The following is a 140,302-nucleotide window of genomic DNA, read 5'->3' as shown; positions in this document are numbered from 1 at the left end:
CCCGTCATGTGACCCCCCTTAATCACTCTCCCTTACAACGGTTACGACCAGACAAAGCAGACAGTGACTTTTCTATAAAGATTGGGGTTGGACGGTGGGAATCAATATATATATATATATATATATACATATATATATATATATATATATATATATATATATATATATATATATATATATATATATATATATATATATATTTGGAACGATGTGGTATACCGGGGTCGACGTGCTGTCATTAGACAGAATCAGGGCATGTGAAACGTCTGGGGTAAGCCATGAAAAGGTCTCTGTCGCCTAGATGTGGATAGGGAAATTTGGTTTCTTTGCACTACATATGACAGACTGTGAACAAATGTGGCCTTTTTTATCTGTTTTCCTGGCGCTACCTCGCTGAAGCAGGAAGTAGCGATGCTGTTGCCTGTGGTGCAGGGTAGCACAAGTAAGCATGAATATGTACATGTGTATATATATGGATATGTGTGTGTATTTGTATGTATATGTATGAATATGTGCATATGTTGATTTGTATATGTATATTTATGTATATATGCGTGTACGGGCGTTTATGTATATTTATGTGTATATGAATGGATGCTCCATTCTTCGTCTGTTTCCTGGCGCTACCACCTGACCCCTCCTTGATCACTCTCCCTTACAAGGGTTACGACCTGACAGCAGACAGTGCTTGGCCAAGAAGACTGGTGTTGTACGGCGAGAACCAAGTGTGATGTTGGGATTCAAATAACTTTAAGTACTGGCACCTAATGAGGTGAATTATCTTTGCGAAACATGTCGTGCCAAATGTAAAGAAATATTACATGTTAAATGAAATTGTATGAATTTCTACTGAAGTACGATTTCGCCTTCGTGTATATATATATATATATATATATATATATATATATATATATATATATATATATATATATATATATATATATATATATATATATATATATATATGGAATGCAATGTACATTACAGATATAATGAAAATTGAGAATTCTTTGAATAACATATATCATATTGCTTTGATCTTAAGATTAAACCAAAAAGGCTGTAGAAATACAATACCATACGTGTAGTTGATGGTCCTAGACGTGAGAAATGGATATTATGTTACATATCCTTTCTCCTACACCCACCGCCCTCACTTACACCGTCACAACTGCTAATAAGTTTATGAAGCATTATCGACGTCCGTCATTTCTCGTATGGCATCGTGCTAGAGATGTTTGACATAAAGATCTTGATATAAATGAAAATTTACAGAGCGTGAAGGCTGCAAGACATGCATGACATGCAGGTGCTCCTTTCCTTCCCTCCCTCCCATCCCGTCCTGTCCATCCTCCCTCCTCTTTTCGTAAGGCTACACCCCTTTCACTCACAGTGATCGAAGCACTGGCGGATATATAAGAGCAGCCGCTACTGGCTGGACATTGTCCCCGACGCGTCCTCTCCACACACACCCACACACACACGTCAAGCATGAAGTTCGTAAGTACTGGATCAGCTTCTGTCTCATCCTGGTCTGTTTCCTAGGTCATCCCAGGTTACCGTGCTTTCGTCCACAAGATTCATACATGCTACGTTCTCCACATTTATTCCCAGCATGACAGTCTTATGAAAAGCGACACCAGAGGTCTCCACTAGTCTCACAGTGATGCCAAGTGACATATACACATCCTAGCCAGAGTCACTGTCATCATCAGCACCACAACCCTCAACATGAACACCAAGATCAGCACTACGTGCACCCAACCGTCATCAATATCGACATTGTTAGAGATCAATTTACCTACGTAATTACTTTCATTTTCGACATACATCTTCCCCATCAGTAATGTTAAAATCTTGATAGAATATTACAGGCGACCTAATCCAATTATCTCTGAAAGAGACCTTCTATCTACAGCCATGTTTAAAGAGTCGTGGGGCACGTATAAAAGACTCGGCCTTCATTCAAAGGTTGTATCTAATGTTTGTATATTGTGTTGAATTTCTGGCTAAGTAAACAAGTCTTCACTTTCAAAGTCTGAAAACTAGATATCATCCACGTCACCACTTCTGCAGGTGGTTCTCGCCTGCCTGGCCGCCATGACCGTCGCCGCCCCTCAGATCCTGGATGAGCGCCCTGTAGTACAGATCATCCGTGACGACCGTCAGGACGACGGTAACGGCAACTACAATTACGCTTATGAGGCCGACAACGGCATCGCCGTGGAGGCCTCTGGCGCTCCTGGCTCAGAGGGCCAAGCTATCATGAAGGGCGTCTACAGGTAAAACATTTGCTTTTGTGCAACATGTTTATATTCCCTACATTTGGACCATACTGTGAAATACATTATCTCAGGCGCTGTAGAACGCGTATTGCTTTACGTACATCAACATAACACAGTCTACAGCATTACTGTATCATACGAATAATTAGGTGATCTCACTTCTGTTTTTCTAAAGCAACCTTTCTTACTCTTATCTTCATCATTTACTCTAAAGTAGATTCTTTTATCTCTTGCTGTATGATCTACTTTGCAGTAGACGCCTCTGGTAGATCCTCTTTTACAATTGACTTTAACAGATTCCCTGATTCTACCTGTTCTTACTTCAGCTTTCCTCTTCCCGACGGACGCATCGCCGAAGTCCGCTACAACGCCGACGAGAACGGCTTCCAGCCCCAGACGGACCTGCTGCCCACGCCTCACCCTCTCCCCGCCCACGTCGTCGAGAACATCCGCATATCGCAGGAGCTGGCCGCTGCTGGCGCCACCTTCGATGACCAAGGAAGGCGACTGACCCGCTAATTACCACCCAAAAAATGTCAATCTTCTGCCCTGGAATTTCTCGCGTGTGGCAACACAGCGAACGTGATGAACTGTCACCATAATAAACAGTAATAAAAGAAAATAATTTTCTTTATCCCCAACCACAAGCAAAGAAGCCAACGAAAGAACCGATGGATTCAAGGTTTCCTTAAGCCTTATTCTCCTACACTGTAGCATAGATCTGTGTGGTCAGTGGAGAAAATAGGGTTCCTGTAAGATCAGTATGTGAAGCCAATCATGGGAACCCATGTTCGAGCCCCAGACCTGGCAGCTGGATCACAGTCAACCCAGCCATTCATCCTTTCGTATAAAAATGGTCAAATATACACATGTGGCGTCCTAGTTGCGTCTGTACGTTGTATATCAACTGACTATTATATTTCTTCCTTGCATCTCCTCTGATGATGTGACTAGTACACGAAGATATATATATATATATATATATATATATATATATATATATATATATATATATATATATATATATATATATATATATATATATATATATATATATATATATATATATATATATATATATATATATATACAATCCTATGAGTCCACGGGGAAAATGAAACACGAAAAGTTCCTAAGTGCACTTTCGTGTAATAATCACATCATCAGGGGAGACACAAGAGAGAAATATAAGTCAGTTGATATACATCGAAGAGACGAAGCTAGGACGCCATTTGGTAAACATTGTTGCATGAATCAGAAGGACTGTCAGATCCTCCTGCTGGTGTATACTGGCCACTAATGCTGTAATGATAATCTGGTCACATATAAATCACGAGCCAGAGATGGAGATTTCTCTGTTGTACGGAAGAATGTGTCAAGAAATGATTACTCTGATGGATCTAAAAGTGAATTTGTAATTAGTATAATGAGGAGCTGCTGAGCCGAACATTGAAAGATGAGGCTGATGAAAGCAAGTGGTTGAACGTTGTTATGGTTGTGAAGAGAGAGTGATGGAGTAAGATGTTTGTGTGGGATGATGGTAACAATTATATCGATGGACTTGTAATACAGTGATAGTAATAAGTATATGGATGAACCTGGAATACACTGATAGCAGCAGAATATGAATGATCACGTAATATAATGATTAACAAAATATAACTAATGAGGCACTTGACAACTTTCTCTTGACCATGAAGGTGACAAAAGTTATATGGACTGCTGTTTGTCTGCTCCAGTTAACCTTCATCATCGTTGGTGTTGTAACAGTAGTACTACACACTTCCCATGACAAAATTAAGTCTTATAACTTTCTCGTCCGTCATCTGAGGTAGCGGTATTCTCAAACATTTAGTCAGTTACAATGTCTCAGATGATGAACGGCTGAGAGACATTTCAAGCAGTGTAATGCAGATGTTCCTCTTACATGCGGTTCACAGTCAACAGGAAAAAGTGGCTCTTGCATGAAGGTTCTTCCTCTTACATTACAGAGTGGGTTGCACTCCGCTGGCTGAGTCATGCTGCTTAGCGTAGTTTGCCATCATTCACATAATGACACAATCACAAGCAAAGTCTTTCAGTTTCCACGAAATGAGTTGCAACTATCGTCATATTGTCTCATGTGTCAGATACAAAAATGACACTTGCTTTCTTGCTCAGGTTTTTTTAGAAAAGAATCTTGAAGAATGATTAGCACAAAACCCAATCATCCAAATATTAATCTCAAGTGACGAGCGAAGTTGTTATAGGTTAAGATAACACGAGCATAACACGAGCATAACACGAGCATAACACGAGCATAACACGAGCATAACACGAGCATAACACGAGCATAACACGAGCATAACACGAGCATAACACGAGCATAACACGAGCATAACACGAGCATAACACAGTTGGGCATAACACAGAGAACATAACACGAGCATAACACGAGCATAACACGAGCATAACACGAGCATAACACGAGCATAACACAGTTGGAGCAGAAATGTTCTTTGTTTATTATATACATTATTTTGTTAATGAGTGACGCACGTCCTCTATAATGTCCTGTTGGTTCAGATCAAAGCAAAGTTGAATAAGTAAAGGAGTGGTTTGAGCCTTACAAGAGTCAGAGTTATTGTTTCTTCTACTTTCAGGATATAATGGATAGTCAAAAAGTGAATTTCTCCCAAACTCGGACTATGTTCAGTAAGAAATTAATTACCATTTAAGTAATGTTGCCAATATGTACGTATAAGCATGCTTGATACATGATTCTTGATAACATTAGAAATAGAGTAATAAACTATAAACATTAGACACATCACCAACAGATCTACGGTTATGTATGTCTGAGCGGGTGGTATAACTGTGGTGAACTGTGAGACCACTTCACGAAACTGAAAAGTATTCCAAGTGAATCATGAAAGAAAGAAGGGTAAGGTCTTGTGTGTGCAGGTGGTGTAACCTGAACTGTGCCTAGTATAGGCTTGCTTCTGCAAGTCGCCTGATGGTCCTTGGGAAATCCTAAACACTGGCAGGTTGCCCGACATGTTGACGCTAACACCGAAGCAACACCTAACGCCACCCGCTGCCATGGCTGGGACACACACAACAGACGCCACCCATAGCAGCGCCACCACTGATTTGGGAGGAGCAAGCCCAGGTAGTCAGCCACAACACCCAAGCGCACATATGATCATGTTTCAGAACAGAATGGTTGGTCAACGTACCATAGCACAGGGAACCCAGCGCTACAAGTCCCGGCAACAAGGAACGACGGGGTGCAAGAAACAGGTCCCCTCGTCAACACCTGGGCTGCCAAGCAGTGCTAGAGTTGCTTCTGGAAGACTCATATTACTGGCGTCTGCTGGCGTGGACCCAAGTGTAGCCACTGCATCAGGTGGGTCTCCAAGTGGAGTACTTCCTCTGTAACACTGATCGGGATACCCCGACCACATGTTTACAAACCTAATCTCTGAACACTGTAGGAACCACACAAAGATGGTACTACAGTTGAGGGACCTGAGTCACAGGGAAGGGATAAAGGTTTTGCATTTGTTCACCTGGGAGGAGGAAAGACTGAAGGATGATCTGATCACAGCCTTTATCTTCTTAAGACAGATCGATGGCGAGGACAGTGAACAGTTCTTTGAGTGATGTAGAGACAGAGCAAGTAGAGGATTAAATCAAACAAAAAACCTATTAAAGAAAATATAAATAAGTAATCTTACAGTACAGAAGTGATACATGCGTGGCATAGAGTGACGGAGAACATGGTTGATGCAGACGACATGCATCCATGTAAGAAGTTATGTAATGGAAGAGAATGTTCAAGGGATGTGATCCCACGAGTGTAAAACTCGCTCCCTTCCCCACACTACAAATAGGTGATTACAAGTGATTACATCTTAACACCCCACATAGTTACACATCTGCTCACTCGCAATCTCCCACACTATTGAGGGGATGTACTTCACACGTGAGACCACAGAGCCTCGCTCAAGGACGGCGGAGGCCAGGGGGTTACCCCCAGGCAACCTTGCCCCGTAGCATCCCCGTCAGCAAGGTCACAACTCAGCCATTTACCACAAGGACGCCAACCTGAGAAATTGTTTAGTCACTTTAGTCTCCTCTGTTGTTACATTATTAATGACTACTGTTGACAAGTTAACTATATCGGTGCTAGACGGCGGTGCTCCGTTAGGATGACGCTGGGATTTGAATAACATTGTTAAGTAGTGGCACCTGATGATAAGGTGGAGTGTCTCCACCAAACATGTCATGCCACATGTATAGAAAAAAATATATGTTAGATAAAACTGTATAAACTCAAAAGAAGGAGCAGAGAAAAGGGGCTAAGTGAGGATTTTTTCCTCTAAGACTCAGTCATCTGTTCTTGACGTTACCTCGCTAACGCGAGCAATGACGAATATGTGTGCGTGTGTGTAGAGGTGTGGATAGGGAAGAAAGAATATTTCCCACGTATTCCCTGCGTGTCGTAAAAGACGACTAAAAGGGGAGGGAGCGGGCGGCTGGAAATGCTCCCCTCTTATTTTTTAATTTTCCGAAAGAAGGAACAGAGAAGGAGGATAAGTGAGGATTTCCTTCAAAGGCTCAGTCCTCTGTTCTTAACGCTACCTCACTAACGTGGGAAATGGCGAAGAGTACGAAATATATATATATATATATATATATATATATATATATATATATATATATATATATATATATATATATATATATATATATATATATATATATATATATATATATATATATATAAATATATACTCCCGTGAGTCCACGGGGAAAATGAAACACGAAAAGTTCCCAAGTGCACTTTCGTGTAATAATCACATCATCAGGGGAGACACAAGAGAGAAATATAACAGTCAGTTGATATACATTGAAGAGACGAAGCTAGGACGCCATTTGGTAAACATGTGATTGTCCAAAACATGTTTTGGACAATCACATGTTTACCAAATGGCGTCCCAGCTTCGTCTCTTCGATGTATATCAACTGACTTATATTTCTCTCTTGTGTCTCCCCTGATGATGTGATTATTACACGAAAGTGCACTTGGGAACTTTTCGTGTTTCATTTTCCCCGTGGACTCATAGGAATATCTTGATCACGCGCAAAATTGTGATCCTTTCCAATATATATATATACATATACCAAGGTAGTGAGAAAGACGTAAATATGTGGTAAACCGTGATGTTTACCAAGTATAAGGGAAAAGATGGTTAAATCGAAATCTTTTCCATCCTGAACATTGCTTTTTCATTTCTTCATAATATCGGCTGCTTGAATACCCTGAACTAAAATGCAAAATGCCGACGGAGCCTGGAAACGCTGAAGAATCAACATGAATAAGTTTTAAATGTACTTGATTGTTGTATGACACTGATGTAGCAGGTCAGTGTCTGCTCTGCCTCCAGGGGAAGAGAAAGACAAAAAAGAAATCTTCTGTCCACAAGGTCAAGGGTTCAAAGTACAGCAGCAGCAGCAGGAGCCATGTTGTGCATACTGTTGTAATATACCAAAGTATACAGCAAAGACATACGAGGGCATCTCCTGCTGAACTACAATAGCGTGTATCAATTCTTATGCAAACAGCGTTGTTGTTGTTGTTGTTGTTGTTGTTGTTGTTGTTGTTGTTGTTGTGTTGTGAGAACAATGTTGCCATCACTTTTCGTAGGAATTCATTATGTCTTCCGGTGTCAGTGTCGGCCTGTGTCGTCATAATTAAGATGTATCTTGTGAGACAAACCATCATCAGTCATGTTTCGTGTGACATTCACATCTTCAGGTTAGCTGCTTGTACCCGGGAGTCCAGGATGGTCATCTGTCATCACATGGTTTAGCTTCTTCCATATCTATCGTCCATGATAGACCATCTACTACTGTACCGACCTGTTGGTTGCGGAAATCTTAGAGTGTATGTAACACGTCGTACATGTATACTGTCTAGAAAGTTATCGTATATTCTGATCAAACATTTCAGTTTTACTCGAAATGTTTTACATCAAACAAAAGGAAATGCGACCTTATCGAGTCTACCATACTTACACAGACTTAAGCTGTGTGTGTGTGTGTGTGTGTGTGTGTGTGTGTGTGTGTGTGTGTGTGTGTGTGTGAGGGATCAAAATTTAGGTCATTATATGTATCATTCTATAATGAACCGATGACAATTAGTTTGCTCGTATAATCCGTCCTCTGTCGTTGCAAAGACGTTGTAGTTTAGTGTCAATTATCGATGTATGGTGTCATTGTCCTTCTACACAGCATGCCCTATCCATTCAGCAAATCAATGACTGTTGTTGTAATCACATGAATATGCTGCGAAGACTTGGCTATGGTTAGGGAGATGTGGCCAGGGATAGAGAAAACGTGGCCAGGGATAGGGAGAACGTGGCCAGTAGGTGGGGGGTGGGGGGAGAGGTTCTCCCGTCATGGTCATAAGTTGGGTCGTAAATCCTGCTATTCATACGTCTAACGTAAATCAACTTAGTGGAACAGGAGAAGTCTCTGTGAACTCCTCTTCCTCACAAGTTAGCAAGAGAAACTCCCAATGACTGAGAGAGAAACGAGGGATCAGAACCCACTGGCAGGAGACGGATGAACGGAACACTTCCCATAATATCATTTGGTCACAGCCAGCGAGGTACAAGGTATTTCCTTACCTTCCCACGCGCCCGGAGAGCTTGGCTTGGTACCACACGGATAGTTTGACTGGACAGGTTATGAGCGTGTTGCCCAGGAGGATGCTATACTCTCCCTGCGTCACCCAGGAAGATGGTACTGCCCTTACGTCACATGGGGGACCTTGCAATCCAAATGACCTCGAGTACTGGAGAGGAGGAGAGGACGGCCAACCAGGGACGCGCCTGTTAGATACTACCTGACGTCCCTCGCAGAGACCAGACGGATGGTGTGTTTGGACACGACCTTCACGGGTGGTTCCCTTCGGCTGGGTCACTATGGAAATACCGAAGATGCTTCTCTGATCTGAAGATAATTCATTTATTCGTCATTTACCCAAATAGAATTCAGTTATTCATGGTTTAGCCAAAGGTAATCTAGTTATTCGTGGTTTAGCCAATGGTAATTCGTTTAGTTATGGTTTAGCCAAAGATAATCCATTAATTCATGGTTTAGCCAAAGGTAATTCAGTTATTCATTGTATAATCAAAAGTAATTGTTATTTACGATTTTATTCCTCGTGTTTTATGTTTTCTTTTAGTTTTGTTTTACGTTTTCTACTTTACTGGTTTATGTTCGTGTGAGTGTGATGGTTAAACTGGTTTATGTTCGTGTGAGTTTGATGGTTAAACTGGTTCATATTTGGCCCGGGGATGGCTGCATCGTTCATGATGGGGTGAGAGGTGGGTACACTTGTTCTTGCTGGTAGGAGTCGAAGTCCATGCAACATTCTTTAGTCATGCTGAGAATAAAACTAATAAAACATAAGTTTCTGTCTTAATGATTTTTGCGCTATAGAGAGCAGACAACAGTCTGTCTCTTCTGTAGTAAATTTCCTTCATCGCTTTTTGTTTCCTTGCCATCAGATTCTAACTTGGGTCTGTTGAAGGACCAAGTTTCCAAAGGTGGCAAGCAGTGGTCGGAGAGAGGTATATACCAAGACCCAAGGATCCAAGTGGTTTCCGAGTGGTTTGGATAATTATTCAGGAAGATGTTCACATTCCAGGGTACACACACACACACACACACACACACACACACACACACACACACACACACACACACACACACACAAGAATACATACATACATAAATGTACATGCTTGATGGATGGACAGACAGATATTTGAAAATATGAACATTCATCCGTCAACAACCACTATGTTGTATGAGTCCACACCAGTGTACAGAAGACGCGTCACTGAGCACCGTTAACACGACTATGATAATCGCTAACCTCTGACTTCGTTGTGAGGTTACCTTACATTTCCTTCCGTTCACATTATCCCAGGTAACCTTCCCTTAGTAGAATGTCCTACAGGTCGGGGCACCAACATTCCAAACAGCTTACATCTTCACAGTAAGTTACGGTACATTTTTCAGACTTTTTACGCTTGTCACGGATGTACTTAAATATAAAACAGTGTACCTTACCCACTCTTTTTATTTTTCATTACATAAGATTGCATGAAGCTCCTCCCACTTTTTAAAGTTCCGCCCAATCAAGTCTCCCAGACCAGGGCAGCGTTGGGTATATAACATCCGTGTCCACCAACCGGACAGACATTGTCCTCGACGTGGGTCCTGCTCCTCGCACACCAAACATGAAGCTCGTGAGTACACACTAACACCTGACGTCAGTTTCTCATAGAAACAGCCAGTCTCCAAGTCTAACTCCTGCTGCAGCTACTACAACCATTCCCATCTTAATTCATCTCTTTAGCTAAGTCGAGACCGAGCCACAGACGTTGTCTTTGTGACCATCTCAATTTCCTTTTTCTAGTAGTGGTCATGAATGGTGTAAGTTAGTTAGTTAACGTAGCCCATGATAATCACCACATGGACTAAACCGTCCGTCCTGTGAAAACATGCAACACAGTCGAAAACACTGACGTCACAGTTACTTCCGTTTATTGATAGCCATTACCAAAGTTATAACAGATTTATCGCTATTGATGTTATCATACTCATCACCACTAGCACCTCCAACTACTGGTAGTACAATCATCACCACTAGTACTTAAATCATCACTAGTGATATCACAATCATCAGTAGTGGAACCCCTCCACCACCGACACCACCTTCACAACTGGTACCAGGATCAAGACACAACCTCCTCCATTCCTAGTATCCCAACCATTATCGCTAGTCCCACAACCTTTCATCAAACGTTTTCAGCCGTACGTGTTTAACCAGTGAGAGTTTCACGAGAAAAGATAAGCATAGAGTGATGTAGAAATAAGAGAATGTAAGAGAGACAAAGTGAAAGACAGTGGAATGAGGAGAACGTTAATGTTTGAAGGCCAGTTGGAGACTGACACCACGAGGGATGATGGGGCGATGATAGGGCTGCTGTGGGACGAGGCCAAGCTCGTGAACCACCGGGTGAGACTGGCTTGATTAACTCCGTAACTTCCTCAGCTTCACCAGTAGCTCGGCTGCATGATACGTGACTGAGTTTTCAATATATTCAGAATGTACTTCCCCTTATGATCATATTCCTCTTTTTCCGAAAACTTTGAACATAATTGTTGGTTCTTACATATTTTTTTTTTAATAAACTTTAACTAAAGATTTTTACAATTATGCTAAAGTTTTCTTATGGTTTAAACTTTATACTGGCACTTGATATGAAGGTTTGATATCTCTTTTGCTCACTTTTTGATAAAAAAGATGCAGATCTTCCAGACCAGAAAAGTATATAGCTTCGGCTTCTGTTTCTATCAAATTCCATCAGATCAGCACTTTATTTTTACTTTTGACAGATGCTCTTGTTGTTTTATTTTCATAGCAGTAGACGATATTCAACTTAACCCTCTCACAAGATAACTAGCATCAGTCTATGACCATAATCTATGTGTTCCTCAGATGAAATTCTTTTACTTGCCACCGATAGAATGATTTTATAAACTTGATCACAACCCACACAGGTCATCCTCGCCTGCCTGGCCTCCGTCGCCGTTGCTGCGCCCCAGTTCGACGATCTCGTCGCTCCCGCCCCTCAGGTCGAGGAGCTCATCCTTCCCTCTCCTCGGCTCGAGGAGATCATCCCTGTAGTGAAGATCCTCCGTGACGACCGTCAGGACGACGGTAACGGCAACTTCAACTACGCCTTCGAGGCCGACAACGGCATCGTCGTAGAAGCCGCTGGCACCCCTGGCTCACTAGGACAGGTCAACATGCAGGGTATCTTCAGGTGGGTGTTTGCTACTGTGTGATGCTGTGTGCATGTGCTGTAAGGTATAGAAGCATTCTAAAACGTTTCATGGCTTGTGTTTATCATGAAATTATTGTTTTATGAATATTTCTTTACTAAAGAAGTTCTCAGACTAAGCTGATGGTCATCTCACTTCATTTCTAAACCAGTGTCCACACATCTAAGTGTGCTTTGGGAGATCCCTCAGTTCTCATTGTTTCCCCTTCAGATTCCTCCTTCCCGACGGACGTACGGCCGAAGTCCGCTACATCGCTGACGAGAACGGCTTCCAGCCCCAGTCCGACTTTATCCCCACACCTCATCCTCTCCCCGCCCACGCCATTGAGCAGATCCGCTTCGCTGAGGAGCAACGTGCTGCCGGTGCCACCTGGGACTTGCAAGGGAGGCGACTGACTCGCTGATTTCTCTCAGAAATATTTCATTTATCTGCCTCTCGTCTCTTGTCAGTACCACAGCAAATGTAATGAATCATCATTCCAATAAAGCATCAAGAAAAAGGTTGTTATATCTCTACCAGTGACCAATCTCACACCTCATGAGTCTGGAGCCACAAGTCTTACCGACACCTTCGTCTTTTAAACCCAGTACGTCTGAGGTGCCCCGCCAGTGAAATTAAAAACTTTTAGAATAAGAATGTGATTAACCAGAGGCTAGACTGTACATGCCACAGCAGTATACCCTCCGGCGAAAAACATTCTCTCCCTGTAGTGTCAAGAGAGAGAGAGAAAGAGAGAGAGAGAGAGAGCTGCAACAGAAGTGACAAACGTACCACAGAACGTTGCTCCGTTACTGACGATGTCACAGAGCCCCGCTGGGCCTCAGCCTGGCGAGGGTCCTCGTCTCATCACGGACCTCCTCCTCCTGGCTTCCCTCCATCGCTGAGTCCTTTGACTCTCTCATGACATACACAGTGAGCACTGTTGTGCCACCTACACTATTATCACCAATATTCTCATGTACTCTACAGCAGCAGCCTCAGTGAACCTAAATTTTTTCATTAAGCTTAAAGGTACTCTTTCATTGAGCGTGCATACCACTCTCTTCACTTCGATATTTTTTTCTCTTTTCTATAAATCTCTGCAAATCCTCACCCTAACTTTCACAAGATAGTTATCAGCCATCACACCAGCTGCCCAACTCAGTGCGCACATGCATTTGCACACACACACACACACACACACACACACACACACACACACACACACACTTTTTCCATGTGTACCTATATTTTCTGCCTTTGTTAGGTAGCTTCAAGAACAGCAGATGACTGAGCCATATATATATATATATATATATATATATATATATATATATATATATATATATATATATATATATATATATATATATATATATATATATATATATATATATCCACAGTGTTGTTCGTATAGCAATCCCCAGAAGTTTTACAAGTAAACAAAGTGAAGAAAAGGAAAGAATTGGTAATTTTCAAACGAATCCTTTTTGCAACTTTAATCTTACCAGTTACTGATATATATATATATATATATATATATATATATATATATATATATATATATATATATATATATATATATATATATATATATATATATATATATATATATATATATATATATATATATATATATATATATATATATATATATATATATGTGTGTGTATTATCCCTGGGGATAGGGGAGAAAGAATACTTCCTACGTATTCCCTGCGTGTCGTAGAAGCGACTAAAAGGGGAGGGAACGGGTGGCTGGAAATCCTCCCCTCTCGTTTTTTTTTTTTTGATTTTCCAAAAGAAGGAACAGAGAAGGGGGCCAGGTGAGGATATTCCCTCAAAGGCCCAGTCCTCTGTTCTGAACGCTACCTCGCTAACGCGGGAAATGGCGAATAGTTTGAAAGAAAAGAAATATATATATATATATATATATATATATATATATGGTATATGTATGTCATCTAAACTAAATCATGAGTTCCCTCTTCTCTCAAGACACAATATTACATAATTCGGAAGCTGCGCAGAAGCCCAGGCGGGTGTCCACTCACAGACCGACCATAATGCGCAAGACTGGAGAAGTTGCCATACATTTCCTCCCACATACATTCTCCAGACTGCCTGTCCTCTGCACCAACATGGGTCACCTAGCCATTGACACTTTTACATTTTAGAGAAAAGAAAAGAGAAAGTTATCTACGTTTCGCTGTTCTTGAGATATATACACTTGAGATATTTAGTTCATTATGTATATAATATTTGAACTGCAGATGACGTTTTATATTTTGCTTGTTCTAGGAAGAAGGTATAGCTCCTCCCCTTCCCATGTGACTCCGCCTCTCCCTACCTTTGGGCAGGTAGGGACAGCGTCGGGTATATAAGGGCAACGTGGACCCCAGCGTGGTATCGACTCCGGCGACGCGTCTTCCTCACACACACAACCCAGACATGAAGCTCGTGAGTACACACAACACCTGACGTCTCTCTTCCGCCAGTTGTAGTTGTAACGTTAGATATTGTTATGTAATATTTACATCCAACAGGTGACGCCATAATCGTTTCACTTGGTGTTACTGGTTTATTTGTATGTGTCTTACTCACAGTGGCAACCACTCATTCATCCAACGATCCCCTGATACCGTTAGGTCTGCCAGTGGTACATTACCGTTAATACTGCCACCTTCACTGCTACCACTGTACTTTCACTATCACTACAGCTACTGCTGCCACTATCACCATCACCACTATCCTTGTGCTACTACTACATATCCATGACTACGTGTGCTACTATCATAGTCAAAACTTCAGAAGGATTAGTTTCCATTGTTCTAGCGACAGTTTAAGTCAGGGTTGTGTAACAGATGAGAGGTTCACTTTCCATTTTCTCTTCCATGTGATGAGGATCAGAGCCTCAGTGAAGTCCTCTCCTTCTCTCGCCACAGATCATCCTCGCCTGCCTGGCCGCCGTCGCCGCTGCCGCCCCTCAGTTCGAGGAGGTCATCCCGATAGTACAGATCCTCCGTGACGACCGTCAGGACGATGGTAACGGCAACTTCAACTACGCCTTTGAGGCCGACAACGGCATCGCCGTGGAAGCCTCAGGCACTCCTGGCTCACAAGGACAAAGCAACATCCAGGGCATCTTCAGGTAGGTGTTCATTACCACTGTGACTACAAGCCCGTGTGTTGTGAGGTATAACAATACTGTGAGACGTAACAGCAGCTCACCTGTGCATACCACAGGGAATGTTTGAAGAATATTTCCATACCAAAGCAAGAGATTCTTCTGTTCGCTACTAAATGTCATATGACACCTTCTTTATCTTCCAGCCATCTTTGGATCTTTTATCTGCTTCGCTAAGTTCACCAGTTCTCTGTTTATCCTTCAGATTCCCCCTTCCCGACGGACGTACAGCTGAGGTCCGCTACATCGCTGACGAGAGCGGCTTTCAGCCCCAGTCCGACCTGCTGCCCACAGACCACCCTCTTCCCGCCCACGCCATTGAGCTGATCCGTATGACTGAGGAGCTGCGTGCTGCCGGTGCCACCTGGGACGAGCAAGGAAGACGACTGACTCGCTAATTCCTATCATAAGAAATAAGAAAAAGTTTTTCTTGTTACTAAAATATCGATTACATTAGTTCTTTAATAAAACAACGATTACATTAGCTCTTTAATAAAATACTATGCTGAACAAGCGTGTTTTCCCTAATTCTACTGGCTGACAAGCTCACAGTACCGTTGAACTCCTAGCAAACACATAGGGCTCAGGAGTCTGAAGACTTCCTTAACTTTCTTTGTCTTTAACTTGCATGACAGACGAGTGCAACAAATGAAATTAACCTTTAGCTGTACATGAAGGCAACTAGCAACATTCTGTGGAGCTTGGTGATATGACCACGGGAAATCTTGTTGCTACAATAGTCACGAGAGAGATCAGTAACTGGTAAGATTAAAGTTGCAAAAAGGATTCGTTTGAAAATTACCAATTCTTTCCTTTTCTTCATTTTGTTTACTTGTAAAACTTCTGGGGATTGCTATACGAACAACACTGTGGATAGTTGCACGAACAACACTGAGGATTGTTGCACGAACAACACTGAGGATTGTTGCACGAACAACACTGAGAACTATCACACTAACAACGACTGAGGATTGTCACACGAACAACTGTGAGGATTGTAACACTAACAACACTGGGGATTGTTACACTAACAACACTAAGGATTCCTGCAATAAAAAACAGCAATTATTGTCATTCTCTCATGTGGAGTATACAATTGTTTGTTAATGGTAAGTGGTGGTTATGATGCCTTTAACAGTTTACCTTTCTAATATGGGCATCAGCGTTCTTTTGACTTCTAATGAACACATATCTATATATTTACATACTTGATCTCCGCTTCTCGTGTCAGAGAGGTAGCGCTAGGAAACAAACGAAGAACGGCCCATCCACTCTCATGCACATACATATTCATAAACGCCCATACGCATTCATATACGTATATATATATACATATCAATATATACACTAATACATTAATATATATATATATATATATATATATATATATATATATATATATATATATATATATATATATATATATATATATATATATATATATATATACACACACACACATGTACATAGTCTTACTTGCTTGCCTTCATCCATTTCTGGCGCTAACCCGCCCCACAGAAACAGCATCGCTACCCCCTGCTTCATTGAAGCAGCGCCAGGAAAACAGACAAAAAAGGCCACATTTGTTCATAGTCTTAAGCTGTCATGTGTAATACACCGAAACCACAGCTCCTTATCCACATCCAGGTCCCACAGACCTTTTCATGGCTTACCACAGACGTTTCACAGGCCCTGGTTGAGTCAATTTACAGCACTTTGACCCCGGTATACCACATCGTTCCAATTTACTCTATTCCTTGCACTCCTCTCACCCTCTAATGAACATGTAGATATATATATATATATATATATATATATATATATATATATATATATATATATATATATATATATATATATATATATATATCATTTTTGCTTTGTCGCTGTCTCCCGCGTTTGCGAGGTAGCGCAAGGAAACAAACGAAAGAAAATGGCCCTACCCACCCCCATACACATGTATATACATACACGTCCACACACGCAAATATACATACCCATACATCTCAATGTACACATATATATACACACACAGACACATACATATATACACATGCACACAATTCACACTGTCTGCCTTTATTCATTCCATCGCCGCCTCGCCACACATGGAATAACATCCCCCTCCCCCCTCATGTGTGCGAGGTAGCCCTAGGAAAAGACAACAAAGGCCCCATTCGTTCACACTCAGTCTCTAGCTGTCATGCAATAATGCCCGAAACCACAGCTCCCTTTCCACATCCAGGCTCCACAGAACTTTCCATGGTTTACCCCAGACGCTTCACATGCCCTGATTCAATCCATTGACAGAACGTCGACCCCTGTATACCACATCGATCCAATTCACTCTATTCCTTGCCCGCCTTTCACCCTCCTGCATGTTCAGGCCCCGATCACTCAAAATCTTTTTCACTCCATCTTTCCACGTCCAATTTGGTCTCCCACTTCTCCTCGTTCCCTCCACCTCCGACACATATATCCTCTTGGTCAATCTTTCCTCACTCATTCTCTCCATGTGACCAAACCATTTCAAAACACCTATATATATATATATATATATATATATATATATATCTTGGAAAGGATCACAATTGGCCGAGTGATTATTACACGAAAGTGCACTTGGGAACTTATCGTATTTTATTTCCCCGTGGACTCTGGAATATATATATATATATATATATATATATATATATGTATATATATATATATATATATATATATATATATATAGAGAGAGAGAGAGAGAGAGAGAGAGAGAGAGAGAGAGAGAGAGAGATCAGGGAAAAATGTTTGTAGAAATCTTATCAAGTTTCCGTGTATCATTCTAGACGCCTTCATAAGGTTCTGAAATAGTAGCAAGAGGATTATCCTCCGTATCCCAGGGTGTTGTGGAAGGTGATTAGATGAATCTGAAGGCCTAAGATGGAGGGGGTGGGGTCGGGGATAGGAAGGCTGTGGTAAGTGTAGTTCTTGTTCAAGGTACATTTGGCCTTGGAAGTGGATGGTGTGGGACTCGAAATAACATACAGGTATTGCAGGTCTGGGAAGGTGCGTGAAATGTGAGAAGGTTGAATGGATACAGCGAGCGGAGGCAAGTGAGAGAAAAGAATAAAATGAAGTGTTTTTCTTGGTTGTTTGTGAGAGAAACCTGCATGTTTTATGAAACCTTTCGTCTCAACACAATTAAAAGATGATCCTGTACTCTTGGAAGATGGTAGGGGTTATCTGCAAGACGAAATCATACTATTTTCTTGAAGGGATTGATGTGATAGATGATGAAATCCAAATAGATAAGGTAGTTTGTTAGGGAAAAGAAATATTCACCGTTGAAGAGTTAGATTATCTGTCGCTCTCCGTATGGAACGGGAGTTCAGGGATGACTACGGGAGATCACATACAGTGTGACCCAAGGATGACCACGAGGGATCACATATAGTGGTGACCCAAGGATGACCACGAGGGATCACATACAGTGGTGACCCAAGGATGACCACGAGGGATCACATACAGTGGTGACTCAAGGATGACCACGAGGGATCACATACAGTGGTGACTCAAGGATGACCACGAGGGATCACATACAGTGGTGACTCAAGGATGACCCCTAGGGATCGCATATAATGGTGACTCAAGGATGACCACGAGGGATCACATATAGTGGTGACCCAAGGATGACCACGAGGGATCACATACAGTGTGACCCAAGGATGACCACGAGGGATCACATACAGTGGTGACTCAAGGATGACCACGAGGGATCACATACAGTGGTGACTCAAGGATGACCACGAGGGATCACATACAGTGGTGACTCAAGGATGACCACGAGGGATCACATACAGTGGTGACCCAAGGATGACCACGAGGGATCACATACAGTGGTGACTCAAGGATGACCACGAGGGATCACATACAGTGGTGACTCAAGGATGACCACGAGGGATCACATACAGTGGTGACCCAAGGAGATGATGCAAGGATGATGCTGGTAATGATAGGGCAACCAAACTGAGACTGGTGGCGATGGCGTTTTTCTCTGAGAGATCCAGCCGCGGTGAAAGGTCTGCGTGCAAGAACGTTTCACCAGTGACCAACTTGATTATCAATACATATAAAGCATAGATGAATGGGTATATGTATATAGATATACGTATGTATATATAAATATGTATATGTCATGTAAAACACAGTTTTCTCAGTAACTCTAACCAGATGGATCCAACACTCTATACATACAAAAAACCAGATGGATCCAACACTCTATACATACAAAAAACGGTGAGCGTCCTGTTACTGGATGACCTTAGTCATGAAAGTGAGGTTGCCTTACAACTCCCCCGTCTACATTCTCCCAGGTCCCCTTCCCCATCCTCTACGTCACAGTGGCCACTCAGTACCAGCAATATATGGTTATCTTTATTAAAAGTTGTACCTATGGCTCACTATTGAACAAATATAGATAGATGTACACCGAATACCTTTCATATATGAACCAAACTTCATCTACAGTAAGAAAACATTTGTTTTTTCCTGTTCTAACAAGACACTAGCTCCTCCCCTTTATATGAGACCCCGCCTTCCTACCCCGGGCACATAGAGCAGCGCTGGGTATATAAGGGCTGCCTTCACCAGCCTAGCATCATCCCAGACGTGTCCTCTTACACACTAAACATGAAGCTCGTAAGTACCTACAGCACCTTTAAGTCTCCTCCACCCGTTGAATAGCTTTACCTCCTGGCGTCTAATAGCTCTATCCGTCTCACTTGCCATAAACTTTAGTCTTGCAATAATTTCTTATCATCGGGTACTCGTAAGTGTGCACACTACCGTCTCACTGGAAAAGATCACCTATAACACTGTTGTTATCATAATTTCAACGTTGTTATATGTTATACTTCCATTATTTTCTACAAGATGCACTGTAGACGATAGATACAATTTTCTTCATATGTTTCATTATGATACATACACGTGTTACTGAAGTTCCTCTCCCCTTCTGCAGGTGGTGCTCGCCTGCCTGGCCGCCGTTGCCGTCGCCGCCCCACAGTTCCAGGATTTTATTCCTATAGTAAACATCCTCCGCGACGAACGTCAGGACGACGGTAACGGCAACTTTAGATACGTGTTCGAGGCCGACAACGGCATCGCCGTGGAAGCCTCCGGCACCCCAGGTTCACAGGGCCAAAGCAACATTCAAGGCTCCTTCAGGTACATATATCCTGCTGTGTGAATTTTCTATAACCTGAAATTACTTTTAAGTGTTTTACTTCCATACCAAAGGAAAGAATATTGTTCTTACAAGTCAGTAGATATTCTTACCAAAAGTTCGTCAAACCAGCAGATCTTTATTTTCATTTCTTTTTCTTTGCTCAACGTAAGCTGCGCGTGGTTTGTTAATTCTGGTGTTCCTTCCTCAGATTTGTCTTCCCTGAAGGAAATACTGCTGACGTCCGCTACATCGCTGACGAGAGCGGCTTCCAGCCCCAGTCCGACCTGCTCCCCACAGACCACCCTCTCCCCGCCCACGCCATTGAGCTGATCCGTATGACTGAGGAGCTGCGTGCTGCCGGTGCCACCTGGGACGAGCAAGGAAGACGACTGACTCGCTAGATTTTATTAATGCCAGTTTAATGTCTATGCTCAAATCTGGTCAGTAAATCTGCGATGATAATGAACTAGTAGGTTAATAAAGCGTAATTTTTTGAAATCCCGTCTTTTCCTTACTTTCCAATAAACAAGCTTGTAGCTCATGAGTCTGACGCTTCAAATTTTCCCTAAATCTTGGTCATCAATGGCTACATCACTCCTGAGGGTGACCACTTATACCTAAGACTCTGTCAAATGACAGGTGACAAATTGGTACAATCTGGACAACATTGCTGGTAGAGTTTCCGGTCACACACGTTTGATTCCTTCAGTGTCAGGAGAGAGAATGGTGACAGAAGAGACCGAAGAATAATTAGAATATTCTACCATCACTGATTCCTCTGAATATCATAAAATACGTTTTGAATATGTATGAGGTCATTACACATTGCAATAGTATCGAATGTTTGTGTGTGTTTGAAAATTATGTCTTTTAAGCAAGACTGTTTTTGTTACAATAGCGAGGTGGTGTGAAGATCCAACGAATAACAGACTTCTTAACACACCACTGTCTACCTGTCATGTATAATATATTGTAATCAGACCTGCCATCTACAGCCAAGCCCCACAAACTATTCCATGGTATATATTGACTGATTTCATATGCCCTAGTTCAGCCCATTGACAGCACGTCAGCCCCTATATACCACATCAATCCAAGTAATTCTATCCCATGCACGCTTTTCATCCTCCTGATACCTCGATACACCAAGAGCCCCTTTAATCATCCTTCCATTTAGATGGCACAAGTAATCAGACACAAATTACATTTGCGTAGCTTTCAGTACTACTTTTAATGTTCGTTCACATGATAAGGACGAAAAAACACTAAATCTTAGGCCAGCAGGTTTGAATGATCTTATTATTGGTCTGGAGAGGATAAGCTGAGGTCACGTCGTCAATGAAAACAACATAGACGTAGTTTGGATGAGGTTCAGTAAAACATTCAGAGAAGACGGGCAATGTTTACCAACGTGCAACACGCCAGATATTTCTGCAGCTGAGCCAGAATGGTGGAATGTTAATGGAGTGTTAAAGTAATGAATTGTCTATTGTGTGAGACGTCATCATCTAAGATGTTGACTAAAAACACGTATCAGCATAATGAACTGAAATGCAACTAACATAATGGATATAGCCTGACTTTATGTTTACTCTTCTTCCCTAACTTGGTGACAGTATTGAATTCAATTACGTAGATATCTGCACTGAAACAAGAAAAAGTTTTCTCAAGGTAAACGTTGACATGAAGCGTATGTTGTTGAAAATAAGAAAATAATCCGTAAAGATTTTTATAGAAATGTAACAACCAAAGACCAGGTAACCAGTCAAATGACCCATTAGTAGTGTAACACGGCGTTTTGCTTCATGATGCCGTGGAACTATGGCAACAATATCATTTATCTATTTATCTATCTATCTATCTATATATATCTATATATATATATATATATATATATATATATATATACATATATATATATATATATATATATATATTTTTTTTTTTTTTTTTTTTTTTATACTTTGTCGCTGTCTCCCGCGTCTGCGAGGTAGCGCAAGGAAACAGACGAAAGAAATGGCCCAACCCCCCCCCCCCCATACACATGTACATACACATGTCCACACACGTGTATACATACCTACACAGCTTTCCATGGTCCACCCCAGACGCCTCACATGCCTTGATTCACTCCACTGACAGCACGTCCACCCCTGTATACCACATCGCTCCAATTCACTCTATTCCTCGCCCTCCTTACACCCTCCTGCATGTTCAGGCCCCGATCACACAAAATCTTTTTCACTCCATCTTTCCACCTCCAATTTGGTCTCCCTCTTCTCCTCGTTCCCTCCACCTCCGACACATATATCCTCTTGGTCAATCTTTCCTCACTCATTCTCTCCATGTGCCCAAACCATTTCAAAACACCCTCTTCTGCTCTCTCAACCACGCTCTTTTTATTTCCACACATCTCTCTTACCCTTACGTTACTTACTCGATCAAACCACCTCACACCACACATTGTCCTCAAACATCTCATTTCCAGCACATCCATCCTCCTGCGCACAACTCTATCCATAGCCCACGCCTCGCAACCATACAACATTGTTGGAACCACTATTCCTTCAAACATACCCATTTTTGCTTTCCGAGATAATGTTCTCGACTTCCACACATTTTTCAAGGCTCCCAAAATTTTCGCCCCCTCCCCCACCCTATGATCCACTTCCGCTTCCATGGTTCCATCCGCTGACAGATCCACTCCCAGATATCTAAAACACTTCACTTCCTCCAGTTTTTCTCCATTCAAACTTACCTCCCAATTGACTTGACCCTCAACCCTACTGTACCTAATAACCTTGCTCTTATTCACATTTACTCTTAACTTTCTTCTTCCACACACTTTACCAAACTCAGTCACCAGCTTCTGCAGTTTCTCACATGAATCAGCCACCAGCGCTGTATCATCAGCGAACAACAACTGACTCACTTCCCAGGCTCTCTCATCCCCAACAGACTTCATACTTGCCCCTCTTTCCAGGACTCTTGCATTCACCTCCCTAACAACCCCATCCATAAACAAATTAAACAACCATGGAGACATCACACACCCCTGCCGCAAACCTACATTCACTGAGAACCAATCACTTTCCTCTCTTCCTACACGTACACATGCCTTACATCCTCGATAAAAACTTTTCACTGCTTCTAACAACTTGCCTCCCACACCATATATTCTTAATACCTTCCACAGAGCATCTCTATCAACTCTATCATATGCCTTCTCCAGATCCATAAATGCTACATACAAATCCATTTGCTTTTCTAAGTATTTCTCACATACATTCTTCAAAGCAAACACCTGATCCACACATCCTCTACCACTTCTGAAACCGCACTGCTCTTCCCCAATCTGATGCTCTGTACATGCCTTCACCCTCTCAATCAATACCCTCCCATATAATTTACCAGGAATACTCAACAAACTTATACCTCTGTAATTTGAGCACTCACTCTTATCCCCTTTGCCTTTGTACAATGGCACTATGCACGCATTCCGCCAATCCTCAGGCACCTCACCATGAGTCATACATACATTAAATAACCTTACCAACCAGTCAACAATACAGTCACCCCCTTTTTTAATAAATTCCACTGCAATACCATCCAAACCTGCTGCCTTGCCGGCTTTCATCTTCCGCAAAGCTTTTACTACCTCTGTCATAATTCTGACGCAATCTGTGTTTCAGCTGCATTCCCATTCTTAACATATAACATTTTTCATCTTCACACAGATGATCACACTATACTCTCACTATTACAGGAAACAAAAAGTAAATAAAAACGCAGTTTTACCTGAGAACATGTTAGAGAGGGAGGGTTACCTAGGGTTGGAGGTCTGCTTGATGTCATTAGTTAGCAGTTAGGAAAACCATCAAACAAATTATAATCTAGATCGTTCAGAAATCATCAATCAATATATGACTATAACAAGGTTTTCGGAGAACTCAATTGTTTTGCGAATCAACATTTTTTTTTCAATAAAATCAGCAGAAATGATGAAATCAAACCAATTAGTATCAAGGATTCAGATTTTCATTGAAAATCTTATAAATTTCATCACATATTACTAGCAAGAGTTATCACATACTATAGGTTTACAGTAATCTACGAACTCTCTTGATAATGATATGGCAAACAACAGGATTTCAGATACCATATTTTATTAAGCTACTTCTTCGTTATCATCACAGCTTTACGAACCAGACTTGAGCACAGACATTGACCAGATACTGACAAAACCTAGCGAGTCAGTCGTCTTCCTTGCTCGTCCCAGGTGGCACCGGCAGCACGCAGCTCCTCAGTCATACGGATCAGGTCAATGACGTGGGCGGGGAGAGGGTGGTCTGTGGGCAGCAGGTCGGACTGGGGCTGAAAGCCGTTCTCGTCGGCGATGTAGCGGACGTCAGCAGCATTTCCTTCAGGGAAGACAAATCTGAGGAAGGAACACCAGAATTAACAAACCTGATACAGCAAGTACTGGAAAGGAGAGAGAGAGAGAGAGAGAGAGGAACGAAAAACCTCTTCTGATTCTAAGAAGCTGAAGTGAAACCCACTTTTGACTCACAAGGAACACCATTCCTTCTTCTGGTATGGAAATGAAACATTTCTAGTTATTTCGGACCACAGAATACATGAATATTACCAGCGTCGCACAGTGAGAGATATTCACCTGAAGGAGCCTTGCATGTTGCTCTGTCCCTGTGAACCTGGGGTGCCGGAGGCTTCCATGGCGATGCCGTTCTCGGTCTCGAAGGCGTAATTGAAGATGCCATTACCGTCGTCCTGACGGTCGTCACGGAGGACCTGCACCACAGGGATGACATCCTGGGACTGAGGGGCGGCGATGGCCACGGCGGCCAGACAGGAGAGAACCACCTGCAGGAGGAGAGAGAAGTTATAACGTAACCTTGATTGTCATTGTGATTTACAAGAAAAATCGTAAGATGTATTCATAAACATACTTCGCAGCCATGACTAACACGATAGGTTGTCAAGAGATGTTTTTACTATTAACAACGGTAGGGTCGATGGTGTACATGCACAGCAATGGTGATCAGAAGTAGTTATCCCAGAGGAGGCAACAGAGGCACTGTAACTACTGTTGTCACTGATACATTGTCATCATGTAGTGTGAGTGGTGGTAGTGTGATGGGATAGTTAATGGCAGGAGCAACAATTATAACTGGCAGAGGCAACGTCAGGTGCTGAGGTACTCACGAGCTTCATGTCTGGTGTGTGAGGAGAACACGCACGTTGAGGACAATGCCAGGCTGGTGGAGGACGCCGTTATATACCCAGCGTCGCTCTACCGTACCCTGGGAAACAAGGCGGGGTCTCGGTAAACGGGGACGAGTTACTTTCCTCTCAGCGCAGGGATCTATAGTTTCTTGTAACTATAGATTTTAGTGTTGATGAAAGACGATTAACAAATTTCTGTTCGACGTAGAAGTACGTGGATAACTATGTTAATGAGGGAGGCCTTGTGTCGACATTCGGGAACACAAAATGACGCTGTTGCCTGCGAAGGGAGCTGGATAGAATGGATCTGAGGAGAACTGTAAGACAACCATATTTTCATAGGTAAATCGTCCGGTAAGAGGACGCTCTCCATCACGTTCCTGTATAGTTGTCGTAAATAGGAGGCCAATAATCCAAGATTTCTATCATTATCACATAACCTCAGGAACTCCTGTATGGGACTACTGCTGCTTTCTAAGCAGGAGCAGGGAAATAGCAGACTTCTCAAGTGCGAGAAATTCCTCGACGACAGTACTCCATTTTCTCTACTGACAATAATAAATGATGATCATGACTTGTTTCTTCTGGTCATCTTTTCGTACTGAGGAAGGGTCAGCAGAACACAGGTGTTACAGCACCTGCCTGCGAGCAGTTATGACGCAAGTGAAAAGTTAACTTTGGCGATGCTGCGTCATCGCCAGAGGATAAAAATGAGCAGTGTCATCGAGGAATTTAGAGTGCAGCCTTGAAGAAGATGGAGTTCTATGTAAGGAATCCTATGAATGTACTACATAAAACGTTACGAAGATGTCCTGTAACAAGACGAATTTCAACTTGAAAATAAATTAGTTTTATATTTACATGGGAAGGTCAGATAACAGAACACCTGATGCCCCATAATGAAGGTACCTGTAAAAAGGGGAAAATATCTATATCTAGTTGTCGAAACATGCTATAGAGCAGATGATACCTCCTCACCCACCTCTCACCAGCAGGGGAAAGATGAGAAACTACTATTATGCAGCATAGTGGTAAGATATACCATGGAAATTTCATAGGGAAGTATGGACTGGAAGATTTCCTTATCATTTCAGTTTCCTGTGAGAACGTTTATTCTGCGACTTCATCAAATTACGTTCTCCCAAGTCTCCCTCCCTTTACTCGACATCACCATGGGTTTTCTAACGCCGCAACATGGAACGTCATGAAGAAAGTTATTCACATGTTTCAACATCGAAACCCTATCTGTTAGACGTCTTTCATCGACAAGCTAAATCTGTTACAAGAAAAATTATGCCTGTTGTATGAGGAAATTAACTCGTCCCCGTTTACCGAGACCCCGCCTTGTTTCCCAGGGTAGGTAGAGCGACGCTGGGTATATAACGGCGTCCTCCACCAGCCTGGCATTGTCCTCAACGTGCGTGTTCTCCTCACACACCAGACATGAAGCTCGTGAGTACCTCAGCACCTGACGTTGCCTCTGCCAGTTATAACTGTTGCTCCTGCCATTAACTATCCCATCACACTACCACCACTCACACTACATGATGACAATGTATCAGTGACAACAGTAGTTACAGTGCATCTGTTGCCTCCTCTGGGATAACTACTTCTGATCACCATTGCTGTGCATGTACACCATCGACCCTACCGTTGTTAATAGTAAAAACATCTCTTGACAACCTATCGTGTTAGTCATGGCTGCGAAGTATGTTTATGAATACATCTTACAATTTTTCTTGTAAATCACAATGACAATCAAGGTTACGTTATAACTTCTCTCTCCTCCTGCAGGTGGTTCTCGCCTGTCTGGCCGCCGTGGCCATCGCCGCCCCTCAGTCCCAGGATGTCATCCCTGTAGTGCAGGTCCTCCGTGACGACCGTCAGGACGACGGTAATGGCATCTTCAATTACGCCTTCGAGACCGAGAACGGCATCGCCATGGAAGCCTCCGGCACCCCAGGTTCACAGGGACAGAGCAACATGCAAGGCTCCTTCAGGTGAATATCTCTCACTGTGCGACGCTGGTAATATTCATGTATTCTGTGGTCCGAAATAACTAGAAATGTTTCATTTCCATACCAGAAGAAGGAATGGTGTTCCTTGTGAGTCAAAAGTGGGTTTCACTTCAGCTTCTTAAAATCAGAAGAGGTTTTTCGTTCCTCTCTCTCTCTCTCTCCTTTCCAGTACTTGCTGTATCAGGTTTGTTAATTCTGGTGTTCCTTCCTCAGATTTGTCTTCCCTGAAGGAAATGCTGCTGACGTCCGCTACATCGCCGACGAGAACGGCTTTCAGCCCCAGTCCGACCTGCTGCCCACAGACCACCCTCTCCCCGCCCACGTCATTGACCTGATCCGTATGACTGAGGAGCTGCGTGCTGCCGGTGCCACCTGGGACGAGCAAGGGAGACGATTGACTCGTTAGGTTTTGTCAGTATCTGGTCAATGTCTGTGCTCAAGTCTGATCCGTTCAGTTATGATGATAATGAACTAATAGTTTAGTAAAGCTTGATATCTGAAATCCTGTTGTTTGTTTAATCACCAACAAGCGAGCCCGTACCTCAAAAACTGGGCCTTCTAGTCTTCCATAAATCTCGATCGTCTTTCTCTGCATCAGTCGTGAAGGTGAACACTTATGTTCAGACGGTATAGGAATGTGACACATGAGGACAGTATTCTGTCTGGACTGCATCAGAATCACTCTCAAGACACACATTTTGTTCCTTCAGTGTCAGTGTTCTTAATCTCTCAGAATTATGCTGTAAATATGTTTGAGGTTGTTGTACAAACAAATTCACTCTTCATGTGTACACTTGGAGTGATCATTCTGTGTGCTGGTTGGGATATTAAAGCATTCTACTTTATGATATCGTATTTAACTGTCTGTATAAGGTAAATGCGTTTGTGTTCGTCTGTATAAGGTAAATGCGTTTGTGTTCGTCTGTATAAGGTAAATGCGTTTGTGTTCGTCTGTATAAGGTAAATGCGTTTGTGTTCGTCTGTTTCATAAAAATGAAAAACTTATACGACAAGGTTAACAACATGACGTGTACGTTGATGATAATACCAAAAGAAACGTTTAAGAAATTCACTGATACGAGGGAAGGTAGAGGGTCATCACCCAGACGTCGGGTTCAACACTTGCGGAACAAAGCGTCTCTCACCATCATTCGAAATGGAAGTCAATACAACAGAAGATTCTGATATTTCTAAGTGAAAACAACGATCTGCAATGGTAATGAGGTCGTTAAGCGTTCGACTTCTCATTTCAGTGAGTCATTTCTTATATGGATGGTTCCCTGGACTGGCAGTTTACCCACGTGACATGACCGATATTGAACAAGCATAGGAGCCGTGTTACGCCAATAACACTTGTTACAGCAGATCTATGCTTCCTTCATGAGCTATGATGGTCTGTAGATTCTGTAGTGCACATACAAGATTGTCGATCTGAAGAGAAAACTACTTCCTGACCCCTGCACTCAAACACCCACCCCTGCCCCACCTCACACTGGACCTATCTGGGCAGCAGATGCCGCCAGTATTGTTATGCTACAGTGAGAACAAGACAGTATAACTCAGACAGAAAAAAAAGAAAATTACCAAATTACTCTTGAACCCACCTTTTAATTTCACTGGGATATTTTGGAACTCTAATGCAGGAAAAGTTTTAATTAATTACGTTTGTTGTGTTACTACCTGAACCATATACGTTATTCATGCCTTCGTAATAGATAAAACTACAGGTATTTCTTCTCAAGGTATCTCATTGCTTGCCTGCTATCTCCACAAGAGCCTTTAGAGTGATCATATCTAGTGTTACATGCAGACTCGAAAGTACTCGGTGGCTTGTCTCTGTTTCTCTCTGTATTCCCTTGATCAAGTACGTGAAGTTTAATCAAGGTCCTGACATGTTGAGGTGGTGTGGGCGAAACAAACGTGAATACTGATTAGAAAATCCTGGAATGAAAAGGAGAATGACGATATATATATATATATTGACTCTCATGTCATCTCAGCTGAGCTGGAGAAAACCATATCGCTCATCATCAGTATCTTGTCTTTATCATTGTTTGCTTAACTTGTATTTTCAACAAGAAGTATCCTAACCCTGACCTTTGACCAGTGGTGTCGAGGGTAAAGTGAGGATGCATTTGTCGAGAGCAATTTTAGGTTCATCAAGAGTAGTGAAGTTAAGTTTGTCGAGGGTGAAGTGAATTACTCTATCAAGATTTCGTGAAGATTTTTTTCTTTTTTGTTTAAGGAAACCTGCATCCGCTGGTGATGCTGGCGTTCCTGGTCTTTACTTTCTGGTGCAGAGAAAGGCCCACACCAGAGGTCTCACCTGAAGCGAAACATACCACTATAGATAAGGTCACCCTACTTCACCCATGCTCTCTATCTAACGTCGGATTAACAAAATAATTATAGATAACTTCTTTATCAAGCCCACCTATAGATAACCTCTTTATCAAACCCACCTATAGATAACCTCTTTATCAAACCCACCTACAGATAACCTCTTTATCAAACCCACCTACAGATAACCTCTTTATCAAACCCGCCAAAAAAGTAGTTTTCCTTTGTCTGAGTCATAATAACAACCTGACACTCATGCTTACACTCCTGTAACTTGGAGACGAGTGCCAGAGCCTCACATTTTTACGTAACTAAATTAACTTTGTCCGTTATTATTATCATTATCATGATATTTGTAGTGACAGCAGCAGTAGTAGTAGTAGTAGTAGTAGTAGTAGTAGTAGTAGTAGTAGTAGTAGTAGTAGTAGTAGTAGTGGTGGTGGTGGTGGTGGTAATGGTAGCGGTATTAGTTGTAATAGAATTTGTAGTAGTATCATCTTACAACTATAGGTCCACCTTTTATGAGGCTCATGCAGCATCCTGCAGCGCTACACACAAGAGTAGGGTAATGATAGACTCCTTTGGAGCGAGGAAAACGCTTGACCAAATTCTACTCCTTTCTGTCCATTATTGTTGATGATGTAGCTTGACCAAAGATGACCTCTAGCATGAGAGCGACTTAGACGTAGAAATGAGGTTACCTTACTGCTCCCTCAGTCTACATTCTCCCACGTCCCCTTTCCAAATTCCCAACGTCATGCTGGTTCTCAAACCCAATAAAAAAAAAATCCTTCATCAGTAAACTTATCCAATTGTTGCTCAATCAAACAGGTATGAACTGGATCTTTTTTTTTTTTCTTCTATTCTTTAGATTACTAAACTTCAGCTACAAAATCGGGAAAGTATATTTTCTTTACTATGAGTGGATATTGATTTGTCCCCGTTTACCGAGACCCCGCCTTGTTTCCCAGGGTACGTAGAGCGGACGCTGGGTATATAACGGCGTCCTCCACCAGCCTGGCATTGTCCTCAACGTGCGTGTTCTCCTCACACACCAGACATGAAGCTCGTGAGTACCTCAGCACCTGACGTTGCCTCTGCCAGTTATAACTGTTGCTCCTGCCATTAACTATCCCATCACACTACCACCACTCACACTACATGATGACAATGTATCAATGACAGCAGTAGTTACAGTGCCTCTGTTGCCTCCTCTGGGATAACTACTTCTGATCACCATTGCTGTGCATGTACACCATCGACCCTACCGTTGTTAATAGTAAAAACATCTCTTGACAACCTATCGTGTTAGTCATGGCTGCGAAGTATGTTTATGAATACATCTTACGATTTTTCTTGTAAATCACAATGACAATCAAGGTTACGTTATAACTTCTCTCTCCTCCTGCAGGTGGTTCTCTCCTGTCTGGCCGCCGTGGCCATCGCCGCCCCTCAGTCCCAGGATGTCATCCCTGTAGTGCAGGTCCTCCGTGACGACCGTCAGGACGACGGTAATGGCATCTTCAATTACGCCTTCGAGACCGAGAACGGCATCGCCATGGAAGCCTCCGGCACCCCAGGTTCACAGGGACAGGAAAACATTCAAGGTTCCTTCAGGTGAATATTTCCTGTCGTGTGACGCTGATGATATTCATGTATTTATAGTCTGATATAATGATAAAATGTTTCACTTCCACAACAGATAAACAGAGATCATGGTTACTTGTAGTTCAGAAGCTGATTACACCTCAGCTTCTTTTAACAACAAACACCAAATTTGTCTTTATCGTAGGTTGTGTCAAGCTTGTTAGCTTTTCCTGTTCCTCCCACAGATTTCCTCTTCCCGATGGTCGTACTGCCGACGTCCGCTACATCGCCAACGAGGGCGGCTTCCAGCCCCAGTCCGACCTGCTGCCCAAAGACCACCCTCTCCCCGCCCACGCCGTCGACCTGATCCGTATGACTGAGGAGCTGCGAGCTGCCGGTGCCACCTGGGACGAGGAAGGACGAAGACTGACGCGCTAGCTTGATACATCACATCACTCTGCTCAAGTCTTTCATCAGCAACAGCGAATATGATACATTACTATTTAAATAAAGTGCATCAGAAAACAATGTGTTTTATGTCTTAAACAATGAGTACAACTTAAACTCAATGGTGTGGATGTAAGGGCCTCCTAAAATGATAAAAATCCGTCCAAAATTACAGCGTTACTGATGAAATCAACGGAAGTGCCAGCAAATAAATCGTAGGAGCGGCTTTGTACATTCTGAACTACTTCACATTGTCTTCCACTCCAGAACAGCCCATTGCACTCCCCCAAGTCTTTCATCTCTTTCTATCAACACATCCAGTTTATCCATCATCACTTGCCGAAGATATTTCTTCCTTTTGCTAACTTCTCGTCTTCTGTGGTCCAGCACACACTCTCACTCCTCGTCAATGCCTCACTCCAACACTTGATTCTTGGATCCCACTCTATCTTATTTTTGTTTTCGAAGCGCTCGGTCATACTGTCTCCATATTTGTTTGTTTTCAATATTTCCAGTATACCATCATCTCTACTCTGATACTGAACACCTCTTTTACTTCAGCTCTTGGCCTAATCCCTCATTTACCACTGGAACACTCAACTTTCATGTAATAGATCTACTTCTTGTCATACTTACATCTCCACTACTTCCTGCTCTTCCATGATCCATCACCTTACCCTCAGACTTGCTGTGAACTCCGCCGTCCTCTCGCCTGAATGTCTTCCTCAAGTTCCTCCACAACATTTGGGCCTCATTATACATAACTGAAATCATATCGAACTTTTTGTCGTCCTTTCTAATTCCTCTTACATATCTAAATTTGAATTTCTAATGTTTCATTTTCTCACCTTTTATCTTTCCTGGCCACTTTGCTTTTCAAGCTTCTGTTTAAAGCATAAGATTAACTTACATATTACCAACGTATGATTATAGAACCCACAACTAAGCCTTTCGCTGAACTTGTCACATATTTTCTTGGCTGCAACAGATCAAACATCATTCCGTGTAGAAGTACCTCACTTATGTACTTGTCCAAAGCGTAGAAGCATCCAGCCCTAACTTGACCTTAACTTAAGCTCTCTTACGATTAGTTCTACTGGTTACTGTCATGACTTCTAAGTTATGTGATATCACAACTGTGCATTGGAAGCGGACTGGCTGCCTGAAGTCAATAAAATGAACGAGTAAAATGTAGCCAAAGGTCGAAAATAGCATAATATATACACAATAAAGAGCTTTGCACTTTAACTTTCTCCTGTGACATTTTCAACAACATTTGATTTGGTTTATCAAGCGTATCAGCACACGTCTTCTAGATCCTCACATCTTCCACACGAATGGAGAAGTTTCATTAGGACTTTGAGCCTTACATAATTCAACAGCCTTCAGTATTATGTTAATGAATATTATAGATACTTCGCTGACCTTCTCCCCTACCATCTGACTAGTGTTGGGGCTATAGTGTCTTCCATAATGAAAACACTGTTGAACTTGTCATTTTGTCTCTACCATAACATTTCATCATCCTCTACAATTCCTCCTTTTGAATCCTCGGCCACATTAATTGTTATTCAAGAGACAAATGTCACCTGATGGATTTACGGAAAAGCTTAGGATAATTTCCAACCTTTTTCACAATAGACAATTTAAAGTTTCTTTGTTGCCTTCTTCTTGTCCCGCTATGTTCGCTTCTTGTTCACTGCTCGTTAGCTGGGGTGCCGCCTCTCTCCATCACAGCACATTGCTAAGCTCCTTCGTTTTTTGGCATCTTTTACTGAACTATTTTTTACTTCTCATTGTAAATTTTACAGAACCTTCCACCACAATGACCTGGTTCCTGGCTATTTTGTGACTATCATTTGTATACTACAAATAGAAAGCTTAACACTTGTGTTGCCCCCATCTCTTAACCTTGTGTATATGTTATGTATTTGTGTGTGTGTGTGTGTGTGTGTGTGTGTGTGTGTGTGTGTGTGTGTGTGTGTGAGAGAGAGAGAGAGAGAGAAGAAAGAAAGAGACAGAGAGATATACACCTGATCATCCTCTGCGACATCTTACATCTACAAACTAACAGCAAATGTTTCTTATTCAAAGGAATGAAATTGGAAATCATTGTATCCACTGCATAATCTATGCAAGGCTTAATTGCTATCCATAAGACGTGCAGGCTGGGTGGAAGAGAAATTGTAAGATCCACTGAATTGAGAATGAAAGAGCTAACTGTAATACCATGGTCAGTGTCGAGGGGAGGAAGGCACATGACCTTGAAACTCCTCAGTAACCCTACCGCCGCCGCGCCAGACGAGGCGGCCTACAACAGGTGTGTGTCTGCTTCCAACACCCCCATTCCCTCTTCCCTTAACCCCCCCCCCCCCCCCACTCGTCACCCTTCCCCTCCCCCTCCTCCTGTCCCTCCCCTGCACCCTCACTCCTTATCGTTACACGTCAGGAATTAACTAGCCGTGGGTCTTCCCACGCCAGAGCTGAATGGCCACGTTCATACATTTCGTTATAGGTCGGTATGTATGTACGTGGTCGACCGCTTCATTATCTGCCGTTTGAAAATATGGCTTGAGGAGATCAGAGGGATTACCGGAAAATATCAGACGAGTAAACATGTAGAGGTCATCATCTTGGTGTGCATTAGCTCCTCCCCTGGCTGGGAACCCCGCCCATCTCACGCTATGGACTGTAGGGGAGGCAGCGTCGGGTATATAACATCCGCCTCCACCACCCAGCCAGACATCGTCCTCGACGCGGATCTTCCTCACACATCGGCCATGAACTTCGTGAGTAAACACCATCGCCTGACATATACCGTTCCAGAAGCCAGTTTTGTTGTATTCTACGTTATCTCCAAGTGCTCTAGTCACCACAACCCTTAACATGGTGGTCACCAGGTCAGTATACATCTATCTTGGTGACCGAACGCGTAGCACCCTACCCAGCCAGCAGCCGGCAAGTGAGCCAGGTTGGTAACAATCGGTCACGGGGTTCACGTACCCAACGCCGGCCGCGCGGCGGCGCCCACCATCCCGGAGTCGCTCTGTCTGGCGTCTTGGTCGGTTGCCAGGCTGCCGCTACACACGCACTGACCCAGAGGATGCCACGGGCGAGGGTGGCCGGGTTACGGTCAACCAGACACCAAGCCATATCTTCAGGACCGACGCATAGATCTAAACGTTCAGTCCACATACCTTGACATGGCCTGCATCACACCCACTCACCTGACGTATCTAACCCCCTCGTCGGTTCTTAATCATGATCGCATTATTCATGTCATCATTCATTCCCTTTCATTGCACTTGTCGTCACTCATGCGACACACACCTGGGCGTCATCATCCACCACACATTCACGCGTGGCCACCAACGCTCAACAGTGGATCTACTTTCTGTACAATGGGCCTGACTCCTGTCCTAAACAGATTCATCGCAAGATATATTTCCCATATTAGTGTAAAGCCCCGAGTGGCTCAGTCATCGATGTATAAGAAACTAAGGAAGTATTACCTATTTCAGCGCCACAAACTGGTATCATGAGTCACTCGGGTTGTATCAGCAGATGAACCGGTTGTATTAGATGTCTAATCAATGAAATTGATAAGAAAGTTTTTCATATTATCACTGAAATCAATTTTGTACGTTACAGTCACCTGTGTTATGATCACACCAATTCGTGGCATTGCCACAACCTCTTTTGCTGGCAACACAACCTCAAGTTCAGTTTCTGTAGATTTCCTGATATAACAACCTCTTATGATAGTACCACAAGTGTTTATATTAGTGTCACAATAACGTATACTGATACTAGAATCCCTAATATTAATGTCACAAGTAGTTATACCAGTACCACAGCATCTTTATAACTGGTTACATTTGTATCACAATCTCTAGTGTTCATACTACAACTGCTTACATCAGTGTTGCAACAACTATTAGTAGTACCACAATGATTATGTTGATTACCGCAGTGACCTGTATATTGACTACGACTGGCTACGTTGTGTAGACACGAGAACTTAACATTACTGAGCAACAACCTAACCCAAAGAACCACAGACATGAGAACCTTTTGTTGTATGATGTGATACTCGTCATGTGTCGAGCCTGGAACTACCTCTTGACTCTTTGTTCTTTTTAACTTTTGTCTGCAGTCCTCAAGGATTGTTTTGTGGCATGTGTAACGCCATCACTAATGTACCCACCGGCACTTCCTCCTCCCACCTGACAGAGCTACACTCAGCCGTGTCATCGCTTCAGACATCAGAAAACAACACTATCATCGCTTGCACTTTTTTTTTCTCTCGTGTAAAGTTCTTTTGTCTCTCTCATGCCACTTGATTTGCACTTTACCTGGCTTCAGTTATATTCATTATGGCCACCGACCTTCTCATACGAAGAAGAGGTGTGTTGCCTTAATTATGTTTCTGTCCTAAAAAGAAAATACAATCACTGATCTTCCTTCATGTCTGCGCCGACCTTGATATCCTACGGTAAGTCCTGAGCCGCACCTGTCGAGGCAGAGCTCTGCGCATCCTCCATCAGGCGTGTGTGGCCCAGGACGTAGCCTCGCGCAGCTGACCACTCTCACCAGTGACTCCTGCAACACATGTTATCATTTTGCAGATTAACTTTCATCCTGGATGACTGAGAGGAAGACGCTTGCAAGTGTTCATAAATATCACCATAATTGGCTCTCAAATGTTCTGCTAAATCTTTCTAGCACGAACCCAAGAAAATTATCACAGACACACACACATACACACACACACACACACACACACACACACACACACACACACACACACACTTATCAGACTATCATACCCCCACTGTGTCCTTTCACTACATCTTCGCTATGCTTCAACTCTTCAATCTATTAAACTCCAGTTCTGTGTCACGAGTGTTTACCTCTTCCTAATTTCTCACAAGCTCTGGATCTTCCCTTCAATTCATCTGTTTCTCGGCCACTTTATAATGTTGACAAACAACAGAACGTATGTAAGATTCATATTTATCATGTATTCCTGTTCCAGTTTTGTTACTGTGTAAAAGCAGTTAGCTTTTTCCTGTAGGGTTATGAATACTACAATGCTCTTACTGGTTCTGTGTTTCATGTAAGAATGTTTATGACTGTGTTATATCTTGTTCAACATCACCAGATCTCTCAGGTGTGTAACATACACTAAACTCCACTACAGCCAGACGTGATTAAGATCTGGTTATTATGTAACAATGATCAATATCCCTCAACATACCCGAAATTGATGTTTGTTTATCACTGCCACATATACCACAAACATCGTGTGGTGCTCTGCCATACCCTGTGTGACCGACCCTCAGCATAACATTAATTATGTTTTTGAGAGAGAATTACATTTCAGTTGAAAGAAGTTTTCTGAAAACGAATGTTCATGAAGGAACTGATTTGGTTTTAGTCGCCTATATTATCTCCTCCTGCAGGTGATCCTCGCCTGCCTGGCCGCCGTCGCCGTCGCCTGCCCCTCAGTTCTTAGAACCGAAGTTCGTGGCAATCCTTCGTGACGACCGTCAGGACGACGGCAACGGCAACTTCAACTACGCATTCGAGGCCGAGAACGGCATCGTCGTGGACGCTGTCGGAACGCGAGGTTCACACGGCCAGAGCAACATCCAAGGGACTTTCAGGTAAATGTTGGCGACCAAGATAAGATCATATGGTCGGAAATCCTCCAGAAATCGCAGAATAATCTTTCTTTTTGACGACTAGCCTAATTCTTTTTACCTTCTAGAATGGAGAGTTGTTACCTCTGTCCCTCTCATCATCTTCGGTGATCTTTATGACTGTAATCGTTTTCCTCTCTTAGGTTTCCTCTCCCTGACGGCACCATCGCTGAAGTCCGCTACATAGCCAACGAATTCGGCTTCCAGCCCGAGTCCTCCCTGCTGCCCACGGCCCTCCCTCTGCCTGTCCACGCCCTCGAGCAGATCCGCGTCGCTCAGGAGCAGCGTCAACGTGGCATCACCTTCGACGAGGCCGGCAGGAAACAGAGTCGCTGATCTGTATGTGTGTGTGTGTGTGTGTGTGGGGGGGGGGGGGGGGGGGGTGAATCCCAAGAAGATGAGGATCGCCAATTTTTTTCAGTACACAACCGTTGCCTCTTGACGAACATTTTGCTAATCAAAACTTCAGATTCTTTTCCTTGCAACACATATGTTGTGATGTATGATATGTCATGTTGTGATGTATGATATGTCATGTTGTGATGTATGATATGTCATGTTGTGATGCATGATATGTCATGTTGTGATACATCACATGTGATGTTTTGATGCACTTCCAATAAATTCCACTATAACAATCATGTTTTTCTTGCCCGTCATTCAGTTCGTCAGAGCACAGCTGAGAAACAGATTTGGAATGTGAGTGAACAAACAAGGAATCAGGAACCACCTTGGTTCCTCATGTCTTTCTAAGTGTGATCATCTTTGATGATACACAGTGACACTTGTTCAACCTATCTCTCTGTTGTTTATACAATATAATACATTATACAGTATGATACATTAAACAGTATAATACATTATAGAATATGATACATTATACAATAAAAATCACATCAGAAAATTACTTCTTTCCGGTGGAATTGAGGAGTCCCTGCATCATGGAACAGACGAATGAACAACTAAACCCAATTTTCCTTACCAGATTCCCGTCAATAACGTCATATTATCGATAGTTTGCTCCTCCGGTCAGGAGGACTGAGAGCCAGGCAGTCATAGTAATTTCCTGTGTTGATATAGCGTCATGGAAATTCCTGTTGGAGTGAAGCGTTAGAAGTGTGAAGGTATAAACTCGGCCGCTGTCTGTGGTGGGTGACAGGCCTGTGTGACGACAGCACTCGGGAGGGTAGAGACGAGTACGTGGGAATAGCCAGCTCGCTCCGGGGAGTTGGGCTTCTTGATGATACTATCCAGTGTAGGTGAGGTCGTTATCTCACTCAAATGTGGACCAGTAGCGAAGAAATAACGTATGGCAAAGTTGAAAATAAATAAAAACAATGATGTGTCAAATGTGTCCCAGAAGACTGAATGAGGTTTAAAGGTTACCTGTGTATCATCATTACTGACCTCGGATTCTGCCCCATAGAAATGTGTTACTAAGTTTAAGGTAATGGAAAAGATAGACCTAAATATTTCAGGTCCCTATTGCCTACTCAAAGTTTCTGTTCTTATCTTATTTCCCTTTTCTTATGTTATCAAGATGTTATCACCTCATCGTCATGAAACTATTGAACAACACGGAGATGAGGTTTAATGTAACTCATCACACATACCATCGTGTATATGTTCATCTCTCGAAAAGCAGCCATATTTTTCATCATGTCATAACAGGAACATCCTTCAACTTCCAAATAGTGTAAGAGTTGAACATACATGAAGATTGATGAGAAAGATTTAAACCTTAAATATATCTGGATACATAAATAAAAACAAAATTTCTCAGGGTTACGTAAGTGGACACACAACACATTATAAATTCCGTCAAGTCATTCCATACTGACTTTCTCATATAAAGATATATTATTTCTTCCTCACACATCAATATATCATATATTTCTTTTAGCATTCGTTTCATATTGATTTATGGATGACTATATACGTAGACACAAACACAAATACAAACACCCACGCACGTTTGCATAAACGGACAAAATAACTCATAAACGTTCATATATATATATATATATATATATATATATATATATATATATATATATATATATATATACATTATTACATGACAGCCAGAGACTGAGTGTGAACGAATGTGGCTTTTGTTGTCTTTTCCTAGCGCTACCTCGCACACATGAGGGGGGAGGGGGCTTTTATTCCATGTGTGGCGAGGTGGCGATGGGAATAAATAAAGGCAGACAGTACGAATTATGTACATGTGTATATATGTATATGTCTGTGTGTGTATATATATGTATACGTTGTGATGTATAGGTATGTATATTTGCGCGTGTGGACGTGTGTATGTGGGGGGGTTGGGTCATTCTTTCGTCTGATTCCTTGCGTTACCTCGCTAACGCGGGAGACAGCGGGAGACAGCGACAAAGCAAAATGAAAGATATAAAAAAAAAGATAATATATATATATATATATATATATATATATATATATATATATATATATATATATATATATATATATATATATATATCCTAGATACACTACGGAATGTGTGGAAGAAGAGGTCACTGGGCATGTGAGATGGTGTTGTAAGTCGGGTATCATCGAGTCCTGAACGCGAAAGAATGGAAGAAGGTGGACGTGTTGTAAAATCATTGTTGAAGATCAATATGTCGTGTGAGGAGTGATGATCGTGTAGGGGAAGAAGGTATGTGAGATGTGTGGCAGTAAGGAACGACAGTATATGTGTGGCAGTAAGCGGAGCATGATTAAGAGAGAGAGCTGACCATGATGTACTGAAATGGTGTGGACATCTGGAGAGGACGACTGACTGTGAGGAGGGATGTCGCAAGTGGAGGGATAGCAGTAGCCTTCATGGTCTAAAACGTGGTTATCTGTTGTTAAGGCATGAAAATAGTGGTAGAGACAGTGTTTTAAAGCTGAGCGCACCTTCCCATCTCTCCCTCCAGCTCGATTGCCGGTAGGTATAAGATCAGAATAACATATCGTGCACTATAGAGGGAACATGCTGCTATGAAAATTTTATACGAAAGTATGGACTGAAAAAGTTCCCTGACAGTTTCGCAACTTCTGTTGTGCGGCTGAATTCTGAAATAGAAAGACTTGGGTAAAGGTAAACAGGATCATTTATCAATAACTGATATCAGTGTAGTACTTGTCTCGTCTTGAATGGAAGGTGTGTGCGTTTGGTGCATCGCGGCGGTGGTTTGATCAAGTCTTCATGTGAAAAAAGGTTTGCCCACATTTCTGTCACATCCCTTTCATTTTATCTTCACGTCGTTATTGCTGGTCTTTGAATCTCTGACTACAGTAAAGAAATTCCCGTAGGTTTGGTTAACGAAATTGTTTGGCATTTTGAGAGCTTGTATCAGAGGTCAGCGTCTGCTACACTTACTTAGAGAGAATGATTTTACGTAGTTAAGTTTTTCCTCTTTGCTCTCGTTTAGATCTGATCTTGTCTTTCTTCTTCTCTGATTAGGTTTGGTGACCAGAACTGAACAGTATATTGCAAGTGAGGACCAGTAACGTATCCTTTGTTTTCCAGTTTACATTTCTAGCACTCTGTTTGCTGTATTGTAAGCAGCTAGGTATTTTTCTACCGTATTCTTACCCATCATCGATAATCAGTAAGGTCCATTTCTTCTTTAACTTCAAGTACCGCATTAGCAAGCTTTTGTTCTCATGATTTATATTTTCAACACCAATGTGCATTAAATCACATCTGTCTGTGTTGAAATTCATCTGTCATGTCCCTCTCCTCTGTGTCAGTTTCTCTGAATCCATCTGAATCTTCAGGCAGTCTTCCACGGGGTTGGCTGTCTCGTGTCGTCGGCAGATTCCGAGATTCTTGTAATGAGATTCATCTCTAGGTCGATGGTGTATATGATGGAGAGTCTGGGTCCTGGTAGTGAACATTTTAGGACTCCATTAGACGCGTAAAATCAGTCGGATGCTTCCCATATAATATTGATCTCTCTCTCTCTCTCTCTCTCTCTCTCTCTCTCTCTCTCTCTCTCTCTCTCTCTCTCTCTCTCTCTCTCTCTCTCTCTCTCTCTCTCTCTCTCTCTCTCTCTCTCTCTCTCTCTCTCTCTCTCTCTCTCTCTCTCGAGTCAGTCTCACCCACGCGAAGACTTGATCTCCTTTTTCATGAAAAATAATTCTATTCAGTAATCTGTTTTGTGGTACTTTATTAAGAGCATTACGTGAGTCCAAGCATGTAACATTATATTATATCTAGAAGTCTCCTTCATCCTCTATATGACGAGAAAATTGAATCAGATTCGTTGACTATGATCTTTTGTTCTGGGAACCATGTTGTTGGTAGGTTAATAATCTATGTTCTTCTAGTATTTAACGATTTTTCGTCTTTAACTATTGTTTCTAAGGCTTTGAGTCATAGGACCTGAATATTCACAAGGGTGAGAGGTGTGTTTTGGGATAGAGCGAATAGGATTGATATGGTATACAGGGGGCTGTGCGCCGTCGCTGAGCGGAACTAAGGCACTGAAGTGGTAAGGGAAAACCACGAGAAGGTCTCTGGGGCTTGGTTGTGGATGGGGTGAACTCTGGCGTCGGTGCATTATACATAACAACAAGGGACTGGGCGTGAGAGAATGTCGTTCATATGTTCATTGCACTACCTCGCGAGCGCGGGAAACGGTGAGCAACCATAAAGAAGGAAAACGACCGATCCGACCACCTGTATGCTCAGATTAACTACATAATCCAAGCACTAACAGTCGTTCCTTATTGTGTTCCGTTGATTAACATGTACAATCTGGAGTCCGGCCATCACTTTCGATCCCACAGCAACTCAAGGCTCTGGGCAATGTGACCATTTCATTGTCATCGTCATAAAGTTATGAGAATCTGACATTACTGATGAACTCAGGAAAAAAAAAAATGTTGCGTAGTAGAAATGGGTGGATCATTGTCTGGTTATTTGAGCTGTACGCCAATCAACTGCCAGGATCAGTAAGAACGCGAAGTTCGTTATAACCACCAGTCAATGAACACCATCTTCTGGTGTTTCAGTTACTTGCAGGATGTTCCATGCTCTCACTGAAATTGCAGTCCGCGTACTGTGATGGTAAGGAAGGGATCCATGACAGATCATATGGGGTTAAAACCAAAAATATTTAAGAAAAAAAGGCCTCAGTTGTACATAAAGTTTTCGACTGGTGATGAATACAGAGAAAAGATACATCAAATGAAGGGTAAACAAAGAACACGAAGCTACAAACACTTCTGTATCCACAAGTTTTTGTCACTAAACGTACAGAGGTTTGTTGTCATAGTGAAGGTTAAGAACTCATTCTTGCAAATGAGTTCTCTATGTATTTGCAACTTACCATTTATTCATATCATTTCCAATCTAATGTAATTAGTTCTCGTTCATATAGTTACACAATTACCTTAAACAGCTGGTTCAGATGACAGTGTATCTCGTCGTGAGAGAGGCACCACAGTTACCCCCACCATAAGCCTCTGTACACCACCTGATAACGTGGAGACTCACCTTCACTCTTCACCTTACCTTTTCTTATATGTTTTTACTACTTGCTTCTGTTGATGGACTTATCTATCTTCCAGGCGTCGCAGGGACCATTCATCATAAGGCTTATCAAATCTCATAACCTTTCGCAAATATTTTGATTTTTTTCATACTAATCTTACGTCTCCTGATGACACATGCATTAAGTCTGTCCTTACGCACCCTGAAACTCTTGCCTTTCCCTGAAGCCCCGCCCACCTTCAGTCAAGTGGCAGCGGGCAGCCTCGGGTATATAAAGGCAGCTTCCACAGCCTGACATCGTCCCCGACTCGTCCTCCTCACAAAGCAAGCATGAAGCTCGTGAGTACACACCAAACACATTCAGCGACCATTGTATCCACTTCATCAGTCACATATTCACCTTCATCCCATTTTTCCCCAGTGTCTCTCCTCCCTTGCCACTAACACTACCGGCGCCTTTACCCACACGACCAGTAAGATGAAACTACCCGACGCAGAGGTAGTCAGGTTAGAGCTAGAGTGATGTGGGGCAGGACAGGTGCCGTTACGAGTTACAACTCTGTAACAGCCACATATGATGATAGCGTAGCCTGGCACCATCCAACCATCTCCCACCGTCGTCACCAACACCTTCTTCCATTCTACCACAGTCACTGCACACACCTCGGTAACTGGCATGTATGTTTACCCTATAATTTCTTGAGCCGCTGGATCTTCCTACATGACTACTTCTTTAACTTCAGTTACTTCTGGTATCATCCACATCACATTCTACACCATTTCTGAAACGCTGTTACTCCTATCACCAAAGTGTGACATGCATTTAACCAGTGATTCATCCTCCACTAAGATATCCTCGATCGCAAAAAATGTTTTTCTTCCATGTTACCTATGAATTGTTCACTGACACACTGTTTGCGCACTGTAACACTAATTCTGTTATCACAATGACATGGTTGGCGTTCGTACCTTCACATCTGTGCTTTCGTACCTAACCTTGCCATCAGCATCGTATGTGTTACTTGCATCTCCTGTGTGAGGAGGTGTCAGTGTCCCTAAAGTAATCGGATCGTTTTTAAAGGTACATCCGGCATCTGGAAACTGACCTGTGTTATGATGCTTGTATAGAAATGTACTGTCAAGTACACCATGATAAGACTCATGTTATAGGAGGAAGTTATCACGTTATCAATCCATTTATAGCGATTTAGTGTTTTATATATACATTCCTAAATTCATGCATTTTGTCGTGCAAATAACATATTAATGTACCTCCGTCTCCGATTATCTATGTGTACATTCGCCGTCTACAGGTGATCCTCGCCTGCCTGGCTGCCTTCTCCGTCGCCGCTCCTCAGCCGCAGGAACCGCAGCCCATAGCAATCCTCCGTGACGACCGTCAGGACGACGGCGCCGGCACTTTCCACTACGGCTTCGAGACTGAAAATGGCATCGTTGTAGAGACCTCCGGCAGCCCGGGCTCAGAGGGCCAGGTCAACATTGATGGTTTCTTCAGGTGAGAATTTGAACATCATTTTGAAGGAAGTTCAATCCTCTGGAATTTAAAGTTTCCTTAGATATTTTCTCCTGACATTGTGTTTGCTGTGTCATCATCACATGATGAGCTATCAGTACCCTCGGTCTAACTCCTCAACTCTTCAGATTCCCACTACCCGACGGTGTGATCGCTGAGGTCCGCTTCCTCGCCGACGAAAACGGTTTCCAGCCCGAATCCGAATTGCTGCCCCAGCCTCCACCCCTTCCTGACCACGCCCAAGAACAGATCGCCACCGCCGAGAGGCAGCGTGCTGAGGGCATCACCTTTGATGAACTTGGTAGGAGGGTCAGGCGCTAACGCCCGACAGTGATCCTAGCCTTTTTCCAAGACTGAAGCAGAAGACGTCTCTATTTGATCCTCTTACGATCGGTGAACCTGACGTATATTGTCTTACGACAAAAATGTCCAATTCTCTTGTACTGCATCTGTAATAAAGCCTAATTTGCAAAGGATAGTTTCTCTATATACATGTTAGTACTGGAGGTGGTAATGAACACAGAAGATAGGGACATATGTATAGTACTGGAGGTGGTAATGAATACAGAAGATAGGGACATATGTATAGTACTGGAGGTGGTAATGAATACAGAAGATAGGGACATATGTATAGTACTGGAGGTGGTAATGAATACAGAAGATAGGGACATATGTATAGTACTGGAGGTGGTAATGAATACAGAAGATAGGGACATATGTATAGTACTGGAGGTGGTAATGAATACAGAAGATAGGGACATATGTATAGTACTGGAGGTGGTAATGAGTACAGAAGATAGGGACATATGTATAGTACTGGAGGTGGTAATGAGTACAGAAGATAGGGACATATGTAGGAACCATCACACATTCAGTTTAGCTCGTCGTTGTGAGCCGACTGACACTCATGCCTGGCAAACTGACATCCACATGAAAGTCATGTTGCCGTTTCTGCCTCACACTCGCATGGGAATAACTGGATTAGATGAAGTCCAAAATGTAGTCATGAGAGAGTTAAATCCTGTAATTCAGAGAGATTAAGTCATGCTAAATCTTCTAATCTGACAATGGCATGCCATTCTTTCCACAAAGGTAAGTGAGTATTTAGTAGATATACCCCCAGTAGCAGTACTGTAAGTATAGATAAAGTATACATACCCCCAGGAGCAATGGTGTAAGTGTGAACAGAATATACATACCCCAAGTGCAATACTAAAAACCTGAATGGAATATACATACCTCAAGGAGCAATAAACAAGTATAAAAACAATATACATACCACAAGGAGCAACACAGCAAGTACGAATGCAATATACATACTCCAGGGAGCAATACAGCAAGTATGAATACAAAATACATACCCCAAGGGGCAATACAATATACATACCCCAAGGGGCAATACAATATACATACCCCAAAAGCAGCACTCAAAAATCTACACTATTTGTTACCATCTCGAGCGAAACTAAGAGACTTGCTACTATTACCCACTCAAGCCACACGCACTGGACCCCACCGGTCGACGCCACACAGTCATCAAAAATCATAACAAAAATCCAGTTGGCGATCGTGAATTTCTGAAATACTAAGTACGTTTCCCACAGGAACTCTCCATGCTTTCAATGTCATCCCAGAACTGGGGATAGGGAAGAAAGAATACTTCCCATGTATTCCCTGCGTGTCGTAGAAGGCAACTAAAAGGGGAGGGAGCTGGGGGCTGAAAATCCTCCCCTCTCGTTTTGAATTTTTCAAAAGAAGGAAGAGGGGAGTTGGCCAAGTGAGGATATTCCCTCTCAGTCCTCTGTTTTCAACGATACCTCGATGATGTGGGAAATGGCAAATATGTATGAGAGAGATTTATATATAGATAGATAGATATATAGATAGATAGATAGATGGATAGATAGATAGATAGATGGATAGATAGTTAGATAGACAGATAGACGTAGTTATAAAAGACCATGATACACACATCTGCAAAATAGAATAAAAAATGAAGGAACTGACCCCATTACCTGAACCTCACCAAGCAACAGAGAAACTGCGACATCGTTATTCTCGTTTTTCTCGTTTATTTTTTATTTTCCTGTTGAACCCAATAAGTGTCAGTCATCTCTTATTTCACCGGTTCGTAATGACCTCCATCGTCCAGGCGCCCACACCTAAGTCTCATACTGTTCTCAATACTTTCGCTTGATAGTGGACCGTCGCTTCGCCCTCACTCCCCTAAGTCTTACACACAAGGTTCCTTCCTGCATTGGATCTGAAGTATTCTTATCCCCACGTAATCCTAGAGCAAAATGAGTATCTCTGTAAACCTTCCGTTTTTGGTATATCTCACTGTTCACTGATAAAGGACGAGGCATTATGATCTAAATGTACCGCTGGCGTTCGAGCAACGTGAGGCCATGTTTACCTACCTACAATGCTAAGAAAGACGAACTTGTGGGGACGTCTTCCATGATAACGCCACGAGTCGATCGATGATCAGAAGCATCAACAGTTCGAAGAGAGAAACACAAACTGAACGGTTGCCGACGTTCAACTTTTGAGAAACTTACCGAAAATGACAACGTCAGGCCTCTAATTTGGCAGTGACCAGCACACTCAGCCATGCCTCCTCTCAGGTCATATTACCAGCCATCTGTCAACACTCATCCTCTGGCTTCTAGTTTTCGTTTATGATCAGTTTATTCTTTATTTCCTCTAATTATTGTTATGTTATGACATAAAGGGTTAGTGTTTGATTATGACCGTACGTGTGTATGTGTGTTATTACAGCTTGTGTGTTACGAGTTTTACCCTCATGTTGCCCAGTCTCCTAACCTTGTGTATATGTGCCGTGTCATTACTGCTATGTCTGTATGCACTGAAACACACATACATGCACCTCAACCCATGCTAGGTATGGCTTAGGCTGGGCATCAGGGTAGGGGAGGGAGGAAGGGTGAGAATCAGGAGTAAGGATGAGAGCGGTATAAAGATGTTGTTTACAGTGAGTTTCATGAGACAGAGCAAGTCACACCCTTCATGAGGCAGCCGACACGGTCACTGCTCCACCGTCACCTCCTCACACAACCTCCTTTTTCGCCACTCCTGCTGGTCATCCCATCACACCTACCACACATTTTGTAATGTTTGTTTGGCAAAGTTTATCCTGATTCTTGAAGTGAACAGTCGTTCTGGAACTATTTTTCCTTTTTTACTGAACACCAGTGCGTTCACGCATGTGCGTGTGTGTGTGTGTGTGTGTGTGTGTGTGTGTGTGTGTGTGTGTGTGTGCGGTCAACTCTGAGCCACCACCCACCTTTGTGTTGGGGTTGAGGTGGGGGGAAGCCGACGTTGGGGCATCCTCGGGTATATAAGGGTCGCCTCCAACCAGCCTGACATCGTCTTCGACTCATCCTCACACAGCAGACATGAAGCTCGTGAGTACACCAACACCTGGCCTCTCCTGCTACTCACACTTACCAACAACTTCTACTGTGTCTTACACTAGTGCTACTTTTCCCACCATCAACACTTGTGCCATCACTTATAATTTCTCAGTCGAATGTATGTGACACCTGCATGACGCGTCCTATGTTGGTGCCAGGAATCATCTTTCTCTCGTAGAGTCGTATGTTTTGCATGAGCATCCCAGGATGGCAGCTTTACACACGACCGTCTTCTACCGCCTGTTGATCAGATCTACCAATATCCCGGCCTACTATACATTACCAGACACGACATCCTTCCCATGACGCTCACTAAGCTTTATCTTATCCATCACTCGACTGACCTTAGTTCTTTCCACTTTGAAATGATTTAAGGTTCTTTCCAAAGCTTGACATGATAATCCACATCTGTGCATTTGCGACCTTTTTGTTTTTTTTTTATTACGTTTGGTTAGCGCAACAGTAAATGTTTTCGATTAACGATGGGAGGCAGTAATTCATCTCAAACCCATACAGGTCATCCTCGCCTGCCTGGCTGCCATCGCTGTCGGCGCCCCTCAGTTGCAGGACGTGGTACAGATCCTCCGTGACGACCGTCAGGACGATGGTAACGGCAACTTCAACTACGCCTTCGAGGCCGACAACGGCATCGCCGTGGACGCCTCCGGCACCCCTGGTATAAACGGCCAGAGCAACATACAGGGAGTCTTCAGGTAATTGTAGTACACATATGACCATGAATATCATTATATATCGAGAAGGTTGTTGTATCATATAGTGATCTATAAATCATAAAGTATAACAACATCCAAGTGACAATCTGAGTAAAAAGAATTTCTACCTTGAATCCTCCTACTCGTTTCTATCATTTGTCATCTGTCACCATCCCCTATGTGCAGTGACCTACATGAACACACATCTGCTCTTACATCTACCTCAGGTTCCCCCTTCCCGACGGCAGCGTCGCCGAAGTCCGTTACGTCGCTGACGAGAACGGCTTCCAACCCCAGTCCGACTTGCTGCCCAAGCCCCACCCTCTCCCCGACCACGCCGTTGCGCAGGTCCGCTTCGCTGAGGAGCAACGCGCCCTTGGTGTTGAGTTCGAATAAAACAGCATAAAACAGCATAACATTGCGGGGCAATGTAACTCCTGAAACTGATACAACATAAACGGTCAAATAATGTAATAATTCCCTTAAACTACATGACAAATGTAATGTATCATAGTTTAAATAAACTGCAAATTAGAATCTTCTGTGTTTAGTATCCAAATATTTGTAAATCTATTAAAATATTCGATCAATATTTTACTTAACTGTATCCTCAGCCACCTTCATGCACTACCCCTGTGCCAAATACCTCATACAAAATGTTGATTGAAGATCTTGTCTTTAGTAAGAAATTTATTTCATAAAAACGACGGATAACTAGTGGGATGTTGTTGCCTACACATCAATATCCTCACGACCCACTGTGCACGTCACACCATCCTCACAACCCTGACCACACATCATCTTCGTAAGCCAGCGTACACCTGCCATCACCCTATCACCTTCCTCACCACCCTGTAATCTATCATCTTCCTCACCACCCTGTAATCTATCATCTTCCTCACCACCCTGTAATCTATCATCTTCCTCACCACCCTGTAATCTATCATCTTCCTCACCACCCTGTAATCTATCATCTTCCTCACCACCCTGTAATCTATCATCTTCCTCACCACCCTGTAATCTATCATCTTCCTCACCACCCTGTAATCTATCATCTTCCTCACGACTCTAAGCATCTATCATTTCCCTCACGACCCTGTATATCTAACAGACCGAACATAAAGGTTTCTAAACATGTCAACGATTTCTAGCATACTTCTACAATGATTAATAACAGATTTTTCATCCATTTTGTTGTACAATTTTGTTCTACAATGATTAATAACAGATTTTTCATCAATTTTGTTTTTCTGGTCTGATCAACTGTTGTCTGTTATGCTTGGTCTAATTTTATGTTTCTGAGCAACTTAAAGAGTTAAGTCTAAATGATCATCCATAGTGTGTGTGTGTGTGTGTGTGTGTGTGTGTGTGTGTGTGTGTGTGTGTGTGTGTGTGTGTGTGTGTGTGTGTGTGTGTGTGTGTGTGTGTGTGCGCCAGAGAAAAAAAAATAAGATCTTGATAATACCCAGGCAAAAAATTTAGCTTCAAGCATGACTTTTTCTCCTGAACTAAATGTTAGTTTCAGTACACTACCTCCACTGTGGCCCAGGACACCAGATCATATGTTCCTTGAACAGTAGCGCATCGTGTGAGTACCACAGGAACTCTCCCTCAGCCTCTTGTGTTTCTAAGCTTTAGTAAATGAAACCCTCGGAAGCTTATATTACTCAGGCCTCCACCTCACACACGCATGAGGGACACGTAACCACCAAGGAACTATTCACGTCACTTCAGCTTTCCAATCTTCCCAGCGGTTTGTAGTAGATGCTATCACTGGCCTGCTTCTCTCAGAGTCCTCCCATCATATGACTCTAATTACATTACAAAGAACATTAATATAACTACATTATTTGCACTAAATTCCTCTTCCAGTTCGACTACTTTGCACGTGCATACCTTAACCATTCACACGTGCAGTCATGAGTTCTGTGGTTTATCGTTACAAACACTACTCAAATTCATCATCGAATTTTTTAGCGAAAGCTTCCATCATTGTGTAAGCAAAGATAGCGTAGAACACTGATGATTTTACTGATTGTTGCTCTGGCTCAGTCCTTACCCAGTAACGTCTCATTATACCTTCATTATCATTAGGTTGTAAATGACCGGAAGAAGAGGATTAGCTTTGGTTAGTATCATTGTGTGAGTCGACATCACGTTAATGTACTTGGTCGGCATTACGCTCCTCCTCACAATACTCATTCGTTGTGTACATGTATCATTTTGGAAAGTTCGCGTTCTGTAAAAATAAATTCAAATATCATTTAATCATTTTGATGAGTGTGAGTAAAGATGTGAGAATGAATACACACATACAGAGACTCGGTTACTGTGAGAACAAGTGAGATATGTGCCTGCTGCACCACACTGTTCATACCTGTAAACAAACCTACTTTGTGCAGTAGTGAAGTACACCATTATCTTGATAACAAACTGTCATCACTTGGTCCATGCTGAACACATGACCTGACACACCTCACCGTCAGTCACTATATCACTGTTACAGTTTGGCAAAATTGTTTATATAGTTATCCGATGTAGGATAACTAGTTACATTTCTGCACTGCTCAGTCTATGCAGTTAGCAAATTAGCTTTCTTACCAGTCAAATCATCATTATATAATGGTTTACTGGTCAAAGATATTCATAAAAAAATCATAATTAGCAAATGTTAATCATCACCGAAGCTGTTGTTAATGTCATTTAATTACTTAATTGTGTCGGATTGTAAGCGTTTGCTTGGTCTTCAGTGTGTGAACATGAATCAAGAAAACAGTTACGTTTATCAAGTAACATGCAAAGACGGTCCCATGAAAACCATATCTTGAAGTTCATTTGTAATCTGTTGGTTAAAGTATAATCAACTATTATAGATACTGCCATAATGACTGTATTTAAGTAACGTTAACAGCCTGTGCTGTATCCTCATCTTGTACATCAATGCTCATAACTCGTTATTGCACAAAATGATGAATCAGAGAATGCATCACTGTGACGTCACACACACACACACACACACACACACACACACACACACATACACACACACACGTATCCCTTCACCGCCTGGCCAGCATCGTTACCTGTCTCCTCCAGCATTGTATATAAACTGACATCCTCCTGCAGGCCGGCAGTCTCGAGCCTCCCCACACACAGCAGCAACAAACATGAATCCTGTAAGTTCCTAGTGAGGCTGGAGCACCTCACCTGTAACGTAGTGTTGGTGACCTTAACCACAGACCAGCCAGAAGCTGTGTGTATGGACGCCGCCAGGACCCCTGCTGCTCTCACACCATGCCACATCTCTCACATGCTTCTCAGTTTGTGCATGTTCTTATAATCATTATCGTTATTGTTATTATTATTACTATTATTATTATCATAATCATTATCATTATCATTATTATTATTATCATTATCATTATCATCATTATCATTATCATTATCATTATTATCATTTATAGTATCATTATCATTATCATACAACCCAAGAACCCATTTCATGAGGCTCCTGCATCTCTGAGGCTGCACTCTGAGCAGGGAAATGACGACCTCTCTTGAGCGAAGGGTCCTTGACAAGACTGTACTCCCGTCTGACCATTGACAATGATTAATCCTTGTCGAATGTGACTTCTCCCTGGTAGCGTGACCACCACCTGGAGGTATCCAGTGACGCCTAGACAGATATACGTACACACACACAACTATGTGCACATACTTGTGTAAATGAGCATAAATGTATATCAAAATTCAAGATATTCGTATCATGTTACACTTATCAATATGAATATCAACAGACTATGAACCCTGCCTAATGCATGTCAACAGAAGCGATCCAGAAATATCCTAACCTTGATGACGAATATTTCATTCTTATAGGAGGCACTGATTCCATCACTGCCCTGTGAATCAGAATCATAAATCTAACATGAAATCGACTCAACAGGAGATTTCGTAAAGCAATAAAGAAAAATGTATGATACGTTCTTCATCATGTGCAGTCCTTACCAGGTAAACATTTTTGTTGAGTACAGCCACACACACACACACGCACACAATCCTCCGTCCTTCCCGCTGCAGGTCATTCTCTTCTGCCTGGCCGCCGTCGCCGTTGCCGCCCCTCAGTTCCAAGAAGTCTTTCCCACAGCACAGATCACCGTCGACGAGCGCCAAGAAGATGCCAACGGCAGCTTCAACTACGTGTTCGAGGCCGACAACGGCATCGCCGTGGAAGCCTCCGGCACCCCTGGGTCGCAGGGCCAGACCAACATGCAAGGCTCCTTCAGGTAAATATTTGCCACCGTGTTGCTCTGTCCATCTGACGTAATACGTTACATCATAAGTAAATGTCCCAGTAGTTGTTTCTGACCATTACACTGTTAGTAAAGGAAGGTTATTATCAACAGTTACACTCTAACTGCATTATCTCAAACTAGAGACTAGAAGTTCTTCCACATCCAGACATTGTCAGTGTTCATTTGTCTTTATGATCCTTCGTGCCTCAGGTTTCCCCTCCCTGACGGAACCATCGCCGAGGTCCGCTACGTCGCCGATGAGAACGGCTTCCAACCGACGTCGGAGCTCCTTCCCTCGTCCATCCCCCCCAGCCATCACGTCGACCACAGCTTCTTTATCCAGCAGGACACTAATGCCGGCTTTGTGTTCCAGTGAAGTGTTAGCAGATCTCTTCCCTCCAAACAACAGTCATGTTAATCTGGGACTTATTGTTTAAGCAACACAAATAAATATACGTGTATTTGAGATAAAGTCGAAGTTTATTCTTCACCTCCTTTCAATAAAATGTACAGATCTATTTTGTTGTACTTTATTTATCATTACTATTAATTCCTTATTTAGATAACAGCAATTCCTGTTTACGTTTAAGTTTTGTCCTCACAACTCTACAATATGTCTTTGATATTTTTTCTCGAAGGTTTTGTAAGCTTACCTTTCAATTTCACAGTCTCCGTCAGCCTATATAATCACAACCGCGTCTCCTCAACGTATGCAAACCTTAAGATGGTAATACATATAAAACTATCTATAACGTGAACGTAGATACTTACATGTCATCTTCCCGGGTATTTAGATCTGTAAGTAAACCTTCCCTTCCCTCATGTGTGGGAATATAATGATTTACCCGTCAATGATCCCTGACGCCAAGATATACGTTGGGTGGAATGTCATCAGTCTGTCTTAAGAACATCACGTGATAAGGAACCATTATTCTTGAAGTCTCTGTGTGCTACTGTTCACTTTCCGACACTGACCAAGTCCCAGGGAAGTTGTGATTCGCGTCCCTTATCTAAAACTCTTTCTGTCCCGACACATAGCGGCTTCGACGAAGAATCCTGTCCAAAAATACTCAGATTTAAAAGCTTCATGAATGTACATGACGTACCTGAGGTGTGATCTTCACCATCACTGTTGATACATAGACGAACCACGTGGATCTATATGAACCACATGGGTCTATATGAACCACATGGATCTATATGAACCACATGGATCTAGCTCTAAACTTTTACTCAGCAGACAACCTACAAACTGTTTGTGAACTAGACAGAGATCAGTAACATGAATTACCTTGAAATGTTACGATAGTTACTCTCTGAGGAAATTGATCATATGCTGTCGATTTCAGTTGCTCAACCAAAGCACTTCCACCTCTTCGTCATGTCAGCCATCGGTTGCAACGGATAACGATAACATTCGTTGTGGCTGGACTGGATCAGGCTCCCGCCATCCTGGAGGCAACAAACATTTGAGGAGCATATGCTATATCGCTGCATCAGGGAGCAAAGTATAAAGCTCCTGGGAACTTAATCAATGCTTCAAGTCTTACCTGCCTCTTGGCCCTCCTCTATATCAAACAATATTCCCTTTACGTCCAGTAGAAAATACCAAAACTAAGTAAGAGCCTCCCTGAACTGACCAGTTCCCGATTGTCCAAAAGAATTACTTTGTACATTACTTGTTGGTTTGTTTACATCTGACTTCGTGCGTCACCATGTGAGGTGAGGCTCAGGACACCTGATGACATCCTCCTGCTGCTCCCATCAAGCGACCGACATATACGACTCATACATAACAGGTGTTAACTTTCTCACTCACACTCATGCTGTACAAATAGTATAAGTTTAAGGAAAGAGATAACCTGCTCAGACTACCCTGATCTAACAATACGAATAGTAGGATTGCAGCATTGCTTCGTGTACCAAACCAGGAGTCCTGTTAGTTGTCACACACATCCATCACACAGGAATCTCTCTCCTTCCCATTGCTTTATCAAAGCTCAAGAACACGAGGTTGATCATCAACGTCAGTTGTGGCTGTAGGAGACATAATCCTTCACCACCAGACCTTAACTTTACCATCAACATCTTGCATTATTGTAAATATTACTTTGTAATTGTCTTTATATATCCACTTACTACAACAACACCAGCTGTCGTCTGTCTCAGCTAGTTCTAACTAACAGGTTACCATCATCCAGGCTACTGTGCAAACATTCTCCCGCATCATAGAAGCGAATGTTGCTGTGTATGAAATTAGACTAACCAAGAGTTGCTTAACCCATTAAAATGATTGTAAGACTGTGATTATAATGCTACTTATTTTGACTAGATCCTATACACGTAATCTTTATTTACATTGAACATTTCCTAAACATCAGAATAAGTGGATAGTATTGCAAAGGTACTTTTACGAACTCAAAGGACCACACCATGTGAGACATATCAATACCTCTTTAAATAGACCTCCTCTCTTCTCAGTCTTGACCATTGTTCGATTTCCACGTATTCTCTCTCTCTCTCTCTCTCTCTCTCTCTCTCTCTCTCTCTCTCTCTCTCTCTCTCTCTCTCTCTCTCTCTCTCTCTCTCTCTCTCTCTCTCTCTCTCTCTCTCTCTCTCTCTCTCTCTCTCTCATTTTACGTTCATTTCGTTCGTTTCATTGGAATGAAAAAGTATGTTTCCACTAATCCTACTTTTATATCATGATATGTATGACAAGTATGAGTGTTCTCAAGACCACTGCATGATTCACTAGACCATTCCATGATTCACCTGCTCACTCCAAGATTCACCAGACCACCTCTATCATTCACGAGACTATTCCATAATTCGAGACTTGTCATTTAGCTCAACTTGTCACAATAATCAGTGTTCAGAAAGTTTATGACCTTCTTGAGTCTATTCTTACAGTTCTATTTGCTTTCCTGTACGATATGATTAACAAGAAGCAAACGAGAAATTAAACTGATTCAAATCTAACACATCGAACCGGTACCACCCACAGTATCACTAGTTGTGAATGAAGCTTTTATGTGTTGTCCACCCAAAGCTGAAGTGGTTCGAACCAGCTATTCGTATCATATCTCAAGCTTACTGACTGGGTACGAACCATGTTTGGATTTAAGCTTAATGTGCATAAATCTTCAAGATTAACACTGGGGAAACCTTATCAGATCGACTTCGTACACCACCCAAATTAGGTGCTTAGAATCCCAGTGAAAATGTAATCAGCTTTCGTTTTCTGACCTACATTCCGTAACTTGTTTAGGAGCTGACCGTGTTGTTCACTTTCTGATCCCTTTCATGAATAATGTTCCCGTTATTCGCCTGCTTTACCAAAGTACATACTATAAGTATGGTAAATTATAACTTTCATAGTATGATAAGAGCGCCCTATTAAGTATCATGTACAAACATTTCCTAATGCCAAGGTTTTATTCATCTCTGGTAACTCAGGGCAGAAACAACTCTGTTCGTAATTGCTTAGAATTACCCCAGTAACCCCTGCTTATGTGTTCGCGATCGTCAGGCATTGTGCTGGATGTGATTGTATGAGGAAACAGTCAGGTCCAGTTAATGTCGTGTGACGAGGGATACCAGAGTAGTGTATAGTGATCTATTCTACAACTTCTTAAGTTGGAATTGTTTTCATTAGGTAAGTAACGTGAGCTGAGGAAAGAAATATTAATCTTTTAAAAGTAACGAAATCTAAGAGGTTGTTAAGATCCCATTTTCTTTACTTCAAAGAGGAAATTCAGTTAGGTTTATGGCCATGAAAGTTACCAGAAGTCAGATTAGGTACGTGCAATATTAGAAAAGGATAATTATAGATATTTTGAATATTCATGATGAAGCAGAGGTGTGATCTGATGTTTCACAGTATGTACAATGGAAGACAAAACTAAATATCAATAAAGCAACGATGAGTAAGTCTGATTACAATATGTTGCAAGACATAACATGTATCCGTACGTCATTATTCATATGTGTAGATCGATACATATCATGGGTAAGTACAAGGTTAAACATTATACATTTAGTGGCTACATAATTTCTTGCTGATGAATAGCTTCCATTAAGCATTTGAGGACGTTTGCTGTTACGTAGCCATCCGTCTCTCAGTTTCTCTGTGTAAATAGGATGATTTTGAAACGTTTTTGAGTCCGTCGAACTTCCGATTTTGAAGCCAGTTCGTCAAAACATATTCACACAAAACATCTCTAATGCGGTATGGATGAAGGGCACATGGCTGGAGGCAGGCAAACATACGACGGACAGTGGGCACAAGACGCTTGACAGTGGAGGGTGACAGGTTGCCTGGAATCTGGTGAACTTCGTATATCATGAAGGCTGGTAACGTCCAGTGAACCCTTCTGAAATGAACGAACCACTGCTGTATTTCGTGAATGCACAAACTTTTTTCGTTCCTTCCTTTTCACATCAAGGCAGAATTGCTTCTAGAATCAGCTGATGAACGGCTGTAGAAGGGAAATAACGTAACACACACACACACACACACACACACACACACACACACGATCCCTTCACTTAATCCACTTCATCGCCTCTGCGCCTCTACTACAGTGATCCACGCACCCCTCCCCCCTTCCCCCCTCCTCTTGCCTGCAGAGGCAGTGTATATAAGAGGCCGCCCTCCTCCAGGCTGTCAGTGTCCCATTGAGTCCTTCCGGGAGTGAAGCAGCAACAACAACAGCAGCAGGCATGAAGTTTGTAAGTACCTGGCGGCCCCTGGTAACACAGAGTAGCCCCAGTCGAGTCAAGGGAAGTTCTGTTTTCAGTATGTGTGTCGCGGTGATCATGTCTCGTCACTGGTCAGTCATCACCATTGTGGCTCATCACTAGCAACTCATCATCAACATGGCTCATCATTAATCACTCGTCACATCTGCCATACAAGAAACATGATCATGAATGTCGCCAACAATCATGTCACCAGGTGTCTCTGTCATGCAGTTACACTTGCCACAACCACCGTCTCCATCCATCGCATACTACGGTAGACACCAGCTCCGTCATAGCTCATCACACATCAGTACTACCAGTACAACCTGTCATGCAGCACTAAGACAACTTCTGTAATTATCTATTTACAATTATCTATTTGTACTGCACGGGGAGGGAGTTCTACACCTGGGGCCTCATCTCTTGAACTTCATCATGCAACTTTTGAAGTTTTAGTATGCTGTCTACATTAATTTCTCTCATTAACTCTCAAACTATTCTCTCTTCCATGATAAGCAAGCTAATGACTTCCAACCTCTCAGTGGATCTCATTTCTTTAAATTCATCTTTGGAGTCCGTCTGTTGGCCGTTTGTAGGCTGATGCAATCCTCCTCACTTGTCACTTCCTTCGTGACCTGGGAATCATCTACAAACGTATTCAGTTACGTGTTCAATCCTTCTGTCGAGTCATTCACATAGATGAAGAAGAGCAATGGTCCCAGAGAGAGCTCTGCGGCACGCCAGTGATAACCTCAACCCAGTTCGAGGAGCCTCATTTAACACACATCCTTAGTTCTCTTTCAGAAAGAATATGTAAGCATAGAAGGAAGCTTCCCTTATTCCTTACTGGACATCTAGCATCTCTACGAGCCACCTGTTTGTCTCAGTCCTGGTCATCTGTTTTTCTTGAAACGGGGTTCACTCTCTCGTAGAAATCTTAGGGTTGTTACATGTGATCTTCCTCTAGACCTGTGTTGTCTCTCTCACTTATGTAGTTTTTCTTCTGCAAGATTTCCTTCTTTTGTTCTGTCATGTGTTCCAGTCGCCTGCTGATCAGACCATCCTCTGGTCTCCTTCCCTGGAGACAGTTATAACGTCTACCTTCTCCCACTTCATTGGCGCTTTACCACCTTCCCCGGCGGCATCTTGAGCAATATTTCATGTGGTGTGTCAAGTGCATCCGCACAAATCTACAGCACATATTGGGAAGTTTCATCAGGACCATGAGCTTTGTATAGATCAAGACCCTTTAACCTTCTCATATTTCCTAGATACTTCAATACTTTCCAAGACCTCTTCCCCACACCATCTCACTGGTGTTTAAGCTACAGTGTAATCCATACTGAAAACACTTTAGTACATGTCATTCATATCTTCGCGTACCCTCCGTAACTCTCATCCTATATAATTCTTCTCTCTGAATCCACTAGTCTGATTTGTTGCTGTTTAAATGACTTCTTAATATTGATGAATTGGCAGAAAATTGTCTGATTATTCCCTGTCCTGACCACAATAATCAGTTCAGTTTTGCTGCTTTTCCTTTCTTAACTTGACGTAACTCCGTAGGTTAAACCTGTATATGCTTATTGGCTTTAGTTAACTTCGTATATCTGCCATTGCACACCGCTAAGCCCTTTCGCTTTTAGACATCTTTTGTTGAATTACTCTTCTCTCTCTCTCTCTCTCTCTCTCTCTCTCTCTCTCTCTCTCTCTCTCTCTCTCTCTCTCTCTCTCTCTCTCTCTCTCAACTTTTCTTCCGTATTTGAGGTTAAAGGCATCCATGTTTCTAGTCCTTAAATGCAGATATTACAGTCTTCCACCACAATGCCTTGTTTCCTGGCTATTGAACTCCATTTCCCAATATATGTAGCAGCAAAATATTTTTATATTCTGTATAGTGTACACGATTATATCTCCTCTATGACTCTGGTCTCATCCCTGCGCTCGTTTCTCTTCTAGCCACATAATGAAACTCAAGCATCACATGATCACTGTTTCCAGTAGGTGTGTTTTATAATGACAACCTCGATTTCCATTCTACGATGTGTAAAGATAAGATCTAGAAATGATAGTTCATAAATCTTTAAGACGAGCGTGATCATCAATATGCTGGTATACAACATTGTCTCGCAAACATTTCAGGAACTTATGTCTCCATAACTTTCGGCCTCCATGAGAATCCTGTCGCTCCGAGTCTTTCTCTGTATAATTCAAATTCTCAGTTTAACTGCTTCTCCTGCCATCCTGATTGTTCCTGCATTGCTTTAAAGTTACTATATTTTAGGAGGATTATATATCATCAACATCATCATCAGACTCTTCTTCCCAGTACGTGTTATCTGAGTGGATCATCTTCCAGTATATCTTGATACTTGATACTGGCTCTTGGTCAACAAGACCAGCCTCCTTCCTCTGTCTTCTCTTTCTCTCCCTGCTGCCATGTCTCCTCCCTTCTGGACAGACCAGGTGAGATCTTTTGTCTTTGGTAAGTTTTGTCTCCACAACTCCAGCAATAGCAGGAGAATTATCCCGAAAGTGATTTATGGATTCCAGACCTTTAGCATTTACTTTCACTTCAACAGCTTTTGTATATTTTACTCTCAGTTGACAATTCTATCATCTAACATTCCTTACCTCCCTGTGATACTGGCGGGGCTCTGAGGATGTGGGTGTGCAGGCTTGCCAATAAGGGTAGAGATTAGATATATATGTTCGTACGCAAAACAAAAGCTTGTTCCGAGCTCCAAAATCCGATCTTTCCTCACAAGATAAGTGTAATACAAGACTGTTCTCCTCAATCCTCCTTCACTCCTTGCAGGTCGTCCTCGCCCTCCTGGCCACCACCGTCACTGCCGCCCCTCAGATCCAGGATGGCCTTCCCATAGTCAAGATCCTTAGCGAGAGTCGTCAGGACGACGGCGCCGGCAACTTCAACTACGCTTTCCAGGCCGACAACGGCATCGCTGTGGAAGCCTCCGGCTCCCCAGGTTCACAGGGACAGAGCGTCATGCAAGGCTCCTTCAGGTGAGAACCGTTGGTTAGTGTACATGCACGTTCATGCTGGTGCTGACGATACTTTACTACTCACGATGTTCCAGTCGTGTCTAGCCTCACGTTTAAGGGTGAAAATGCATTACATATTGATGCTATGCAGACCGTATCAACAATACAATAGGATTTCAGGCAAAAAATTACCAGACTAATTCTATCGAATTCGTTCCTCAGTTTCCCTGTTCCTGACGGTTCCGTCGCGGAGTTCCACTACTTCGCCGATGAGTTCGGGTACCAACCTCAGTCCTCATTGTTACCAACTCCACATCCCCTCCCCGCCCACGTCCCTGAGCTGCTCCGCATCGCCGAAGAACAGCGAGCCGCCGGCATCGTCTTCAAATAACTTGTTGCCTGATTGATCTCTAACTTCCACATGACAAACATTTCTTTTAGTAATGCCAAAATCATAAACACATTTTGAAATACAGAATTATCTGATACATGTTTTGTGGAACTCTGTTTATGGACTGAATGTATTTTCTGATCTAAAGAATCTTTGTTTCTTTCTTCCTTCACTTTACCTCCTGTAAGATCTCACTGCTCATGTAACGGGCAAGCCTTATCAAGTAAAATGTTTGCCGATGGTACTCGCTGACTTTCCCTACTTAAAGTCCTTGTTATCCTGCGGTGTGCAAGCCACATATTACCTGTGGAAACTCATCTTTACGTGATCATACTGAAAACTTGAAAAAACAAAGTTCCAAACAATGAGTACCAAGATTCAACATTTACTTCCTCTTGTGTTCTCATAATTTTCTAGCAAAATGTTTTCAGCCTTTAGAAAGAGCCAATTTTCTTTTTTTTTTTTCCTCATACAACAAAACAATGAAACCTCTGATCAACAGACATCGCCTCAACATACTTTGGAAACAATGGACGCTGTCCGCCAATAACTAAAAAGCAGTCTGCATATGAAACAGATTCGGTCCGATGCTTCGAACACGAACTGACTAGCGGCGTCCTTCTCAAACCCAGACGACAACACCATCGGTGCTGTGCAGGTTTTGCTCTCTTGTCAGTGTTTATTTTTGCGTTATTAGCATACAAAGGCAACACACTTGAGCAAACGTGGCTCCTGAAGTCAGAGGTGTGAAAAGACCGGTAAGTAAAATTACTTTAAATCACATTATTTACAATACTTTACAATGTTTATGTTAGGTGTGTTTTCTGACCATAAGACATGGTCATAACCGTACAGTATGCTATAAATGATAATAAATCATTCTGATTTAATTGAAAATTGGCATTAACGGACGTTCCTTCTCCTATCTGTCCGCAGGAGGACCACATGTGATCCATGATGGTTGACGTGTGTCATCTGTCATCCATGAGATGATCACATACAGTGTTGCCACTCCCCCAGTCTCCTGAGCATTAGTGACAGCGTTAATCAGATGGCAGGAGAGCTGCAGTATCCTCTGATCCTCACTAAACACCTGTGATTCATTTGAAGATACATTAAAAAGCGGGTGGAACACATATGATTATGATGGTGTAAATGCACCGCAAAAAGATGAAAATTGTAGACTGTCCCTCAGAGATGCATGTATTCTACTAGTTGACAAGATACTATATGGGTTACAAGGTCTTCAGCTGAGTTATAATGGAACGACCACTGGATGAATCACTGGAGGTGTGGTATATTGTCAGAAGGAGGAACAAGAAAAGGGATCGCCGTAAACCGTGCCCAGCAATGGTCTTCAACCAAGGTGAGGCTTATATTTTTCCTCCTATTTTCTCTGACTGCTTCAGGGTAGACTCACTTGTAACAACTCCCGTGATATTTCAGTCATCGAAAGCGTTAGCTCGTGAGATTTTGTGTCCTAGGGGCGATGTGTTTGCTAAGCCAGTAAGTACGATGGTGTGTGTGTAAAGATTTGCCAAAACTAAAGCTTGAGGTAAACTCATGACAATGGCAGTGCGTTATGGGGGCAGGGTCGGGTGCTGTGTGCTGCGGGCGTCATGACTGCCACAGGCCAGACCGCTGGTGAGTAGCGCACGATTTCTGGTGATTATGTGTATTGTGTGATGAATTGCTTCATTCAAAAAATATTGTTGTTATTGTTAGTTAGAGGGAAGGACTAGGAAGTGAGTGGAAATGATGAACGGAAGAATTTTATGAATCAGAAGAAATATAATGACAGTTATCAGGCTCTACAACGAATAGAGACGATGCTAACCATACTGAGCTATACTGATGATAACCCAGACTTAGCTATACTGATGTTAACCCGCAGTAAACTATATTGATGTTAACCCATAATGAGCTATATTAATGTTAACCCACATTGACCTATATTGATGTTAACCCAAATTAAGCTACATTGATGTTAACTTATACTGAACTATATTGATGTTGGTATGTTCAACTCTGTGTTGATTCTCGTGGTTGGTTGTTTGTGCTTTAGACCTATCAACTGGCAGGGTCATTAAGGTCGTCAACGTAAGCTACATCCACCAACCAGACAATCGTTAAAACGTTCATCAGGTGTTATAAGACCACATGCACTCACCAGGCATGTGACCCATGTTATCATGGTCCCGTTAGCCGGTGGCTGTAGCGGACCTACAGATGACATCGTGGTAAAATCAGTCATGATTTATGTAATCATGTTTGACCACAATTTTACAAGGCTGATGAATAATGAGTTGATGTGTTATTTTAGAGTTTATTAGACACATGATCAGAGTCAATATGTTCATAATGATATTCATGCTGGCTTCCGACTTGTTCAGTTTCCTGGACATCACTCTAGTTCTGCTAGGATGTTTTCGTCCTCGTCCGGCATCACTTTACTCGAAGACGATGCCCTGGGCTCGCTGCTCCTCGGCGATACGGAGCAGGTCCTGGACGTGGGCAGGGAGAGGAGGAGGTGTGGGCAGCAAGGAAGACTGTGGTCGGAACCCGAACTCGTCGGCGACGTAGCGAACCTCCTGGAAGGTGCCGTCGGGAAGGGGCGACCTAACACAGGAATGTGACGGTGAAAGTTGTGATTACGGGCCGGAAGCCTCCTTATCACAGAGCGCGGGTGAGGCATGTTAATACAGTTTCACTTTTATTCGTATTCATCTTATGTGCCTTAAGTACAGAGAGGAAAGTCTGACATTTCGTTAATCTTTAAGCTATTACAGATGTACGAAAGTGAGACATCATTACTGGAAACTTTGTGAGAGAGAGAGAGAGAGAGAGAGAGAGAGAGAGAGAGAGAGAGAGAGAGAGACAGAGAGACAGAGAGAGAGAGAGAGAGAGAGAGAGAGAGAGAGAGAAGAGAGAGAGAGGAGAGAGTCTCACCAGTAGCTGCCCTGGATGTTGCTCTGGCCCTGGGAGCCTGGGGTGCCGGAGGCTTCCATAAGGATACCGTTGTCGGCCTGTAGTGAGTATCTGAAATTTCCGGCAGCGTCATCCTGACGTTCATCGACCAGGACCTGGACCACAGGCGAGGAATCCTGGAACTGAGGCGCAGCGATGGCGACGACGACCAGGCAAACAAGAACCATCTTCAGGAGACGAGAAACAGTGAAACAGGACACCAACGCTCGATCTCTTTATCAAAACTCAACCAGAATAATGAAGAGAGAACGTTAACAATCATGACGCACTGGTCCATATGGAGCAACAATTATATCTCTGTCTACCAATCCTCAGGTTTCCAAGTCGCAATCAAGTTCTCTATGAAATGAACCTGATCATGTCGTACACATTGTAACATATTGTTTGTCTTCCAGCGTCATCCCATTCTCCGTTTTTGTCTGTCTCTCGTAAGGGAGGTTTGTATGTTCCTAAGAGCATAAATACAACAAATGTCAATAACAATAGTTGCTTCATATATTGTGTTACTAGGAGTAGTTTGGACACAAATGAAGTACGAGTTGATAAAGACGTTGGGTCAACGTAACTGATAGTGGTGCTGGTGGAGAGGATGGTTGGTAATGATCGTGGTGATGGCCAGAAGCCAGGTCAAAGGTAATTACTGTAGTGACTATGGACGGGCAGGAGAGACAGGGGAAGTGTTAGTGGACGTAGTTGTGGACGGGGAGGACGTGACAGGAGGGCGTGTTGGTAGTAGTGGTTTTTGACAGGTAGGAGGTGACAGGAGTAGTGGTAAAGGTAGTGGTTGTGGACGGGATAGAGACAGGTGAGATGCTATTCGTAACGAGTGACAGATGAAACACTGTGTTGATGTGCTAGCCATGGGTGTGGAGATGAGTGAGTTGTTTTGGTAACACTTCTTTACAAGATAAAGTGATACCAGAGGGTGACGCTTGGTTGGTATAGTTATGATGATCGTGCCTGTAGTGAACTGAAGGAAATACAACAAGATATTTTACTTATACTAACGGCAGAGACTTGAAAGAATGTCGTAGAGGGGATGTAAGAGTGTTATGATCTGGAGCACTGAAAGTAGTGCCAGAAAGAAGACAAGAGAAGTCGATAACACCTGCAACTTCAAAGACGTCTGGTGGTGTACTCACGAACTTCATGCTTGGTATGTGGAGGATGCGTTCAGGATGGACGATGCCAGGCTGCTTGATGCAACTCTTATATACCCAACGATGACGACGCCCTGACCCACCTTCAGGAAAAGGGCGTCGTAAGCAGAAGAGGGAGGAGCTAACAGCGACAATTACGGGGGAGGGGAAGGGGGGAAAGTCAGTGTTCAGTTATTCATTACGTGACACAAGTTATTTCAAAACAGCGTAGGAGTGAACGTCCTTTGAAAGCTGAAGCTTTATGATAACCTTGAGGGTAGAAGAAATACCGTAATAGGAGGTGACCGTAATAGGAGGTGACCGTAATAGGAGGTGACCGTAATAGGAGGTGATACAGGAAAACCAGGGGTGCATAACAGGCAAGGAGCCATCCCTCACCTTCCCCTTCTCTCCCCGGGATACAAAAAAAGGAAAAGAACCTGAAGGACAGCAACTACTTCACCCTGGAGTGAAAGGTCACGTATGGGTGTGTTGCAACGGGTCTTTTTTCCCGTCTTCCGGTGGTGTTAACCCCCCCCCCCCCCCCCTCCCCCAGCCCCCACCCACACACACACACACACACACACACACACACACACACACACACACACACACACGCTAACAGAAGACATAAATTGTCATCGTTGTCAGGAAAGGAAGAGTGTATGAAGTTCCCACAGATCCTGAGATTCCTTTGCAAAATTTGGTTCGTAAGTTGATGAATATTACCAAACGAACGATTACATTTTTTTGAATCGTGTCGTGATTTTCTACTTCAAAGGTAATCTGTTTTAGTCACGATTCATAGAAAACAAAGAATCCCAAATTTCATGATGGATGCGGCAGTATTCACCACCTTTGATCTGTGTTGTTATTGACACATTAACACTTCTGTATGTTGACTTATGTCATTACAAATTCATATTCTTGTAATCATCTTTAATATTTTCCATATCCTTACTACAATACCTTCTCAACAACCTATCATGACGTCTCCCTTCCTCCTTCTTTTTGTCGCAGACTAACACGTCTCAGGCTGCTAACTCTTCCCTTTATATAGAATCCGTTGTAGTTTCTATCACGTTGACGGATCTCCTCATGTGGTGTTCCACCTCACCACCCAAGGCATTGCGGCAGTAATAACGAGCAGGTTGACCTGCTGGTTGTGTTATGTAAGACAAAGGTGAAAATTGCAGTGACTCTAACTCCTGTGGTGTTGAGGAGTTCTCGTCATGGCTGCCTCATCAGATCCTGGCTATTGTTATTGTTGAAAATGTGACATGATTTGTACAGCACGTCTCCTCCTCCTCCTTCTCTTATTCTTTTCTGATATCTTCTTTTCTTATTTCTTTCGGGTTTTTGTCTTTGGAGACGTCTCCAATAATGCAAGTCTTGAGGATATTTTCCACAGATATTGGTCTACTTACGCATACCACCCACTTCCCTGACTCCACACCAGTATTTCTTATAATTCCATCAACATTTGGAGCAATTCCTGGTACGTTAGTGTACTGGTGTGTCAGTATACTGGTAATTAGGATACACTGTTATCAACTTCAGATATTTTCATGAAGAACGTGTCCCATATCGTGCCAGTATGACTTCTATGAAAGCTAAACCTGCTGATCACTTATGCTGAGCAGATCATTGTTAAGGTAACTTCTGCTGGCTTATTGATTTCTGCTCCGATAGGATCGTCTGCTGCATGATGGTCATCTCCTGCTCAGGTAACACTGACTGCTAAGACAACATCCTCGTATTGTGTAACATCAACCCTAAGATAACATCGTCTTCTATTGTAACGTTGACTACTAACATTGGTTGTTCAAAAAGCATACTGTGATCTGTTATGGTAATATTATGAGACCGGGCAACAGACGTTTGTCAGAAAATTATATATATATATATATATATATATATATATATATATATATATATATATATATATATATATATATATATATATATATGATAGAGTTGATAGAGATGCTCTGTGGAAGGTATTAAGAATATATGGTGTGGGAGGCAAGTTGTTAGAAGCAGTTAAAAGTTTTTATCGAGGATGTAAGGCATGTGTACGTGTAGGAAGAGAGGAAAGTGATTGGTTCTCAGTGAATGTAGGTTTGCGGCAGGGGTGTGTGATGTCTCCATGGTTGTTTAATTTGTTTATGGATGGGGTTGTTAGGGAGGTGAATGCAAGAGTTTTGGAAAGAGGGGCAAGTATGAAGTCTGTTGGGGATGAGAGAGCTTGGGAAGTGAGTCAGTTGTTGTTCGCTGATGAAACAGCGCTGGTGGCTGATTCATGTGAGAAACTGCAGAAGCTGGTGACTGAGTTTGGTAAAGTGTGTGAAAGAAGAAAGTTAAGAGTAAATGTGAATAAGAGCAAGGTTATTAGGTACAGTAGGGTTGAGGGTCAAGTCAATTGGGAGGTGAGTTTGAATGGAGAAAAACTGGAGGAAGTGAAGTGTTTTAGATATCTGGGAGTGGATCTGGCAGTGGATGGAACCATGGAAGCGGAAGTGGATCATAGGGTGGGGGAGGGGGCGAAAATTCTGGGAGCCTTGAAGAATGTGTGGAAGTCGAGAACATTATCTCGGAAAGCAAAAATGGGTATGTTTGAAGGAATAGTGGTTCCAACAATGTTGTATGGTTGCGGGACGTGGGCTATGGATAGAGTTGTGCGCAGGAGGATGAATGTGCTGGAAATGAGATGTTTGAGGACAATATGTGGTGTGAGGTGGTTTGATCGAGTAAGTAACGTAAGGGTAAGAGAGATGTGTGGAAATAAAATGAGCGTGGTTGAGAGAGCAGAAGAGGGTGTTTTGAAATGGTTCGGGCACATGGAGAGAATGAGTGAGGAAAGATTGACCAAGAGAATATATGTGTCGGAGGTGGAGGGAACGAGGAGAAGAGGGAGACCAAATTGGAGGTGGAAAGATGGAGTGAAAAAGATTTTGTGTGATCGGGGCCTGAACATGCAGGAGGGTGAAAGGAGGGCAAGGAATAGAGTGAATTGGAGCGATGTGGTATACCGGGGTTGACGTGTTGTCAGTGGATTGAATCAAGGCATGTGAAGCGTCTGGGGTAAACCATGGAAGGCTGTGTAGGTATGTATATTTGCGTGTGTGGACGTATGTATATACATGTGTATGGGGGTGGGTTGGGCCATTTCTTTCGTCTGTTTCCTTGCGCTACCTCGCAAACGCGGGAGACAGCGACAAAGAAAAAAAAAAAAAAAAAAAATATATATATATATATATATATATATATATATATATATATATATATATATATATATATATATATATATATATATATATATTATCCCTGGGGATAGGGGAGAAAGAATACTTCCCACGTATTCCCTGCGTGTCGTAGAAGGCGACTAAAAGGGAAGGGAGCGGGGGGCTGGAAATCCTCCCCTCTCAGTTTTTTTTTAATTTTCTAGGAGAGGGAACAGAGAAGGGGGCCAAGTGAGGATGTTCCCTCAAAGGTCCAGTCCTCTGTTCGTGGCGCTACCTTGCTAACGCGGGAAATGGCGAATTGTGTGGAAAAAAAAAAAAATATATATATATATATATATATATATATATATATATATATATATATATATATATATGTATATACAGTTTAGTAAGTATGCAACCCTCGGGCGCCTTTTATGAGCCTGCTCCAGCTTGGAGGCTGCCACTCGTGCAGGGATGGTAAGGTGGACTGCTACGTAGGGTGGGGTCACGTATGAATGTGAGAACATTTATTATAACGTTATACACTCAGCCGTAGTTGCTGGTCACCCAGTACTTGTCACACATGTACAATACAATACGATACAATACAACACAATACAATACAATACAACAATTCATTGATAACCCACTATCTTGCTTGGTGTTGGCTGCAGGGACTCGTGCTCAGTGAACAGGCAGAAGGAAAAAGTCTCGCCTCGTCTCCCCAGTACATGTAGACCCAGCGTTATGGAACAGTTACAGAATCCTCTGAATGATGATGGAAGGAGAGAGTAAGAGTAATCCGTGCAAATAATGCTCTCATGTTGAACTTAAGAATTTGTTCATTTCTAATCTTACCAAGTAGAGGATCAGTTCCAGAATAATTATAAAGTGGAGAACGTTCCTTCCTCCTCCAGTGAGAGCTAGATCTATGATCATCACTGTGTGCATCCTGTCCTTAATGCCAGAGGGAGACGGAAGTCACGACGCCAGGATACTGGTGGTGATCAAGGCACGGCAGAGAATCATGAGCTGCTGGTCGCCGTGTCTGGTGCTTATGATGATAGAGTTGCGGGTCTGAAATAACAGCAAGATCCAGCGGGAGACTGTGATCACCACCTGCCAGCTGGTGAGAATAACCAATGGGTTTCTTTATCCTTTCTTTTTTTTTCTTTTTTCTTTTTTAGAACTTCGACGCCGCCATGCTGACCTTAACACTTTCCAATCTCAGCGGGACGTGGTATGTTCTCCCTGCTCGGGAGTTACACGCGGCTCAGCTACTCACTCACAGGTCATTTCCGAATCAGCTCAGGCTTTGGCCACGGTGGTCAAGCCAGAGGACATCTACAAGTCAGCCTCGTGGGCCACTTAGAAAGCAACTATAGAGTCAGGTCAGGCGTCAGCCACGTGGGCCACTCAGAGAGCAGTCCCCAGTCAGGTGTCATGCAAGTGTGCCACTCAGAGAGCCTGAAGGATCTACAGTCACATGTCACAGTGCATCAGGTCATACTGGATCCTGGTAACAACACTTGGATGTCTGTGAACCAGGTCAGTATCGACTCACCGTCCGCCTGTGTGTGTCGTCTACTGTCGTAATAACCAATACCAACCCAAACTGGTTCTCGGTTGGTGGACATTATCCTCACTACTGTAGTGTAGGTAGATTCGATCCAGGGACGACTCAGCTGCCAGTTCAGGGAGTGTAACCCGTGATCATGAAGGAGTAAACACACGCCAAGTGATGGTGAATATTCATGATCATCATGCATTGTGTGTGAAGACTAGAAGCTTTAAGTTACCTGTAGCAGACATAATCCATTCATGTCTGACGGAGTAGACTGAGGAGCAGATGTGGGAACCCCACAGCTCAAAGTTAAAAGAAAAGTTACGTGTCATCCATACATACGTACATACATAAGGGTCAGACTATGAGTCTGTGTGACAGGAGCCGCCCAATGCCGTCTTGTGTGACGGGCCTCACCGAGAGACGTCAACAGATACACATTTCTTCTTTCTGTAACGAATTTGGATTAATGTCTGTGTTTACTCAATAGTTTGGTAGCGCACCCGTTTCTGTATCATGAGTACTGATGCTTGCGTGATTGCTGTGTCGTGGGAGAGAGTTTACACTCGTGTTGCTCCGTCTCTTAACCTTGTATACATGCCTTCCTTGACCTTATGTAAACACATACATAAACACAATTGATCTTACCTGAGGTAAGGTGTGTTTACGTGTATAGTTCTGTACTTACGTGAGCGTCTCCCTCAGTGATTGATGTCTATTAACATCTCGATTATAAAAGTACGCATAAAATGCCAATATAAACATATAAACAAAGAGTATTTTCTTTCTTCTGTGCCAGATATTGTTTGTTGTAACATCACTCCAAGAATTTTGTCTCACACAATCACAAGGGCCACCCTCCGGTAAAGTGAGTCAGTCAGCAAAATTCTGCATAACTTCCAGGAGAAACAGTTGCCAGTGAGGTGCGTGTGTTGTGTAATATGAGTCCACCAGTCTTAGTTGCAGAGTGTCTGGTTATGCTGTGTGTAAAGATGTCTTACAAGGAAAAGGTTGTCAACTCCTGATCCCACACGATGTCTTAATGTCATCACAAAGATGGTTGGGTCACGGGTGGGTGAAGCGATGGTTGATCTTTGTTTAGTGAGACGGAGGGAAGAGTAGCAGGCCGGCCAAGGTAGTTGTCATCTTAATGGTTGTTCATACATTCCACTCGCTCTGCCTCTCCTTGATCCGATGCTTCTGGATGGCTGTAAAGACTAAGAGTAATAGATACTCTATGAATCTACGTATTTAAGTGCTCGTGTGATCATTTCGGAAAAGTTGGTGTAGTACATCTTTACGACTTCGGTAATTCCACAGTTCTTTTTCATCATTGGAATTCAGATGCTTTTCCATGAACATTTTGCTTTCCGTTGAAGAAGTGTGATGAAAGTATTTTATCATTTCTAAATTCACTGAAGCTTGATATCCTGACCAAGAGTTACGAAAAAGAGAAGAAAATGACCAACCTTCCTAAATGACCTACCTTCATAAATGACCTGCCTTCCTAAATGACCTGCCTTCCTAAATGACCTGCCTTCCTAAGTGACCTACCTTCCTAAATGACCTGCCTTCCTAAGCACATCTTTTAATGATAATTTCTGACTCATGAGGAGAGTGAGGCAAAATGAGAATTGAAATGATTGCGTCGGTGGAAATGTAGTTTTCATGTTTATTCCAGTGAAGGTTAGACTGGAACGCTTCGTCGCCTTTAGATCTAAGAACCAGCAGTATTTTTGCATCAGCAAGTACGGGAGGGAAGACCAGAGTTTCTTGGTAGCAGTGTGACTGGTTGTAGTCATATGTTTTACACCTACAATATAAGGTTTGTGAGGGAGGTTAAGAGAGTGCAGCCAATATCATTGCATTGCAACTTTTACAGAACCACTATAGATCAGTTGTAAGAGACATTGAGCTATATATCAACACCTTTTCTTCGTCCTATAAATCTAGGAAAGGTAAACATAGATATTGTAGTATATTTAGATTTATTGGCAATAATCATTGATCAATTCAGACTCAAGTTCACTTGGTCTTGGGTCAACGGTGTCGTCGATCTCGTGGAGCAGGTCAGTCGGTCAGGAGTTTACTCGAACACAACGCCCTGGCTGCGCTGTGCCTCGGCCACACGGATCTGTTCCTGGGCGTGGGCAGGGAGTGGATGGGGTGTGGGGATCAGCGGGGACTCAGGCTGGAAACCGAACTCGTTGGCGACGAAGCGAACCTCTTGGAAGGTACCGTCAGGGGAGGGTAACCTGCCAGATGGATAAAAGGTAAACGAAATACTGCCTCAAGAGGCCAACTCACAGGGCAGCATAATATAGAGCAGTGAGAAAAATTGTGACACACGTATTTTGTGGATGCAATATACGCAAATGATACAGACATATTCCTCAGTATTAATACGGAAATTGTAAATCATTCAACAGGATATTCTGTGACAAACATTACCAGTAGGTTCCTTCAATGTTGCTCTGGCCCTCTGAGCCTGGGGTGCCAGACACCACCATGTAGATGCCGTTGTCGGCCTCAAGGGCGTAGTTGAAGTAGCCGTTGCCATCATCCTGACGCTCATCCCTGAGGACCTGTACTATAGGACGGACATCCTGGAGCTGGGGGGCGGCGACGGCGACGGCGGCCAGGCAGGCGAGGACCAACTGCAGAAGGAGTGATCAAATGGGATTGAAGGTGGAGTATCGATCTGTCCTGATGTACAACAGAGTATAAAACCTTGACCTACTCTCATACGATACAAATCATGTCTTTAACGATAGATAGAAAATGATTCGCAAACATTTTTTGAAGACGTGGACTAGATTAATGGTAATTTGATGGTTGTGATGATAGTTATGAACCATAACTAGAGGCCAGGGCACTGATGCCATTAGATATGGTAAGAGCGTGTTGGGGTTCTGGTACTTCGATAATGAAAGAAACACTAGCGATGATAACAACGTGATGGTGCACTGTCATCCATCTGTACTACTGCCGTCTCCAATGGTATAAGTGGTTGTTGTAGGGACAATGTTGGTAGCAAGATGATAATGATTAAAAAAAAAAACACTATTGACGACAACATTCGTCGGTCGAAGGAACCAGTAAGTGTGAGTAGCAGGAGAGGCCAGGTGTTGGTGTACTCACGAGCTTCATGTCTGCTGTGTGAGGATGAGTCGAAGACGATGTCAGGCTGGTTGGAGGCGACCCTTATATACCCGAGGCTACCCTAGCCTGGCCCACGGCACGGGGGCGGGGCCTCACGAAGGTTGAGGGTGAAGGTGAATGTTGTAACGTTATACAGTTATACAAGACATGTATAACACAATCTTGGAGTTGTGGACAGAAAAAAAAAAGAAAAATTATGTAAAACTGATATTCAGTAGTAATCATAATAATGAATTCATTACTAGATATCACCCAAAAACGTTCACAGTTTCTAAATACAAGAAAAGTCATGCGGCTTTGGGACAGTAAAGTGTACAGAAGGACGCAAATAAGTTGGTCTGTGTGTTTTCAGAATAAGGTCTTCGGTCGGAAGATATTGGTTACTATTGTCTAAGAAATGAATGAGTGAAGGTGTAAGTTTTGGTGTCCATAGTTTCATGCGTCTGAATGCTGAAGCAGAAAGATAGGATCGCTAAATGAGCCAAAGAAGTTAGTTAGATAGATAGGCAGACAGATAGACAATGAGATACGTATCACTTCAGTCACTGTTCTCGTCACTTGACTACATTCTGAAGTACTTGGGTTCCAAACGTAAAGTCTGATACTATATATATATATATATATATATATATATATATATATATATATATATATATATATATGCATTTGCATCTTATACGTAGCTTCAGGTTTGTTAATTCTTACGTCTTTCTGTTGAATGCATACTTCTGCTTTTCAGATTATACAATCCTGCGCTTTTCAAGCCAAACGTTCTCTTCACTTCAGTCCATAGATCTTTCTTCTGTACGTATAATTCCTACTGATTTAGTTCTGTGCTTCTGGCTGCCCTTTTTTGTGTTTTCGTGAGTGTAATGCTCAAAGGACATAGAGCTGTGCTTCATTGTGGATAAGTCTTTCTTACTGTATGGATATCCCATTACCTATGAGCTCTCAGTACAAATATTTGCGTTTCCACGTACCTGGGCCTTTGTTTTCATAACTATGATTCTATGCATTTAGATACACATGTATATGTTTCTGAGTACATAAGTCTTTGTCTTCAAGCTCTTAGAACGTTTCGTCATTTAGTTTATACAAAAATCTTGGTCAGTTTCGTGTTATAAGTTGTGTCAGGAAATCCTTAGTAACCAACGTGTCGTGCTCATCCCAGAAGGGGTATATTAGTTATTAGGATCCGTTGCGACTGGTGTGAGCGGCTCTGGTAGAACTACAGTTTTGGACTGTATAAGTCTGCGGGGCTTAAATGCTGGGTAACGTAAGCCTTGATTTCGGGATAGACTGACGTGTAGGATCTTGACTTTGGGTTAAACTGAACTTTAAAACCTTGAAACTTTGAGTTCTGGATGAATCAAACCTCAGTCCTTCATACCGGATTGAAATTGACATCTAGACCTTGAGTTCAGCGTAGACTGACCTGGAGGGAGTAGAACATTTTTCAGATACTTCAGATACTTTAACTCTTGGTGTTCAGATTGACTAGTAGGAAGATGCTTTAGCGTTATTCTTTGGGTTCCTTAACACAAATTTGTCACCTAATTATGGGATTCTGTCAGCAAAATTTTCACAGTTACCACATACAGCAATCCGAAGTCTATAATCTGTTGTTCCCTAAGCATATAAGACGAGTGGGACTCGTTAAAGGGCAGCGGTGGTCCCACAGAGGCTTGGGTTATAGAAAGCAGACTTTAGCCCGGTCTGCCGTGCCTCCCCTACGTTGCCGTCGAGGGTTAGAAGGAAAAGGGGACGGCGGCAGCGAAGGGGCCGAAAACCTGTTCCACCTTGGTCCTCTGGTTACCTTCTCGCGCCATTAATAAGACATTTTTCGTATACTTTTATCTCCTTTTTCTCACACTATGCCAGCTTGTACACCTATCATACACGAAAGAGCCAGTTGTTCCCACTTGTGTCTTGGTAGTGGAGAAGGTGAGGACATCACCAGATCGATTATCTAGTATGTGGTCACCTTGTAACTAGCTAGTCATAGTATCAATACTCACGTCCACCTCCTCCTTCCAGGGTTGTGTTGATGACAGACATCAAACATGAAGATTGTGATGATCAACACAAGATATATATCCAGTAAAGGTATTTAGTGCTTACAGAAGTGCCTTAAAAAATGTTCTTAGAGATTTCTATAGTTTCATTTTGTTTCAGCGATACACACATAGTTTTCAAAACCTGTACGAGCATCATGTAGGAACATAAGTGGAAGGCGTTTGTCGGATGTTGGTGTCTAACCACAAAGAAAATCAGCAGCATACCTGATCCTTTAGAATTTGTTCTGCACGATATTTTTTGTTTTGTTTCAAATCATATGTTGCATGATGAAGAAACTCGATGGAAAACTAGACTCCAGAAGCATCAAGGTTTCGACTGTATCTCAAGCCAAAATTAAGGATACATAGGTGCCAAGGGAAATGATGCGCCGAATACTATAAGGAATGGATAAAAACATATTTGCCTTGGTAGACCTCGCGTTCATATGCTAGGATCTTTGAAAATTAATATCATAAACTTTAACTCTGATAGCTGACAAATATTAGAATTTTTGGTGTTTGCTTTCATGGTTAGCATTGCGCTTGATAATACTTTAATCGACTTTTTTTTATATCTATATATCTATTTATCCATCTTCAGCACTCCATTCCCAGTTCCACTTGGTGGCACGAGACAATTCAGTCCCTTAGTATCATTTTCATATCCCTGTAACCCACTACAACCCACACTATCAGTACTAAAGTGAATTATGTCCTACACTCTTGTACAGGGAAAAAATAATCTTTGTACGAAGGTGATTCACCAGGTAAGACCAGCGTCTCCAATCCTACAATCCTCACACAGGAATTGTTTCCATCACACACCACCTTCACTTACCATGAGTCAAGCATCCTCTCCTCAGATATCCCAGGCCATTCACAGTTGGTTGTTCATGTGCGTCTCTTCCATCACTTCCGCGGTCGACCTTCCAGTCCGCCACCTTCGTGTTGCCATCATCTTCACCCACCGCTCCTCCACCATGATAAGCTCTACGTGACTAAGTCTTTATAATAAAAGAAAACCAACCTCATCTGTGAGCCTTTCCAATGATTTCTTCAAGTCACATATCGTTCTCACGTTTTTTGTTCGGTTTTTTATTCCAACTCAGAATAATATTCTAACTCAAACTATAATTTTTCATCGTGTAGATCACTGTGGAATTTACATTTCGTTTGATATACTTTTTTCTCTCGTGATGCAATGAATGATTAATATATATTATCTCTGACATAAAAATTTTGTGAAGATTGAGAATTATACGTTAAAATTTGACGAGAAAAATGAGCATTCTAAATACAAGTCTCTGTGTGGACCAGATCGGCTCACGCATTGCCTGGAGATTTCAATGAATTCGTAAATAGTAATCCAACCGCAGCAAGCGGGTGTGTCACAACTGGTGTGCCTGCACCTCTTTCTTGTCTCTTGGTAAACACAAGAAATGAATTAGCTTGCACGTCACATGGGCTAACCCCCGACACGAGGAGCTACAGTAACGTCTCGATAACTGGACTTGTAGTAGACACAGGCCGAGGTAACTGTTATAACTGGAAGCCAGCAAGACGATACGTAGAGACACTGTTATAACTAGACTTCAACAGGACAAGGTATAAACTGGCTTCTGTAATGGTACTCCAAGAGGACGAAAAATGATCTGATTGCTATAAATGAAGTCCAACGGAACGAGAATAAAGTGACTTATAACTGGAATAATATAACTGGATATGGTATACACGATCAGTCAACCAGTTTATTCTCTCAGGTAAACCACAGGTTGCAGCGGGGTATATATGTTAGGGTAAAAGTACATTCCGTGTTGCAAGTTAAGACCAGTCAGGCAGGTACACCTTACACAGATTCATGTCCACAGTGTTACCGTCGTCTGTGTGAGCGACGGACCATACCAGAATACACTACAGATCATCGCATCGCACGGGTGTGAACAACCTCCCTCAGTAAATGTATATGAAAAAATATTCTTTAGCAGATATTCAGCCTCATATTGGTCACAGACTCATCGTAAAGATTCACACCTGAGTCGCTTTCTTATCACTTGATTTTCTTGTTCCCTTTAGAGAGTGAAACACAAGCCGGCTGATGATGGCAAAGTTTTGGCGTGAAAACAGGTTACCTGGACAGCCACGCTCGCCACCTGGTCACCTTGGAAGAGTAGCCAGACCTTCACCTGCCAGCGAAAGGCCAGAGGAAGGAGGGAAGCTGGTCAGAGGGAGGATTTGGAGGAAGGGGAGGGGGGGAGGGAAGCCTTATATAGGGAGTAGAGGTGGGAAGGGGGAAGGGTTATGATAGGAATATTATATGGGAAGGAGCAAGAGTTATATACGAAGAGATGAGAAGGAAGGAGAAAAGTGGGACTAGAACATAAATGATGACAAAAATTTGGGATAACAGAGAGAGAGAGAGAGAGAGAGAGAGAGAGAGAGAGAGAGAGAGAGAGAGAGAGAGTAAGAAGAAAAAGAGAGATGGTTGAAGAGAAGGTTAGGGAAGCAGACGAAACAAAAGATATAGAGAGACAAAGTTAGTGAGAAAAACAGAGACTGCGGAGGAGGAAGGACAAAGGAACAGAGAAAGAAAGAGAGGCAGTACATGAAGGACGCGGGTAACGGAGAAGATCGTATAGAAAGTAAAAGTGAGCCTGATACTTTCCAATGAGCGACACTGGCTGTGCAACACGCTGAGCCATTGTCCCACAGGATCCCGCACCAAAACATTGGTCAGCTTCTAAATCTTGTTTTTCTTTAGTGTACAGTTCTTATCACAGGCTCGAGATCGAGTGAATCACGTGGATGAAAGGAGACACACAAGATGTTGTGGATAACAGTGATATTATGCCACAGGAACATCTCTCTTGGTGCGCATGATAGATGCCCTCGGATAAGTCAGTTCACAGTCGTTTTTTCGACATTCAGTTTGGAGGACAGGCTTAGCACATCTCCATGCTCTCTAGTATCCTTCAACGAGTGTTCCAGGATATGTCTGGTTTAGCTGAACTAACGTACAGAGAAAATTAAAGACCATTGGCCAACATTTGAAGTCGTGCAGTTCCTGAAGACACGATGGATCATTTGCTTCATTTTCCACACAGTTTTACCGTTGGGACACTACATCATATGTTCCTAGGATCAGGGGAGACAAAAAATACTTCCCAAGGATCGCCCTCGTGTCATGAAAGGCTACTAAGAGGGGCGACAGGGGAGGAGGGACTAGAAATCCTCCCCTCCTGAATCACTTCTTTCCAAAATGATATGGGAAAGGAGCCAAGCGAGGATTTTTCCTCAAGAGTTCAGTCGTCTGTTCCTGAAGCTGTTTCGCCGAGGCAGGGAATAGCGAACAGGTATAACAAAAAATAATGCAGACTATATAGAGCACGTAAGGACGCAGCAGCAGCAGCAAAGAGTGAGTGTGTAGGGTAGGGAGAGTGGCGGGTTCAACACCCTAGGCCTGGATATCAACAAGTAACAGGTACCATCACTTCCCTCTTCAGACGCGGGTCACCGTCGCGACGTTCTGCCGCGTCAGCCGACTGTCCAAACATCCGAACCTGACCTTAGACAGCCTGACGGTGAGCCATATGCTCTCCCCCTTCCCTCCACACCTGCTACGTTTCAGTCATCATATGATTCTGTGATGACAGTGATGACTTCTGTAGAGAGGTTATTGAAGCATATCATCATATATCAATGTGTTCTTTCACTGTTACACGATTTCCTCAAGCTTCTTTAACAGGTATGATGACTTGTGTCAACTCAGTTTCGTTCTACGGTTTAATAGCAAGAAATACCAATATTCCCGCGTAACCAACTTTAATTTTCAGATGAAATGTGTTAATGTACTTTGTAGATTACACTAACTCAGTGACATTCAGCCTCATCTCCTCATGTGCCACCTCTTCCCTCCACATGATGTCCGTTCCCTCCACATTCGTCTTCTTTCTTCCCTCCACATTCGTTCTAATCCCTCCACATGCTGTCCTCTCACTCCACAAGCATATTCCTCCTTCCGCATGCACGAGTAAGCGGCATTTCCGTCTTTGTCATTTGGGCGAGGTTGGCTCGTGTAAGTGAATAATCATTTGAAGGTTTGCTAATGGGTGAAGAAGTTGCTTGTGCAATATGCAAATTGATAAGCAGGTAAGAACTTCCATATATTGCATCAGAAATTTCATCTGTCCACCGCGAGCAACGGAGGAAGAACAGAAGGATAAGAGATATCAATATTTACCCGAACTTTACTGTATGTTTCGAGGAGTTTCACCAAAAAGCTTCTTTTTGGTATTGATCATATTACTGCTGTGGGGTGACTCCAGGTAACAGCGTGGCTGGAGGAGGCACGGGGAGGTTCCAAAGTTAGGAAAGGTCATGACTCCTGCTCTCCCTGAGCTCATAGAAATTGGAGGAAAACCATCACAACTGTGGTTTGCTCTTCTGCTGAGATTCATGATGGTTCTCTGCCAGAGGGACCATGATCTGCTGCCGTGACCAATTCTCTGGTGGAGATGGAATAGTTCCAACGCCCAAGTCAGTCAGTCAACAGTGCTGCTGGTAGGGTTGGTAGTAGTTGTCGCCGGCCACCAGAAGACGGCTGAGGAAGACGAAGAGAATCCAGCCGCCTCTCCATGCCAAGGTGACGGTAGAAGAGGAGGAGGAAACTTCCGCCTTGTCCCACAACCAGGAGACGGTGGAGGACATAGAAGGGAGTCCATCGTCCACTGGCAGGAGGGTGAGGAGGAGGGGACAAACTTACCTTGAAACACCGACAACGGGAGCCTTTACGGAGAACCTTGAACACGATGGACTGCTGACGAGTTGCTTGATGTGTGTCCATATTGAGTGAAGATGATGCACGCAAGTGGCACCGATATCGTATATACAGATGGCGGTGTAAGAAGCAAAGCGACTGGATGACTGGTGGACGGGTTCTCGACAGATCTCCCAACCTACACAGTGATGGGAGTAACAGGTTGGGCCAGGGTCTACTTTCTTTAGTCCCTTCCCGTTTATGGGCCTGCTGCTTCCTCATCGGATATCACTTATCCTTTCTACCGAGTAGAAGAGAGCTATCCACTTTTGAAATTCTGGCCTAACTAATACAAAAGAAATCATAGTTCTCCAACGAGACCTATGAATCAACTTATGTTGGACATTATGATGTATTAAATGTATTTTCAACATTTTGACAACATGACACTATGTGGCCAGTTAAGTCAAGCCTCCAGACTCATACCATATTACACGAACGAATCATGTGGGATCCATGGGTCAGTCTACTCAAAATCTTGGAAACCGATAGCCCAGAGCCAGGAAAATCTACTGATAGAATTAATTCCTATCCCAGGATATTCACGTGACGACCCTATAGCCATTTCGATTGTAAATATGTAAAGCATTTCATTGGAAACCTTAAGAATCAGATTCCTCCACACAAGTTCCAGTTACCATACACAGAACACCAAAGATGCTCCAAAATCTCTTCTTCTCTGACTCTATCTGCTCTGGCTGTTCCCCTGATCGAGTAGGTCATTTCAGGAACCTGGTGGTAGTCAAAGCTCATGTTTCACGTCCTTGCACAAACATAAATCAATATAGTTTGATACATAAAACGGCTGATAGCTAAAATCAAAGAATTTTGTTCGGTGGAACAATTTTTTTTTTTTCATGCAGAGAAAGAAACTATGATAAACATAAGTCAATGTTTCAGGAAGGTGTTGAAACGGGCAGGATCGCAAAACTGATCATTAAGCAGACGTACGTACGTTTATATCTCCTCTGGAGAAACTGAAGAACATCAAATGATCGTAAACTTATCATAGATTATCGTATAGTTTATTGTATACTGTATAGGTCAAGGGGACGGGCCATTTATCCAGCTGCATAATGATTGACTGTGCCTATTAATCCCATCTGGGGCCTTTGCAATTGACAAGACTCATCAACAGATCACCTACATCATCTTCAAGTCACTTTCCTAAACGCTCGTTACTAGCTTGTGGAGATGGATTTGGTGGCACTGGAAGTCATTTGGTGACGTAATCAGCTTACAGTTCAAGTAAATGTAAACAAAGTTCCTTTCTTCGTGTCTCCTAAATCAGATTTTAAAGAAATGTTCTTCAAGTAATACTATAAATCTTAGCAGTTGTATATTTTCCAGGTTATAATAGTTTCACAGAAGTAATGAATGGTTCCCCAACTTCAGTTTTCCTTTATTTCCGGTGAAGAGGTAATACAATTCTTAACAACATTATATAACATACTAAATGCTTAAGTTAGCTACGGCAGATGAACTTGTTGTGTGGAACAACATGGGGAAAGTTTGACTCTGAACATTTAGTACAGGAAGATGTACGATGACGACGACTCTCGAACTTTGCTCGTCCGAAACGCTACATTCATTATCCAGTTTGAATTATTACATTATACGTCTTTATAACTGTATTCAAAGGAATGAGACATTGCAGTTGTGGTTATGTTGTATCTCATTGGATATTATCATTCTTTCCTAATTTTGACAACTAATAAGGGTAACAAAAATTACGTTGTTACGGATTCATTGTTATGGGACGAGGATGACGTCACGGGACTTCGAACAGTATTACCGGAATAAAACTGAGATTCGAAGTCTTTCTGGACGTGCTTCGTTCAATGTATATTTACCATTATGCTACAAGTGATTGCATTAAACTTACATTAGACTTTAAAATGGCTTCAAGTTATGATAAGTGAGTAAGGTTTTAGAAACACCATAGAAATTGTCACTACAGTAGAATCATGTAAAAAGAAAAGAGAAGTAAATATGCTTGAACGGCCGACTCCCAGGGTGAGCACTGAGCTTCATCTGGATCTTTGAAGCGTTAGATGAACGGCTTCATTCAGAACCAGAGCTAAAGCGAAGTTGATGAAGTAGCCTTCTTTACCCCACGGTCACAGACCGGAGTCAGGTAGCTCAGTTGGTGGACATTTATTTCGATGGCTGTCCAGCGTGTTTGTCGCACAATTTGAAACTGAAGAATTATTCTACGTAGAGACATGGGATATTTTACTTCGGTTTCGTCCCTGACAGTGTTGTGGTAAGTAGTTATTTGGACGCCATTTGTAGAGGTGGATATTTCATATTTTTCGTGTGACAATCTTGTTTATTTTCGGTCTTTCTGCCATGTTGTACAGTGATTATCGATATGGATCGTTTTTGTTTTTTTTTTTTAAACCACCATAACCACCTTTGGAGGATAATTTTGTTTGTTTCATGACTGTTTTGAAATAGAATGATCTGTTACGGGAAAACTGTTCACATTGTAACGTTGATTTCAATTTACCGGTAGCATTAAAGTTGTTGGAAAGGTCTAAAAGCTGAAAAATTTCTTGGGTGTAAGTTGAAAGTTGCTGAAGTGTTAGAGAACCGACGTCCGCACTTAACTTCAATATTCTCTGATTTTCTTTCAAATTTGAGTACGTGGATGAGGTAAAATAAGCTCTGTGCGGGATCCTCCGGATTTAGGGTTTACTTAAGCTGGTTTGGTCCAATGCTTTTTCTACATTCCAATGTGGACCCTTCCTCCAACGCCCGGGCGACACGTACGTCCGTTTCTAATCAAAAATTCAATAAAGCAAACTGGAAACTTTTTTCAAATTTGATCGTGAACACCACATTACAAGTAAAGCAAATAAAAACGTTATAAAAGTTTACGAATTCTGACTCGTTATAGAATGCGTCATTTTCTTTAATATGGTGGATCTTTAGTCTTGATAATTTTGCCATCTTTTTAGGTAGTAAGAATAAAACTTGTTTATGATGGTAAGACACCATACTCTTGCCTGAACTCGAGTGAATCGTGAACACATTCTTGAATGGTTGGACAGTTAGCATGTATCGATGCTCGTTACGTTTTCAAACGTCAAACTCCAATGCTTGCGGTCGATGTAATTTTTTTAGGGTTTATCGGCTGTAATGCCTGTTTATTCTTCGAGCGTTAAATGGGAATGCAGTAGTGTGCGACAGAGGAGCCAGTCGTTAAACTGTTCAATATTTTCCTGATATTTCTCGTTATAGAAGTTGTTACGGTAGACTGGCATACCTAGTTCCTTTGCCCTCGCCTACGTAGGGAACAGCGTCTAATTCATAAATCGATTAGAAGATGGATCATATTTGGTTAGTATGCGCATGGATTTAAAAATCCACATGGAAGAATCGGCTGGCCAGTCATTGCTACCTTTTGAGTACACTAGATCTGGACAACCTCTCGTAAATATTTGCTCTAATATACGCTTCACTTGGCGGGAATACGAATAAATGTTCAACTGTTGAAGCAAGACAGCTTTCAGATTTCTCTCTTTGCGAGCAGATTCAATAATGGTGTTGCTGGTGATTACTTAGAATTGTCCGAATTTGAGAATTTATTTTCCATTGAATTTCATCTGATTTTTGCAAATTTGTTCTTCCAAAGCTAACGCCTTGTCTAAATTAAAAGGTTTGCAAGCATAAAAGGCGGTGCATCGGCAAAACCTTATTTTTACATGTTGCAGAACCCTGTTAGTGTCTACCAACACTCTTCTTTACGGGATAATAAATAATGGTGGCAGCGGAGAGGATCTATAACCTATGTAGTTTTCAAACTTGGAAATTTATTTTGTCCATTGGTGAAGTTGGTCCTGTGCTTACTGATGCTCATATATCTGTTGCAGATGATTAATGTAAACTAAAGTTTATTACGTTGTGCACAGTATACCTGTCTGCATTCTGCTCGGGAACAAAAAAAATCTTGGTTTAGTAATACTATCACGACCTTACATAAATACTAAATGTTAGATTGCAAAATGTGATCAAGGATCGAGACTGTATGACACTGACTGTATGGTACGTTTCCGTGATTGAAACCTTGAGAAATCCTTTCACACGTTGACCGGCGACACATTTCCGGTATAGTTTTTCAGTCTTGCTACTTGAACCCTAGATTGTACGTTTTCGGCTACCATGAACTTTTCTTTGAATGTACTTATGAATATGTGGATATCAAGCTTTATTCAAAATTCTCTTAACATGGTTTTGTATGCAATCTAATAGTTTATCAGCAAGATTATAAAGTTATAAACTTTACAGCATAATTGTATGGCCCACGTGTATAGCGAGTGTTTAGTCTTGGAGTTATCTTGAACACCTGAAGATGTTAGTATTTTCGGTTCTTGGATGTAGCTTACGTTGACGACCTCAATGACCCTGGCAGTTGATAAGCATAAAGCCCAAACGATAAACCAACCGTATTGTTGCAAGAGATCACATTGGTGCGCGTGATATAGTATTTGCTGATAACCTCGAGGAAAATGGAGACATGTTCCCAATTGCATTTTCGTGTAATGATCACATCGTCAGGGGAGATACAAGAATGAGATAGAAGGCTTTGAAGTCTGTCCAATGAAGAAACGTAACTAAGGAGCCATTAGTAAACAAGCGTTAGTCTTTGATAGTGATATAGTATTCCATTTGTTAGTGCAATATACCTTTATTTGGATGCTAAATCTTTTCATTCTTACGCTTTGAAGACTTTATTGTCGTACTTTAAGATGTTATGCTTGTTTATATACTGCTATAAAAGTCATAAGTAATCTACAACATCTGTAGATAACTGACAAATTGGCAACTATATATTTGGCTCCTCCATACTGTCACGGTAGCATGAGTAACGTGTCAATGTATTGCCAGCGTTTACTTTGTAATTGCTTGGACGTCACTCTTATAACTATCTTTTACGGTTACTATAACAGGTTGATGCTAGCAGCAGGTGTAGGCGTAGTGAGCCTGCCTGCCGTGAAGCCGTACAGTGGGCCTGGCGACGACTGCCGGTGTGTTCCCTACAACCACTTCTGCAGCCTGGAGGTCCTACCCCTCACAGTCGTCGGCGCCTATTCCTTCGCCGTCAGTATGAGAGATTGTCCTCAGGGGAGTTGTAGTTTCGTAAGAGCCAAGGAACAGAGTACGGATAAAGTTGTTTTGATAAGGTGGGATGTGTTGTTCCTCGTAAAAAGTTATTGGGTTTAAAATGAAGTAGAGAAATGTAAATTCCTGAAAGGCTCAGAAGGGAGTGGATATACACGACGTGGGTATTGTTCCAAGTCTTATTTCTAGCCTTCTTGCTATAATCTTGTTTCTAGATAAACGAGTGCCGCTCTTCGGGAGTGGTGGTACTTTTTGTCCTCTAGAATTAACTAATGCTGCCTTTAAATACTGGCAAGAACGCTGTTGCTTCCCTAAGCATAGTAATACTTCAGAAAGAAGGTAGGGGTGGGGTATGAACACTGCTGCTAGGGGAATATTTTCTGGTTCTCATAGAATGACTGAGGCTCTGCGGGAAGTGAGGAAGCATTATTGGTGCTAATGTGATGAAGCTGATTATGGTGCGTGGAATGATTGAGGATCCTGGTGGTTTAGTGATGAGAAATAAATATTTGGGGAGGATAGAGAATGGTATGAACTAGTATGGGAGTAAATAGGGAAGGTTGGAGTTTGAAGGCGAGTATGGGGGAACGTTCAGATCAGTTTGAGCACGAGAGAAGTGTCTGTACACTCGGGAGTTGAGAGGGAATTCTTGCAGGACTGAGGAGGGTAAACGGGGAGGGTTTGAGCTGGCGTTGGGTAGGCATGGGTTTGTTTGAGGATGTGGGGAGGTTCTCGATTCACTTTAGAAAGTGAAATATGGATCATAATCATTAAAGGTAGAAAACTAGGTGAATGGGAGTGTTAGTTGGTCCCACATGTTGGACAGTGGGTAGTGTTCTGGGTAAGAGGGAAGAGCAGCATTTTCTAAATCTCCCGACGTAGGAAATGTACTTAAACAAATGAAATATTCTGCATTTTGTTCTGTATTCAAATTTCTTGTTGGTACTTGCTCATTTTTACATCTTATTACTGTATATGTTGGATACACTGAAATTGTTTCATCACACAAAGTTAGTTATGTAAAGAAAACTTTTTACTGAAAATCTACTATTTCAGCCGTACATATGTCCTTTGAGAAGCCGTCTTTGCTGCCTAGAGGAGACTCCTCCTGAGATAAACCAGATACAATACGAGGAACCACTGATCTTGGCGAATACAGACAGCCTTTTCTTTAAGGATCCTGCGTCACAATTCCACCGTGCTCGACAACTGCTTTATAATTCAGGTATGTAATTACTCGTTTGTAATATGCGAGGAGGGAGCTTTACTTTCCGTGAGACCTCAACTCTTTAACATTCACTATAGTAATGCTTCTTGGATTGGCTTATGTATGGTGTCTGCATTAATCATGTCCTATGCTGTCATTCTATCCGCTTGACACTTGTCTCCATTTCTCTCTCCTGCGGCTTCACTTTGGTCCAAAGTGGCTTCTTCCCTTCTCTACCATTTTCAGTTGCCTTTCAAGGTCTTCCATCTGTCTGTGACTCTACTTTGTTTTGCTTCTCTCTGATATTAAGCATGACAGCGTCGGCAAAATCCCAGGATGCTTCGTTCTCAACCCCACCGAGGTCTTGGCAGGTTTTTTGTGGTGATCTCGTCAGAAATCTTGTATTTCAGCAGTACTGCTGTTTTCTCGGTAACGAGACGTGATTTCAAAAGTTCATTTTACTATACTCTTAACCGACGTAAGATAATGTGATAAAACTAGTATCTGCTCCCCAGTCGTTCATCCACACTTGATGTGCAGTCAGTCGCGATGGATTGTTGAGTCATAACTGTTGTCTTCATTCTGTACATTAAGTGGGTCAAATCTGTAACTTCACAGCCTCGTTATCTTGGTGTTAGAATGTATTTGTTGTACAGCCTCTTCAATGTTGTGCCCGTCAGTAGGTATTTTCATGGCTTAAACTACTGTCTAACTTCGTGTCTTACTGTAAACCGGATCTTGACATGAAACTGTTCATATTTACTTCGTGTAATATTTTGCATCAATTTTTCCTCCATTGACAAACAAGATCTGCATGAAATGTCATTTGTTGTTCTTGTAGTATTTTTGCTTATTGAATCCTTCCTAAATCATTATTCTCAAAGTACAAATTTCAAAGGTTTCTTGTATACTATTTCTGCGATACACTGCTACATTCCTTGTAATATTTTTTCTTCATATGGATTTATTTATCTGTGAGCAGCAGTCTCTTGGATGTTCAGGGTGCGTTGATATGAATCCGGCATCCTTTGCAGATTCTTTGATCAGAGAATTACTTGAGTTTATGGATAATACTTTTAAGAAAGAAGGGCAAGTAGAATGAATGTCAGACCCCAAGACCAGCTGGAAAGATCCAAATATTAAGTGTACTGTATACACACGATGCTACAACTACAGATCTGCTCCGGCTAGTCTTGCTGGGCTCGTATGATTTAACCAATATAACCGATTGATAACAAATCCCATTTGTATTTGATGTAGTGTCTGTGGCTTCCTGGGTGGAGGAAGGATGTGTGCAAATGTAACCATTTTGTTTCGTATTGAAGCACCTCTGATTTACTTTGTGATCAAAGGAAGAACAAAATCGTACTTCCTTGGTATAGTTTCGTAGCTGAATGCATGGGAGACATGACAACTGGTGAAAAGTACAAATTGCTATTCACACGTTGTTGAGGTAGAAACTGTGAAACTTAAAACTAGTAGACAAAATGCTTGACAAGAACGTGAAGAAACAACTTGGTTAGAAAATATCGATAAACCAACACAAACTTGTGGCAATGGGATCTAATACTTTATAATAATGACTGCAGTAAAGCAAATAGAATCATTGTTTCTAGTGTATATCGTAAATTGCAATGTCTTGCTGGAGAGACCAGTGTTGTGGGGTCGGGATATAGACAGTTTAAAGCCAATGCCAGTTGGAAGTTTGATTTACTGTAGCATATGAGACGTGGATGCCTGAAAAATTCCTGTCAAGGAAGTTTACCAGTGACTGGAGATGAAAATGTCGGAAAACGTAAATGCACGGATCTGTGTACACATTTAAGCCAACAGTTTGTGGTAAAAGGAATGAACAAGTGAGCAACTAGGCTGAAATATATCTACTAGATTGTGATGTACAGGATCAATAGTACTGAACTTTGTAAATAACAAAGGTGGGAAATTGATGTCAAAGATTAATGAAAACTTTATATAGGAAAGATTAATGAATTCACGGTGAACCAAAAGTGTCTATGAAAGAAAACGTTGCTTATGAATTTGAGTCTATGGCAATTTCGTCTAGAACTTTTTTTTCACATGGCTGTAAAAAATCGAATCTTAACATATCATTCAGAGTAGATGTGATCACTGGCTACCAAACTGTTTTTCATTGGGTAAATGTATCGTAACCATTGCTCATTGATATCATGTCTCCATTGTCGTGCTTTTAAAAGTTCTTGATATTAAAACTGATGAAGCCGCGTCCGGCATGGAACTTTCAAACCAATGAAAATTACGGTCTGCACGGGAGGGGGTAGATAACATGGAGATAGCGAACGTCTATCCCCAAAAATTCTTCCAGAAAAAAATCAAATGTCCAAAATTTTATGTAACGAGTTTGTAAATAATTAACAGATTAATGTATGATGTAATGCTGCATATCCTTCCTTACAGACGTTCAGGTGACGCATGATAAACCAGAAACGACAGCAAACGAGGAAATCCAGCTTGAAGACACGTACAGACATAAAGCAGGAAACATGGCGGAAGACGTAAAGCTTTCGGATGTTCAAGAAGTCGAGGGACAGTTCCTGGACACCATAGTGAACCAAGAGAATGTTCATGAGGAAAAACAAATTTCTGAAAAGTATATTAACTATGGATTGGGTGATTCGGTGATCTTGGAAGACGGTGCTTCCCATACTGCTACAGAGACTCTGGAAACATCCTTAGGTTTCTCTGAGGGGGATAAAGTGTATCGTACAACTTTAATGCAAGAGTCGTCCCACATGACAGAGAGAGACATGGCTCTTATACAAGATGATACCCAGGCAGTCATGGTAGTACATGGTACATCCCATATTACTGACGCTTTGCGAACCTCTACTGAAGATGACTCTGCAGTTCATGATTCGTTAATGAAGGAAAAGGACAAAGAGACGACAGAGGGAACTGACGTAGATGATTCTGGCATCACCCACGCATTTAGTGAGGGAGGTACTAGTTCCCAGGTGGCCACGATACATGATGCATCTACCTTAATGACGACAGTTGATCCAGTTGACGCAATGCAATCATTTCATAACGAAACGCCGGAACGCACCAATGGATCAGAACCATCGCCCACGGTTACGCGCGATGATAGCCTCCTGTACGTGTTCGCCACACCGGAAACTTCTCTGCAAAATGACAGTTTCAGCAGACCAGTGGTGTCATCCCCGGGAGGTTCAGACGTCACTATGAATACAGATAATGATACGAAAAATGTTGGTTCTCTGACGATTGATAGTGATATAAAAGAGTTACACAGCGGGCAAAGTTTTCCTGAGTTTCATAACTTTACTTCTTCAAGCTCTCGCACAACGCAAATGCCACCAAAGGTAAATGGAAGTAAAACTACAACCCAGGTCGTATATGATTATACAGTAACACCAAACCCATCTGTAACTAACAAAGTTGACTATGCAAAAATTGTAGAACTTGCAGAAGCCATAATAAGCCAGAACCATAAGACATTGTCGGATCTTCAGTATTCTGGATCAACAACACAACCTGGGCAGTCTACAACGGTCATTCATTATGTGGCTAATGTGAATGAAAAAGCTGTAGAAGAATATTCAGACTTGCATAAGCAGCTAAGTATACAAGGTTTGGACGGTGTTTACAGTGAAGCTATCTCCACGGTATCGCAGGAAGTGAAAAACTTTCATCACGAAAACTCGCGTGACCCCACACATGAACACGAACAAGAAGTTTTGTTCACCCAGCTCGATCATGGTAATAACTGTTCACGCAATCAGTGCGGCAACAACACACTTGTAGCTCAGGAACCGGATCTCGTAAATCAGTCTTCTGTGTCAGTTAACCCTTCATCTGCTTCACATACGGATCGTCCAGAAACCCTTTCATATCTTGAGAATTATAGTAATGAATTTTTTGAGACCTCGCTGGTATTCGAGCCTCCAACGACTGCAAATCTGATTATTGGGTCAGATACTACTATACCTTCCTCTACTGATGAACCTGCTTTATGGTACTGGTTCTTTGCATAACTTGGTACACCATACTACATGTAACAAAAGAAATGTTAGGGATCATCCTTTCCGTGTAATGAGTGGAAAGTGGAGGCTTAAACGACCCTTTAAATCCATGTTTAAACTGAAGCATTTATACATTTGTCATTCATTAATGTTACTTGACCAGTTGAAGTAACTTCATGCTAGTTCTTCAGAACATTGTCTCTGTATTGAACATATTCTGTATTATAGTTAACATTTTGTGTGATCTTTTTACGCCACAGAATTTTGATTCTGAATCATTTTAATTTGGAGTATATTGACATTGTGACCACCTTAGGTTGCTAGGAAATGGATAATGCAAAATTGCTTAACTTGTCCAAGATGGTACAACTGTCCATATTTATATAGTGTATTTGTAATTTTTTATCGGTGACTTTCAGATAAGTATCAGTGAGTACCTGATTTGATCTCGAACTTGCCAAGATGTAAGCATTGCTCGAGGAAGTTTTCGAAATAAATTTTGAGAATCTTGAGCTACTTTTATAACATTATCTTAAAGCAAGATTGAAAATGAAATCTCACAAGAACGACAAAATTAGTCTTGGTAAGCATACCACAGTATGACCTAGATAAAATTCTACCATTTGGATGGTATATTTATGATCCTGTTCCTCTCCACAAGGTTTACCTAGTTATGGTGTATGTGAACCATTCAAAGTTTATATTCAAGACTTTTAACATGTAAGTAGTTTTAATCGACGGTGTTTTATGAGACTGATTCCATGCCAAATATATCCTCTATCTGGTCTTGACCATATCTTGCCTGAAGTTCTCTAATAAAACTTGCTTGCACTCTTCCCTTGACTGCTCCATATCTCTAATCGTGTATGTGTGTGTATATATCATCATCCCTGGAGTAGGAACACAGAATTCTACCTCCATATTCCCGACGTGTAGAAGGCTGCTACTGGGTTCTGGAGGGAATCTCGTCACCCATCGCCTTCAAATCGGGGAATAAAAAGAGCGTGTCAGGAGTCCTCATTCCCCTCGAAAGCTCAGGCTGGAGTGTCTGTGTGTGGATGTAACAAAGATAAGTGATAGGTTGTATGTTTGAGGAAAAAAAATTACTAAGAAAAAGGAAGTTCTGTTAAAGGGGAATAATGGTTTGGAAATGTCTTGGGAGTAAAATCAAGGGTTTATAAAAAGACAGGAGCCAAGAAAGGAGTAGCACTAATACTGAGGCAGGAGTTCTGGAAGTATGTTCATAAAATTGAAAGCAGATGTCGAGAGATGGGTGATCATTATTGGTTATGCACCTGGCCTTGAGAAGTAAGATCGATCCAAATTTTTATGTAAGAGACCGGGTATTAGTGATGGGTGATTTAAATGCGAAGGTAAGTATTGCGACAGTTGAGGGTGAAACGGGCGCATGGTCTATTCGGTGATATGAATAGAAAAGAACGGCTTACGGAATTGTGCTAAAAAAGGATTGGTGATCGAGGTTACATGGTGTTAAAAAAATATGTATACAAAAGTATACATATGCAGGTAGGAGATGGTTTGCAGGCATGACTGGACTGCATATCGACTATCAAATGTGTAAAAGACATTTTGGCATATAAATGTGCTAAGAGGGGCGGCTGGTGGGATAGTGTCACTAAAATATCACTGTGGAGGTGAGGGAGAAAATTAGTAGAGGTTTTTGAAAAGACACTTTGTCGGGAAGAATAGTGAAAGTAAGCAAGGCTGGTAAGGAGACTGAAAAAATACCAGGATAGATTGACTGGAGAATGGCAAAAAGTGATGGTAAATGAAGTGAGGGGTGGGGGAGAGTGAAAAATAAAAGGTATTTAGGGAAGCACTGATGGCAGAAGCGAGATTCATGTGGCATGCGACAGGATGGAGGTAAGCAGATTGGGAAGGGTAGTGCGTGATGGGATGGAGTAAAGTTGCAAATGAAAAAAAGCAGCATTTGGGCGGTACATACATGGAAAAAGTGCAAATGTCTGGGAGATGTATGAGAGTGGCAAGAGGTTAAAAGGAAGATGCTGGTGTACAAAAGAAAACAAATGCAGAAATTCAAGGGGGGGGGGAAAAAGTTAGTGATAGGTGGTGATAAAGTGAGGAGAGGGAGTAAGCCCTATGAACAGTTAAATGTGTTTGATCAGGTGGTAGATGCAGTGTGTTTTGGTCATGCTGGTGTACAAAGGCGAGTGGTTTAAAAAAGAAGAGGTGGTGAGAACCTTGCATCAATTGGAAAGTGGCAAGGTGGTTTGAGCGGATGGTATTGCAGTTGAATTTGTAAAGAAACGGGGTGACTCTTACCATTATTGATTCGTTGGTATTGATTGGTAAAAATTGTTAAATATGTATGGATTATAGTAAGGTGCGTATAGATCGGCAGAAGGCATGTACAGTGTCACTATAAAGGCAAAGGAGGATATATGTCTATGTTTGTCGAGTATACCTGGTAAGTTGTACGGGAGCGTATTGATGAGGTGATTGCATGAACAGAGCATCAGATTTGAGAGGATCGGTAAATTCAGATATCGTAGAGGATGTGTGAAATGGGTGTTTGCTTTAAAGAATGAAATACTTTATGGATTTGTATGCAGCAGTTATGGATCTGAAGGAATATGGTAGGATTGATAGAGGCTTCGTGAAAGTTAAGAATAAGGGTATGGGAGGAAAGCCGCTAGAAACAGAAGTATTTATCTAGGGTGTAAGGTTTATGTACAAGTAAGAAAAGTGAATGGTTTCAAAGTGAAGGTTGGTATGTGGCAGGAGTGCGTGATTTCATCATGGTCTTTGTTTACGGATAAGATGGCGTGTCTTGGAGAGAGGGGCCACAATGCAGTCTGTGGTGGAAGTGAATTAGCTGTGTTTGATAATACAGCACTGGAAGCAGATTTGGGCGAGAAACTTAGAACTAGTTTGGAAGTGTGCAAAAGGGTACTGGGTTAGTGATAGCTGTGTAGTTAGCCAGCACTTCAGTGGTTGTCTGTTTGCACTCCTTTGACCCTGGTAGCTGTCTTTTCTTTCAGCTTCACCCACACATGGAATGTTTATATTCTGTCTAGACATATAATCTCTCCTTGCCACAAATAACACCTGACAACACTTGTACAGCAAATTCTTTGCAACTTTAGATTTTCCTGCAGTGAGCACTTTGCGATAGCACCAGCCTTCTGGCAAAATGGCAGGGAAAAAAGATGAATGTGGTAGGTAGGAGCATTAGACGAAGTAGTAGAAGTAGGTAGGAACTTTTGCTGGGAGCATTGGCTAGTAGTACGTTGTACCATAAGACAGGAATATTGTGAAGACACATTAGATAGTAGTTCGTAGAAATAAAAGGAAGGAACCTCTGAAAACACTGCGCTAGAGTTGCCTTTTGCCTGCGCCCTATTAAGGGTGAGGCACTAAAGGCTATGAAGAAGCACTAAAGATCAACAGTTATGGAGACTTTTGCCATGGCTACCCCCTTAAGGGAATTCCTAAAGGGAACAGGCATCAAATATATAGGTTGAAAAACAAAGAATTCCATAACACCAATTCTCATGACATTGGCTTCTTGCATGGAAACTATGGGAAGCAACAACTAGTTACAATAGGTTTAGGTCATACAAGTTGGGACACAAGATCACAGTTCAAAAAAGAGGCAACCATCATAATGCTTGAAGAACAGAGAAGTAAATTCGCTGAATGGCCTATAAAAGCACTATGTTCAGTTGGTGGTAATGAGTAGAGCAGAAGAGATTCCGCATGAATCGACCTATTAACAGCAACAAGAAAGTTGTATGATATGATAGAGTTGATAGAGATGCTCTGTGGAAGGTATTAAGAATATATGGTGTGGGTGGCAAGTCGTTAGAAGCAGTGAAAAGTTTTTATCGAGGATGTAAGGTATGTGTACGTGTAGGAAGAGAGGAAAGTGATTGGTTCTCAGTGAATGTAGGTTTGCGGCAGGGGTGTGTGGTGTCTCCATGGTTGTTTAATTTGCTTATGGATGGGGTTGTTAGGGAGGTGAATGCAAGAGTTTTGGAAAGAGGGGCAAGAATGAAGTCTGTTGTGGATGAGAAAGCTTGGGAAGTGAGTCAGTTGTTGTTCGCTGATGATACAGCGCTGGTGGCTGATTCGTGTGAGAAACTGCAGAAGCTGGTGACTGAGTTTGGTAAAGTGTGTGAAAGAAGAAAGTTGAGTAAATGTGAATAAGAGCAAGGTTATTAGGTACAGTAGGGTTGAGGGTCAAGTCAATTGGGAGGTAAGTTTGAATGGAGAAAAACTGGAGGAAGTAAAGTGTTTTAGATATCTGGGAGTGGATCTGGCAGCGGATGGAACCATGGAAGCGGAAGTGAATCATAGGGTGGGGGAGGGGGCGAAAATCCTGGGAGCCTTGAAGAATGTGTGGAAGTCGAGAACATTATCTCGGAAAGCAAAATTGGGTATGTTTGAAGGAATATTGGTTCCAACAATGTTGTATGGTTGCGAGGCGTGGGCTATGGATAGAGTTGTGCGCAGGAGGGTGGATGCGCTGGAAATGAGATGTTTGAGGACAATGTGTGGTGTGAGGTGGTTTGATCGAGTAAGTAATGTAAGGGTAAGAGAGATGTGTGGAAATAAAAAGAGCGTGGTTGAGAGAGCAGAAGAGGGTGTTTTGAAATGGTTTGGGCACATGGAGAGAATGAGTGAGGAAGGATTGACCAAGAGGATATATGTGTCGGAGGTGGAGGGAACGAGGAGAAGTGGGAGACCAAATTGGAGGTGGAAAGATGGAGTGAAAAAGATTTTGAGTGATCGGGGCCTGAACATGCAGGAGGGTGAAAGGCGGGCAAGGAATAGAGTGAATTGGATCGATGTGGTATACCGGGGTTGACGTGCTGTCGGTGGATTGAATCTGGGCATGTGAAGCGTCTGGGGTAAACCATGGAAAGCTGTGTGGGGCCTGGATGTGGAAAGGGAGCTGTGGTTTCGGGCATTATTGCATGACAGCTAGAGACTGAGTGTGAACGAATGAGGCCTTTGTTGTCTTTTCCTAGCGCTACCCCGCACACATGAGGGGGAGGGGGATGGTATTCCATGTGTGGCGAGGTGGTGACGGGAATGAATAAGGGCAGACAGTGTGAATTGTGTGCATGGGTATATATGTATGTGTCTGTGTGTGTATATATATATGTGTACATTGAGATGTATAGGTATGTATATTTGCGTGTGTGGACGTGTGTGTATATACATGTGTATGGGGGTGGGTTGGGCCATTTCTTTCGTCTGTTTCCTTGCGCTACCTCGCAAACGCGGGAGACAGCGACAAAGCAAAATAATAATAATAAAAAGAAAGTTGTAGTGCTGGTTTGATTTCCCAAGTAAAACATTTCAATGATTAAAAATAATTTATTAGGACTACATGTGAAGTATCTAATAACCAATAATCAGGGTAAGACTTCCTATACAGAGACATGCATACTGTACCATAATTTTGCTTTTAACCAAGATATTCAATTAGCCCATTCAGACATATGCAAGATCTAAACCAGGCAATTTACTTCCACAGTACAGTCACTTTCAATACTCCCTAAACACTTGAGACATCTGGCCTTCCTCTTTTATCTTCACTCTTTGAAGTTGCAAAAACTTGAAAATGAGAGTAAGGTTTTGCATTTGGTTTGCTAATCGGTAGACAGTAAAGATTTTCTCCACTGCATTCACTTGTCCTATGAAATTATATCTGGGAACACGCTTACAGGTGCTGATGTGTGAAGGGTAAGATCACAACTCGACTGAAACCACATCAGTTGAAAAGGTGAAATAAATTCATATACTCTAGATGTTTCATGGAACATGTCGCCTGCACTGCAGCATATTCATCAAGAGTGAAATAAGAATATGGAAACCAGGAAAAATATCTTCAGTTCCACGGCCCAAGGTGGAATGTTCAAATTACGAGCCAAGATAAGTTCCAAGTTAAACCTTTCTAAAGGGAGCATAACTCGTGCAAAATCCAAAGTGGAGTTTTGAAACCTAAGTCTATCCCTTGTGTAATGAGAGGTGGCTATTAGATAAACATAAATGCATTTTTCCTGACCAATGAGATTCAGGTAAAAATTAATTTGCAAGCAAGGTTAAGTTTCAGATTAAAGCTTTCAGAGGTGCATAATTCATGCAAAAACCAATCAAGAGGTATGGGTTTTATACCATCTTTACATGCTGGGAAATGCCTGCTGTATATACAGTTTGATACATTTGACATGACCCTAACAGGCCAGGCCAAACATATGTCCACTGTACTGAGGTGCAACAACCAACAGGAAAAACATACGATTGACAGTGAACCATAGGTGTCTGCATGCTACCAGGCATTATAAAACTGGTTTGAGCTTAAGTGTGTAGACCCATTTCTTGAGAGACTGGAAAGATTACAGGGAGAGGGAAAGGTAAAAAGAAAATTCTACAGCTTTGTCATGCAAAAATAAAAGAAGCATCAAAACAGCTAATCCTTGTGCGGCTGATATCCACACAGAGACTGAGAAACAACCATTCGCATCCTATAGCTCCAGATCTTATGAGCTAGGACATTCACAGACAGCTCATGAAACCAGTCACTAAAATAACACAAAAAAAAGGAGCACCAACAATGCACAGAAGAATGATAGGAAAATGTTCACTTTGTGACACCAGGGAGTATGGAAGAGAGTGCATGACCCAACCTATTAACAGAGAGAAGGTATGTGTTGCTTGTTTTTCTATGTTCTGTAGTGCATTTCTACATTTTTGTTTAAAAATAATTCATTTGAACTACATGACCTGCACAAATGTCTAAAGTACCTGACAATCAAGGCAAAACCTCCTATGCATAGACACAGTAACACAATTTTGAATTTAACCCTAAGAAATTCAATTGCCTACCTTTCACACACAAGATCAAATCTTTACATTTCATAATGGATGTACATTCAATTTCAATATTCTCTGAACACCAATCGAAACGTCTGACACAGTAGTGTAAAAATATATGAATGATTGTAGTTTTTCATAATGGGATTGCTGATTGGTACACTAAGCAGAGATTCCTTTAAGTAAACTCAATTACTGTATATAATTTGTATTTGTAAATTAAATACAAAAATATACATTGTACAAAAATATACAATGTACAGACATCCCCCAGTTTACACTGGAGATGCATTACTGGAAGATGCAACATAAACAAAAAATCACACAGATAAAGGTCATTACATTCCTGGGCAAGAATTCTTGGCAAAATTTTCACAAACATACAGTAGAGAGATATATCATTAATACAAGTGTTTAAATAAAACAATATTGTAACTAACATAAGTAGCACCAACCAAAATTGGTTTTAGATCTTGTATGTTGAGGCTGGGAGGCTCTGATGGAGCACAGCAGACAAAGGGCCACAATGGCCTGGCTCTTCATCTGCTTCAAATAAGGATTGACTATTGCAGGACTTTTCCAGAGATGGCTGGACACTCGGCTTTCTACTGAATATCTATCACTGGGACATTATATTTTTAACTTAATTTACAATATTCCACATTTACCCCATGTTCTCCATAATTTAACCTCATACAAGTCATCTCTATGCATATTGTCTCTTCGCCTGCATTCCCACATATTGTTCTCAGTGATGTATTGGGTAAGCTAATGCCTATCTATCTATCTATCTTTCTCTGATGCCCACTCCATTCAGCAATAATATCTTGGTTCATTTAAATTCCAAGTTCACTAACATCGAAATACCAGCAAAAAAATGCTTTTCCTGCTTCTCTTCTAGCAAGAAACTGTGCTGTCTACTCACAGAAGAAAACTGTCAATTTACAATCCATAGTAGAATAGCAACTGAAGCCCATTATATAAAGAGAGGGGGGGGGGGACATTCCTGAACTAATTCATTCTGTATCGAACTCTTAGGTATACTGCATCATGGAACAGCTTATGAACAATACACCACATGCTTTCATCATGAAATTTAGATATTCAATTTACCTGCCAGAAAATGTGATAATGGCTTGACATGGTGGAGAGTGAGCTAGGTGTGCCAAGTCAAACCACTTTTGTTGCTAGAGCTGTGTATAATGCATATGATAACATTAAATCAGTCATCAAATATGGCAATGCTGATCGTACAATATGAGCATTAAGTTTTTATGACTCTTGAGTAGTGCTCAATATAAATTTCAACTTCGTTAAAACTTTGTAACCTTGACGATGCACTTCATCTAAGCTAAAGGAACAGGAAGTAGAGAAAACATATGTGAGCAGCAATTTTCTTTATATCAAAACACAAAAGACAAATGCATTTTCAAACCTGAAGCTACTTTATCACATTCACAGAGCTGCCAACCTTGTCGGACAAAAAAAAGGAACATAGATGGCAAGAATAAGGAGTTTTGATAAAAAAAAAAAAGGAATTTTGCAAGACGAAACCTACCACCACACACAATACAGGTTGCACTTTCAATACAGGAAATTGTGATGTCCAGTGCTCATGCTTTTATCTCTATTCATTTATCTACATGTAGATGGTGCACAATTGTTCACTTTGAAAACAAAGTATCTAGTCAGAAGCGTTTCATTTTCGGTCCTCGAACTAAGTCAACAGAAGTTCTAATGTACGTTTGTCTACACATATTCAGTCCTTGCTAGAGAGCTAATTTGTTATAAGCAGTGGTTGCCTGTTTGCACTCTTCCAGAAGCCTTTCACTGAACTCCACATGATAAATGATTTTTTAGCACAGCTATGCACTTTCTGTGTGAGGAAACCTGGTAATGGATGAAATTCAGTAGAGTGTTTCCTTACCGTACTGAAAATTCTCTCATCTTCAGCACTGCTGTGAGCAACTAACAGGATAGCAAACATGATTCTGGGAAGATATACATATTATCCTTATAAGGAAACTTGTTTCTTAATTGTGAAATGGCCAACCACAACTCATCAGGCCTTTGGTTAAGATATACACCAAGCTGATCTACCTGGTAGTGAGCAAATTCAAGTTCAAGCTCATCTATCTGCTCTTCCATGAAGTGGAATTTCTTCAAAAAGTAGAGCACTGATGCAAACTCTGCATCCATTTTCTTCCTTAGGTCAGAAACACTTTCACTCTTTCAATCTGAATCGGCTCGTTCTTCAGGGGAACTTCTTGAGCACATAATCACATACAAATAAAGTATTTCCTGACTGATGTGAAGAATTCTTCATTCTGTTTAGAGGGGAATGCTTTTGTTGAGAAAGTTTGTAACATCATTCCCAAGATGAGATCTTTATTTGGTCGTTGATTGCACTTTTCCCTATAACTGCACTGTTCAAGTGATAGAGAATTTGCAATCACAGATGGCTTAACAAAGCAGAGCAGTTTCTCTTGTAGGAAGACCTGTAACTTATGTAAAACATGGATCTTTGGTGCTTCTTCTTGCAGCTCAAGATTGAGCTTGTTGAATAATGGCATGGTTTTAAGGAGGAACATGCAATACAGCTTGTTGTAATCATTAAGTCTTGTAAGGATCTTATCAGCTTTGTCCACAGAAACACTTGCTACACAGTCTGCACTGGAAGACAAAATCAGCCTTCTTCCTGTTTCCAATCAATGTAGCTTCAGATGAAGCTTTGTTTCTGTTGTCTACACAGCTTGAAGCTGCTTTATTACAAGTACCTGATGTACCCCTTTCAGTGAGTGCACTGACACTTGCCTTGTTCAAAAAGGAATAAATACAGCAAAAAAGTAATGGTTGGCAGCTCTACATTCACGTAAACCAAAGGAAAGGATTAATACTAAGGGAGAGGCTTTTCAATTCTCCAATCCTATCTCCATTAGCAGTAGCACTCTTCTCCCTGTTCCCTTGGGATACCTGTCAATTCATAAAGATTAAATAGTATTTACAGATAAACTAACATTTCAAGGTCTAGTGCAAACACAAACATTATAAAAACACAACAGGTTACAAAACAAGTCCATTGTATTTATAGCAAAGAAAGATGATCAGATAATCATGAATAATGAAGTTACCCTATTCCTGTTATTTTGACATTGTTTTCATTGGGAATGACAAAGTCTTTGCTAAAGACAAGCCACGTTATATATTTATGCATATACAATGAATGAAAAACTGGTGAAGTGACATTATAAAACACTGCTCCATTTACCAATCAGTGATCCCAGTACAAAAATTTCATTTCATTAACAGTCTTTACTACTACATATCTATATTTCTGACACCTATTCATAACTGGAACTCCCTCAAGGGGGTGGTCATGGCAATCTTTACTACCTTCCAAAATAACAAATATGAAAGAATTCTTTGATCTCTTCACAAGTGCTCAGGGATTAATAAATGCAACTGTAACTTACACAACTTGTTTTTCAAGTGGTATCAGCTTACTTTTCTACATCTGTAAGTCTATGGGTGCGTCCACATGGTCAAACAGTGTCCGTCAGACACTGTTACCATATCATAAGGCGAAGCAGGATGACATCATAAGCATCGAAATGAGGAAAGTTGATATGGCAACAAACAGTGGTACCATATGAAGTTGTATATCACAGTTTCTACTCTGTTCACCAGGCAAAGACCAGCAGACAATTTTCGGAGCTGATGTCCGCTGGCAACACACAGGTATTCAAGTCAGTGTTAGTGTGGACTTGGGCGACAGGTGGTTGTTGCCAGCATCTAGTGCGGTACATCATTACCATGGTGCACAAGAAGATAAAAAACGAAACCAAGAAAATTGCACTATGCACCATGATGATTGCTTCACTATGTGAGGTCAAGGAGGTGACAAGAAGGGAATGGTGCAAGGACTGGTTACAAAAACGAAGCAAAAGGGGAAGCCATGCAACCATTTACATGAACTGCAAATTGGTTATGAATCAGACTTCACAAACTATATTTCTGTCTTTGTAAACTTCTGCCTTGACATTCCATAAGCATGGGTTCTGCCGGTATAATTCAATTAACAACAGGGTCTCTCTTCTATCCCAATGGCAGCTTTTCTCCATGACAGACGTACGGCTAGCCATGTTGACAGGGCGGGTGAGAAATAATCAACTAACAGACTCAGAAAATCCGGTAACCAAGCAACTTTGTTCATCGTGTGCCTGGCAGTATTGTATACTTCCACGCCTCTTCTGTTCCACCAAACAGTGTCCGAAGTTCCGATACTACGAACACGGATAGTGTCAGGTACACCTCTAGGTGCTCACTTCTGACATCATCAGCGAGCCTTTCCGCTTTCCATTGTTAACTGGTAACAGTGTTTGTCCAAGAGACATTGTTCAACCATGTAGACACATCCCAAGAGTTTTGTAGTTAGTTTCATAGGTCAGTTTTCATATACAGTATTCTCAGTACACATTAAACCGATTTCTTCTACTTCTCCACTAAAATACCATGGCAGCTAAAACTCCGAAGGCAAAATTATCTCTTGATGCTCACTGATTTTCACATTAGTAGGATGCTTCAAATTCAGCAGTCTATGAGGCTCTTGATCAGCCCAATTATCCTAAAAAATAAGAAACAATGAATAATAAATTCTTCAAAAACATAAAAATTAAACTTTTCCCTAAGACATTTAATTTGATAACAGGCAAACCTAAAAGAGCTTCCTTTAGGTCAGTTTTGTTTGAGTCTGGCAACAAGCTTATCGTACACTTGTAGCAAGACTCGAACGCACCTGACCTACATTAGGGGTGGTCACTTGTTGACCAAGTGGCATCTTAGCTACATCTCTTTGTTTTATATCAACAGACTGTCATATATCTTTCTTGTATCTCCCCTGATTATGTGATTATTACACGAAAGTGCACTTGGGAAATTATCATGTTTCATTTTCCCCATGGGCTCATAGGAATATATATATATATTTATTATTTTATTTATATTATACTTTGTCGCTGTCTCCCGCGTTTGCGAGGTAGCGCAAGGAAACAGACGAAAGAAATGGCCCAACCCCCCCCCCCATACACATGTATATACATACGTCCACACACGCAAATATACATACCTACACAGCTTTCCATGGTTTACCCCAGACACTTCACATGCCCTGCTTCAATCCACTGACAGCACGTCAACCCCGGTATACCACATCGCTCCAATTCACTCTATTCCTTGCCCTCCTTTCACCCTCCTGCATGTTCAGGCCCCGATCACACAAAATCTTTTTCACTCCATCTTTCCACCTCCAATTTGGTCTCCCTCTTCTCCTTGTTCCCTCCACCTCCGACACATATATCCTCTTGGTCAATCTTTCCTCACTCATCCTCTCCATGTGCCCAAACCACTTCAAAACACCCTCTTCTGCTCTCTCAACCACGCTCTTTTTATTTCCACACATCTCTCTTACCCTTACGTTACTCACTCGATCAAACCACCTCACACCACACATTGTCCTCAAACATCTCATTTCCAGCACATCCATCCTCCTGCGCACAACTCTATCCATAGCCCACACCTCGCAACCATACAACATTGTTGGAACCACTATTCCTTCAAACATACCCATTTTTGCTTTCCGAGATAATGTTCTCGACTTCCACACATTCTTCAAGGCCCCCAGAATTTTCGCCCCCTCCCCCACCCTATGATCCACTTCCGCTTCCATGGTTCCATCCGCTGCCAGATCCACTCCCAGATATCTAAAACACTTCACTTCCTCCAGTTTTTCTCCATTCAAACTCACCTCCCAATTGACTTGACCCTCAACCCTACTGTACCTAATAACCTTGCTCTTATTCACATTTACTCTTAACTTTCTTCTTCCACACACTTTTCCAAACTCAGTCACCAGCTTCTGCAGTTTCTCACATGAATCAGCCACCAGCGCTGTATCATCAGCGAACAACAACTGACTCACTTCCCAAGCTCTCTCATCCACAACAGACTTCATACTTGCCCCTCTTTCCAAAACTCTTGCATTTACCTCCCTAACAACCCCATCAATAAACAAATTAAACAACCATGGAGACATCACACACCCCTGCCGCAAACCTACATTCACTGAGAACCAATCACTTTCCTCTCTTCCTACACGTACACATGCCTTACATCCTCGATAAAAACTTTTCACTGCTTCTAACAACTTTCCTCCCACACCATATATTCTTAATACCTTCCACAGAGCATCTCTATCAACTCTATCATATGCCTTCTCCAGATCCATAAATGCTACATACAAATCCATTTGCTTTTCTAAGTATTTCTCACATACATTCTTCAAAGCAAACACCTGATCCACACATCCTCTACCACTTCTGAAACCACACTGCTCTTCCCCAATCTGATGCTCTGTACATGCCTTCACCCTCTCAATCAATACCCTCCCATATAATTTACCAGGAATACTCAACAAACTTATACCTCTGTAATTTGAGCACTCACTCTTATCCCCTTTGCCTTTGTACAATGGCACTATGCACACATTCCGCCAATCCTCAGGCACCTCACCATGAGTCATACATACATTAAATAACCTTACCAACCAGTCAACAATACAGTCACCCCCTTTTTTAATAAATTCCACTGCAATACTATCTAAACCTGCTGCCTTGCCGGCTTTCATCTTCCGCAAAGCTTTCACTACCCTTCTCTGTTTACCAAATCATTTTCCCTAACCCTCTCACTTTGCACACCACCTCGACCAAAACACCCTATATCTGCCACTCTATCATCAAACACATTCAACAAACACATTCAACAAACACATTCAACAAATGATATATATATATATATATATATATATATATATATATATATATATATATCATTTCATTTTTTTCATTATACTTAGTCACTGTCTCCTGCGTTAGCGAGGTAACGCTAGGAAACAGACAAAAGAATGGCCCAACCCACCCACATACTCATGTATATACATAAATGCCCACACACACACACAAATATACATACCTATACATGTCAACGTATACATAATATACAATACACAGGCATAGACATATCTACATGTACATATTCATACTTGCTGCCCACATCCATTCCTGTCACCACCCTGCCACACAAGAAAAACAGCACCCCCTCCCCCCCTGCGTGCATGAGGTAGCGCTAGGAAAAGACAACAAAGGCTACATTTGTTCACACTTAGTCTCTAGCTGTCATGTATAATGCACTGAAGCCACAGCTCCCTTTCCACATCCAGACCCCACAAAACTTTCCATGGTTTACCCCAGACACTTCATATGCCCTGGTACAATCCACTGACAACACCTCGATCCCGGTATACCACATCATTCCAATTCACTCTATTCCTTGCATGCCTTTCACCCTCCTGTATGTTCAGGCCCCAATTATTCAAAATCTTTTTCACTCCATCCACCCACTTCCAATTTGGTCTCCCACTTCTCCTCGTTCCCTCCACCTCTGACACATATATTTTCTTTGTCAATCTTTCCTCACTCATTCTCACCATATGACCAAACCATTTCAATACACCCTCTTCTGCTCTCTCAACTACACTCTTTTTATTATCACACGTCTCTCTTACCCTTTCATTACTTACTCGATATATATATATGTGTCTTTTCCCAGCACTACCTCACATGCAGGGGAGGATGCTATTTCATGTGTGGCAGACTGATATATTCTTTTCTTTCAAACTATTCGCCATTTCCCGCGTTAGCGAGGGTAGCGTTAAGAATAGTGGACTGGGCCTTGGAGGGAATATCCTCACCTGGCCCCCTTCTCTGTTCCTTGTTTTGGAAAATTAAAAAAAAAACGAGAGGGGAAGATTTCCAGCCCCCCGCTCCCTCCCCTTTTAGTCGCCTTCTACGACACACAGGGAATACGTGGGAAGTATTCTTTCTCCCCTATCCCCAGGGATATATATATATATATATATATATATATATATTGTCCAATCACATGTTTACCAAATGGCGTCCTAGCTTCATCTCTTCGATGTATGTCAACTGACTGTTATATTCCTCTCTTGTGTCTCCCCTGATGATGTGATTATTACACGAAAGTGCACTTGGGAACTTTTCGTGTTTCATTTTCCCCGTGGACTCATAGGTATATATATATATATATATATATATATATATATATATACATATATATATATTTTTTTTTTTTTTTGCTTTGTCGCTGTCTCCCGCGTTTGCGAGGTAGCGCAAGGAAACAGACGAAAGAAATGGCCCAACCCACCCCCATACACATGCCTTGATTCAATCCACTGACAGCACGTCAACCCCGGTATACCACATCGCTCCAATTCACTCTATTCTTTGCCCTCCTTTCACCCTCCTGCATGTTCAGGCCCCGATCACACAAAATCTTTTTCACTCCATCTTTCCACCTCCAATTTGGTCTCCCTCTTCTCCTCGTTCCCTCCACCTCCGACACATATATCCTCTTGGTCAATCTTTCCTCACTCATTCTCTCCATGTGACCAAACCATTTCAAAACACTCTTCTGCTCTCTCAACCACGCTCTTTTTATTTCCACACATCTCTCTTACCCTTACGTTACTTACTCGATCAAACCACCTCACACCACACATTGTCCTCAAACATCTCATTTCCAGCACATCCATCCTCCTGCGCACAACTCTATCCATAGTCCACGCCTCGCAACCATACAACATTGTTGGAACCACTATTCCTTCAAACATACCCATTTTTGCTTTCCGAGATAATGTTCTCGACTTCCACACATTCTTCAAGGCTCCCAGAATTTTCGCCCCCTCCCCCACCCTATGATCCACTTCCGCTTCCATGATTCCATCCGCTGCCAGATCCACTCCCAGATATCTAAAACACTTCACTTCCTCCAGTTTTTCTCCATTCAAACTCACCTCCCAATTGAATTGACCCTCAACCCTATATGATGATAGAGTGGCAGATATAGGGTGTTTTGGTCGAGGTGATGTGCAAAGTGAGAGGGTTAGGGAAAATGATTTGGTAAACAGAGAAGAGGTAGTAAAAGCTTTGCGGAAGATGAAAGCCAGCAATGCAGCGGGTTTCGATGGTACTGCAGTGGAATTTATTAAAAAAAAAAAAGGGGGTGACTGTATTGTTGACTGGTTGGTAAGGTTAATCAATGTATGTATGATTCATGGCGAGGTGCCTGAGGATTGGCGGAATGTTTGCATAGTGCCATTGTACAAAAGCAAAGGGGATAAGAGTGAGTGCTCAAATTACAGAGGTATAAGTTTGTTGAGTATTCCTGGTAAATTATATGGATGGGTACTGATTGAGAGGGTGAAGGCATGTACAGAGCATCAGACTGGGGAAGAGCAGTGTGGTTTCAGAAGTGGTAGAGGATGTGTGGATCAGGTGTTTGCTTTAAATAATGTATGTGAGAAATACTTAGAAAAGCAAATGGATTTGATGTAGCATTTATGGATCTGGAGAAGGCATATGATAGAGTTGATAGAGATGCTCTGTGGAAGGTATTAAGAATATATGGTGTGGGAGGCAAGTTGTTAGAAGCAGTGAAAAGTTTTTATCGAGGATGTAAGGCATGTGTACGTGTAGGAAGAGAGGAAAGTGATTTATTCTCAGTGAATGTAGGTTTGCGGCAGGGGTGTGTGATGTCTCCATGGTTGTTTAATTTGTTTATGAATGGGGTTGTTAAGGAGGTGAATGCAAGAGTTTTGGAAAGAAGGGCAAGTATGCAGTCTGTTGTGGATGAGAGAGCTTGGGAAGTGAGTCAATTGTTATTCGCTGATGATATAGTGCTGGTGGCTGATTCATGTGAGAAACTGCAGAAGCTGGTGACTGAGTTTGGTAAAGTGTGTGAAAGAAGAAAGTTGAGTAAATGTGAAAAAGAGCAACGTTATTAGGTACAGTAGGGTTGAGGGTCAAGTCAATTGGGAGGTAAGTTTGAATGGAGAAAAACTGGAGGAAGTGAAGTGTTTTAGATATCTGGGAGTGGATTTGGCAGCAGATGGAACCATGGAAGCGGAAGTGAATCATAGGGTGGGGGAGGGGGCGAAAATTCTGGGAGCCTTGAAGAATGTGTGGAAGTCGAGAGCATTATCTCGGAAAGCAAAAATGGGTATGTTTGAAGGAATAGTGGTTCCAACAATGTTGTATGGTTGCGAGGTGTGGGCTATGGATAGAGTTGTGCGCAGGAGGGTGGATGTGCGGGAAATGAGATGTTTGAGGACAATATGTGGTGTGAGGTGGTTTGATCAAGTAAGTAATAATAGGGTAAGAGACATGTGTGGTAATAAAAAGAGTGCGGTGAGAGAAGAAGAAGAGGGTGTTTTGAAATGGTTTGGTCAAATGGAGAGAATGAGTGAGGAAAGATTGACTAAGAGGATATATGTGTCAGAGGTGGAGGGAACGAGAAGTGGGAGACCAAATTGGAGGTGGAAAGATGGAGTGAAAAAGATTTTGAGTGATTGGGGCCTGAACATGCAGGAGGGTGAAAGGCATGCAAGGAATAGAGTGAAGTGGAGCGATGTGGTATACCGGGGTCGACGTACTGTCAATGGATTGAACCAGGGCATGTGAAGCATCTGGGGTAAACCATGGAAAGTTCTGTGGGGCCTGGATGTGGCAAGGGAGCTGTGGTTTCGGTGCATTATTACATGACAGCTAGAGACTGAGTGTGAACGAATGGGGCCTTTGTTGTCTTTTCCTAGAGCAACCTCGCTCACATGAGGGGGGAGGGGGTTGTTATTCCATGTGTGGCGAGGTGAAGATGGGAATGAATAAAGGCAGACAGTATGAATTATGTACATGTGTACATATGTATATGTCTGTGTGTGTATATAGATGTATACATTGAGTTGTATAGGTGTGTATATTTCCGCGTGTGGGCGTGTATGTACATACATGTGTATGTGGGTAGGTTTGGTCATTATTTCGTCTGTTTCCTTGCGCTACCTTGCTAACGCGGGAGACAGCGACAAAGCAAATATATATATATGACATAACTGTGAGCTATAGCTGACAAAAACTGATTCCATAACTATCTTGAAAATCAAAATATTACTCACTTGACAAACATAATTCTGTTTTCCATTCCTCGGTGTGAGTGGGCCAGCCTTGCTATTTACTGGGATGGACGAAAAGCTTGGCGATGATGGAGGGGAATCCACTTCTTCTTCTTGTAAATTTTCCTCATCCTCCCCAATTTCTTGTGTCAGTTCAATGCTCTCATATCGAACTGTTTGAAGTCTATAAAATCCATCTTCATCTTGTTTGTACCTACCCACAGAAAAATGAAGTCAAGTACTAAGGTTCTTAAACACAAAAAAAAAAGGATCTCCTTGTATAAAGATCTGCTTTGATGCAAGAGAGAATATTTTCTTCAATTAAAAGGGGAATGTTATAAAATATCCTATCCTAAGGTGTGCAAATGACACTAGACAATTTTCTTATCATGCTAAATGTAAACATAGTCCCATTATGCCAAATGGTAGGTGGGTCACAAGTTCTTTGAACCAGCTGCAATGAGCCATCACCTAAAAAAGGTAAAAACAACCACTGCAGCTAAATAATTCACTCACAGCATCAACACAGCTTATCTAAATTCCACAGAATTCCATTTGTTACTGGATGCTCTCATTTGTCAAATGCATGAATACATTCTGAGACTGTTCCACACACCTCCATTCTCCTAACAACATCTGCTTTAATATGATTACATCATTCCTCTCATCATGTGAATATTATTACAGGTTGTATCTCATTAATCTGGCAACTTTGGGACCTGGACATTGCCAGACCACAGAAAATGCCTGAAAACATAAATTGACCCCAAAAGGGACCCCATATGAAAACATATGGCCAACCCCTAGTCTTGCCACCTCATTCCACATACATTGTGTTATCAAAGGTAGAACAAAGCTTAAAACAGGAAACAATATAACCATTAATACTTGCAAACACGGTTTTTATTGTTACATCAGGTTACATCAGAAGTACATCAGGGTCAACAGGGTCAGCAGAGTGTTCATAGTCAACAGTGTCTCCAGGATCATAGTATCTTCAGGATATGCAGGGACAGCAGTGTCTTCACGGTCAGCAGTGTCTCAAAAATCAGCAGGGTCTTCAGAGTATGCAGGGTCATCAGAGTCTCCATGGTCAGTAAATATCTGCACATCAGGGGCAGGGGAGGTGCACGGAAGTGGATTTTATAAGCTGAACTGAGCCTTGGCAGTCATTAACGACCTTCTTCACCCAAAGCTGCAACATAGCTTGCTTCTGGTATTTTGGCTTTTCCTGGATTAATTTTCTTTGAATCAAATAAATGGACATAATTTCTTGCTCTGTTACAAAATCCCTTTGCTCCAGTTCTGCAATTAAATCTCTCATCATCTGGGTACATTTATCAATAGAAATTCTTTCTTCCACCATCTCATTTTCCTCTGCACTTTCTTCATGATGATCTTGTTTCTTCTCACCTTGCTAAGCCATCTCCACAACTTCTTGATCAGTTGGTTGATAAATAACAGGTTTATCATTATCAATGTTCATCCATACTTCTAGGCTTTCCTCTGTAATCTATTTGGTTATTGCAAGACACTTTGGGTTATTCATACTCCTAACATACTCAAACAATTCTTGGATCAATATCTTTTCACTAAAAACTCTAAATCCAGAGAAGTCAGGTTCATTACTTTCCTCATCCTGAAACATTAAGTTTGTGCCAGCCACATTGCAATGTACTTTTCTCAAATGTATTCCAAGCAGAGGATAGTGCCCATAACATATCCTTTAAGTAAAATTCCTTCATGAAATCTGCAGGATGCTTCCCATTACTCATTGTGACAAGGAAATGATGTAAATAGATTTCAATGAACATATATGCAGTTAGGAGGGAGGTATAGACCAAAAGATTTTCTCTTAATGAAAGTTCAGCTTTGGGGTGTACCAAACAATTATCTAAAATCAGAAATATTCTACACTTTGGATTGAGGCAAACAGAGTTACAGCGTGCTCTAGCTTCGAGCACAAAGTAATTTTCAAACCATTTTTCATTACCATGGTAGATAAGTGGAAGAATTTTCACGACTTTAAAGGCCCTTACCAATTACCGTTAACTTCGTTTTATGTGTTCCTGCAGCATTGCTGCAGCCAAATTACCCTACCATTGGAATCCTTACCCCGGGCTGGAGACTCCTTAATATCTTGAGAAGGGTTTTTCATGGCATACAACAACAATACAGGGTAGATGCATCTGCATTATACCCTTATTCTGGGATTAAGTTTTCTGCTGCCACTAATTGTACAGATTCATCCACAAACTTTGTCACAGCTTCCGTGTCAGCACTAAGCTTTTCACCTCACACACTATGTACTGAAATTACATGTCTCCACTTAAATATGTTTAACCATCCTTGTGAATATTCAGTCATAGTCTAGCTTTAGTTTTCGATGGAAAACTTTGGCCTGCTCAAAAAGCATCTCCCAGAAATGCTTACACCATCACAGAGAATAAACTACATTCATAAAAGCACTGTCTAATTCTGTACTCCTGGCACCATTCAAAGTTTTCTAAAACTTCAAACTTTTCTGGCTTTCATTTTCAGCAAAAAAAATTCAAATATGCTCCTTTTGTTTCTTTAAGTCATACACAGTTGATGATCTGATCTCAAAGTACTCACACACACAAAGTTTTTACAAATGTTTCTAAATCAACTCTTTTTTAGTAACCCTACCTTTTCAAGCATAGATAATGATTTCTGCTTACACTTATTAGCACTAGCATCATCTTCTGCATCTCGGTCTCCTGAATGATATCCTGAAGGGCAAAAATACAGCTGAATATAAAAAATTAACAGAACTGTTAATTAGCTCACCTGCAGTGGAACCACTATTCCTTCAGACATACCCATTTTGCTCTCCATGATAACGTTCTCGCCTTCAACACATTCTTCAACACACCCAGAACCTTCGCCCCTCCCCCACCCTGTGACTCACTTCTGCTTCCATGGTTCCATCTGCTGCCAAGAAGAATGTGTGGAAGTCGAGAACATTATCTCGGGAAGCAAAAATGGGTATGTTTGAAGGAATAGTGGTTCCAACTATGTTATATGGTTGCGAGGCATGGGCTATGATAGAGTTGTGTGGAGAAGGGTGGATTTGCTGGAAATGAGATGTTTCAGGACAATGTGTGGTGTGAGATGGTTTGATCGAGTAAGTAATAGTAGGGTAAGAGAGATGTGTGGTAATAAAAAGAGTGTGGTTGAGAGAGCAGAAGAGGGTGTTTTGAAATGGTTTGGTCACATGGATAGAATGAGTGAGGTAGCGCAAGGAAACAGACGAAAGAATGGCCTAACCCACCCACATACACATGTATATACATACACATCCACACATGCAAATATACATACCTATACATCTCAATGTATATTTTTTTTTTTTTTTTTCAAACTTCGCTATTTCCCGCATTAGCGAGGTAGCGTTAAGAACAGAGGACTGGGCCTTTGAGGGAATACCCTCACCTGGCCCAATTCTCTGTTCCTTCTTTTGGAAAATTGAAAAAAAAAAAAAAAAATGTATATATATGTATATGTATATGTATATGTATATGTATATGTTTTTATCGAGGATGTAAGGCATGTGTACGTGTAGGAAGAGAGGAAAGTGATTGGTTCTCAGTGAATGTAGGTTTGCGGCAGGGGTGTGTGATGTCTCCATGGTTGTTTAATTTGTTTATGGATGGGGTTGTTAGGGAGGTAAATGCAAGAGTTTTGGAAAGAGGGGCAAGTATGAAGTCTGTTGGGGATGAGAGAGCTTGGGAAGTGAGTCAGTTGTTGTTCGCTGATGATACAGCGCTGGTGGCTGATTCATGTGAGAAACTGCAGAAGCTGGTGACTGAGTTTGGTAAAGTGTGTGGAAGAAGGAAGTTAAGAGTAAATGTGAATAAGAGCAAGGTTATTAGGTACAGTAGGGTTGAGGGTCAAGTCAATTGGGAGGTGAGTTTGAATGGAGAAAAACTGGAGGAAGTGAAGTGTTTTAGATATCTGGGAGTGGATCTGGCAGCGGATGGAACCATGGAAGCGGAAGTGGATCATAGGGTGGGGGAGGGGGCGAAAATTCTGGGAGCCTTGAAGAATGTGTGGAAGTCGAGAACATTATCTCGGAAAGCAAAAATGGGTATGTTTGAAGGAATAGTGGTTCCAACAATGTTGTATGGTTGCGAGGCGTGGGCTATGGATAGAGTTGTGCGCAGGAGGATGGATGTGCTGGAAATGAGATGTTTGAGGACAATGTGTGGTGTGAGGTGGTTTAATCGAGTGAGTAACGTAAGGGTAAGAGAGATGTGTGGAAATAAAAAGAGCGTGGTTGAGAGAGCAGAAGAGGGTGTTTTGAAGTGGTTTGGGCACATGGAGAGGATGAGTGAGGAAAGATTGACCAAGAGGATATATGTGTCGGAGGTGGAGGGAACAAGGAGAAGAGGGAGACCAAATTGGAGGTGGAAAGATGGAGTGAAAAAGATTTTGTGTGATCGGGGCCTGAACATGCAGGAGGGTGAAAGGAGGGCAAGGAATAGAGTGAATTGGAGCGATGTGGTATACCGGGGTTGACGTGCTGTCAGTGGATTGAATCAAGGCATGTGAAGCGTCTGGGGTAAGCCATGGAAAGCTGTGTAGGTATGTATATTTGCGTGTGTGGACGTATGTATATACATGTGTATGGGGGGGGGGGGGTTGGGCCATTTCTTTCGTCTGTTTCCTTGCGCTACCTCGCAAACACGGGAGACAGCGACAAAGTATAATAAAAAAAAATATAAGAATATGTATATGTATATATACACACACACAGACATACATATATACACAAGTACATAATTCATACTGTTTGCCCTTATTCATTCCCGTTGCCACCCCACCACAAATGAAATAACAACCCTGTCCCCCTTCATGTGCGCGAGGTAGCACTAGGAAAAGACAACAAAGGCCACATTCATTCACACTCAGTCTCTAGCTGTCATGTATACTGCACCAAAACCACAGCTCCCTTTCCACATCCAGGCCCCACAGAACTTTCCATGGTTTACCCCAGACGCTTCACATGCCCTGGTTCAATCCACTGACAGCACGTCGACCCCAGTATACCACATCATTCCAATTCACTCTATTCCTTGTACGCCTTTCAACCTCCTGCATGTTCAGGCCCCGATCACTCAAAATCTGCAATGTCAATAGGCCTTGCCCATAATACTGATGAAGTAAAACAAATATTCTTGCCTCTCTCCAGAATTCAGTAAAGCAAAAACAAAAACTTTATAAAGTGGTCATAAAACAGTATTGGAATTGGAGGATACAGCAATGGTTATAAATCATATAACATATGACTAAGTAATAAACATCTAAGTATGCTTTCTCACCTGAAACGTGTGTGTCCTACAGGCCAAACAAAACTATGTACTTTAATCAGGTGTTTCGTCAGCCCATCTCCAATGCTGAATTTTGCATTGCACATATGACATGCATAGTGATACTTTCTTAAACCATTATGAATCTGAAATAAGTCAGAGTAAATGCTTGTAAGTAATCTGTAGCACCAAATGTTGAAGAAAAAATTCTCACTGGTCAGCCTGTAACAAACAGAAATGAGAAGCACACTGTTTTAAGTACTGTAATACCTTTACTACAATTTAACTCCATTTATACTAAGGTATCTCATCCTTTATCTCATCCAAAAAATTTTTACATCAAATTTCACGCTTATCCATAGGTAAAGACTTAGTGATTCCTTAACGAATTCCATTTATGATGTGCAAAATATAAAAACTGCAATATTGGAGCACAGCCAAGACTGAATTTATGTGAGGTCAGGTTGGGCACCATATTCCTCAGGAGAGGAGTGAGTCGGATGCAACCTTGTTACTTGTTATGTAATACATTAATCAAAAACATTAAACTGTTCCAGGGTTAAAATACACATCAGTCAATTCTTATATTATCTTCCCACAACTGCTAATTTCCCATTTTCTTATCTACTGCTTCCAATTACTTCCACTTCTCACCTTATATTCTCATCACCTTAAAACAATATATGTATATTTTCTGAAGAAACTTCATCATCTAAATAATATTCTTACTTCTAAATCATGCCAAGAGAAACTGCTTTCCTTATGTAACAGCAAAATGAAAGTGTGGAATATTATATAACAGATATTCCTTATGTAATCAACAGTTCAAGGTATGGAGACAGTCACTGACAAAAATTATTCAGGAAAATTCAGTTTACATTAAAAGCCCTAAGGATTTGGCATTTATGCTTTAGTACCACAGAAAAGTAAAGGTACTGAAAGGCTTGTAAAATTGCAAACTGTAGCCTTAAGAATTTCTCTTTGCTGCTTTATAACAAATCAAGTAGTCAATACATGAAGAGAAACAGGTATGCCTAGTATGGAAGCAGGAATACTACAAATTCTCAACACAGGGCTGAAGCTTCTACATAGTGATCCAGATATTGTAGTCTCTGCTGAATTTTCCAAGCATCTAAATCATGAAACACATGAATCGATATGAATCTAGGCAACAGCCACCAACATGAAAAGGTTTAGATCCCACCAAGAGCGCAAAATTTGAAAACAACAGCACTTTTCTGTCTAATTGGCAGATAACTCTTTCATATCACTGTAACTACCTATCCACTTTGAGTAATCACACATGACCTTTACTTTTAACGTTTCCAAAATCAGCATTTTTGAACACAAGCAATATCTCCAAACTAAAAATAACATAAAAGAATATATTAATGTCTCTTCTTTCTGCCAATGGGATGACTGAAAGAGCCACAACAGTAACTCAGACCAATGATACGAAAGTACAAAAGAACTCAAACTTATTTGCTTGCCATACCCATTGCTTATAAGCTCACAAAAACTAAAACTACAGTAATTGTCTCTGGCACTCGATCTTCACTACTTTTCTAAATATCCTTAGACTAGAATGTAACTACATGCTTATCTCTGAAGCCAGTTAAACATATGCATGCATTACTGATTAATGAATACAAGTCAAATTGAAGTGGATTCCCTTTCAAACAGATCCCCATGAACATATTAATGCAGATGCTTTAACCACATTTTCACCATATTTAGAGGCTGTCTGAATGCAATACTGAGTTGTTAAAAAGAAGTTAAAAAAGTCAAAAAAATCTAGCTGATATACTTGAAGCAGATGCATGTGAATGGCCACTAACGTTCATTTTCCAAAATAATGAAATGCATCTAATGGATCATGTTTGGAGAAAGTATCAAGCTCAGAAGACTACAAGATGCAGCTGATAATTCAAGGCTAGGCTAAAGCTACTATTGGCACTTCAGCTTCTGTGGAAATGTCATTCATATGAACCAGAAAAGTGTGTTGGCAGAGTTGTGGACAAACAGCACAGCAATATACCTTCAATTATAGAAAAAAAAAATCATGTTAGGTTTAAACAATACTTAAAAAATGGCATAGCTCCTTTCTTTAAATGTCATTATGAAAATATTGTTTGCTAATGCAGTGAACCAACTTTGTAACATTTAATGTCATACTCATCTACTCACTGGGGTCTGACAAATCCTTTTGCACTTTTTCTATATGGGATGAACATGGGGTGGACAATAAATAACCTCCTTCCTTAGGGCAAAACTAAACTACACTGATTTACTACACTATCAATGATTTGAATCTACTAGAATCAAAGCCTATGCTGGTTTATACAATTTTATGAATATCACAGAATTTCCCATGCCACACAATGTATCCCATATCTATGGCAAGATAATCATAAAAATGAAAACAGTCATCATATTAAGAGGAATTACGTACCAGTAACAGATATGAATGTGTCAAATGATCTCACATCTACATTTGTGTAAGTATATATCCAAACCATTTTTTCTAACAGAGTTTGTATATAATTCTAAATCATGACTTTTTACACATGAGAAATCTCTGGGAAATATCTCTCCCTTCAAAAAGCAGAGTAATGAAATAAGGAATAAAGGTAGTTGGGTATATTCAATATAATTACACAACTATTAATCTCACCCTTTTTATATGCCTGTTCAATGTAGATACTGCACGGCATTTAAATTCACAGTCATGGAAAGGGCAAACATATGCAGGTTCTTCTGAGTGGACAGACAGGTGTCGAGTTAAATCTGTAATAGCTGCAAAACTGAAAAATAAACAAATGTCATAATGAAGAATGTACCATAAAATGAGATAAAAAGACAAATGCAAAACAGATTTACAGACAAACACATAATCATACAAAACAGTCTTAAAAAGACAGAAAAAGTAACACAATCTCTCTCTCTCTCTCTCTTTCTCCTATTGTCCCTTCCCCTTCCTCCCTCTCACACATTCACATGCCTAACCCCCTCTACCTCAACTAGTTTATCTGATTAAAGAAATGCAATAAGCGTTCTCAAATACAAAATACGTATAGCTCTTTAAAAGAAACCAAGACATTTTCATCTTTTCATCAAACATACACTAAGTGTTCTCAAATACAAAATAAAGCATGTCTCGCTCTTTAAATGAAATTGAGACATTTTCATCTTTTCATCAAAAATAGCAATAATTTGGAAAACAAAAGACATTAGTTTGTGATGCTCTTATTACTGTATAGTCTTAATCTATCTTATTTATATTTATTTACTTGTCTATAATCATAAAATATGCTCTCAATTCAATGAAGTGGCTCATGTAAATGTTGCTTTTTAAATCTCCCATACAATATCTCAAACCATGCCTAGTGTAATAAATAAAAACATGAACTTCCATCCTTACCCTGGTGCTTCTTGCCTTTTCACTTTGCTCTTTACACTAATTTGTCAAATGAAACTAACGTCTCCATTCACATCTCTCCTATGAATATAACATATCCATTGCACCCAATCCCAAATCATTCCTCTGGCTTCCTCAAATGAAATGTTCCTAGCCCTAATCCATTCTCTCACTGTATCTACCTACCTTTTCCATAGCCTACCTCTTCTTCTTGAATCTTTAATTGTACTGTAATTTATCTTTCCAACCAACCTATCATATGCCATACATTCTACAAGAATTAACCATCTTCAGGTTTTCACCCACACTTGTTTCTGAGGATTTTTTTAACACCAGTCCTCTGTTCTTAATGCTACCTTGCTAATGCGGGAAATGGCGAATAGTTTGAAAAAAAAAAAAAAACCTTTTATACATCTTTACTTTTCATTTGGGAGCGGGGGGCTGGAAATCCTCCCCTCTCAGTTTTTTTTAATTTTCCAAAAGAAGGAACAGAGAGGGGGGCCAGGTGGGGATGTTCCCTCAAAGGTCCAGTCCTCTGTTCTTGACGCTACCTTGCTAATGCGGGAAATGGCGAATAGTATAAAAAAAAAAAAAAAAAAAAACTTTTCATTCAATCTGTCCCTGTTTCTGAGTATTCTACACAAGTTATCCATCTCTACTGCTCTGCTTATTCCTATAAAAAACTTGGGTTTCACATCCATACATTTGAGTTGGACAAGAGTGCCTTCAAACAAACTTCCTGCACACACACCATACTGAATTTTTTTCTGTTCATCAAAGCTTTCAGTGCACCTTCAATTTTTCTACCTTGTAAGACTACTCTCAACCTCAGCTTTCCTACTACCATCCTTACAGAACTTTACTCTTAAACTTTTTAATTAACCCACAGCTTCCAGTCTTTTTACCATTCAGGCTGATGAAGGTTCTTACCTCACTAACACAAGAAACAGCAATCAAGCATAATAAAATAATGAATAATATATGTCGAGTAAGTAATGAAAGGGTAAGAGAGATGTGTGGAAATGAAAAGAGTGTGGTTGAGAAAGCAGAAGTAGGTGCGTTGAAATTGCTTGGACATATGGAGAGAATGAGTGAAGAAAGATTAACAAAGAAGATGTATGTGTTCAAGGTGGAGGGAACAAGAAGGAGACCAAATTGGAGGGGGAAGGATGGAGTGAAAAAGATTCTGAGTGATCAGGGCCTTGAACATACAGGAGAGTGAGAGGCATGCAAGGAATAGAGTGAATTGGAACGATGCGGTATACCGGGTCAACGTGAATATGCACGTGTATGTATGTATATGTCTGCATATGTGTATGCATATGTATGTATATGTTGATAAGTATATGTATGTATATATGCATATGTGGATATTTATGTATATATATATGTATATGAATGGCTGGGCCATTCTGTTTCCTTACGTTATCTCGCAAGTGATTAGAGGATTGTTTTGGTGAAGATTCACCACACCAACATTCAAGATACATAAAAATTATGTTTTTTAATTGCATGAAATGTTAATATGGTATAATTACAGTGATCTTGTTTGTCTCTCTCATCTAGGTTAGGTCACGCCAACAAGTTTTAAGAAACTACAAGGTGAAAAGATGAGAAAGTCTGTTTAAAGAATGAAAAATATATGAAAATGTAGCTTCAAAAGTGATAGCAAGTAGTGCAGTTTTGGCAAATGTGTAATTGATATGATGTTAAAGGTAACACGAAAATAGGACACTATGAATCTTATAATTGGAAGTGATCAGTTTCCGGCACGCTATCCATTCATTGCAGACACTTAAAGTGAGTCTATTTGTACAGTCCGTAGTGGAATAATGAAGTTGAGCTATTGGAATGTGAATAAGAGCATTATTAGTGACATTGTGTGTGAGGCACAGTAATGGAGCGTATGGAGAAAATCTGAGTGATATGAAGTGTTTGATATCTGGGAATGACTGTCACGATGTGAAACCAGAAGCAAGTGAATAAGGTGGAGGGCGAAAATTTAGGAGTTGAAAAATGTTGTGGAAGTCGTAGAATACAATGTATCTCGGATATATTGATATGAAATAAGAATAGATAGAGATTATGATTTTGAGGAAAAAAGGTTATAGTAAGTGATAGGGTCAAGTCAATTGGGAGGTAAGTTTGAATGGAGAAAAACTGGAGAAGTAAAGTTTTTAGATACTGGAGGATCTGGCAGCGGATGGAACCATGGAAGCGGAAGTGGATCATAGGGTGGGGAGGGGCGAAAATCCTGGGAGCCTGGAAGAATGTTGGGAAGTCGAGAACATTATCTCGAAAGCAAAACAAAGGGTATGTTTGAAGGAATAGTGGTTCCAACAATGTTGTATGGTTGCGAGGCGTGGGCTATGGATAGAGTTGTGCGCAGGAGGATGGATGTGCTGGAAATGAGATGTTTGAGGACAATGTGTGGTGTGAGGTGGTTTGATCGAGTAAGTAACGTAAGGGTAAGAGAGATGTATGGAAATAAAAAGAGCGTGGTTGAGAGAGCAGAAGAGGGTGTTTTGAAATGGTTTGGGCACAAGGAGAGAATGAGTGAGGAAAGATTGACCAAGAGGATATATGTGTCGGAGGTGGAGGGAATGAGGAGAAGAGGGAGACCAAATTGGAGGTGGAAAGATGGAGTGAAAAAGATTTTATGTGATCGGGGCCTGAACATGCAGGAGGGTGAAAGGAGGGCAAGGAATATCTTAAACTAAAGTACACCTATCAAATAACACTAAGCTGATATGCTTTCTAAACAACATCCTTTCATCCACAAGAGTGTAGTTTACATTATTTCTACATGAAATTTTTACAAAATACCTCCAAACTTCTATCTTTTCCTAATACAGCAGAGTCAGGATATTGCATGGTTTGATGTAAAACGATATAGCACATGCACCTAAATTACTCCCAATACTGTAACACAAGACATCACAATAAAGTGAAAGCCCAAATGCCACATGCCAATGTATGCTGATGCTGTGCATGCCATTCAATCCACCACATCAGTTCTCTATTAGCATTCAAGAGTGAGGACACATCGTATGCTACTCATAGATTTTTACACTTCCGCCAACTTGAACCAGTCACCACCATGCTCATGCATCCAGCAAGTATTCCTGCTACAAGCAAACCTACCATGAGGGAAAAATGATCTGCACTAAGAACAGTAGAAGGTAAATTCTGTGACATAAATATGTGCAGTACAGCAGTCTACAGTTTAGAACAAATACAGTTTAGAAAGATGAGTAGCATATGTCTGGCAGTTCAAAATGTATATCTTCCTTGGTGAACAATGCAGTAAATTGTTCTCTTTACACATTTCTTATACAGTTCTCTTCAGTGTAGTATGGTCTTATCTAATACATAAACTAATTATCTACATATTCAGACACACTATAGGAAAACACTTACCTAGCCTATCCCAGATCCCCCAAAAAATGTGGATGACAAATTTTGTTTGTATTGTAAATTACTTGAATAACATTTTGAGCACTCTTTTGTTACATTGTACCTATTAGTTAATGAAAATTTCTAACAAATTTCCTTGCTTTTCTAGACACACAGTCCCTGACCCATTTTTTTACATGGAAACAGATGTCATGACATAGAGCAGTTTGATATTGCACAAACTTTACCTATTTTGTGTTATATCCTGACCATACTGCACTGACTTTTCAAATTCAATAAAAAAGCTTTCTCTTAACTCTAACAATGTTTGGCAATGTTCTATCTTTACTGCTTAAAATTATTAATTTCTTCATATTCCACACTCTCACTATCTCGATTTAAGCATCCCTCAATCTTAATTGCAAAACCGTTTTGCCTCTTTGCCTAATTTCTCAAATCTAATTGGTACCAGTTACTTCAGCTCATATAATATACAGGCCAACTTACAGTCAAGGGGTATTTGGCGAGTACAGTGATCATAAAACTTAGTATTGGAAGAGTATATTCCACCACAGTTCGGACAGCCAACAATCTTTTCTTGTGTGTGACTGCGAACATGATCTCTCAAGCGAACATTACGTTTGAAAGCTGCTGTACAACCTGTAAAAGAAATATAGTGTACTAAATCTCCTAATAGTAAATCACAAATGAAAATGTATAGAAATTATGAATTCCTTAAAAAAGATGCACTAGATCTATCTATCTATAGATAGATGGCCCAGATTACAGCTAATCATACTAACATTAAATTTTCTCCATACATCATTGTTTCATTGTGTTCAGGTAAAGGCTTATCTTTTGAAAATAATGCCATGCCACCCTGGCAGAGTTCTAAAAAGCTTACAATCTAGAGGAAGCATGCTAGCCTTGAACTTTATCACAGTAAAATTAAGATTTTTTTCTATACATATTTGCCACTTCCCACAACAGCAAGGTAGTGTCATAAATGAAAGACTGAGCCTTAGAGGGAAAAATCCTTACTTGGCTCTTTTCTCTGTTCCTTCTTTTGGGAAAGTAAAACAGGAGATGATTTCCAGCCCCCTGCTCCCATCTCTTTTAGGTGCCTTTAACAACATGCAGGGAATACATGGGAAGAATTCTTCCTTACCATAATGAATTTTTTTCCCTTGTCTGCAACTTTCAGATTTTCCATACACCTTACACAATATGCTTCATTTTACTGCATGATTCATTAACACCCCAGAAATCTTGAAACAACTTCCACTCTTTTTAATATCATGCTATCTATGAGCAAACTCAACACTACGAAAAAAACACAGTTGAATTGCCATGTCATGCCAGTGTGTTCCTTTAACTTTCCACTTATCCCTTAAACTGTGCAATTCATCTTATGCGACTCCCCAGTGCTTAAAAATTCTTTAAACTCAGGGTATTTCTTCCTTACAGAAAAGTATGTAAAATATACAAAAGTGAAGAAAAACCCTTGTGATGTAGTATACTTCTTTAAACTGGTGTGGTAGGGTTTTAAAAGGTGGATGGCCAGTTTACAATAATTGTTTTTCCTAGCATGATTCATTCATATAACTATCTATCCATCTATCTATCTATCTATTCAACTATTTATCTACATATCTATCTCTCTGATCCCAGCTCCCTCAAGGAATGCCATTAAGGGGGTGGACACAGCAAGTCTCCATAATTAGTGAATGCCAGTGCCACTTCTTAGCTTTTAATGCCTCATCCTTAACAGGCCGATGACAGAGGGCAACTCTAGTCCAGTGTTTCCAGTGGCTCCTACCTAATGTTCCCACCAACTATTTCCACCTAATGATCATGCCTACTGTTTCAAACTACTACTTTTATCTAATGCTCCTGCCTAATGTTCCTACCTAGTACTTTTACTTAACATTTCTACCTAATGTTCCAGCCTAATGTTCCCATCCACTACTTATTCTTTTGCTCCTACCATTTTGCCAAAAGGCAGGGCTAGCACATAGTGCTTACCGCAGGAAAAACGAGCTATAAAAAATGAGCTGTGTGAGTTGTGGTGTCAGGTGTTACGTATGACAAGGAGAGACTGTTTGTGGACAGAATGCCAGTAGACCACATGTTAATGAGGCAGAAAGAAAAGAAAGCTACCTGAGTCAGAGTGCAACTTGACATCCACTGAAGTTCTGGCTCATTAAACAGATGTCACTAACCTTCCCTGGAAATCCTCCCCTCCAGATTTTAATTTTCCAAAAGAAGAAACACAGAAGGGAGCCCAGGGAGAAATTTTCCCTCCAAGGCTCAGTCCTTTGTTCTTAATGCTACCTTGCTAATGTGGGAAATATGGAATATGTATGACAAAAAATCATATATGTAAAATATCTTAATTCATGTCTAAATACATTTCCAAATACATGTAAATCTGCGTGAATATATGTAAACATGAGTAAACTTAGTAAGGATATTCCAAAATAGGCCCAGTCCTCTGTTCCTAACGCTACCTCGCTAACGAGGGAAATGGCGAATAGTTTAAAAGAAAAAGAAAAAAGAGTAAACTTATATGCCAGTCCGAAAGGAATCACAAGGGATTGAATGAACATCGTTGGTTTTATCAGCTTATGTTTATGTATGACATAATCAGGGTCAAAGAAAGGAAAATACATAAACATAAATTGGGTTCATACAGTGAGGGAGAAATCATCCCTACATGACATTTGACTGTCATGGAAAAGTGGCTGTATGCTATGTTTTGTTAACTGAACATCACTTTAGCGACAGTGCCATGTAGAGATGATCCTTCTACAGCTGTATCATCACACTTCTTGTTTGCATGCTCTCAGAAATTTCCATCCCCATATCATCTCACATTAACAGAAAGCATTTTTTTAATAATTACCTGTATCATACACCAATAATCATTGATTTATTAGACCTACCTTCCCAAGCACAATCATAAGTCCCTTTGCTTTCAGGAGCGTCAGTACACTTAGCATGGCCTTGAACATGCCAGTAGAAATCTTGAGCAGAAGCAAATCTAAGAACACAGCTATCCCACATGCACTGGAAGGCTTCTGGGATCTCTGGGATCATGTTACGACCACTGGAATCCAGTATACACTAAAAAGACAAAATCAGATTAATACCAATATCAATATCAATAAATGATGCTGTCATAATTTTCAATCTAATTCTAAACAGCCAGGATAAGCCTAAAATCTGAATATCACAAAGGGTAACAACTTCCCAACTCATGTTTTTATCCTCTTCTATAGAGATTGTTGATATAAGGCTACTTAACTTAAGATTAGGTATCAACAGCTTCAGAAATGTTATTCAGACTGTGACATACAACAAAATGCAAATTCTACCAATATCTCTTTCAAACTGTCCCTCATTTCCCTTGGTTAAATTTTAAAACATGATTCATCCTTTCAATAACATACACATGTTGGGCATAATATATCCTCCACTACAAAGTCTGCTTCCCAAAAGCCAAGGGCATTGCACAGGTGCTGTACTTATCTTTCTTGTGAATAGCTATTTCACAGCTACAGTAACTCTATTTGCCCCATTATAGAGTACTGCCTACAGATATCTGGGGTGGTTCTATGTCCATCTCCTTATTGGCCAGAGCAGAATCAAATGCCTTCAATCTTAATAATTCTTCAAGTATCACCTCTCTCCAACCATCCCTTTCAGTGTACCTTTATATTGCTCCCCTCTCCCCATGATACATGTGTCAATTTGACCACTGCTCTTATAAGCTGTCTGCATGTGTTCCTGGCACCAATATTTGGACCCACATTGCACCTGGCTTATGTTTCTCATAGTCTGTTTAAGGAAACCTAACACAAATGCACTGATCATCGTGATAACTCCTTCTTCCTTTGAACAGTGAAGCCATGGATCTCTTTTCTTTGCATCATTTTCCCCTCAACCTCTAACCTTTCTATCTTTAAGAGCCAGGAGCAGAAAAACATGAGGAGCTCTGACTTAAATCTTCATTCTTTCTCTTATCCTAAATACCTTTCATATGTGATGGTAATGACTGAGAATGTTTTGCCCCTGCCATTTCATTTATAGATCTCCCTCCCCCCCCAAAAAAAAAAATGACTAACAGAAAATAATGTCCGAATGTCCTAAAACACACTAAATAACTTCACTCCCATTTAAGTCTCAAACATCTCTTCACCAGATATGCACCCATATGAAACTGCACTCCACAGGTATGTAAAACTTATACTTTCTCATCTGCATTCTGGACACTACCCAATTCAAACACCTACTCAGTATACCCCAAGACCCCTCATGCCCATGATGCAACTTCCCCATTAAGGACACTGATTACTTACTCTCTTGTGCTCATACCACAAGAACATGCACACATAACTATACTACCTGACCTGTGATCCTGCCCACTTTCCTGAGAACTGTGAGAGCTACAAAGAAAGGGATCCTAAGGTGGGAAGGTAAAATAAAGTATATATACTGTACATCAAAAAGTATCTTTCCTTACCTGCTCCTGTCTCTCTTCCATTAGAATTGCACCAATACTCTTTGTCTTTGCATGGAAAGCATGGAAGTAAACATGACGGTCTAACTCCTCCTTCGTGCCACATGCAAACCAACATTCTCTCCAGTAACAGAGATAGCCATCACCTGATGGAGGTCCTGAAAGTGCATCACCAGTTTACTACTTTTTATCAATTAATCCTGTAATGTTTAACACTTCATTGATAAATTCATCATTGCCCTGTACAAGGAAATTAAATTCTCCAGAGTACAAACCAGGTATATGTTAACGAACACTAAGTATCATAATCATCAAACATTTCTTTTTTTCTGTCCCTAATTGCCTTTCCCATCAGGATTATATATTTTGTGAATAACAGCCTCATTTGCACACATCCATCTTACAGCTATAATATATAATATACCAAAACCAAGTCCTAATATCCACAGTCAACCCCCACTAACTACTCCATGATTTACCTTGACTCCTTCATATTCCCTGGTTCAGCCCACTGATAGAACACCAACCACCATACTATATTAATCTAACTTATTCTATCTCATGCACATCTCTTACTCTCCTGCTGAATATTCACACCCCAATACACCACGGCCTCTTTCAAACCAACCTTACAATCTCTCCTTGTTCTCCCACTCCTCCTTGCTCCCTCCATTTGTGACATACAGATTCCATTAGTAGGTCTTTTTTCGTTCATCCTCTGAAAATGATCAACCCAATTTCAGCATACTCTGTTTGGCTTTTCCTATCATACTGTGCATTTAATTTACAACAGATCTATCTTCTTCCTTTCTTCAGCATTCAAGTCCCAATACTCAGATACATACAACACTACTGCATTTCACATTAAAATATCTGATTTTTTAATGAATAATGTGGAATTTGTAAAGTGCTAGAATCCAATACATTAAGGAACCAATTCATTAACCATTATGTATCAAGTATATTTCTTGATATCATTCACACATTCTCAACCCATGCCTAGTACACTGATTCATCAAGCATGACCAATATGTTTAATCACAGTACATCGCCAATCATTCCTTAATGTATTGCTGTCATTATGGAGGTTATGGAGGACCTGGACCAGATCCAAAACAAAAAAGTGTCTTGTTGCTATTCAGCATATTAGTGTCCCCAGACTGAAATGAGTGACATCACAAGGGTCACATTAACAGACAAGCATAGAACTTAGGCTACAGAATGTCTGTTCTATCTATCTATCTATATCTCTGATACCCATTCCCCTAGGGAACTCCCTCAAGGGGGCGGCCACAGAAAAGTCTCCATAACTGTTGAACTTCAGTACCGCTTCTTAGCCTTTAGGGCCTCATCCTCAACAGGCCACTGACAGATTACAACTCTTATGCAGTGTTTTCAGAAGCTTCTACCTAATGTTCCTACCAATTACTTCTACCTAATATGTCTACCTAATATTCCTGCCTAATGTTACAAGCTACTACTTCTACCTAATGTTCCCAGCTAATGTTCTTACCAACAAATTCTACCTAGTGTTTGTACCTAAAGCTCCTGTTTAACATTCCTACCTACTACTTCAATCTATTGCTCCTACTATTTTGCCAAATGGCAGGGCTAGCAGAAAGTACTCACCACATTAAAATCTACAGTTGAAAGGAATGAGCTGTGTGAATTAAGTGTTGTCATGTGTTATTTGATACAAAGAGAGACTTTAATCTGTGGACAAAATGCCAACAGTCAACGTATGGGTGAGGGAGTAAGAAAAGAAAGAAATGTTTATCATACCTCAATAAACATACTAACATGCTAATATTCATGTTTATGTATAAACATGTATGTACTGTATATATATGTATATGTATAAGTGTGTGCATATAGGTATTTATTTTATCATATCTATTTCGCCTTGTCGCTGTCTCCCACGTTAGAAAGGTAGCGCAAGGAAACATACGAAAGAATGGCCAAACCCATCCACATACACATGCATATACATACACATCCACACATGCAAATATACATACCTATACATCTCAACGTATACATATATATACACACACAGACATATACATATATACACATGTACATAATTCATACCGTCTGCCTTTATTCATTCCCATTGCCACCCCACCACACATGAAATAACAATCCCTTCCCCCCTCATGTGCGCGAGGTAGCGCTAGGAAAAGACAACAAGGGCCACTTTCGTTCACACTCAGTCTCTAGCTGTCATGTAATAATGCATCGAAACCACAGCTCCCTTTCCACATCCAGGCCCCACAGAACTTTCCATGGTTTACCCCAGACGCTTCACATGCCCTGGTTCAATCCACTGACAGCAAGTCGACCCCAGTATACCACATCATTCCAATTTACTCTATTCCTTGCACGCCTTTCACCCTCCTGCATGTTCAGGCCCCGATCACTCAAAATCTTTTTCACTCCATCTTTCCACCTCCAATTTGGTTTCCCATTTCTCCTCGTTCCCTCCACCTCTGACACATATATCCTCTTTGTCAATCTTTCCTCACTCATTCTCTCCATGTGACCAAGCCATTTCAAAACACCCTCTTCTGCTCTCTCAACCACACTCTTTTTATTACCACACATCTCTCTTACCCTATTATTACTTACAAGATCAAACCACCTCACACCACATTTTGTCCTCAAACATCTCATTTCCAGCACATCCACCCTCCTGCGCACAACTCTATCCATAGCCCCCGCCTCGCAACCATACAACATTGTTGGAACCACTATTCCTTCAAACATACCCATTTTTGCTTTCTATGATATGCAAGTAATTTGTGGACAGTATTCTTCCTCCCCTTTCCAGGGTAAGCCATAGAAAGTTCTACGGGGCCAGGTTGTGGATAAGGGCACTATGGTTTTGATGCATTACACTTGACAGCTAGAAAAAGGACGTATGCAGATGTGACGTCTCTTTGTCTGTTCCTGGCACTACCTCACTAACAAGGGATATGGTGATCAATTATGAAAAACTGTATATATAGCATGAACTTTCAAGAAATAGACTAGATATGTGGAGTAAGAATAATGAAAGAAATGCAAAAGCATAATATACAAGTTTTGTAGGTCACTTTGCTATCAACATACCTGTTTCAGCAGCAAGGTGATCAGCTACATGGGAAATAAATTTTTCTATCTTCTTATAAACAGCTTCACACCTATTCCACTCACACTTTAGAGATATCAGTTTCATCCGAGCTGCAGCTGAAACTTTTTTCCTGTTAACTGGTTTCTTTGCCTCGGAAAATTCACCACTCTGTGTGCACATACAAAAGCAACATATGATGCAGCACACAGTTAATTGCATGAGCTCACTACAATGCAACTTTTAAAGATATGTGTAACTAACAAACAAAATGGTATGTTCTCATTTCCATTCTGTGTGATATCCAGAAGATTTCACTAGTTTCTATTTTTATGGCTTAAAATTACATCAATTTCACAGATCATTTAGCTGACAATTCATGCTCAAGAAAAGTAATAACTTGTCACACTACTTAACCTGCTTACCATAACTAGCTTGCATAAGATACTTTCTGTAGGATTCACCCAACCAAGTGGGGCCTGGTTTAAAGTGTATGATCTCTACATCATTTCTTTTTTCCTTCCTCTCATTAGTGAAAGTCCCTTCTTCTCATGAAGGATCTAAAGCCGTAACCGCTTATTGATTCAAGCATTACATAGCAATCTTGGATGGATTACGAAATATTACTGGGAGAAAGGTCGAACAGGCATGGCTAAATGACAGTGTCATACATGCAACACGAGTAGCAATAGAAAAGGATTTTGAAAATGCAATGCAGCAAATAATTTCCATTTTATGACAACGAATAATAAAAAAATGACTTGTCAGCAAAATATTACATTCAGTGAATATAGCCAAGGTGTGGGTTCTTAGAAATGATGAATCAAGGTTCAGACACATAATGTAACAGGGCAGTATCAAAGGTGTATAACAATACATATTTTTCAAAGCCAAATTTTCTTTAAGAGTACGAAATCCTTTTGTACACATTCTATCTAGTTAGACTTCGCAAAATACCTTCACATAAGAAGTTAAGCAGTTTTTTGCAGTCATTTGAAACAGTGATGTTACTTATTTGCACTGGAGAAAACAAGGGCGAATATTCTAATATAAATATGAGAAACCTCAAACAAGTTTGTGATATCAAAAAATGTATCCAGGTAGAGCTATATCTCACAAACAAAAATGACATATATTTTTGGATATATAATTTCTAGTGACTAAAAAAATTCAAAATTAGGTAAAAAGTTTATAATACAGATTTTATCATCACCACACTGCCCTGCACAGCATGAAAAGTTTAAGAGAATTAAGTGGCTTAAAGCTAACCCCTAAAACAGGAGACCACAATATGAAAAGACTTGGTGGACCATTCAAACAAAAAACAGCAGATCCCAAAAATACTACTAAAGTACTTGAACATTCAGAGCAGGAAACATGAACCATTAGTCTGAGACGCAGCTATACAATCTCTATCTTCTCTGGAACTTACTATCAAAATACAAAGAAAGGTGGGGGGAGAACTGCAAATCACAACAGCATCCTTTACTATTACTACCTTCATATGCAAGTTGTGATACATTTATCCTATCTGTGCTGCAGAAAAAAGTATCTAATTCTTTCAGTCATTATCAGTATCACTTATTTTTGGCATGGTTACCACAAGCTATGAATGATCTATGCCACTTTCTAAAAATAACTCTATCTGCCTAACTGGATGATGTTAGCACACAACAATAATCTAGTCGGGAGGTATTATGTGTTTTGTCTCGTTTCGAAGGTTCCCAATATATAATATGAATCTCAATACCTTATGTACCTACAACCCTACAGCATAAATAAGATCTTATCAATTAATCTAACTGGTTATGTAAAAATTCTAGGGAACATCTACTCACCTTTTGGTGACACAGTGGATCATTACTGGGATCATCACAAACTTCTTCTTGATTCTTTTCCTGAACACAGACATGAGAAATGCCAAAAGCATTTACAGCTGACTGAAGAGGATCCTTACAGCCTGTGCCCTGTGTACAACTCCACTCTATATCATCCATTTCATATCTCCTTTTCTTGCAAGTCATCTTCTCTACAAGATAAAGAAAAATCACTTGTTGCACCTGCAATGCAGAATATTTCTAATATTCTAAAGAATGAAATCAGTCTGATCAAAGAAATCCTTTTTTGAGAATATTTCTGATGAGTCAAGGCTACTAAGACCACAATGTTTTGTCAAAACTTTCTTTAACACTATAAATAGATATTTCCTTACACTCGTGGTTCATATACCACTGTCTCACAGAATGGCACATCCTGTGTTCCAGACACATCTAACTTCTCACAGTGCTAAACACCCCTTCATGTTTATTAGTACAACCCTTTGAATCAATAAATACTTCATTGTCCTTCATCCTTACTTGGGATTACATTTAGTCATTTCAGTATGTTACCTAATTACCCATTACATAATCTTACTCTGATACTTCTTCTCCTTATGCTCCATTCTTTGAGATTCCATCACCTTGTCCTAACTTTTGTAGGAATCTCAATGACTGCAGAAACCTTTCTAGTACTAAGTAAGCCTATAGATTCACAAATATTTGTAAAGTTTATCTACTGCTATATCTCGATGCCACAGCAAGTCTCCAATTACTAAAATTTTTTATTTATTTATTTATTTATTTTGCTTTGTCGCTGTCTCCCGCGTTAGCGAGGTAGCACAAGGAAACAGACGAAAGAATGGCCCAACCCACCCACATACACATGTATATACATACACGTCCACACACGCAAATATACATACCTATACATCTCAATGTACACATATATATACACACACAGACATATACATATATACACATGTACATAATTCATACTGTCTGCCTTTATTTTTTCCCATCGCCATCCCGCCACACATGGAATAACAACCCCCTTCCCCCTCATGTGAGCGAGGTAGCACTAGGAAAAGACACCAAAGGCCCCATTCGTTCACACTCAGTCTCTAGCTGTCCTGTAATAATGCACCGAAACCACTAAAATTTTATTTCTGCTTATTTTCCCTTGCACCTCCCATCAGTTATGTGAGGTAGGGTAAGGTTGGGGGTTGGGTATTATGTTAATTTAAGTGACAAATATAATCTAACATTTTGCTTAATATTAAGTTAAGAAGGCAATGGTTATGAGAACTCCCATGACCCAAGTGGACTCAATGCAATAAAAACATCTTTTCTCTCATTAGAATACTGTATTTGCATGAATTTTTCATACATGCATAGTAGTGTTTCAAAAACAGAATAAGAATTCCAGAGAGTAAACATGAAAGTTAGTAAGGTTATGGATACCTAGGAAAACATGGGGGTTAACAAAAACACAGGTGAAACAATTATCAAAAATCAAGAGAACCTATGAAAATTGCACCTAAACTGTCCTTAAAGGCAAAATTTATCTTAATTTTGATATAATATGAGGATATATTAATATCATGGTCACAATTTGCAAGCTACTGTGGTACACTGTGTCCATAGGAAAATTACAATGCTTGAAAACAGCTTGCAAATATCAACTGTAAGCATCACTTATTTTTCATTCTACGGGTAAATAAGGGAACCGTCAACTGATAGGTGTGGATATCGCATGAGGCGTTCATGGGTTCTGTTGATTTTTTACATGTATTGCACCCACCTACACACTTAGCTTGCCTCATATTTTCCATGATACTCTCACCTATACTACATATCTAATATCATACAAAAATATAAGTAGATCCAAATCACACAATGCCACACTCAGGCCATTCTTCAAATGCTGCACCATCATTTCAGAACAGATTCACTCAGTATCTAAAGAGATCTGTGCCATATGACTAAAGTACTACTTGACCACAAAAACTAATCGTCTTTGAGAAAAGGCAATAAATCCAGGGTAATTCATCAGATTACTCTTACATCTAAACTAGCTCTGAATGCCAGTACTAATCTATTTCTGCAATACCAAGGTATTGTTTGGAAAATACAATAAGAGTTGCTAAACATAATTTGGAATCATAGTATTTTTTATACCATCACATAAGGCATTAGAGGAAAGGGTTATGAATATCATTGAAAATGTGTAGTTAAACAGATGAACAGTCCAGATGCCAGTAATGCCACTGCCCCACCATACAAACAGCCATTCCATATCATCTCAAGCAAATCATTTTCATGGTGATACATTTGTATTATACATTTCAGCTACTAAGAAATATTAGATGAGGTTTTTGTAGGATGTCTCCATTTACTAAAAATGTTTTATCTACCTTTATATCATGATAATTAACCCTAAATTTCCCAGTATACATAACCCACAAAACTATCTTATACTGTACAATAAAATATAATGCTCTAAATCATGTTCCACAAAAATTACTATATTCTCTAAACACTGCATCAGCGGTGCAGAAAAAATTCACTCAATACTCAAAGTTAGTTTCAGAAGACGTATCAACTGATAAAGTTCTAAATCTAGCAACAATGTGGACATTACGGAAAAGTAATTTCAAAGTTTACTGAAGCATATGCTTTAGCTTTCGTATCCTTGTTCTGCTCTTCTCATACTACCATTATGGAAACATAGTTCTGTACATAAATGAGCTGAGCAAGGAGGGTTATGTAGGGGAGGGGAAAATGTGGAATTAAATGTCAGTACAGTGTATGATAAGAAAAATAACCATTCTAGGGAGCTAAAGGTGAAGTGTGTGGTCTAGTATTCATGACCTTCTCTTGTTTCCGAGACAACACCTTTGTTATAGTGTCCAATGGACGGTGTCAAGCAAGAGTAAACAAAGGTAAAGATGACTTAATTGGAGTTTTCCAAAAAAAAATATGTGCAGCTGAGAAAACAAAATATATTTTGGCAACTTTCAAGTAGAATACAACATCTTTAGTTCATGCTAATTTCTGTAACATAAATGGAATAATAAGTTGTTTTTAAAGGATGGAACATCCAGTAGGATTAAGAGTGTTTCTAAGGGAGAAAACAGGAGGCTACATTATATTAACGATTACTGACTGTACATTCATTCACATAAAATCTTCGTGAAATCTCCAAGACTGATCATGTATCCTGCAGCATTTCACCAAGAAACAAGTATGCAAAGGTTGTGATTACACTGTTTTTGAACTATTGCATTTATCTGAGGACCAGAAGGTTTTATATTATATATTTCATCCTTTTGGTGTGTGAGTATGCTGCTTTGTGCCAGACACAGAAAAGACACCTTATGGATTTCAAAATCAATTTACAAATGAGCATTGCCCTTCACAAATCATGGGTCCAGCAGATGTGTCAACATACATTTAACTGGTACTTTTTTACCTACATTTGGTTTGTAAATTAATTTTCAAAATCTTTAAAACATTTGAACAAAGAACCAAGTAGATGTATGCTGTCAGCCATCCACAATTCTTGTAGTATATGAAGGGCATCATACATAAGCACAGTGCCCAAAAAATTACTTTCAAAACACAATTAGGCAGCACTCTCATAAGAGTTACAGTTGAAGGATTTTGACAAAAGTGGTACCAATGGATTCCATACACTCCATACAAATGATAGAAGGTGATTCTACCACACAGCTTCTCTCTACTTCAAAGCCCTGGTCACTTTGTGGGGACAACCTTGGAGGAAGAGCTGCAGGTAAAATATATACATATATATAGGAGAAGAGGGAGACCAAATTGGAGGTGGAAAGATGGAGTGAAAAAGATTTTGTGTGATCAGGGCCTGAACATGCAGGAGGGTGAAAGGTGGGCAAGGAATAGAGTGAATTGGAGCGATGTGGTATACCGGGGTTGACGTGCTGTCAGTGGATTGAATCAAGGCATGTGAAGCGTCTGGGGTAAACCATGGAAAGCTGTGTAGGTATGTATATTTGCGTGTGTGGACGTATGTATATACATGTGTATGGGGGTGGGTTGGGCCATTTCTTTCGTCTGTTTCCTTGCGCTACCTCGCAAACGCGGGAGACAGCGGCAAAAAAAAAAAAAAAAAAATATAGGTATATATGTGAATATATGTGAATAAGAGCAAGGTTATTAGTTACAGTAAGGTTGAGGGACAAGTCAATTGGGAGGTAAGTTTGAATGGAGAAAAACTGGAGGAAGTGAAGTGTTTTAGATATCTGGGAGTGGATTTGGTAGCAGATGGAATCATGGAAGCGGAAGTGAGTCACAGAGTGGGAGAAGGGGCGAAAGTTCTGGGAGCGTTGAAGAATGTGTGGAAGGCAAGAACATTATCTCAGAAAGCAAAAATGGATATGTTTGAAGGAATAGTGGTTCCAACAATGGTTTATGGTTGCGAGGCATGGGCTATAGATAGGGTTGTGCAGAGGAGGGTGGATGTGTTGGAAATGAGATGTTTGAGGACAATATGTGGTGTGAGGTGGTATGATCGAGTAAGTAATGAAAGGGTAAGAGAGACGTGTGGTGATAAAAAGAGTGTGATTGAGAGAACAGAAGAGGGTGTATTGAAATTGTTTGCTCACATGGAGAGAATGCATGAGGAAAGATTGACAAAGAGGATATGTGTGTCGGAGGTGGAGAGAACGAGGAAAAGTGAGAGACCAAATTGGAGGTGGAAGGATGGAATGAAAATGATTTTGTGTGATCACGGCCTGAACATGCAGGAGGGTGAAAGGCATGCAAGGAATACAGTGAATTGGAACGATGTGGTATACCGGGGTCGACATGTTGTCAATGGATTGAACCAGGTCATGTGAAGTGTTTGGGGTAAACTATGAAAAGTTGTGTGGGGCCTGGATGTGGTAAGGGAGCTATGGTTTTGGTGCATTATACATGACAGCTAGAGACTGAGTGTGAACGAATGTGGCCTTTGTTGTCTTTTCCTAGTGCTACCTCGTGCACGCAGGGGTAGGGGGGTGTCATTTCATATGTGGTGGGGTGGTGACAGGAATGTTTATTAATAAAGGCAGCAAGTATGAATTATGTACATGTGTGTATGTCTGTGTATGTATATATATATATGTATACGTTGAAATTTATAGACATGTATATGTGCGTGTGTGGACATGTATGTATATTCATGTGTATGTGGGTGGGTTGGGTCATTCTTTCATCTGTTTCCTTACACTACCTCACTAACCTGGGACACAGTGACAAAGTTTAATAAATACAAAAATAATATATATATATATACATATATATATCAAAGTGTAAGGAATTCAATGGTGCCAATTTCTTTAAAATCTACCGCCTAGAACATGTGTGTCCTTTATGTGTGAAAATTACCCAAGAAAAATGAATAAACTAACTGGCAAAATAGCACAGTATTTGACACACCTCTGGCGACTACTCCACAAAAATAGTGTGTGCTTATTATCATACATACATTACCATCATAAAGTAAAATCCCCCATATGACAAGCTAACAGTCACATACCTGCAGACTTCCAGCTAATAACAGAATCTCTACCCGTTGTCTCAGAAGGTGCACCATAATTTGGAATTATATCTTTCCTCCCTACAATCGTCGTTACAACACTCCTACATCACATTCACCATCTAACAACATAAATGTACATAATAAGATAAAGAAAATTCTATCCTAAAAACAGGAACACTATATTTTTACATACCAAGTGACCAGGTTTTCTATGCAGTTAAAAACTTTTATTGAATACTTACCATACAGTACTTAGGAACTGAGAAGATACAACACAGCAGCAGCAACGGTAGACTTGCAAGATAATCTACATTCAAGTACCTGCAGATGGCACTCTTTAAATTCGTTGTATTGCTTGAAGCTCCCAGCTGATCGCCATTCCTTGTTCGAGTTCTCGACTTCCTTGCTTCTTGCTTCAACTTCAAATATCATGTGATGGAATGTACGAAAAACTTCACTTTTGTCAGGCTGACTTCCAACTATCATTCTATGACTCTTTTTTGGAAATTGATAGTGATTTTCTTTACTTTTCGTAAAGTACATGTGCTAAAAAGTTTTAACGCATTCGAATAAGACCCCATTCTTAAGGAAACTTGTAAATGATAAATATACGCATTTATATAAGCATAATTTTCAAAATAAAACAGTACTCATAACATTGAGATATAGAACGGCACATTTTTCATAATTCCTTCTAATGATACATATAGTTTGCTTGATACATTGTCATATTTGGAGGTGCAATCAATTGACTTTTTCACATACATATAATCGAAATAATTTCTAATGAGAGTACAGCTTGAAGATGAATTTTCACCAATTTTTAGGACATAGGGAAAAAAATATTGATTCTTGTGAACTTCAGAATAACGTATGGACTTGTGACGAGTTGGTTCAGAAATTTTTGATATGCAAATAAAGAAGTTTATTCTGTTACAAGCATGGAACAAACCACACACTGACTTATACAGAACTCACTCATATTTATCGATGAACGAAATTAATTATGTCGACCATGAAACAAGGAGAGCACAAAAGAGCCATCAGGAGAGTAGCGATGCAATCCCTGCATCGCTACAATGCCTTTCCGTCAACAGTTAAAGTAAAATTCCCAAGATGACGGTAGTACCGGTATTAACCAATATTTTTCACTGACATAGGTACAGGTGGCACATACTACCATGATTCATGTAAATCTACATAGATACCGAGAGTAACGTTGGTGTTGTGTAGAATCAGCATGCCTTTTAGCCACGAACCGCCTCCACATCAAGCAAAGCAATAAGATATTCATTATTATGTACGTCTAACAAATCTTATACGATTTCTGGCTTGATAGTAGGCTATAGCCCAGCCCGGTGAGCGCAAAAATGTTTTCATTTCATTTAATTTTCATTATTATAGAAATTTCATTCAAACCTGAGAAAAATAAAAACTAAACCGAAAATTTCCTATCTTCGGAGCGACCTATTCATCCCCGGGTAGCAGAGGTTTTGCTCTACATACAAAGTAAGTTGTGGCTGCCTTTCATCTTCAGGAGCTTCTTTAAGTATGTGTTGCAAATTATGGGTTTTCTTCTGTGTATCCACCACCAGCTGGGCATTTGTTTCATGTATCTTATGTTAATTCATGCAAAAAGTTTTCAATATTACCTATGTTCGTAAATGCTCTTAAACATGAAACAATGCCTTAGAATAGCTTAAGAATAGCTGGATCAGAAAAGCTTGACCTTGTACTGGTCATCAAGGATTCTGAACACAGACCTTTGTTTAAATAATCAGGAAGCATAAACAAAAAAGTTAACAAGCGATTTCCCGATTGGAAACAATAGGAAGAGAGGAAAGTGATTGGTTCTCAGTGAATGTAGGTTTGCGGCAGGGGTGTGTGATGTCTCCATGGTTGTTTAATTTGTTTATGGATGGGGTTGTTAGGGAGGTGAATGCAAGAGTTTTGGAAGGAGGGGCAAGTATGAAGTCTGTTGAGGATGAGAGAGCTTGGGAAGTGAGTCAGTTGTTGTTCGCTGATGATACAGCGCTGGTGGCTGATTCATGTGAGAAACTGCAGAAGCTGGTGACTGAGTTTGGTAAAGTGTGTGAAAGAAGAAAGTTAAGAGTAAATGTGAATAAGAGCAAGGTTATTAGGTACAGTAGGGTTGAGGGTCAAGTCAATTGGGAGGTGAGTTTGAATGGAGAAAAACTGGAGGAAGTGAAGTGTTTTAGATATCTGGGAGTGGATCTGGCAGCGGATGGAACCATGGAAGCGGAAGTGGATCATAGGGTGGGGGAGGGGGCGAAAATTCTGGGAGCCTTGAAGAATGTGTGGAAGTCGAGAACATTATCTCGGAAAGCGAAAATGGGTATGTTTGAAGGAATAGTGGTTCCAACAATGTTGTATGGTTGCGAGGCGTGGGCTATGGATAGAGTTGTGCGCAGGAGGATGGATGTGCTGGAAATGAGATGTTTGAGGACAATGTGTGGTGTGAGGTGGTTTAATCGAGTAAGTAACGTAAGGGTAAGAGAGATGTGTGGAAATAAAAAGAGCGTGGTTGAGAGAGCAGAAGAGGGTGTTTTGAAATGGTTTGGTCACATGGAGAGAATGAGTGAGGAAAGATTGACCAAGAGGATATATGTGTCGGAGGTGGAGGGAACAAGGAGAAGAGGGAGACCAAATTGGAGGTGGAAAGATGGAGTGAAAAAGATTTTGTGTGATCGGGGCCTGAACATGCAGGAGGGTGAAAGGAGGGCAAGGAACAGAGTGAATTGGAGCGATGTGGTATACCGGGGTTGACGTGCTGTCAGTGGATTGAATCGGGGCATGTGAAGCGTCTGGGGTAAACCATGGAAAGCTGTGTAGGTATGTATATTTGCGTGTGTGGACGTATGTATATACATGTGTATGGGGGTGGGTTGGGCCATTTCTTTCGTCTGTTTCCTTGCGCTACCTCGCAAACGCGGGAGACAGCGGCAAAAAAAAAAAAAAATATATATATATATATATATATATATATATATATATATATATATATATATATATATATATATATGTATATATATATATATATATATATATATATATATATATATATATATATATATATATATATATATATATATATATATATTGGGTCAGCCAGTAAGCTACCGAGATTGGTCGCATTCTAGCCAGTGAATTCCTGGGATAGAAACAAGTACCTATTGTTAATACATGAAGTAAATACGTCATTATTATTAAAATTAATTAGTTACGTCATTATTATCATAAAAAATCAATCACATTAATATCACCAGGAGTCAAACACCATTTTCACGATGATATATTTGTGTGAAAATACAGCTAAACGCAAAGCAGGAAATTAATTATCAGAGGGACGACAAGGGAACACGCATTAGACAAGAGCCATCAAGGCGTCTAGCCTTGTAAAGAAGAGTAAACAATCAGAATATAAATGATCGAAATACAGTCTAGTCACCTCCAGTTTTTAACGAAATATAAAATCATATAATCAACTGTTAATTATATGTTTGTATATTTATCAAGTTTGCCTTATACACATCGTATGTCCAATTTTCTCTCTATAGCCGTCTGTTCCATCCACCCATTCATCTCTACCTCTACAGTACCTGCATCCATCCATCCATCCACCTAGCATACTTCAGACCAGCCCAGCACTCACTCTGCATTATGTATTCGCCTCACATTCCCTACATCTACCCCAGATCTCCATAAAACATAAACAGTTGTATTGTTTACAAAACAAACAACTACCTCGGACGCAGGAAGGTATTGCGTAAGCCACACGAATGACACGGCTTATTAGCACTACTTACAATCGTTTTTCGTTTTAACTTTTCATTTCCATGACTGTCTCTTGAAATTTCGTGTTCCTAGAATCGTTGTTTCGCTTATTCCGTTCGTCTGCTGCTCTGCTGTAAAGGCAATTCCTTTCATCTGCTTTAATGACCCTGGCAGTTGGTAGGCCTTTATCCCCCCCCCCCCCCCCTCCAAAAAAAAAAGTCGGGAAGGTCATTCTGAGTTTGAGTTAGAAGGACTTTCTATCAAAGTGACTTGTCATACAGACCATCTGAATGAGGTATTACGGCTGCTAATGAGAGCTTGAGTAGGAAATGGAGAGAGAGAGAGAGAGAGGTCATTAATACACCATTTGGAATGCGAAATATGACCTCCGGCCAGAAGAGCTTTGCAGGGTTGTGAGGGCGCTGTTCTACGGGTCTACCGAGGCAGCCAGAGCTCCTCGTGATGTGGGATGCTGGCAAGGTCTTCCGAGCAACACTGCAGACGTCAATATATCTTTATCATCTGTCATTTCCCAGCTTTTCTGTCTTTCGTCGTGCCTGT

At 41.1% G+C, this 140,302-nt stretch overlaps 15 protein-coding genes and 1 pseudogene across 15 annotated transcripts in view; 12 read left to right on the top strand and 4 right to left on the bottom strand.

The window, feature by feature from the left end:
• LOC139766617 (uncharacterized) overlaps positions 1 to 2,910 on the top strand; it is an 18,709-nt gene extending 15,799 nt beyond the window's left edge. Inside the window, exons 4-6 of the mRNA XM_071695478.1 lie at positions 1,426 to 1,500; positions 2,077 to 2,282; positions 2,612 to 2,910. Coding sequence (XP_071551579.1) covers positions 1,426 to 1,500; positions 2,077 to 2,282; positions 2,612 to 2,804 — 474 coding nt within the window. The 3' untranslated portion in view covers positions 2,805 to 2,910. The remainder of the gene's footprint in view (positions 1 to 1,425; positions 1,501 to 2,076; positions 2,283 to 2,611) is intronic.
• Positions 2,911 to 10,500: 7,590 nt separating this feature from the next.
• LOC139766753 (cuticle protein AM1199-like) lies at positions 10,501 to 12,696 on the top strand. Its single transcript, XM_071695673.1, has 3 exons — positions 10,501 to 10,594; positions 11,913 to 12,178; positions 12,408 to 12,696. The coding sequence occupies exons 1-3, from the start codon at positions 10,586 to 10,588 to the stop codon at positions 12,598 to 12,600; spliced, it is 468 nt and encodes a 155-aa protein (XP_071551774.1). The 5' UTR covers positions 10,501 to 10,585; the 3' UTR covers positions 12,601 to 12,696.
• Positions 12,697 to 14,478: 1,782 nt separating this feature from the next.
• LOC139766752 (cuticle protein AM1239-like) lies at positions 14,479 to 15,876 on the top strand. The gene is made up of 3 exons (XM_071695672.1): positions 14,479 to 14,636; positions 15,122 to 15,327; positions 15,569 to 15,876. The coding sequence occupies exons 1-3, from the start codon at positions 14,628 to 14,630 to the stop codon at positions 15,759 to 15,761; spliced, it is 408 nt and encodes a 135-aa protein (XP_071551773.1). The 5' UTR covers positions 14,479 to 14,627; the 3' UTR covers positions 15,762 to 15,876.
• Positions 15,877 to 19,889: 4,013 nt separating this feature from the next.
• On the top strand, positions 19,890 to 21,073 carry LOC139766751 (cuticle protein AM1239-like). Its single transcript, XM_071695671.1, has 3 exons — positions 19,890 to 20,046; positions 20,369 to 20,574; positions 20,784 to 21,073. The coding sequence occupies exons 1-3, from the start codon at positions 20,038 to 20,040 to the stop codon at positions 20,974 to 20,976; spliced, it is 408 nt and encodes a 135-aa protein (XP_071551772.1). The 5' UTR covers positions 19,890 to 20,037; the 3' UTR covers positions 20,977 to 21,073.
• A 3,610-nt stretch (positions 21,074 to 24,683) lies between these two features.
• On the bottom strand, positions 24,684 to 25,847 carry LOC139766902 (cuticle protein AM1239-like). The gene is made up of 3 exons (XM_071695921.1): positions 25,799 to 25,847; positions 25,251 to 25,456; positions 24,684 to 25,013 (listed from the first exon to the last, which is right to left on the bottom strand). Exons 1-3 carry the CDS (start codon positions 25,805 to 25,807, stop codon positions 24,821 to 24,823), a joined length of 408 nt encoding a protein of 135 aa, XP_071552022.1. The 5' UTR covers positions 25,808 to 25,847; the 3' UTR covers positions 24,684 to 24,820.
• A 1,310-nt stretch (positions 25,848 to 27,157) lies between these two features.
• LOC139766750 (cuticle protein AM1239-like) lies at positions 27,158 to 28,617 on the top strand. The gene is made up of 3 exons (XM_071695670.1): positions 27,158 to 27,271; positions 27,614 to 27,819; positions 28,051 to 28,617. Exons 1-3 carry the CDS (start codon positions 27,263 to 27,265, stop codon positions 28,241 to 28,243), a joined length of 408 nt encoding a protein of 135 aa, XP_071551771.1. The 5' UTR covers positions 27,158 to 27,262; the 3' UTR covers positions 28,244 to 28,617.
• A 2,587-nt stretch (positions 28,618 to 31,204) lies between these two features.
• Positions 31,205 to 32,281, top strand: LOC139766873 (cuticle protein AM1239-like). The gene is made up of 3 exons (XM_071695885.1): positions 31,205 to 31,246; positions 31,589 to 31,794; positions 32,010 to 32,281. The coding sequence occupies exons 1-3, from the start codon at positions 31,238 to 31,240 to the stop codon at positions 32,200 to 32,202; spliced, it is 408 nt and encodes a 135-aa protein (XP_071551986.1). The 5' UTR covers positions 31,205 to 31,237; the 3' UTR covers positions 32,203 to 32,281.
• A 2,614-nt stretch (positions 32,282 to 34,895) lies between these two features.
• Positions 34,896 to 38,554, top strand: LOC139766616 (cuticle protein AM1159-like; annotated as a pseudogene).
• A 5,169-nt stretch (positions 38,555 to 43,723) lies between these two features.
• LOC139766901 (cuticle protein AMP4-like) lies at positions 43,724 to 45,432 on the top strand. The gene is made up of 3 exons (XM_071695920.1): positions 43,724 to 43,764; positions 44,739 to 44,941; positions 45,088 to 45,432. The coding sequence occupies exons 1-3, from the start codon at positions 43,756 to 43,758 to the stop codon at positions 45,278 to 45,280; spliced, it is 405 nt and encodes a 134-aa protein (XP_071552021.1). The 5' UTR covers positions 43,724 to 43,755; the 3' UTR covers positions 45,281 to 45,432.
• A 2,846-nt stretch (positions 45,433 to 48,278) lies between these two features.
• LOC139766748 (cuticle protein AMP4-like) lies at positions 48,279 to 49,646 on the top strand. The gene is made up of 3 exons (XM_071695669.1): positions 48,279 to 48,387; positions 48,913 to 49,109; positions 49,337 to 49,646. Exons 1-3 carry the CDS (start codon positions 48,379 to 48,381, stop codon positions 49,503 to 49,505), a joined length of 375 nt encoding a protein of 124 aa, XP_071551770.1. The 5' UTR covers positions 48,279 to 48,378; the 3' UTR covers positions 49,506 to 49,646.
• Positions 49,647 to 52,234: 2,588 nt separating this feature from the next.
• On the top strand, positions 52,235 to 53,902 carry LOC139766673 (cuticle protein AMP4-like). The gene is made up of 3 exons (XM_071695576.1): positions 52,235 to 52,285; positions 53,190 to 53,395; positions 53,615 to 53,902. The coding sequence occupies exons 1-3, from the start codon at positions 52,277 to 52,279 to the stop codon at positions 53,778 to 53,780; spliced, it is 381 nt and encodes a 126-aa protein (XP_071551677.1). The 5' UTR covers positions 52,235 to 52,276; the 3' UTR covers positions 53,781 to 53,902.
• Positions 53,903 to 58,012: 4,110 nt separating this feature from the next.
• LOC139766747 (cuticle protein AM1159-like) lies at positions 58,013 to 61,785 on the top strand. The gene is made up of 3 exons (XM_071695668.1): positions 58,013 to 58,135; positions 60,966 to 61,171; positions 61,373 to 61,785. The coding sequence occupies exons 1-3, from the start codon at positions 58,127 to 58,129 to the stop codon at positions 61,539 to 61,541; spliced, it is 384 nt and encodes a 127-aa protein (XP_071551769.1). The 5' UTR covers positions 58,013 to 58,126; the 3' UTR covers positions 61,542 to 61,785.
• Positions 61,786 to 63,859: 2,074 nt separating this feature from the next.
• LOC139766746 (cuticle protein AM1159-like) lies at positions 63,860 to 65,735 on the bottom strand. The gene is made up of 3 exons (XM_071695667.1): positions 65,672 to 65,735; positions 64,491 to 64,696; positions 63,860 to 64,160 (listed from the first exon to the last, which is right to left on the bottom strand). Exons 1-3 carry the CDS (start codon positions 65,678 to 65,680, stop codon positions 63,992 to 63,994), a joined length of 384 nt encoding a protein of 127 aa, XP_071551768.1. The 5' UTR covers positions 65,681 to 65,735; the 3' UTR covers positions 63,860 to 63,991.
• Positions 65,736 to 72,430: 6,695 nt separating this feature from the next.
• Positions 72,431 to 73,732, bottom strand: LOC139766745 (cuticle protein AM1159-like). The gene is made up of 3 exons (XM_071695666.1): positions 73,601 to 73,732; positions 72,911 to 73,116; positions 72,431 to 72,714 (listed from the first exon to the last, which is right to left on the bottom strand). The coding sequence occupies exons 1-3, from the start codon at positions 73,607 to 73,609 to the stop codon at positions 72,546 to 72,548; spliced, it is 384 nt and encodes a 127-aa protein (XP_071551767.1). The 5' UTR covers positions 73,610 to 73,732; the 3' UTR covers positions 72,431 to 72,545.
• Positions 73,733 to 82,599: 8,867 nt separating this feature from the next.
• Positions 82,600 to 91,354, top strand: LOC139766872 (uncharacterized). The gene is made up of 4 exons (XM_071695884.1): positions 82,600 to 82,757; positions 85,447 to 85,597; positions 86,675 to 86,843; positions 89,259 to 91,354. The coding sequence occupies exons 1-4, from the start codon at positions 82,717 to 82,719 to the stop codon at positions 90,854 to 90,856; spliced, it is 1,959 nt and encodes a 652-aa protein (XP_071551985.1). The 5' UTR covers positions 82,600 to 82,716; the 3' UTR covers positions 90,857 to 91,354.
• Positions 91,355 to 96,191: 4,837 nt separating this feature from the next.
• Positions 96,192 to 136,566, bottom strand: LOC139766615 (histone H4 transcription factor-like). The gene is made up of 11 exons (XM_071695477.1): positions 136,189 to 136,566; positions 130,408 to 130,598; positions 128,572 to 128,740; positions 125,464 to 125,618; positions 123,884 to 124,064; positions 121,446 to 121,598; positions 120,457 to 120,464; positions 116,799 to 117,032; positions 114,137 to 114,270; positions 108,795 to 109,005; positions 96,192 to 102,335 (listed from the first exon to the last, which is right to left on the bottom strand). Exons 2-11 carry the CDS (start codon positions 130,591 to 130,593, stop codon positions 102,231 to 102,233), a joined length of 1,536 nt encoding a protein of 511 aa, XP_071551578.1. The 5' UTR covers positions 130,594 to 130,598; positions 136,189 to 136,566; the 3' UTR covers positions 96,192 to 102,230.
• Between the last annotated feature and the right edge of the window lie 3,736 nt (positions 136,567 to 140,302).

This window comes from Panulirus ornatus, chromosome 58, assembly GCF_036320965.1.
Source record: "Panulirus ornatus isolate Po-2019 chromosome 58, ASM3632096v1, whole genome shotgun sequence".
Lineage (NCBI taxonomy): Eukaryota > Metazoa > Arthropoda > Malacostraca > Decapoda > Palinuridae > Panulirus > Panulirus ornatus.
This window is presented reverse-complemented; position numbering and strand designations above follow the sequence as displayed.

What these genes read in the sequence shown, in the direction of transcription:
- LOC139766753 (XM_071695673.1), top strand. An exon ending in AACATGCAGGGTATCTTCAG is followed by an intron (nt 12,179 to 12,407) that starts GTGGGTGTTTGC and finishes TTTCCCCTTCAG; the next exon opens with ATTCCTCCTTCCCGACGGAC.
- LOC139766752 (XM_071695672.1), top strand. An exon ending in AACATCCAGGGCATCTTCAG is followed by an intron (nt 15,328 to 15,568) that starts GTAGGTGTTCAT and finishes TTTATCCTTCAG; the next exon opens with ATTCCCCCTTCCCGACGGAC.
- LOC139766751 (XM_071695671.1), top strand. An exon ending in AACATTCAAGGCTCCTTCAG is followed by an intron (nt 20,575 to 20,783) that starts GTACATATATCC and finishes TTCCTTCCTCAG; the next exon opens with ATTTGTCTTCCCTGAAGGAA.
- LOC139766902 (XM_071695921.1), bottom strand. An exon ending in AACATGCAAGGCTCCTTCAG is followed by an intron (nt 25,014 to 25,250) that starts GTGAATATCTCT and finishes TTCCTTCCTCAG; the next exon opens with ATTTGTCTTCCCTGAAGGAA.
- LOC139766750 (XM_071695670.1), top strand. An exon ending in AACATGCAAGGCTCCTTCAG is followed by an intron (nt 27,820 to 28,050) that starts GTGAATATCTCT and finishes TTCCTTCCTCAG; the next exon opens with ATTTGTCTTCCCTGAAGGAA.
- LOC139766873 (XM_071695885.1), top strand. An exon ending in AACATTCAAGGTTCCTTCAG is followed by an intron (nt 31,795 to 32,009) that starts GTGAATATTTCC and finishes TTCCTCCCACAG; the next exon opens with ATTTCCTCTTCCCGATGGTC.
- LOC139766901 (XM_071695920.1), top strand. An exon ending in AACATTGATGGTTTCTTCAG is followed by an intron (nt 44,942 to 45,087) that starts GTGAGAATTTGA and finishes TCAACTCTTCAG; the next exon opens with ATTCCCACTACCCGACGGTG.
- LOC139766748 (XM_071695669.1), top strand. An exon ending in AACATACAGGGAGTCTTCAG is followed by an intron (nt 49,110 to 49,336) that starts GTAATTGTAGTA and finishes CATCTACCTCAG; the next exon opens with GTTCCCCCTTCCCGACGGCA.
- LOC139766673 (XM_071695576.1), top strand. An exon ending in AACATGCAAGGCTCCTTCAG is followed by an intron (nt 53,396 to 53,614) that starts GTAAATATTTGC and finishes TTCGTGCCTCAG; the next exon opens with GTTTCCCCTCCCTGACGGAA.
- LOC139766747 (XM_071695668.1), top strand. An exon ending in GTCATGCAAGGCTCCTTCAG is followed by an intron (nt 61,172 to 61,372) that starts GTGAGAACCGTT and finishes TTCGTTCCTCAG; the next exon opens with TTTCCCTGTTCCTGACGGTT.
- LOC139766746 (XM_071695667.1), bottom strand. An exon ending in AACATCCAGGGCAGCTACTG is followed by an intron (nt 64,161 to 64,490) that starts GTGAGACTCTCT and finishes TTCCTGTGTTAG; the next exon opens with GTCGCCCCTTCCCGACGGCA.
- LOC139766745 (XM_071695666.1), bottom strand. An exon ending in AACATTGAAGGAACCTACTG is followed by an intron (nt 72,715 to 72,910) that starts GTAATGTTTGTC and finishes TCCATCTGGCAG; the next exon opens with GTTACCCTCCCCTGACGGTA.
- LOC139766872 (XM_071695884.1), top strand. Translation starts at nt 82,717, where the DNA reads ATGGGATATTTTACTTCGGTTTCGTCCCTGACAGTGTTGTG. An exon ending in TCGTCCCTGACAGTGTTGTG is followed by an intron (nt 82,758 to 85,446) that starts GTAAGTAGTTAT and finishes TTACTATAACAG; the next exon opens with GTTGATGCTAGCAGCAGGTG. An exon ending in TCGGCGCCTATTCCTTCGCC is followed by an intron (nt 85,598 to 86,674) that starts GTCAGTATGAGA and finishes CTACTATTTCAG; the next exon opens with CCGTACATATGTCCTTTGAG.
- LOC139766615 (XM_071695477.1), bottom strand. Translation starts at nt 130,593, where the DNA reads ATGACTTGCAAGAAAAGGAGATATGAAATGGATGATATAGAGTGGAGT. An exon ending in TCACCTTGCTGCTGAAACAG is followed by an intron (nt 125,619 to 128,571) that starts GTATGTTGATAG and finishes ATGCACTTTCAG; the next exon opens with GACCTCCATCAGGTGATGGC. An exon ending in TGAACAGGCATATAAAAAGG is followed by an intron (nt 114,271 to 116,798) that starts GTGAGATTAATA and finishes GACTTATTTCAG; the next exon opens with ATTCATAATGGTTTAAGAAA.